This window comes from Camarhynchus parvulus, chromosome 1 (genome assembly GCF_901933205.1).
Source record: "Camarhynchus parvulus chromosome 1, STF_HiC, whole genome shotgun sequence".
In the NCBI taxonomy this organism is placed as follows: Eukaryota; Metazoa; Chordata; class Aves; order Passeriformes; family Thraupidae; genus Camarhynchus; species Camarhynchus parvulus.
The window spans coordinates 88708186-88811915 of record NC_044571.1 but is presented as its reverse complement, the minus strand read 5'-3'; the positions used below and the strand labels follow the sequence as shown (position 1 = coordinate 88811915).

At 42.0% G+C, this 103730-nt stretch overlaps 4 protein-coding genes across 6 annotated transcripts; 2 read left to right on the top strand and 2 right to left on the bottom strand.

Annotated features, from left to right (window-relative positions):
- Nucleotides 1–4778: 4778 nt before the first annotated feature.
- CCDC58 (coiled-coil domain containing 58) lies at nt 4779–12993 on the bottom strand. The gene is made up of 5 exons (XM_030958945.1): nt 12770–12993; nt 11578–11703; nt 10934–11080; nt 8540–8599; nt 4779–5071 (listed from the first exon to the last, which is right to left on the bottom strand). The coding sequence occupies exons 1-5, from the start codon at nt 12941–12943 to the stop codon at nt 5021–5023; spliced, it is 558 nt and encodes a 185-aa protein (XP_030814805.1). The 5' UTR covers nt 12944–12993; the 3' UTR covers nt 4779–5020.
- Nucleotides 12889–21059, top strand: FAM162A (family with sequence similarity 162 member A). The gene is made up of 5 exons (XM_030958958.1): nt 12889–13138; nt 14127–14246; nt 16439–16547; nt 19621–19729; nt 20801–21059. The coding sequence occupies exons 1-5, from the start codon at nt 13123–13125 to the stop codon at nt 20885–20887; spliced, it is 441 nt and encodes a 146-aa protein (XP_030814818.1). The 5' UTR covers nt 12889–13122; the 3' UTR covers nt 20888–21059.
- Nucleotides 21060–25220: 4161 nt separating this feature from the next.
- On the bottom strand, nt 25221–76002 carry KPNA1 (karyopherin subunit alpha 1). The gene is made up of 14 exons (XM_030958932.1): nt 75882–76002; nt 63308–63441; nt 62384–62491; nt 60550–60649; nt 59898–59992; nt 56451–56582; nt 48404–48492; nt 47016–47115; nt 46268–46431; nt 45063–45141; nt 42739–42864; nt 30086–30213; nt 29167–29345; nt 25221–28222 (listed from the first exon to the last, which is right to left on the bottom strand). The coding sequence occupies exons 2-14, from the start codon at nt 63434–63436 to the stop codon at nt 28035–28037; spliced, it is 1617 nt and encodes a 538-aa protein (XP_030814792.1). The 5' UTR covers nt 63437–63441; nt 75882–76002; the 3' UTR covers nt 25221–28034.
- Nucleotides 76003–79781: 3779 nt separating this feature from the next.
- Nucleotides 79782–92534, top strand: FBXO40 (F-box protein 40). Of its 3 annotated transcripts, none has more exons than XR_004060845.1 (4): nt 79782–79909; nt 85870–87765; nt 88279–88765; nt 92054–92534. XR_004060845.1 is itself a non-coding variant. In XM_030951421.1 (3 exons), exons 1-3 carry the CDS (start codon nt 79901–79903, stop codon nt 88474–88476), a joined length of 2103 nt encoding a protein of 700 aa, XP_030807281.1. In that variant the 5' UTR covers nt 79782–79900; the 3' UTR covers nt 88477–89125. The 3 variants fall into 3 exon arrangements, 1 of the variants encoding a protein (XP_030807281.1); XR_004060846.1 differs by lacking the exon at nt 92054–92534 and having other exon boundaries at nt 88279–88539; nt 88708–89125; XM_030951421.1 differs by lacking the exon at nt 92054–92534 and having other exon boundaries at nt 88279–89125.
- The last annotated feature ends 11196 nt before the right edge of the window (nt 92535–103730 follow it).

The window sequence follows — 103730 nt, the reverse complement described above, 5'->3', positions numbered from 1 at the left end:
AATAAGAGGAATGTTGGTCCAGAGCAAGGACCAGAGAAGCAGAAACAGACTTTTTAGTCCATAGGGGCAGGTACATGGGAGCAGGTGAAATGAGAATATATACTGCACACAGGCAGTGGGCATTTCTGCTGGATCAGATTAGGGAATTTGCTAGGAAAAGGTGGGTTTATGGCCATAGCAACAAACTTATCTGTGTCCTATCCATACTACTGAACCTCCTCCTCACAGATAACAAATTATGCAAGACACTGTAAAAAGTACTTCAGATCTGACGTCAAGGCCTGGTTTTGGTACAAAGCTCCTGAGATTGAGAAATTGGGGCTGTAGGGGTCCTACACTCAACAGTATTGATTAGTATTACAGCATCTTACTGAAAAAGATATTGCAGAATTTTCTAGACTTGAGCAGCAATGCTATGGAGGTGGACAAAAAGCATTTGAGGAAAAATCATTGTCCTGAGACAACAATTTTGTGAACAGAGAGAAAAATCCTTCCATTCTCAGGAATAAAGGGAGTGCCATATTCATGGAGCTGATGACAACTCAAACCCTCTTTTGCATAAGACCCTGCTGATTCACTCAAATTCTGCTCATGTTCCACCACTTGTGCCTTATTCATAGAGCAGGACAGATAAGTTAAGGAACTGGAAGAGCCAGTTCATCGTACTGAGGCCAGAAATCAGAGAATGTGTCCAACAACTGCATAGTGCCAGTGCTAAAACAGGATATTTTATAAACCTCTCCACTCACCAGGATACAGATCCTGCTAACTTCCTTGGGAAGGGATGTTAAGATTCCCCAGGGCAGCAGTACATTCCTGGAGAACTCTTGATTCTGTCTAGCAACAAATACACTGAGCACAAAGTCTAGGAGGGTTCCTTTATAATCTTGGAAAGAATCTAGGTGGGAAACTAAAGATATTAATGTTGTGTGGAAATCATTCACTGGACTTCATATTTCTGGGTTTGCTGTTTTTTTATTTTAAAGTATAATATTTTTTTCCCCCCAGAATGCACAATTGTGCATTCTGGGGGGAAAAAAATCAAGACTAATTATCAGCAAGTTGATGCTGAAGTTTACAGAAGCAAATCAGACTGTTTCCTTTCCACGGCAGTGGTAATGGCTGTCCCAAAATCCAGTGATATTTCTAAGTCTGGGATGCAGTACTCATCCTGTGCAAATATTTCATGAAATCACTTTGAAGTGCTGACATGTCACAGACCTGTGATCAAAGATGACCAGAGGCACTTGATCAACCTTATCTGGGGCAACCCCCACTTCCACCCACCCCTCTCTACACTAAGTTCTGGGTGTAATGAACCAAGATTTGGAACACTGCCTTGAAAAGAACAGCCACTCCCATGCTGTCTCTTGCACAACAAGGTGAGTGTGCCCCCTGTGGTGTTTGAGACGTGGCTGGTATCACGTCCCAGGCCAGTCCATGCTCTCCATCAGCACAACTGGCAGCTTCTCCTCACGTCACTGTGCTGCTGTTTTCTTGGAAAATCTGCTGGGACACCACCACTGGCATTCTGTACAGCTTTGAAGCTGAGCAACATCTTGCACCGTGTACGACTCCAACACAAAAGAAACAGATCTTTACCACTTGCAGGCCACTACTCCCTGTAGTCCTGCTTAAGCAATTTTAAGAATGCCAAGCTATTGTTGATAAAAACACCAGTACAAAAAAAGCAAACATAATAACCTCCACCAAAATCCAAACCCCAGGGTTATGTATTTACAAGTCGTTTTTCAACCAGGAATGAAGTCAGCTCTGTAGAAATGATTGTGAAAGCCAAGTCAGTAAGGTCAGTCTTCTGGTTTCACAGTGACATGTAATTGTGGCTGGACATGACACGTGGTCTGAATGTCTTTAAGAGCTTCTAGAGGAAAGCAGCCCTCCATGTACCAGCTGAAGATCTGTTTTCATCATCACAGGAACAACAGCCTTGATTTTCAGCGTGCTGGTCTGCAAAAAAAGGTTTCCCCTCCTGCTACCCATCCTGATTTTGAAAGATTTCTGACATTGTACATGAAAGAGGATTAATGGAAACCCGACCTTCAGCAGCACAAACTTATCACAGCCCATATGCTGAGCCTCTTCCTCTCAGTCTGCTTCAAGACAACTGAAATATACTGTTAAAAATATTCTATAAAGAAATTACCTGTTTCATCAGCCTTTCATGCCTACAGGCTGCAGAAGACAACAGCACTGAATGCTAGAAAAAGAACAACACCTCTTTCTATTTCACAGAAGGAAAGATGCACAAGCTTGAGAGGACTTTACAAGCATGCAGGATCTGCTCATATCTATTCACCACTTGCAAGCAATGGGAAAGCTCCAGGAGAGGAAGCAAGGCACCCACAGACTCTGGACACAGCCATCAGCTGTGCTCAAATGCCCTTACTTGCAGAAACAGAAGTTAAAACCAGGGAAAGGATGAAATTCTGCAGTTTGTAGGGTTCACTATTTGACCCCCATATGACAGCAGACAGCCCAGTAATTTTGTAACTACCTCAATGGTAACGTTGAAGCAAGGTTCAATCCCTGACTAAACCCTATCCTGGAATCCTCAGGGGTCCCTAGACACAGAATTTACCTGTGTGGCACACAGCTCACAGCGATGCCATTTGCACACCTGCCAGAACACCCCACTCCACACACAGCTCTGAGGCTCCCAGGAGCAGCAGAGCCGCGTGCTCCTGCCCCGCGCCCCAAGCATGGCATGCAATTCCATTTACTCACCGTGTGCTCCATCGAGTTAGTTCAACAGCAACCTGAACGGCCTCTGAGCCACCTGACTGGCTGGGGACAACTGTATGAGACACCCTCTGTGCTCAGAGCAAACCACATAAAGCAACTCAAGGTCTTACTGCAACCCTCTGTATGCAAACACCCCAAGAAGGGATGCTGGGGGTTTAGGAGTCTTCTCAAGGTATCAGTTTTTCATACTCAGGTTTGTATAGGACTACTTGCTTGGCCTTATATTCAAACTGAAAATAATTCCACGTTGGGCTGATTTTTTGGGGTTGTGGGTTTTGGGCTTTTTTAACATAGTTTCCTCATAAGCAATGCAAAAAAAAATTCTGTGCATCACATCAATTTCACAGGTCATTTATCACAGCATCTGCTTAAGTGAAGAAGCTTTCCACAAGAGCTCAGCAAACATCTGGATGGATAAAGGAAGACAATGATTAATTCTCATTACAGTCTCTAGTTTATACAGAAATAAAAAATTATATTTCAAGACTATTGATCCAAGTCTATACACACTTGTATCAGTTTCTATTGTACAACTGGCTTAAAAAGAGAATTTGTCCTTGCAGTTGATCCAAGCCCTGGAGAGAACAAATATTTTAGACACCTATACTAGAGGTCAATAATAAAGTACCAACTTTGAAATCAAAACTTACTGTTCTCAACATCTCATTAATTGACCATCACCTCCTGTTGAAATTTCATCAGTGTCAATTCAGCCCAGGTTGATGAGCAGTATTTGATTTACACTTTGATGATAAACAATTATAAGAATTTAACAACTGAAGAACAAACACATTTTCTGCTTTCAGAGTTACAGAAAAACAATGAGAAATCTTCAAGAATGAGTGCTCCAACTCAAAGTTCTGCATAAAGCAGCTGCAGTACCTTGAGAAAAAAAGAGGGGGAAAAATGAAGTTTGAACATTAGGATTTATATCCTCAAAGACTTAAAATAAATTTCTACCTCATTCTCAAAAAAAGGTGAGACGAAATGACCCTGGTGCCTAAAAATAAAAGGCTTCCAAACAGTCTGAGTCTTTACTGCACAAACATCTATAAAACAGATGCTGCTGCACAGATCTTTGCCAGCTCTCAGTAACACAGGTACATTCCTTCATTTATTTCCCATTCCCTATATTTTCAAAGCTTTAGGGATTGGAGAGTATGTCCAGTAATTCCATTGCTGTTGCTGAATTCCCAAGTGTTTGCAAGACAGGGCTGTATTTTTAGGGCTCTGTTTAAGTTCAGTGGTTCTTAAGATCATATCAGCTGGCAACTACACAGACTTTGTCACTTGACTGTTGGCCTATCTGAGATAAATACAAAATAAAAAGTAAAAAGTAAAATATACAGTTGTAATTGCAGCAATTCAGCTTTCCTTCTACTCATCTGCCTTTAAATGCTGTGGTACTGCAGGGGTGCTGCATTCTAAACACAACACCATGGCCAGGATCAGCAGGATCAGGTATGCACAGCTGTTTCCTCAGCTCAAACACAATTCACCTTTAGAACTACTCTTAAATATTCAGAGGGAGGGACAAAAAAGGGTCCCTGGACAGTCTCATTCCCAAATGAGACACATCTTCAGCTCCAACCCAAAGAGGTTTAAATCAACACCATATTCCCTATATAAAGGAAAACTCCAGAACTTGGAAACACAGACCAAAGGGCAGTAAGCAACAGATGCTGCCCGTCAGCATTGCAGCAGCAATGGCAAACCTGTACCCACACACAGCTCTGAGCCACTGCTGCTCGTGTTGGGCAGTTCAGAACAAGGCTGGTAACTTCTTACTCTCAGAGATGCTGAACCTACTACACTTGCCGATCCGTCTGCAATCTTTATTTCCTTTCAGACTTCAGTAGATTATTTCCACAAAAAGACCATGTTCACTGATATTTTAGGAGGCACCAGCTCAGGGAGAACCTTCTCCTCCCTGCTCAGGATAGGTTTTACTCTTTCTTCCCCTCTGGGATCACTGAAGCTGTGGAAGTTCAAGAAAGATGCCAGTTTTGCATTCCGATTGAAAATTGTTTTAATACTATAAAACTCATTTGTTCACATATTTTGTACAAAAGATTAGTTGTTTTCTCTTAATTACAGGAGGATCATTTCAAGCTTGAGAATTCAGCTAAGTAGGTCCAAAACAAAACAAGACTGGGTTCTACTGGTTCTGGAGGGTCCCAATTCAGCTCACCCAAGGTCTCTTTCCAGTTTGGCTCTCACAGTTATGGACCACCTTGATGGAAAATGCCTCACATCATCATTGACTCTTCGGAGGCTTGTAGTGAATTCGGCACCGCTCATTAAATACCTGAGACACCAAAAAAGAAGAGCAAAAGTGAATCAATGCCATCCAGGAAATGAGCAGAACTTCACAGACAGTTCAGGCAACTACCTCAGCTACCTGGGCACCCATCTCAAGCTGCCCAGCTCTGAGGTATCAATAAATGATACTTACCAAGACATCCACCTCCATTCACCTTCACTCCTGGCTTTAGTAAATCCAAAGTTTGCAGCCTGATGTTGGGAGACTGCACAGCACTAAGTGTTCTCCCTCAGAAAATGCAGACTGTTAATCCTGGCAGGCTGTTATCATCAAAAATGCTGATGCCTTTTTGTTTTTAAAAGAGAGGGAAATAATCATGGGAAGGCTCCTGAATGGTTGTGTTCTGTTAGGTTCACTCTGGCATTGAAATTTGGATGCTGTATTCCTGTCTTTCCTGAGCAGGCACACTTTACATTGACATGACAGCCAAGAAGAGGGCAAGGGCTCCTGAAAGCCACGTGCACACTTCCAGTGCTCTGCCTGCCTGTGCCAATGCTGCCAGCACTCCCTGCAAAGGGCACAGCACTCCTGCCTCACTCACCTCTGGCACCTTCTCTGGGTAAAATTTAGCCTCCAGAACTGGATACTGAGGATCGTGTATATTTAGCTTGAACTGCCACCAGCCTGCCCTAAAGAGGGCCAAGAAACGTGAGTATTTAAAGTAAGGCAGCTTGAATGCAAAGCAAAACACACAGGCTCCCACCAAGGCTGCAAGTGCTCTTCACAAGCCATTTAGTTATTTAACAGTTTTTATCCCAACTTGTCCAGCACAAGTCGTGAAAGCAACACAAGCATCACCTGACACCAAGCTGAGGCTCTGGCAGGTGTTGGTTGTTCCACCAGCATTCCCACAAGAGCACATTTTGCCAAGCTGTCCAGGGATTTGGCAGACCCAAGTGTCTGTGATCATCAGGATATGAAGTTTCATGAACTCTCCCATTGGCTTTATGTGCAAAGTGAGTGATCTTGTAATTTTGGGGAAGTTATCCAACACTTTATAGAAATACACTGTTTCAAGCTCTCTCTTCCTAGAATCTTCTACAGCAGATCTTACTCACAGTTCAGAACCTGTGGCAACTTCAGCAAAAGTTAAGCCTGGAGCACACATTAGTTACAGCATTGCTTCTCAACAATTTTGGAGCAATTTTCAACTACCTTTCAAATTTTATTAAAAAAAATAGACATGGATTTCAAACTGCTTCATACTGCAGAAGACAAAAGCTATGATATAGTTTCTTTCACACACAGAAATGTGCAGCCATTATGTTACCACATGGAATGGACACCTCTGGAAGAGCTCAGATGAGGTAAAGGTTTGAGATCAGTGATAGGAGGAAATGTAGAAATTAAGAGCAACAGCATCAAGTTGTATTCAGAAACATTTTACTACTAAACAAATCGAACCGTTTTTTGTCCATTGTCTGTTAATTACATTTTAATGGCATATATGTCTAAAAGGGTGCTGGAAATACTCTCTAAAGCACTGCAAGGGTCTATAGCATCAAACAACACACCAGCTTGCTTGCTATCATGTTAACTTTCAAAGTATCTTCAACAGTAACTCCACAACCTATGGCAGGAAGATCAACACTGCAGTCTTACTAACACTGACTCCTCAGTGTGTTACTCAGGCCGCTTAAATCCACTGGTTTACCTGTGAAGTGCTGTTCTCATTTTTCAGACATTTTTCAGAAAAAGCAATGGCTGAGAAACGTTAAGTTCATGTTACTAGGCAAAAGTTTGATTTTGCTGGCTTTTACATATTTGTACAAACCACTCCAACAATAAAGTCCAATCTGGAAGTGCTGGACAGAGACTAATGCAAGTGTCTTGTTTGAAGGTCAATTCCTTGTTTGGTATCATCCAAATTCCACATGCATTTCTCTAAAGTAGCATCCTTCTGTATGCCACTATGCTACAGTCAGCCAGTGTTTAAAAATCTGTTTCCTAATCAGATTTTTCCAATTAGTTTTCAGTTGTTCAGGATTAATGGAAATACACAAATGTACTTCCCAACCAGAAGTCTACAACTGTAAAACACCAGCCTGCACACCAATAATCACTTCCATGTAACAAATTGCATTCAGTCTGCAACCATGACTGGCTCTAACTGACATTTTAACAGGCAGCTAAAGGAGACATTTATGTGTATATTCAGAGCACAGTACAGCAGAGCTGGAGATAAAACCCAGAAATATTTATCTCTTCGAGCTCCACTCTGAACATTGGCTGAGGAATACACTAGCAGGCTAAAGTACCCCTGCACCATGCATACCTCACTCTTTATAAACTCTCCATCTTCAGGAAAAAGTAGACAGTTCTGTCACCAGTAAAAGCTTAATGCAGCTACAAGAGACCTCTGGGATCATTAATAAATTTGGTGCTCCAGAATGAAGATTAGGGTGGGGGCTGTTCCTTCATAGCAGAGTCACTGTGAAATATTTGCCCCTGGTGACCTGCAGGATGTTGCTGTTAAGGCTGGGGCATTGATTAGTCAGATCTGAGTGGGTTTAAAATCAAACTAAAGTGCATGTTTAGCTTTTTTGGGACAGTACAGAGGTGTGCTGATGGCAAAGCATATGCAGGAAACTGTGTAAATGCTCATTTCATCAGCCTGCACTGAGGTTACTGACAAGCACCCAAGACATAAAGCTGCATTGGTTTTACACTGGTGCAATCTAGGGGCTAAAATAATGAAGTAGGGATTACAAAGGAAGGTGCAGCTAGTACTAGCTATTTGAAAAATCCTATTTTCATTTAGAGAGGGAGAGAAGTTCTCGGCAGTACTGAAAGCTCTGAAAAGCTTCACCAAACCAGAAAAGGATGCCAGATGTGAAATGCTGCAGTGGCACATTATAACCACCTCAGAATTTAAGCTCAGTGTTAAAATCACCGGACAGACTTCAGGGCCATCAGTCCTGAGGGTGATCTGCACCCTCTGCTGACACAGGAGAGCAACGGCAAGGCTGCCCTTTGCACCAGGGAGTGTCTGTTCAGGCCTGAAGAAACTCCATCAGGAAAAGGTTCAACTTCTACAGCCTCACTCCTCCCCGGGCTATGCCGAGTTGTGATCAGCACCAGATACAGGCAAATGTGAAAAACCATTCACCATTCTCTCTGACATTGTTAGAGGCCCTAAAAAGCTTCTCAGAGAAGTCACCACAGAAAAGCCTACAAAGTGTTCGGCCCCTGGCAAGGAGGAGAAAGGGACACAGGGAATAATCCACAGTCCTTCCTCCATGCTAAATCAGATGCTTTTCTTCCCCTGGCAGTGCAACTGAAAAGTTTTGATCTCTGCATCCAGAACTGGGAAAATGACTGACTTGAAGCATTTCCCCCAGCAATGCCCTCATCTATTTCTAGTTAAGCGGCTTCACAAGGCACCAATCCCACACCTCCAGTGCAGGACTGTCTGTTGGGACACAACATCATCACTATTAAATGACTGAGTACCTTCCAGCTTCTGTCGTTTACCACTTCTTCAACATTGAGCTCCGACTGCATCAATTTCAACTGCAGAAAATAACAGATACAAGGGTTATTGTCAAACAGGTCTCCCTGCAGCCTTCAGTATTTATTACAAGTGCAACTTTCCAGCTCCCAACCCCAGCACCAGGTGCACACCTCCTGTGATGGTGCAAACCAAAGGGCACGATGTGTAATCACCCTGGGAGCCTGGCCCTTCTCAGGGCACCCACAGGTCTGCAAGGGCACAGTGAAGGCAGACTCACAAAGCAAACCTGGCAGTAGATCCTCATTACTCAGGCTCTATTCCTAAATAATGCCCATCAAGATTTGCTAGCAATTAACTGATTAACATTGATGGCTTCACAGGCACAAATAACTGCACCTAATGCAAGCACTGAGCACAGGGAATGCCAGGGCTGGCGTTAGCTCTGCAGCCTTGAGTTGCCACTCTTGCATTATAAGAGTCATATATGAAGCTGGCAGCAAAGCTAGGAATCCAGCTAGGATTCTGGATTTAAAACTAAAGTTATGAACAGATCCTCTCTGCTTCATTTGCCATCTACTCAGTGCACTGACCAAAAAGGGTCTGCAGTCCGATCACGTGTTGTTCGTGCTGTCCAAACCAGTTAGTATTTCATGTCATCACTGCAGGACAAACCAGCTCTACACAGATGCAAAAGCTGTAGCAAGAACTACCACCAATACACAGCTCCTGAGCACTCACTTGACCTGTGAGAAGGGTAAGAATCTCTCTGTTTCACATCTATTAGAAACCCCGAGGGCCAGGTGTGACAGTTGTGTTCGGGTAATTTGGTAATAGTAGGAGAGGAGGAGGCAATAGTAGGAGATTTAAGAACCATCTGCCATTTTGACCAAATTTAGGATGTATTCTTGTTGGAGTCTTTAACACAACAGACTAAGAGCCAGAGTTTATCCATTTTCAATACATGGTTCCAATCAGAGGCCTGGTGAACAGGTGCAAGCCAATACAACAATCCCACTAAAAGCCTTCCAAGTAAGATATGCAGGGACACAGAGTTGCTACAGCTGTTGGATGTACTTTCCCCAACTCAACAGAACTTCAATCTGTTTGAAATAACAATCCAGCATCCAGAGTGACTGGATGACCAGGATATGTCTCTATAAAATAAACACTCAGAGGATCTTTAGTAGCTCAAAGAAAATACTACTCCAAGTTTTCTCATTCAGTGACCCAGAAGTAATAATTTTGCACAAACTCCTCCAAGTTCTAGAACTAGAAGGATGAGAGAAACACAGAACAAGAGAAAAGAGATCTCTACTGCAAGCAAGTGAATAGATATTTGAAATTCCCACTTTTAAAACTAGGATGTGTTCTGTCAAGATAGCTTTTCTGACCTGTAGAAAAAACATAACTCTCTGTGTTTTGGAGAGCCAAAAAAAAAAAAAAAAAAAACCAGGGGGATCACACTTCATATGGTCCAAGTACAAATCTGAGGTGATCTCATAAAAAAAAATCTGAAATGTTTCTAAGTCACAGAATGCTTTCAACATTTGAAGCCATCTCCAAATATTAAACACTTTAATTGTGATCCTCCCAGTGTTTTCAGAGAGATTTCAGTCTCAGTAACTAAATGATTTAAAGAACTGGCTCTGCTAACAAAATTTGTAGAAAATACTAAGCAACCACTCCAGTTTTCCAAACTAATATCCATGCTTGTTAGCAGTTCAATAAGTGAGGCTTTAAGAATAAAACTGCTCATCTGCCACATGGTTCTCTCAGTATCCTTTTCCTTACTAAAGGGGCCCTGGAAGTGAGGTGAGAACTGTAGTGGGGTTCCTTTCTCCACTTCTGATACTCAATCCCCTCTGGTCACCTCTGGTAAAGTACTTCCCACCCACAGGCCAGAAGGTTGAGAAGGCATTTGCACATTACAATTCTGTATGCAAACCCAGAAGTCTCCCTCTCACACCATCACAAGGTACTCCAAATATTAATCCAAGAAATACCAAACAGCAAAAAGGTTGTGTAAGTGGAATTCAAGGTTGCCTGGGAGCACCTTGTAGAGGACAAGCATTTTGTAGGAAAAGTTAAGCTGTGCCTGAGTCAGTCAGTGAAGGTTAGAATCCACCATGGGAAAGAATGTGTGCTTTTCTACAGCATTCATGGAAAAGAATCTCGGAAATGCTCCAGCTGCAGGATAAAAGCAGCTCTCTGCCTTTGGGGAGACCTTGGGAAAATAATTCTCACAAGACCCATCAAGGGCCAATGAGAACCTCGGAAAAAACTGCTTGACTCAGGATCCACTTCAGGTTCTCTCCATCACACTGGTCCTTCCATTTGGGAAAGATACCCACTTCCTCCTCTTTAAGTGATCTCTCAAAGGCTCCACCACTCACTTTTGTCTGCTCTTTCCTGAGTTGCTTTAATAATGCTGCATCTTCATGGGCCTTTTCCCTCTCTTCTTTGAGGGTTTTCACTACAGCAGAAGTCTGAGAGATGCAGTTTTTGATGATTCTTTCTCTCTTGGTGTGAGCATCCATCAACTAAGTGGGGAGAAAAAGAAAGTCACAGTGACTCATCAGAGAATAAAAACTTCCTAGTGATAAGTTTAAAGAGACACTTTCTAAAGTCATGGTATTGCTGTGCCTCCAGAAATCCCTTTGAATTCATAACCTACATGTGGGAAACAACACTGCTTTGAGCAGCAGCTACTCTCAACTTAGACTATCCTCTCATTCTTCCTCTTACCAAGTTGATCAAAAGTCAAAGGTAAAAAACATGAGGAGTCTTGCAGAGCAGCAGGAAAAGCAAGCACCCTTTTTAAAAGATCCTTGAAGGATCAGTATTGCAGAACAAAGAACTTCCCTGCATGGTTTTAAACTGAAGCAGTGTGTGGAGACGTTGAGCAGGACAGTTAGGAATACACAAAGCAAGATCTACCAAGGCAGTGTTTTCCTCAGACACGGAGGATGCTTTAGTGACTACTGCACACAACAAAGCAGCGGGAAGGGAGCTGAAAGTGGAAGGTGAGCACACTCACAGACTCGTACAGCTCTTTACATGTCTGGCCAGGATCAACTTTCCCCACAAAGGAAGCTGTTGGAATCGTAGTGTTTAACTCATGAACAATTCTATCATCGATTGTCCTCATCACCCTGAGCAGCTCCTGTATTAAAAGAGAGAGAGAGAGATACTTGGTTACATCTCTCAGAAAAGCCTATTACAAAAAATTTTCACAGTCAAGCATTTTAATAGAAACTAAATAGGATTCCTTACAAAGAGTTGGAAGCACACCAAAGGAGCAATCCCACACGCAGGAGTATGTGCTGCAAACCACGGAGTTTCCTTGGCAGCAAAAGCCAGAGCAGGGGTGAGTTACTGATGCCCCCTGAAGTCCCCTGGCCCTGCAGGCAGCATGCACAGGCTGAAGAGCCTCTGCCCAAGTCCCTGTCCCCACTTCCACACAGGAAACCGGGCGCAACCTGCACCAAAACGGCAAACTTTGAATAAAACCCCCACCATGCTGGGGGGCGTGAAGCTGAGCTGAGGTTTAGGTTGGGTCCCAGGAAAAAGTTTTTCACACAGAGGGTGGCTGGGCACTGGAACGGGCTCCTCAGGGCAGTGGTCACAGCACCAAGCCCGACGGAGTTCAGGATGTCTGGACACCCTCAGGCACCTGGTGTGACCCTTGCGGTGTCCTGTGCAGAGCAGGAGCTGGACTCGGTATTCCTGAGGGTCCCGAGCTACTCAGGATATTCTGGGATTCCGCGTTCGAGGCACAGGCCGGTTCCCACGGCCCCGCCGGCCTGGGCCCCGCTCGCAGCGCCGAAGACACGGGTGGCAGCCCCGCTCCCTCGAACGCCGCGGAGGCGCCCGCGGAGCTCCCGCCGCCCGCGTGGCTCCCGCGCCGCGAGCGCTCCGTCCCGGGAACGGGTCCTGCGGGGAAGGGGAGGTGTCCGGCCCCGCTGCTGCCGGAGGGAAGAGGGAAGGGGAGGGAAGAGGAGGGAAGGGGGGAAGGCCGGACGCTGCTCCCTTCCCGCCGCATCCCGCCGGCCGCCAGGAGCGGGGTGACCTCGCGCACGGGGCGCGCGCTCCCCCGGGGCCGTTCGCCGGGAGGCGGCGGGAGCGCGCGGGGCACGGGAGGGAGCAGCAGCAGCGGCGGCGGCGGCGGCGGCGGCAGCGGCAGCGCCCGGCCCGGCCTGGTTCAGCCCCGCCCGCCCCGCGCGGCTCACCTGGAACTCGGCGAAGTCCTCGCAGCTCGCGGCTCCGCTGGGCGCCGCCATCCTGGATCGGCCGAGGGAGCCGCGGCGCCCAATCCGGCGGGGGAGCCGGGATGACGCGCGGGGCGGAGCGGGGCGGGACCCGCCGGAGCGCGGCCCCCGGCGCAGCGGCCCCCAGTCGGGCATCTCCACCGGCAGCGGCCTCGCGGCCCCTTCGTCTCCTGCAGCCGCTGCCAGAGCTCCGGCCGCCCCCACCGGAGGCGGTGCCGGCCCTGGCGCCCGCGGCGCGGCTCCCTCCAATCGCGGGCCCGGGGCGGGGCCCAGCGGTGACATTGAGCGGCGCCCAGCGGGGCCGAGGCAGCGCCATGTGGGGCCGCGCCGGTGAGTGAGTGAGTGAGTGAGGGAGGGAGGCGGGGAGTGACCGAGCCCCGCGGCCGGGCCGGGGCTGCCGCCGCTTCGCCGCCTCCCCGGGAGCCCGAGCGGCGGGGCGGCCCCGGCCGGTGCTGCGGCGGAAGCGGAGCCGAGCGTGAGGGGCCGTGTCTGATGGACTGGCGTCCGAAACAGTGACAGGAGTGGGGCCGGGCCTCGGGTGCTCTAAAGAGCTTGAAAAGGGGCCGGTTCCGTTGGGGGTGTTGCCTGTAAATGTAAATTCCTGTTTTTTCAGAGCGGGAGTGTATTATTCCTCAAAAGTAAAGGGCCTTAGGAGAGACACCTTCCGACAGTATAACAAAGTAAAAAAAGATCTAATTTATATTTTTTAAAGTGCGCCTTTTGCGTTTCTGAGTTAGTTTGGTTGGGGTTTTTTCCCGGACTTTTTCATTATATTAATTAATGCATTAGAAACGCTTTCTTTGAAGTATTGTGTTCGTATGTAAGGTGCCCTGGCCTTTTCTAATGTGCTACAAAGTAGTTACCTCTCAGTGGTAAATATTCTGCCTTTTTGACTTGGTCAATGCTTTTGGGATGTGACAGACCTGGTAGAATGCTGGTGTGCAGTCCTTGAAATAGCACCATCCAAAGTGTATCTAAAGCATATGTCTAGATTAGTGCCTGGAAATTGTAATGTTTTAGAAATTGCTGGCAGGACATTATTTTGGTTTTTTTTCTCTAAATCAGTTTAATTGCATTCACATTTTTCTACATAAGATTACTGAGCAAGCTCAAGGCATACCTTATAAACAAGCTTTCATTTCTTTGGTGGGCTATTACAACTAAAACTGGTACTTCCTGGGTTCATTTGTACCTATTGGTTTTCTTTCTTTTTTTCCTCTTGTGTTAAAAAAAAGCTTGAAATGCTTCCATTGCAAAGCTGGTTTCTACTGCTCTGAGTTAAATTTGGCCTCTTTGCTTCCTCTGTTTTCTCTTCCAGATAGGGCTGTTAAACTGCTGGGAAGAAATATTCCCTCGGTTCTGAGGATGACCGAGGGAGTGGACCCCAAGATAAGCAGAAGGCTGTGTGTTAAACCCCAGCAAGACCTTCAGACAAAGAGTAAGAGTCTTTGATAAAGTCATGGAATGTTTAATGCCATGGAATACTCGCATATCCATGCTGCAATCATCTGAAGAGGAATTTGGCTGACACAGGTGGTCATATCCCTGATTTTCTGAGAGTTCTGCTCCCTAGACTGAAAAATGGAGCATTAAATTTGGTTAAGTCTTGTTTTCTAACAAAAAGCCACAGGTCAATGTTTCCACTTGTGAAGGTCACAGAGCATTCACTTTGTAGCAGATCACCAGAGCCTTATCTAGTGCACACTCCTACACTGGGGCTCCTCAGCTCTGCTCTGGAACTGCCTGTTCAGCCCCACTGTAAACTGTTCATGTTTTGGAATGTTGTGTGAGCTAAAAGACTTTTGCAGTTTTTCGGAGTGCAGCCAGCTCCAGCTGTTCCAAAAACTGAACGTGCCCTGCAGGGAAGGTTCTGAATTGTTCATGTTTAAGGGTGGAGCTGGTCAGGGAAAGTTTAGGCCATGAAACATTTTTTCACTATATTTGGGACAGTTTCTGTGCTCCCTGTATCACAGGTTCCTTATGGCCCACCCGTGCAGGAGAAAAGGAGCACACAGATGTGAAGCATTTGGCAGGACTCTGTGTTAAAAACATGGATCAGCTGCTCTGGGTAGGACAAAAGGTCTCCTTAGAAGTGTGATGTCTCCAGCAGGGGCCAGTAAAGGAAGTCCCTTATGCTTTTGTGAAGTGGGAATGGTGACCTACAGCAAGAACCTAAGGAAGAGAATAGGAAGAGGGTTCTCTATACCACTGTCCCAGAGGTGGCAGCTTGGTTTTTAATAGTCCTCACTGGATTTTTTTTTCCCCCTGACAAATTTGCCCAGTTTCCTGAAGCTGGATGTATTTTTAGCGTCCACATTCTCTAAGAATGTTGATGCTAAAATTCCAGAGTAATTTCTTCTCTAAGAATGTTCTTCTCTAAGAAGAAATTCCTCAGCTACAGTCTTGTGTTTATTTTTTAACCCAATGTGCACTTTTTTATAATCTGATTTTCTTTTATTCAGTACCCCTTCCAAACCAAGACCTCATTATAACCCACACTCCCAATGTCTCTTACAATGCTCTGCTGGGCTGAAGAGAGCTTCAGCCACTGCTTTTCAAGGCCAAAGAGTCTCAGTCTGTGACACAGTTTCTTACATGGTGACCATTCCATACTTGTGCCTGTTCTATTTCAGCTCCCTCTAAGTCTTTCCCATGCCTTTCAAAAAGCTGGAGTCACAGTTTTACACAGAGGCACAGTAATGCTGAGTTCCTGCTGTTTTCCTTTCTGCCACTTGCCAAAACCCTGTGGAACCCCAAGGCCTTGCTCAGGCCGAGGTAATGATTTATAATTGAGGGCAGAGTCTGTCACTTGTGTGTGAACTGGAATTGCTTCCTGTTTATGGACAAGGGAGTTCCCAGGCCAATTAATTGACTCTGGGTCCTTAAGCCCTCTGGCATTTTGTGCTCAGCCCTCTCCTTTATGTTTTTGAATAACCTGGTGTTGTCAGCACACTGTATCCACCCCACTCCCTAGGTAATTCATGAATCCATGAGGGAGAACATGGCCATACAGGATACTGCCTATTGTTTAAAAGGAAGAAGCTGTCTATCTTTGCACTTTGTTTCTTAGATTTAATGGTGTGTTATATATGAAAAGTTTCCCCTGTTACATTATTAATATTTTGTTTGTGGTGTTTGAAAGACTGACCAGAAAATTATGTGTCCAGTCTTTGCCTATGGTCATCTGTTTATTTATACCTTCAGATAAAATCTTGCATTGCCTGAAAAAGTTAACATTCTGTGATGATATATTGGCTTTTATTGTTATTGTGCAGCATGTTGACTTTTCTATAGCTGTTCCATTTGATTTCTTTTTTTTTTTAACCTTCTTTAAATGAAATAGAAAACTACCTTAGGAACCTTAGAGGCTGGAGCAGCTTCTGCATATTTAGACCAGCAGATACAGAGGTTTTGAGAAGGATTTGGCTTTCCTTACATGGCTTTAGTTTCATCCTTATTCACACGTTTGTTAATCTGTGATACAGTTTTCATTCTCTAACCACCTCTAGCAATCACATTTAGAGTTCTGCATTGCTCACCCTAACTGGTTTTGTTACAGCTCTGACCATCCAGCCTCTCTGACTGTTGTTTTGTTGTTGTGTCTTTGTGTGTTTTGCTGGGGTTTTTTAGGTCGATCTGCTTCAGGAGTGCCTGGATACAGGCCTACACCCTGGGAGAGAAGGTTTTTGTTGTGGGCAGGCCATTACAAAAAGCCAGAGGATATTCCAGAGACTGTCTCGTAAGTGTTGCTTTTGAAACTGTAAGAGACTTTTTCTATGCAGAACTTGCATGCAACTTTTCTAGAAAGGAATGGGTTTGCACAGCTGAAAAACCTTACCCTGCTATGTTTGGTTTATCATCCTTGTAGATGAAATGACCTCAGCAATTCTCTTGTGCTAAGATAATGTATCCCTCTTGATTTTTTTTTTCCTTTTTTTGCAAAGGGTTGACCAGCATTTATCAGTTGTTTCATTAGAAAACCATGCCACATCAGTTCATTTTTACTCTTGTCTCACAATTAGAAAGCTTTTTTCAAACATTAGGGTGAGCTTTTTCTAGTGTTCTTCATTATATGTCAGTCTCTTGCGGTGGGAAACTTTCATATACAGCTATAAAATAACTGAAACTCATTTAAGTATTTATTAATGAATACCTAAAGGGCATGGGCCAATGTCCTTTCCAGTTGGAATTTAAACTAACAGTGTTAAGGCTCCCTAACTATATATAGTCAAAATTTTCCTGTTGCTGCTGAGTCCAAATGTCAAAAGCTTTGTCCCATGTGAAAAGTAAACTTATCAACAATAGACAACTGTTAGTTTAAAAAACATTCCTAGTGGTAGCATAGTTATCTTTTAAAACATGCTCGTAATGCTTTTAAGTACATGTATTTATTTAAATTAAAAAGAAACAGTAAATCTTGCACTACTTGAGTAAGAAAATGATATAGCTGCCCTCTTACATATTTTCTGTTTGTTTGGATGCACCATGTGGGAATTGAAAATCCATCCCTGTATTTAAATGTATCACAATGAATGAATTTTGTTAAAAGTGGAATCCTTCCATTTTGTATTGAATCACTTTTCTTAAAACTACATTTGAAATACATACAGGAGTAAATTATTAAAACTTACTATCACTTCATATATTTTTGCATACCAAACATTTGTTATGAGTGTTTTTAAGAAAACGGAGTTAGCAGAGTGATTGATTTCAGTAGTTTATTGAAAGGACAAACCAACTTCTGATAAAAGCTGACCATTTCTGCAAGTGCATAGGGAATTCTTTTTATTTAGACAAATAATTCAGCCAAATCTGAGAAGACAATTGAGAACTATAAAAGCACAAAAACTTGTTTTCCTGTTCTGAGATTAATTAATTAATTAATCTGAGATTAATTATGTGTTGTAAGGGCTTGTGCTATAACTCAGTAATCTTGTAAAATGTGGTGAAGCAACCCATTTATTAAACAAATGTTAAACTTAGCCACTGAACTGATTTAAAATGCAAGTTGTGTTTAGATATCTACCTTTTGCTCTTGTAAATTCTTAACACATCTAAGGTATTTCCAAAATTAACTAGCAAACTTTTTAAAATCCTACTGCTGTGCATTTCAGCCTAATTGCAGCCTGCACTCAAGGCTTTCACTGCAGATTATTAGCAGAAGCAAATAACCTGGATGCTAAAATTAACCATTAGTTTTATTGTAGATGGATGTGTTTGTTCCCTATGATCAGAAATCTTGTACTCAGATCAATGCTCTGACAAAAACAAGAACAAAACTTCCCAGCTCTCACGTCCTGTGTGATTTACCATGCTGAACTACCATGGATCCTGAAGTAACTTTTTTTTCTTCCAAATGTAAGGGTCAAAATGTAGTAACAGATTCCATATTCACTCATGTTTATGTACAGTAATAATTTCCCAGTTCCATTAAATCCATTCTCCACATTAGTTTTGGGGTATATTAGTTTGATGCATTTATTCTTTTCATTACACAGTGTTGGTGCTTCTCCAGTCTTCTGGAATTTTGGCATGTGCCAAATATAATCAGTGAGAGTATCAGCCCTCCTTGAGAAGGGAGTTATCTGCCCTAAATTCTGCAAGGAGAGTTAAATAGACAGGGTGTAGGTCTTTGGTTATTATGGAAAGTATTTTAAAAAGCATTAATGCTTCACTGGCCCTTCTTGCATTGTTCTCTCTAACACAGACTGAAAACCTGCTGTAACCAAGATGTCATTTGGGTAGAATGATCTTCAGAGTTAACTCAAGAAAATATGATCTTTTGTTTTTACTCTCTACACAGCTGGAAGGTGTCAATAACTGCTACTCTTCTGGTGGAAGACTTCTGGTTTTTGAAAGATAATAGCAGAGTAGGCAACAGGTTTCCCAAAAGGATGGTACAGCTACTGGTGTGGCTAGCTAAGCCCCCTAAAATGAAAAAAAAAAAAAAATTTAAAGAGTTCCTCTGTCCAGAGCTGATATAGGAAAGCTTACAATCCTCCACACCTCCTTAGTTTCTCAGGGAAGCAGATCACTTTAGGACTGTTTACTCCAGCAGGAGTGGGGACCACTGGTCTTTTACCAAGTCCTGCTCAGAATTTCTGAGTGCTGCATTCAGCAGCCTGTGTGTCACTTTTTGCACTTTCAGGTCCTGCAGCAGAGGAAGCACCTTGCCGGGAAATAAGACTGCATCGTAAATGAAACCACTGTGAAGTTCAGGCAGAAGAAATTGCAAAGCTGTGCTAATGCTTCCCTCTGCCCAATGAACTCTCAACTGTTAGAACACCATATTTTGGGTTTTACCAGACTTCTGCTATTGAGAGAAAAATGCATGTTTTACTATGTTAAATACATCACAATTATAATACAGATGAGTTCTCCCTGGCTTTGCAGATATTGGAAGGTGGTAGTGAGCACAGAGGGAGCTGACAGAAAAATACAGGATTGGTTAAACCATTCCTCTGTTTTCCCTGTTCTTTCCATAATGAACAAATACACTAAAATCCTGCAGCCTTCCTCCTTTGCATTGCAGTCAAGTGGTCTGCAAAGGCAGTATTTAACAATAGAAAAAGCTAAGTTTAAAAAGTTGGGCTTGTTTCCAGCTTTGACAGGAATGCCTCTGTTACCACGTATCTCCCAAAATACTTAAGAGATCAGCCTTTCCTGTTGTAAAACTCTTTTGTGCAAAGAGCCAAGTGCTATTAGTATTCCACAAAACTACCAAGACAGCACACTAGGAGAAATTAAATAATTAGCCAAGTGAATTATTTGGGTCTCTGATAACAAGTGTGTTCTTTTGTTCTTTTTTTGAGGCTTGAGACAGTGAGAGCAGCACAGAGCACCCTGCGTGTGAAGTTCAGCTATGTCATGATTGCCTTGACAATAGTGGGATGCATCACCATGGTGATCAGAGGGAAGCAGGTAAGCACAGAATTTGGGCTGATGAAGGCAAATAAACCTTCACTTAAACTTCTTAGCTCCTCTAGGGATTTTTAGTACTGTCTTGCTTTGGGGGTTTGGAGTTTTTTGTTTGTTTTGGGGTTGTCATTTTATCACCAAACAAAATTTTAACAAGTCCTCCTGGTTCCCCAGAACTGACCCTCATTGACTAATTCTCCTCAGAAAAGGATGATGTCACCATGAAGATGCTTCCTTTAAACAAAATCCCCTGAGCTTAAAGCGTCTGCGTGGTAGAATAACCTTATTTGTTATGCTGCCTCTCTTCTGATGACAATGCTCAGGTCTGGTTTCTATGGACTACTGTATTCTAGAGAAACCTTACAAGTAGTGACAGTCTTAACCCCAGCACTGTGAGCTACTGAGTGTCACCTGACATTTTGTATCAGAATTTGTCTATTACAATGAAAAGGATGCAGCGCTCTGAAAAGAAACACTAGAAGGATTTTTTCCTGGCTTTAACAGCAGAGCTCAAACACTGATGATTCCCAGAGCATTTTCCTCTGTACTGGAGAGTATGAATGCAAGTACCAGGAAGAGAGGACAGCTACTTTGGAATCCTTGTTTTCAAAGCAGCTGGAATTATTTATGTTTCCTGAGATGAGCTCAGTTGGCCAGAGAATGGTGCTAATAACGCCAGGGTTACAAGTTTGATCCCCCAGTGGGCCATTCAGTGAAGAGTTGGAATTGATGATCCATGTGGTCCCTTCCATCTCAAAATATTCTGTGAGTCTGTGATTATGTTTAACTTTTGATTTGTTTCTCTGTCTCATGAAAATCAGATCAGTATTTAAGACTGACCAGAACCACAGAACATATCTGCTAGTGCCTTGAAAAAAGAGTTTAATTTATTCCCAGAGAAGTAATTGCTTTCAGCCAAAATAATCTCTCAATATTTTATTTTAACCCTCTTGGCTTCCTGCCATTAAAGCTGACAGGACTGTGCCTTGGTGAGGATAGGTCAGGTAAGTTATTGATTCAAGTTTCAACTCTGTGGTCCTTCAGGTGATAACTGATGATCTTATTACATTGTAGGCTATGAAAAGACATGAATCTCTTACAAGCATGAACCTGGAGAAGAAAGCCAAGTTGAGAGAAGAAGGTGCATCTGCTAAACCATAGAGGAGGAAATGAAGAGATCAAGGGCTGGGGTAGAAAAGCAAAGTCCCTTTCAGCACTGACAGGAGGATATCATCACATCTGTCCTGTATGTTAGTTCTGTACACCCATGAATGAATGAATATGCTGTCCTGTAGTCAATAAACCAGAAATACCTATTTGCTTTTCCTTATAACTGCTCCTTTCTTGCAAACTCTTTTCTTTACGGTTAGTGGGACAGGACACATGAGCACAGTGGATAAGCAATGTAATTGTTTCCCATGTGCTGTGCACCAGAGCATCTTTTAAAGTACTGCAGGACCTGTACCTGCATTCTCGGTACCAATCCCCTGCATGAAGTCTCATGTTCTTATTACCACTTACAGGAAGGTAACTGTAACACAAAAGAAGGGTCCATTTGGTTTCCACTTGCACAAACAAAATACCTTCACTAGCCAGCCATCCACTATCACTGACTATTTCAGGTTTCCTCAGCAAGAATGGAACTGTATTTATTCTGTAATGGTACTGGCTACTTCAAATAATCCACGTGTTCCTCTTTGTGAACAACAACAACAGAACAATTATTAAGGGAGCCCTTGAGCCAAAAGTTACTGACCTGCATTAACATCAGCAAAATGATCCTAAGGTATCAGAAAGCCTAATTCCCTGGTCCAGGTCCTGTTATTCTGCCTGCATTTGTTTAAGTGAGGGGTAACTTCCTGTGAAGAGCTGCCTGTCTTCAAGAAAATGAGGAAGGAGATGAAGAGTGAAATAGCATTCCAGAGAACCACAGTGTTGCAGCTGACACCTAAGAGTGGTCCCAGCAGAGCTGGCAGTGAGATGAGGAAACAGAGATGACTGTTTTGAGGAACACTGAGCAACTGCTTCAACCTCTGCTGTAAGATTTACTATTTAGAGGCACATGAGTATGAGAAAGTCAATCAGGCACTCTTGCTCTCGGCTACTAAGCTCTTTATGAATCTCATTTAGATTTATGTGTATTTTGCTCTTTTGCATTGTTGTCTGTGCTTTCATCATACTAGGCCCACCTAGAGATCACCTGCCTCAAGAGTGCTATTTCTGGCATTGAGCCCAGTCACAGACTATTCATGTTGAAGAGCCCACAGCCCACAGGGAAGTATTTTCCTTCCTCCTTTACCTTAATCTAGAAGGAAATGTAGATTGGAAGTGTCAGGACTGCTCAAAATGTTATTGCCCAGCACTGCCCTGCTGGCTGGCCCAGGGGACTCCAAAACCAAAAAAGACGTATCAGCTTAACAAAATTAGTTTGTGAACTTTCTCAGAGTGAGAGGGAGATTATTTTTGTTGCATCTCTAAAAATCAGCAGTATTGCTAAATAATTAAAAGCCCTATAGAAATGCAGGGTAAATCTTCAGTAGCTGCTACAGTTCCATCTATGAACTGCATATCTGAGTACCACAGTGAGATGTAACCTATCAGAAAAGCTGTGTAGTCAATTCCATCACAGAAGTCACAACCTTCAGGTGAAACAGTGACCTGTCATCAGATTCTCTGGATGGAAATTATCATAAGTACACTGTCAATCAAGCAGAGCAGGATTGCACAGATTTGTCCACTTAATTAGCACTGAATGCAAGCCATATTTAATTTCACTGCAGGTATGTGAACAGATTTTCCATGACAATTCTGGTCCTTTGCCACACCAGCAGGCACACAGGTGGGAACCAAACCAAAATCTTGCCCAATTACATGCCTGTGGGTCATGTATGTACTAAATGACACCAAAAAAGAGAATGTGCATTTCAGGTTTCCTTGTGATTATGCTTGGTGACGGCAAAGCCTAAAACTGTGCATCTCAAAAATATCACCCTTTCAACACACCTCTGAGTGCACTTTGTGAACAGAACTGGCAGGTACCTCTCCTAGTTTTGGAAATAAAACTATTTGGACTCATCCAACTGGTAAAGTACTTCAAATATAAAAATATGCAAAGCAACACTTCAAAAGCAACACTTCAGAGCAGCAACAGGAACCAGTTTTTCATTTTACTTAAATTTCTACAAGCTTTATGACATTTACAGAAAAACTGAAGTCCGGTCTAGTGGTTTGCCAAAAGCTCCACATATCCTTCTGTCACCCTGGTATCTCCACCATTTCAAAATCTGGCATCAAGACTCTGCATCACTGCCCAACTTGGTGTTTTCTTTCAGCTTCTGCATAGGCTCAAGTCTCAAACCAAAGCCCAAGACAATGGGCTTTGTGTGGGCTCCAGCTTGCTCCCAACCACTGCACTGTTTTCTTTGCAAGTAGCTGGGCACTAGAAAATGATGGAAATCTTTCTCTGCAAGGCAGTGGAAGGAACCACCCCTTTCCTGGTGTGATGGCTTCCAAGAAGCACTTCTGAACAAGGACAGTGGTTAGAAAACCAGCACACCTTTTTGGCCAAAGCAGCCAGTCCTGCTGACAGGAGAACTTAACGCCCCTCAGATCACTGAGAGCTCACAGCTTCAGCCCAAAGCCTTTCAAGAGTGCACAATGGAAGGAACATACTAAGCCTGAAATGGTACCTCATTTTCTTTCTTCCCTTGGGCTTGCTCTGTAACACCATTCCCATTTATCCAGAAGAGTCCAGTTTATCAATCCTATACCGTGTGCCTTATTGCTGTACCTGGTCCAGAGGCAACTGAAGCTTCCTAATGCAGCAATCACCTGACAATTCCAACACTGCCTCAGTGGAACATGCAGGGGCCACAGCAGGACACAGCCATAGCAGTACACTAAGTTCTTGCTTACTTTTCTACTAAGACTCAGGCACCTGAAGAAAGACCTTAAAGTCTAAAACGGGCATGGGAGAGTACCAATGGTGGCTTGTGCTAATTTCCAGAAGCAAAAAAAAAAAAAATCATACTGGAAGAGATGGGGATTTAGTTTAAGATGACATAGAGATCAACGTGCACAGAGGTAAGACAGAAGCTGTTCTGGAAGACCCCAGAGAAGCAGAGAAGTGAATTGCCAGGAGCATTGTCACATGTAGGACCATGTGGTGCAATCTAGTTCTTCAATAGTCTTGGGTGCTGACAGTAAAAAAAAAAAAAGCAGGTCCAAGAACATGTAGGTCCAGGGTCATTGCCTTCCTCCTTTCTTCTAACATTAGGCAAAGGGTCTTCAACCACCTGTGTTTGGTTGGCATCAAGGAACAAGCAGGAATTGAGGAACAGGCTGAAGTCTCTAGGCCGCAGTTCCCTCAAATGGTTGTGTGATACCTTCCCAAAAGCCCCATGTATTGGCCCTGGCTTAGTTACTGAGCTTTCAGTAACCTGCTCCATCATCCTTTGTACCCTCCTGAATCCAAGACACTGACCTTGCCTGCCATGTTCCACTGGGAACTGTACCAACAGAAAGAACGATGGCTCCTGTTTGCTGCCCAAACAAAACCACAGCTTTAATGGCATTACAGATCTGTGTGCTGGACTGCTAGATAGCAATGCCAGGCAGTCCTGCATCTTCCTAACACCCAGTTTAAAATAGACATTGTCAAAATCTCAGTACAGTGCTTCCACCTCATTCCTGATGTTTCAAAACCAAAATGCAATAAATTCTCATTACCAGCCTGTGGGGCTTCTGGAAGACGCTTAGATGGGATCTCCACAAGCAGACAGAAAGCAATGCATGTATTTTAGTTTTGAAGAAAATATGAGACACTTTTCTAGTGTTACATGCTGCCTGACAGAGCTAAGAGAAGAACACAAGAACTCCAACTCCCTCACCTACCCTCTACATGAGATCATGCTGTCTCTTATTTAGACACAAAACAACAGCAGATCATTCAAAACACAGCATGACCTTCACAAAAGTGGCAGCTAGAGGCATTCTCTGAGATGGTCCCTATCTGAGCACATCCTTCAGGAGAGCAGAGAATACTGGTTTCAATGCTTCTAGCAGGGGATACAGCCAACAGAACTGTGTTAGGAAGCAGTGTTCAAGCAATATGATATAATGATCCTCAAACTTTCACTGGCACTTTCCTCCAAAACAGAGTCCTTCATCTGTGGCCTGACTGTTACTTATTAGATGGGTAATGTTACACTACATGTTTGGCTCTGTTAAATGCAAGTAGTTTACTTGCCCTTGGCTTACCAAGTAATTCTGGTCAGTCTGTATCAGTGAGCTTTTCCTTTTATAATTCACAAGTCTGATCTCCCTTCTGTACCCATTTAATGTGCAGCCTTTGTTAGAAGTAGATTTTGTTTCTTTTCAACCTATTAATAAGGCCAAGTAAAGCAACGCCAAGAACTGGTTGCTGGAACATCCTGATGGAAATACACTCAATTAAGCACCATTTAAAATTACATTGAGACCTATGAGTTAGCTGCATTTTAATCCATTTAATGTGTGCCATGTTGATTCCTGTATTGGTGTGGTTTTCACTCAAAATATTATGCAGTATCAGTCAAATGCCTTACACAGTCTAAGTATTTAGGACAACAATATTACCTGCGTCAACCAGGCCTGTCACTTCAAACAAACATACCAAGTTTAAAGATTTATACTTATCTGCTCTGAATTCACATATCCACGGCAAAAGTAACAAATACTGGCCAGGCTCCTTACACAGGAAGGCACACCAGTCAGCTTAAATGGACTCTTTTTTAATTCACTCATTTAGAGGCAATTGTCATTACCTTCTTGGGGGGCAGGGGAGGGAAACGCCAATGCACCACATTGTTTTCACTAGCCTGGAAGAGAAAACACTAATATATATAGATATATAGGTATGTATATATATACACACACTTTATGCGTGTGTGTATATATATGTGTGTGTGTATATATGTATATATACACGCTAGTGTATATATACACAGAATATACATATATGAATATACAGAATATATGCACACACACTTTGCTCAGATTTGTTTACAAAATATGTAGCATTTTTATACCATCCAATAAGAGGTACATGGTTTTAAACAAATCTTATAGAAATGACATGTTATTGGAAATTTACACGTAAAAAAATCCAGCACAAAAAAATCCAAAAGCTAAAACAAGATTTTGCTACTAATCAGTGCTTCTATCACCCTTCAAGAAAAGAGAAACACAGTTATTTATATGTGATGTAAAGGCAACATTGAGGGGTTTTTTTGCTTTTTTAAATTAACCACCAAATTTAACCCCCTAAAATTACAAAGAATTGAAGTCCATTTACAGATCAAGTGCAGTAAACTAAATGTTCCTTCAGCACAAAGCAGCACTAGAGAAAATAACTGGGAGAGGGAAAGTGGAGGCCAACTGGCTTAGCTAGGGAGGCAGCAGGTGGCTTCTGCAGTGGCCACACAGGTCAGTCTCCATCCTGAAGCAGAGACAGAAGACTTTATTTAAATAATGGTCACACAGAGCTGATGTTCAGGCCTTTGCCTAGCTTCTTTCAGCAGTATGACAAGTGACTTATGTGTTTTTATAACTCTGTATCCAATGGGCTGGTTTTGCTTTTGCAGTGGCTTATCACTGAGAGGAGTCATGAGGATCTTGAAGACAGTTCTGCCACAATCATTACCACAGGTATGTGATGCTGCAGTTGCCAGTGGCGATTTTGAAATGTTTACACTGGACAAATGTGTGTTCCAAGCATCCAAAATGGCTTGAAAGAACATAGCCCGATGCAGGGGGGAGCGGACGGCCTAGGGAATCCATTGCATTCTCCGAAATGGAACTGCCACTTTCAATCAGGCAGCATCTCCCCAGATGTGTGAAGTTTGGTGCCAGTGTCAGCTGAACTCAGTGAGGAGTGGCTGGCCTTTGCATCAGAGGTCTGTGATCCAAGCAGGTTGCAGAGCCAAGAACATGCTGCTAGCAGAAGGGCAGCCTCCAGCTGCGTGCGGCAGCTGCCATGCAGTCAACGATGCCTTACAGATGTCACCTGGAGGAACATGCGTTCCATGCTAATTCACCTGAAGTCTCATCAACAGTAAAAGGGAAAAGTGAAATGAGAAGGCCAGGTGGATCCAGATGTAATAGTACTATCCTGTGAATGTAGTGTCATTTTAGTTAAATAAGGGCCTTGGCCAGGAGGACTATATTCCATCAGGTGAGCTGGAGAGGAAGCTCTTGTCTTGTGAAAATGAAAAGGAGGTCTAACACTCCTTGTGCCAAGTTTTACAAATTAAGAATTCTGTATTCAGAAGTTAACTTTTCAGAAGACAAATCTGTTCAAGTCACACTGTGTAAAAATGTAAAGAGGCAGACAGGAACTTTTCAGCCATAACTAGAATACCAGGGACCAGACTCTGGAGCATGGAGCCAGAAAGGGCTTGATCTTTAAGGAAGGCCCAGCTGGATCATACTGTGCTGGCAAGCAGAAGTGGGGGCAGTTTCTCCATTCTAGAAGCTGTTTTGGAAAGTAATTTCTGGGGAGGTGTTAAGAGTAACCTATTCACAGGTTCGTTTTTTGTGGATGGAGAGGAAAAACTGGAAAGGTATACAAATCTCCACAGTGGTCTGCAATCCAACTTGGGAGCTCAGTGTTGAGACGGGATGGGGCCAGATGTGTTCAGTATTCCTAAGAACCACAAAACATGTCCATTGCAGCCTGTTGTTGCAGGGGCCAGAGAACTTACTCCACTGTTTGTAACATGTTCCTCATGCCAATAACCCCAGCTGGCACATACAGCAAGGTAGATAGAACGCGTGTGAAGGTTTAACACATCTCTCGCAGCCGTCCAAAGAGGCATCCAGGGGAGAACATGAGGGATGAATTCAGCTACGTTCTCAGAAAGGCTGAATGTCTCCCTGGACTGCAGGCACACTCTGCAGCAAATACAAGAGAAAGGCAGCCTTCTCTTGGATGCCAGGAGTGGGGGGCCAAGTGGAGGAGGGATTACTTTCCTGTAACAGGAACAGAGAATATCTCAAAGTATAGAAAGGTGCCTCAACTCCACGAAGATGACAGTGGAGAGATTCAGAATCTAGAGGAGAAGGGTGATTCTGGCAACCCCTTGCCAAGGAGGGGACATCCTGCCACAGAGAGCCAAAAGTTTTCCAGACGTATGTAAGAGCATGTGCACAAGGCAAGCGAATGAGCGCAAACAGGGTTATGGAAAACATTGAGAGAATCACTCCACGGGTGGCTTGTGGCTCGACAACAGGATTGGCTAGGTAGAGGAGCACACAGCACAGGGGTGCCTCAAAGCTGGAAGCCTTCCATGGGAGCCTCACACTGCTGGAAGATGTATTGTTGCTGGTTGATATCCACTTGTGGGGCAATGCTGCTGTCTTCATCTTCTGTTCCAAAGTAGTGTTCAATCAGATCAAAGGCCTTCTGATAAATCTCTTGATTCTCATGGCTCTGCAGGAATTCAATCTTGTCCAGGCCTGCAGAGAAAAGCAGTACATAAAAGTTACAGCTCAGTCAAAGGATATGACCATGATAATTTTCAGTCTGTTTCATTATTCTCTCCCACCTTCAGAAAGAACAGGCTCCTCTATGGAGACCTGCATCCAACTTGTACTCTCCAGAACCAAGGAGAGCCAGATTGAACTACAGAGATCTCTGTCACTGTGTTATGTGTTTCGTACCTTCTGTCTGCCTTTACCCTTTCACTCAAAAATTAAATCAACAAGCTTGAATGGGTAAAGAACAAGGCCTCAAACTCTAAGACTTTTTTTGAAGAGACTTTTAGGACCGTGTTTCCTAAAAGCATGTTTACAGTGCTTTCTTTATGAAGACTGTGACTACAGAATCACCTACATGTAAGCTGAAATAAACTTCTGATAATCATCTAGTTCAACCTGCAGCCCATCCCAGCAGTACTAACCAACACCAGATAAGATCTGATGTGTCTGGACAAGTATTCCAAACTTCCAAGGATGGAGACTCCATCTCCTAACCTGTATAATATACATGTATACAATGCAGTTAAACTCAGACAACCAGTTTTTGGGCAGGCTTTAAAGCACATGGGCAAACTCAAGCCTTGAAGTCAGATACAAAGAAAAATAATACAGCAGGGAATGATGCTATAATGAAATCCAAATGTTAGCCATTCTAGTAAATCTCTACTGCTGGGAATTGTAGTGGTTTTCTTGTTAACACCTTTTGTTCTGTATGAATCAAGAAAAGAAGATCTGCACATTCTGTCTCCAATCTATACACAGACAAAGATAATGTAGAAGATGGAGTGCTCTGGAGACTTATCAAAGAACAGATTATTTTCAGTAACAGTGATAAGGGAACTAACAGAACTGGGCCTGCTGAGACTCCAATGAGTTTGTGACCATTTCAGTATCCCTGAATTCCCCAGGTGTTTTGCCCATACCATACGCTTCTTCAATAAGAGCGCAGTAAGGATTAATGCCACTGCCGCTGCGTTTGGATTCCTGCTCTCCAAGCCTCAGGATGTTCTCCAGCCCATTCAGAGCTACTTGCACAATCTTGGAGTCCATTACTGTAAGGAGGTCACAGAGTGGTTTGATGCATCCCAGTTCTACTAAGTACCTGAAAAATATCACATGGAACCCAGTAAATTGTCTGCAAAATTTCAATTGGTGTAGCCATTTAAGCACTTAGTATGAAGGTCAAACAAATCAAAACAATCAGATAAAGTATCGACTTGACTGGAAAAATTAGAGAAATTAAAGACATCTATTTCTATCTAGTCAATTCTGCTGAAACAATGAAAATAACTTTAAAATCCTTTCTCTGTCTCACTCTCTCCATATAGCTCTGAAATGATAATTTATTTTTTGTACCATAAACTTTATTTCTATAACGGTAACCTCTAAATATTTTCTATAAAGAGCCATTATATTAATTTAACAAGCTTGTAAAGTCTTTATTTTCTACAAAACTGCATATAAGCATAATGCACTGGTATAAGTGAAACAGGAGAAACAATGCATGCAATGCCATTGTCCAAGGGGCTGAGCTATTCCTCTCCAGATTGTTACTGCATTCTGTTACACTCCACACCCCTCAGAAGTTAGTTTAAAAGCTGCATTTAAGTTTTTTTCACATAAGACAAATGGTTTAATTATGTAAATGAGTATTACAGCTGAAATACTTTTATGATTTCTCCCTGCAGGAATGAAAGGCTCATTCATAACAAGGACACGGTCTCTCTGGATACAGCACTGAAAGCACACTGAAATCTTTTTCAGTTTCTAGGCTGATAGTTTGTTTTCTTGCACAAACACTAACTCAGTCTATTGCATTGAAAGATTTAAACCATTTCCTACTTGATCTGTTCAGCAGAGCCTCCCGATGTCGCATTTGTGATTGCCCAAGCAGCTTCCTTCCTTGTCCGAAACTCAGCTGTTTGCAAAATATTTATAAGAGCTGGGAAGATATGGGCGTCTATGACTGTCTGCAAAAACAAATGACATGGCAGGGTCATAATATAAAAATTAGAAATAACTTCTTTGTCCTGAGTTAGTTAATGTGTATGCCCAGCACAACACATTAAACAATGAAATGTCACTTTATCAAACACCAAAACTGATAAAATCAGTTTTCAGCTTTACATTCAAAACCTTAGTTATTGCTGTGGTCTGTTGTTCTGCTAAATTCATTCAAAAACACATTCAGACTCAAGTGACTGCCATATCTAATGAGTTACTTAATCATACCCTGACAGCAAAGAATGCCATAGTTCCCTTATTTTTCCAGGTAGTAAACCTCTCAGCTATAAAGTCAGTAAACCATTAAGTCATTAAGATCCCTTAACTTCGTAGGCCTGTGTACCATAATATATTTCCAGTGCGCGAGACAACAAAGCAAAACTGTTCATGTAAGAACTACTCAAAACAAGCAACCACCTGATGAAAAGACAAAGCACTGATGGTTTTGGCAGTAGGGTTCTCTGCTTAGCTCAGTGAAGTGACAGAAGCCAAATGAACATCTGGGCAGCAACTTATAGTTTCTGGTAACTCCTTCTGAAAACAGCCTTTTGCAATAAGATGAAAATTAAACCAGTTTTGTTACATACCTATGACAAGGATTTGAAACACTTTGATAAGGATCATTCAAACAAGCACGATCTCAGGATTACTTTTTTAATCTACCACTTTACAAGCATAAATCATCACAGAACTAACAAAGGGAAATCCAAAGAAAGACAAAAATATCCTTTGCACAGAGCCCTGTAGAAGAAAACAGATTACATACAGCAAAAAGCTACAGTCAATTAATAGTGTGAATGGCTAACCTGGTAAAAATAAAACAATTGTTTGATATTTCTTTTATCCTTCCTGTTTGTCTGGGCATTCACACTGCCTCTGCTTCGTAAATCCATACAGCCTCTCAGTTGTACCAACAGGCCCATGAACGCTGTCTCCTATCCCAAAGAATCCAGACTTCTAATACAGCAATCTGGGGTCCTCAAGGAAAACTGTTATCTCCATCATGCCATGTTGTACTACATTCGTACATTGCCAAGAATATTTGAAAAAGTATCCTTAACTGAAATTTTAGAACATGACTGCTGAAAGTGATAGGTCATAAACAGGAGCCACCTATTTTAAAAAATCAAAAAAGATAAAAGAAAGTATCTTAAAAAGAGATGCATTTTACCCCCTCATATATTTTACTGCAAAAAAAAACCCAATTAATTTGTGAAATTATCACTGTAGGGTATTTGGAACATGAGAGCATCAACTTCATTAAGGTTATGAGATCAAGGACCTTTCCAGCTCAAAGGCAGATACAAATAACAGGAAAGTAATAAATAAAACACACAGTGACACAAACCCGATGGACAAGGGATAAGGAAACAATCACAAAGAAGAAAAGGTTCCAGTCATTGAGAAACTACAGGCAGAGAGCCAGCCTGGACTTTATAGCTGATGACAGGGACAAGTGCAACTGTGCAAAACTTAATAACAAATCTTTCCTTAACTATTTTATCACATAACCACTCTCTCTCTCCCACCTGAGCATTGTAAAGGTTAAGTGCTAGCAACTGAGCACGACTCAGTTCGGGCCAGGAATTGGACCAGACCTCAGGAGAACCCCTTGTGTCTGTGGGGCCAGCAGCTGCAGTGGGTGGGGGTGTCTCAGCAGCCATCAAAATGGGCCATGAAATCAGGTCCCATAAAACCTGAATTTGGGGGCAGCAACTGATATCAGGTCTTGGATCAACTCCAAGGTGAAAGGGTCCACCTCCACCTGGAAGGGTCACCTGCAACTGGAGCAGATGAAGGTCTCAGCATCAACCACTGGGGCAGGACCACAGCCCATAGGGCCCATGTGCCTGGATGCCAGCTACCAGAGGGACTGGAGCAAAGTTTAATGAAGATCCCAGCACCTCAGCTGCAAAGGAACTGCAGGTCACACAACCCATTTGCCTGGGCACCTGCTGTGTGTGGTGGGGGAATTTATGTTATCCCCAAAAGCAGTGGTGGGTATGGAAGATCACAGTGTACTTAGATTGCTGGCAAACTGACTGGGCAGCAACTGGGAGGTCCAGGACCAAGGCATGGACAGAGGGTTTGTGCTGATATTCAATGGGTCTGCAAGCATGGAGATGCCCAAGACAAACGTGTTCATTGGTTTGCCAGTGAGAATCAAGCTGAACCAGCCAGTGAGTAGAACCCAAGCACAGGGAGTCAAGAAAGCTCCTGATGCAGCCAAGGACAGCAACTGAGCAGAGAACCCACACTGGTACTTGAGATATCTGTGACTGTGCACCTAGAGAGTGAGAGCGTAAGTGTTTTCACCAGTGAAATTCAGTTCTCATCAGATGGAGAAGAGAAAGGGGACTTGTCAGTCTGCGCTTTGCTTTATGTGAGTCCAGAGAATTCTGTACAAGGGTGTTGTTGAGCCAGAAGCCCTAAGAACAATGTGTTCCAGGATGTCAAGCACTGCCTACTGAAAGATCTTGATACAGATCTAGGATAGGGATATTTGAGGACATTAGGATTTTACTATTGTGGCAAAAAACAAGTCAAAAAACTCTCATTATCACTTCTTAAATTCTCTCCCAAAAACAATCCTTTTACAGGAGATTAATTTCCTTAGAAAGTGTATTCTCAAAACCAACTTCTATAATAAATACTACAATCAGAGTATGTTACATGATAGTGTGCAACTACATCAGCACACTTTATCTGACAGGCAGTAACTAACACTTGAGTCTTCTTCCTGCCAAAAAAAAAAGTTACCTTAAAAGGTTTCAACTTAAAACTTGTAAAATAGTAAGACAATTCCAAAATAAAGGGAACTAGCAACAAGAGGGCAATTAAGTGGGAGAAACACAAAAGATTGTTACTGTTTTTCTTCGGGCTCAATCAATTACAGGAGGGCAATTAAGTGGGAGAAACACAAAAGATTGTTACTGTTTTTCTTCAGGCTCAATTTTGAACTCTTTGCTTCAGTGCTTGAATGTTTCCGTTCAGTGGGTAAAATTACTCTTTTAAGAGTGGAGAAATACACACTTGAAGCTTCTCAGAAAGAACTGTATCCAGATCTCACATCTCTTGGCTGAGTGCTCTTACCTCTATTTCTATTGCATAAAAGGCTATGGGGACCTTGCTTCGTTTCTGCTCTACAATGAAATTGGCTGTCTTTACCCAAGCAGAACAAGTTAAAGCACCACAATGAATCACAGCCTCTCATAAGGCACTTCTCTGAAAGAGACTGAATCAAGGGAGATGATTACTAGTATACTTACTTTTATGTTTTCTGCTGCCTGACAGGCAACGTAAGTGTTGCCATCTCACCCTAGCATGAGTCTTAGTGAAAGGTTCTCAACTCTCCCCTGTAACACCACAAAGCTTTTCCACTAGCACCCTCTCAAACAGCTGAGACTCTCAGAGCTCAGGTTTAAGAAATAAAACACGTTAACTAGGTGAGAAAATGGTCTGCTTTAACCTTAATATCTTCACTGGATTTCAAAAGTCTAGTTCAGCTCAGCGAGGGAGGAAACAATAAAGTATCAATACAAAGCAAGTGCTAGGCAGCATTTATATTTACATCCTATGACTTGTAGCCTGCACACAGCAGTTACTGTTGAAAGCACACTAGAATGCTTAAGAATTCCCATCTCCATGATATTTTATGTGGGAACAAAAGTTACTGTGGAAACAGGTCATATTTCCCTTTCAGGTAAACTTCTTTTAAGTGATAAAACAGTAAATGCTAAAACAGAATTTGATTTAGTGAGGGTTTTTTGTTGTTGTTTTTGGTTTCTTGTTTTTTAAGAAAAGCAAGCCTCAGGCAGAGAAAAACCCTAAAGAACTGTAGCAGGATGAGGCACTTAAAACTTCTAAGGACTTAGACTAGCTTAATTGAAATTACTTTACTTTTTTAGCATTCCTATAATGTGTGTGCCTGATATGGAAGTGTGTTTAAGACTAAAGAAGTGTAGTGCATAGAAAATGCTCAAGATAAGTATAGCAACAAACAAAAGGAACAGAGTTAAGGGATTTCAATTCAACAAGAATTTGAAAAACATGAAAGAAATAAAAAGCTTTTAGGCTGCCACTACTAGGCACAGAGCTGCTATCTACAAAATGCATTAGAAATCTCTTTTTTGCACAATAGGCAATCCAAAGCCCATCCTTTAATACATTAAACTAACCCTGAAGTTTTTGGCCAGCTGCATCCATAGGTATTTGTTGGAACTGAACCCCATCTGGAGTTGTAATTACAAGTCTACCAGAAAACCAAAACTGAATTTTAACTGAAATTTAATTTTAATTGAAACATGAACTTTCAAACTTCATTTCTAATGTTTAGTACTTCATCAAATCTGACCCTCACTTCTACAGTGTCGACTTTTCCATGTTTGGTTTGGGGCGTGTATGCTGCTTTGGTTTGGAGTGGTTTTTTTAATAGCTGGTATCCCAGTGGTGTAGTCCTCTGTGAGGGTTGCCTGTCTCTTGGAAACACTGTACCTGTCTTATTTTAATCAAGTTTCTTCACTTCACAGGATTGGATTTTTAAAGAGTGAAGCTAGATTACAAAAATGAATTTTTCATTACACCTGCATGGATGTTTAATCTACATGTGATGCAACCGTTGTTAGGGAGGTCTTCAGCCATAGTATATTAAATTCATATTTTGAGCCCTGTAAGAATCTGCTTCTCCTCCTTTGGGTTCCCACACCTAAATCACTTGTGATATGCAAACACACACACACATTTAGTGTGCACACACTGGCACCATATGTCTACATATCATTCATCACATAAATGTGAAAGCAAACAAATCTTAGACTGTGATTTTTCTCCTGCTCCTGCAACCTCTCACATTACCTTTAACAAATCAAAGTTACAGTCACCATATAATTGGCGGCTGTAAATACAGCCCTACTGCTCTGATCTCCCCCTCCTGGCTGGAAATTTTAGTTCTCAGTGACTTCTTTTCCAGTTACCTTGTTTATTTATTCAATTTACAACTGCTTCATAAATAACTTAGCAAATATTTGTAAGCTGAAACTACTTCACACTATGGCATAGGTACAAAGAACACTGCCTTCCTAGAGTCAGAGAAGAAGCACTTCAGATCTCAGTTCTAATGAACCTTTATGTTGTTGACACAGACACCTAAGCCTATCCTCCAAACTGTGTATGAAGCAAACTTCTAGCCAGTTTACACAAGGCTGTTATTGCCATCAGGAAGAGCCTACAGTATAATGATCAGTACCTTGTTAATCTCTCTCCTGCTTTTGGAGTCAATCAATCCTAAAAAAACCAAAACAAAGAAAGAAAAAACCAAACAGACCAACCAGCCTCCCAAAGGCAGTAGCACACCACTGACTGCTGTGATTTTCAGCCAGAATAAAGAAATTTAAGGTATTCTAGCTCTGCTGCCCTCAATGTGGTATAAGGTATGCAGAAGCCTGAAAGCAGATTTCGTACTTAAACACAAAGTCAAACCTGAAAGAGATTAATCTTTGACTTTCACTAGTCTGCAAACTAATATGACCTTGTCAGCAACACTGTATTTTGCTTTTAATGAATACACTTCTTAAAGTTCTACTACCACAAACAGCATGTTAAGATTCTTAGGTTATGTATGCAAACTATGACATAAACTAAACACACTTTATATGTAAGGTAACTTGATGCCTCTACAAACCACAGCTCTGCATGAATAATGTAACTTCTTTTCCATGTCCCCAGCACTGCTTTTGGAGTGGTCCCCAGTGGTCCTTTTGGAGAAGAGCCCCTGACAAATCTGAGCTTGTAACTTTCACCACATTTTGTAAAAATGCCTTTAATTCCAGGGCTTTTAAAACTGACACACAATATACAATTTGCTACATTTGCCCATGTCACTCTTCTGCAAGGTTAAGAAACTCTAGAGGAGGAAAAATATGGCATAGATCCTGTGGCTACCATGCCTACTCATACTCAGACTTCCAGATGTTCTTGTGAAAATTTAAGGTATGTTAGAAAAGAAGTGAGAAGTTTCTTAACCTGTCAAGAGCAGAGAACTCCTATGATGTCTTCACTGTCAGACATGGAGGATTGTGTCTGATGTACTGCCCTCCACAGCTTTTCAACGGGTTGCGGAGTTAAGACACAGAACATTTTCTGAGGTATGTGATAGCCTTTCATACCCTTCAGAAGGGTCGACAGTCAGGATTAAGCTTCAGTTGTGCAGTTCTCCTTCTGACTCCCAGGAAGATGTAGTTCCCCTTCTCCCTGACTGGGGAAGCTATCCACTGAAGTACAGCAAAGCTGTATACAAACTAGGAAATTAACAAACAAAAACTATACTTAGTGACAATCACGACTGCATCAGGATATACACATCCACCCCAAACCTTGAAAGCACAGAAATAAAGAGGGGAAAGACTGCTGCATTCCACCACACTTTTCTGTTGCCTAGGCACTGTTGATAACACACTCTGAAAGGCTTTCACTTCCACCTTTGGTGGGGAAAAAACCCCAAACCTCCTGTGCTTTACTAAGAGCCACCAAAGAAAGTTCAGCACGCACTTTCACACATTTCATGCATGTTAATTTACATTGCCTTAACACTAGAAAGAGTTTACTTTTTGTGTTGGAGTGCAAAATCTAATAGTGATAGGCTGCTGCCTTATCTTTTAGAAATGGCAGTGAAAGCCTTTGGAGTGTGCTACCAAACAGCATCGTAGGCAGTATGAAAGTGGAGATGAATATAAAAGTCCTTCCCTCTGACTCCATATTTCTATACTTTACAGTGGGTGGATGGAGGGAGTGTAACCCAATGCAATCTTAGACAACACTAAATATAGTTCTGTCTGTTAATACTGGTTAGGTAAAATACCTATTAGATTCATCAAAATATTTTAATGTCTTCATGGTGTGCAGAAGGGATTGCTAGATTATGGCTTGAGCACTACCCAAAGTTCCATAGCATTTTAACATCCCAACTGTTCTGAAGCAACAATCCACTAGGTTAGATCAGCTGGTGACTTGCAAAAATGTGGGTTACTATGCCAGGCAGACGTGAAAAAAATTATCATATGCTGAAATCATTCTTGTCTGATTTCTGGCTGAAGATTGTGCATGTTCAAAATCCAGTAAACACCACAGTGAGCAGAACAGATCTGCTCCAGTTTATGACCTCTAGCAGTAACTATTGAGCAATTTACAGGGACTGGAAAGAAAGGAAAGTAAGTAATTTAATTTAGAGCTGCATCTAGTATCTTAGAATTCCTTCTGTAAGGAAGACCGGTTCTCAAGAAGTAACATCTTAATTCATCACAATGTGAAATTCATGCAGAGAAAGAAAAAAAACCTACCTCAACTCACAGATGAAACAGGTTCATCCATGAACTTAATTAAACCAAGTATTCATCTCAGATGGGAATTATCCTTTATCACAGCAATTAAAAACAGACTACACTTTTATTCTCCATTTTAGCATATGACCATCTTCAAGAAACATTTTACCAAACAGCATTTTTTAACTTCAGAAATCCTTTTTTTTTTAAGTGCTTTTCAGCTCAAATGTTTACAATGATTTTGCCATTAAATAGGAGTTGTCTGAAGTAATTTTCTTTCTTTTTCAAAGGCATTTTCTTAGAAATTCAGATTTATCAGCTCTGGAGATGAAAGGAGGCTTCATCACACCTTGTATCTCTCACAACATTCTCTAGGTTGAGACTAGAAACTAAAGAATCAAGGGTCTTTCTGGAACTTGTTACACATCTGTGATGGTACTTCCTTTCAACATAAGGTGATCATTGCAATCACACCTGCAATTGCCAATTTTACTTCCAAGAAACACTGACTTTGAGCTCTTCAATCAAGCATGTTGTTAGCATTCTCCACTGTGCTTTACTTCACAGCTTTCTCTAATGAGCCATTTTCCGCAGTTCCAAAAATCAAGGTCTCACGATGGACACAATTTGCAGTGTGTCATCATTACCAGGATAGTTATATCCCGCTCACTATCAGAACACTGGGTTTTCATTTAATTTTTTTAACTGTCAGTATAGTGTAAGCACTTAGGGCAGTCATTTTTTCACTACAAAGCAAGTGTGAGCTTGGAGTCTGAAGGCAGATCAGTTACTCTGAATGGGGCCTGAGAGACTCTTAAATGAAATACAGCTTTCACTTTTGAGAAAATGCTTTTTACATTCGTTTTCCCTGCACCTGCATAACACATCAACACAGTTCCAATCTTGTCTGTGACATATCCTAAGGCAGCTACTTTTAAGCTGTATTCTTTTAAATCCACATGTATTCTTGTGATTTGTTTGACATTGTTTTCTTCTTGATACAAGACTCCTGAGAAAGACAACTTCTATGCACACAATCACAAGTATTTTTCTATGCAGAGTTAAAGGGCTTTTTTTGCACTTTTAAAGAGTCGCTGCTAGAAATGAAGATGAAATACTAATGGCTCATAGCATTAATTTCCCTCTCCCTTCTGACCTCACCTTTTCAAGTCACCATGCAAATTCTAATCTGTTCTCAATAGAAAGGCAGCTGATCTGTGATAAAATACCCCAAAACATCTTAAAACTGCTAAACACACACATGCATAGACTAATGATTTTGTTCAGGTAGATTAGGCAAATTTCGTTTTAACAAAGGAGAGGTTATTTTATCCTTACTCACTTTCAAATAAAGACATGATAACAGTTTAGAAGACCAAGGATTACCAGGGATACAGATAAGACTCTTCAGCTAAAGCCTCACTTGTGCCTGAGTAGTGAATACCAAGTGTACAAGTACTGTGCAAACAAGGACAAGCATCTAGTCCTTCACTTGAAAACAGGACAATGTGGTACAGTGAATACTTACAAAGAAGTTACAGAAGTGATTACACTACTGAAATACCTTCTGGTGCACTAGAATTCAAGTTACCTCTAGGACTCTTCATAACTGTATCTTCAGTAGATCAAGAATATGAAAAATAGAGATCCCAAAGCCTTGAAAAAATGTTCTAACAACAAACTACTTTCCATTGTCACTTCTGATATGTCTTTATGGAATGACTTGTATAGGTATCTGGCTTTTTTAACCTCTTCTTAAGTTTTGAACATCCCTATACAATTACACATTCTGAAGCAACCCTCCAACAGACTTGAGAAAAAACCCAAACTTAAGACAATATATTTGGTTGTACTGTTCCTCAGAAAATACTATTAGACTTTCCAGAAAAAGCAGAAATGCCCTTCTAGAGAGAAAATACTGTATTTTAAAGGTGAGTGGTTGAAGAGATAAAGAGTAAAGAAAGAAGAAACACAAGAAATACAAAGGCAAAAACATTTTTACCTTGGTACAAGCAGCAGTAACTACCTTCTGGGCACTGCTACTTCCACAGTAATTACAATTGCTGATGTGGGAAAAAAACCAGCGGTACAGTTGCTGATTTCACACAGCACCTTTTGTTAGAAATTCAGCTAATCTAGAGATTAACACACAAACCACAATAAAAGCAGAATCAAAATTCTTGGAGCTCTACCAAGGTTAGATTGAGTAACCATATCATTCTCTGTATCTGACAAAAAATATAACCTCCAGCAGTAAAAATCCTGACCGAGAAAGCCGGAGCAAATACCACTGTAGGGGGTTCCTTTCCTCACAACCCCACTTCCAACTTAGTCACATCCCTACATCAAACAAGAAGGACCTACAGAACTTTCCACCTTTCTAAGTTTTTGTCTACTCATTTCCTAACATAAGGATCTCTGATGAGCACTCATTCTCATTTTCAGGCATTTCAGGTATCTTAGCAAAGATACCTGAAGTATCTTTCCCAAAGGTATTAACTTTATTTCCTATGACTTCTGAGATGAAGCCCTTACTGAAGGTATTAAAGCTTTATGCTTGCCCCTTCAGCAGCTGAATGTTCTTCACACGGGAGAATGTAAACCAAAACAGATTCCAAGTGTCATCTGCAAAGGCTATAATACACTTATTCCTCAGGAAAATTATGCAGCCTTTTCATAGTCTTGTGCAAGTTTTCTGCAAAAAGAGAAGTAACTCCACCCCATAGGTGAAGAGAGTTAACCACTTCATGCTAATTCTGGTCACACAGAATGAGGAACCCAGAGTCATCATTATAAGAGCAGCAATCAGTCTACCTTCCAAGGAAAAAAAAGGCAACAAGTATGCCTTGGCCACTTTTGCCAATCTATTAAGAGGTTTGGTTCACTTTCTGCGTAAACATTGTTTCTTCCAGGTTACTGAAGTGTAAGACAAATATTTCCAGTCTAATATTTCTGACATTTATTGCCATTCCTCAAAGAATAAATGTCTCCAGCCAGACTTTCATTTACCTTCTGCAATCTCTGAAAATACTTTATGTATCCAATGAGGGAAAAAAGAATTGAAAAACATAACCTCAGAATTAAATTTGATTTACATGAGATTGTTATTCAACTGCCTTGACAGAAACACTTGTATTTATCAGATAAAGCCTGGTTTCAGGGCCAGGTTGGATAGGGCCATGGGCAATCTGATCTAGCGAATGGCAGCCCTGCCCATGGCAGAGGGGCTGAAACTAGATGATCTTTAAGGTCCCTCCCAAACCAAGCCTTCATGATTCTATCATTCACTACAATCTCTTTTGCAACACTTCTGCAAAAGGGAAGGAATGAGGCAATGCTCTTTGTATTGGGTGTGCATGGCAAGGTTTCGGCAGCAGTGGGGGGAGCTACAGGATCAGCTTCTGAGAGAAGCTGCCAGAAGTTTCCCCCTGTCTGACAGAGCCAATGCCAGCTGGCTCCAAGATGGACCTGCAACTGGCCAAGGCTGAGCCCACCAGAGACAGTAACAGCAGCTCTGTGATAACTCCTTTAAGAAGGGGGAAAAATTATTGGGCAAAAGTAATTGCAGCCAGAGAAGAGAGGAGTGAGAATATGTGAGAGAATCAGCCCTGCAGACACCAAGGTCAGTGCCAGAGGAAGGGCAGGAGGTGCTCCACGTGCCAGAGCACAGATTCCCCTGCAGCCCCGTGGTGCAGACCATGGTGAGGCAGGACACTCTCCTGCAGCCCATGGAGAACCTCACACTGAAGCAGGTGGATGTGGAGGATGTGACCCCATGGGAAGCCAACATCAGAGCAGAGTCCTGGTTGGACTTGTGGCCCCTTGGAGAGAGAGGCTCACCCTGGAGCAGGTTTGCTGGTGGGACTGGTGACCCCAGAGGGAACCCATGCTGGAGCAGGCAAAGGACTTCCCTCCCTGAGGAGGAAGCAGCAGCAGAAACAACCTGTGAAGAACTGATTGTATTCTGCATTGCCAAGGAGAGGAGGAAAAGAATCAGGGATAAAGTAAGTCCAGAAAGGAGGGAGGGGTGAGGGAAAGGTGTTTTCAAGATTAGTTTTACTTCTCATTATCCCACTCTGATTTTGACTGGTAATAAATTCTATTAATTTCTCAAATTGAGTCTGGATTTGCCTATGACAGTAATCGGTGAGTGACCTCTCCCTGTCCTTAACTTCAACTCATGAAACTTCCCTTTTATTTTCTCTCCCCTGACCAGTTGAGAAGTCACAGAGCAGTTTTGGGGGACACCTGACATCTCACCACACCCCTGAAAGACAAGCAAAAAATTCCCTAGTACAGCTGTTCTTGAACAAAACTCAATATTCAGGGAAAACAAAATATATTAAGCTGTTTCTTCTTCAACTAGCCAAAGACTTTTCTCTGAGGAAAAGATATTCCATCTCTGATTTATACCACCTGGAGACAAGTCCTGGGAATTCTTCCTGATGGCTGACACTCAGTCCAGACTCAGAACAATGATTTGATCTTCTGAAGCCGAATTGTAATGACTGACATAAGGGAGTGGGACTCATTTGCTTCTGTGTGCTACCACTTAATATGAAGGGATTACAACATTTAGTGTAATCACAAAGGGCAAATACCAGGACATGTTAGATAGCCTCTATTACTGTTCAGTTTCATAAACAGCAGATTTAGATTTGGCTAAGCACACATACCTACAATGGGGCACTGTAAGGCCCATTTATGGGAATTATAAAAGGAATTATAAGCAAATATTAACAGAAATAAAGTACTTTCAAATGTATGTCTGTGTCAATGGTGAAACCAAGAAATATGTGAAATTATTTTATTCTGAAAGTTTGTAGCCTATTCTTTTCATACTTGAAAATTGCTGTATCTTAGTGACTGTCAAAAGCACAAAGCAAATTATTTAAGCTGAAATTTTCTTGAGCTTAGCCATGTTTTGGCATTTTCTACCATGACTGTCTTCGCCCCCTTATAATGTGTAGAGGATTAGAAACTTAAATTATCTGAATTTGCAGATAACTGGGCCACTGAAATATTCTAATTACACTCAGTAATATACTTCTTGTATGCAATTATATATCTGTGACAATGCATTCACACAAATATGCACCTTATGCACAAAAAAAATCACCTGTGTTCCTTCTAGTCTGCAGGACAAAGACTACTGATCATAGCTGAAAAGCTTACCTGGATCTGGGCTTTGTTTCCAGCTGTTATATTAGATATTGTCCAGCATGCTTCCTTTTTGATAGATTCTTTTGGGCTGCTTAGCAAGTGCAGCAAACTCTGCAGAGCTGAACAATTCAGAATTACCTGAATACAACAGGAAAAACAAAACAAAACACACCATAGAAGAAATTTAGGATAAAGAATCACAGGAACAAGGAGTACGATGTTTTTGAAAATATAAAAAAGCATACCCCATTAGATGATCACAGAGGTTTTTTTAAAAAACTACTAAATATACACAAAAAAACAAACAGACAAAAAAACCCCAGCAAGAATTAAGAAATAAACGTTTCCAGGAAAACTAAAGAGCAAAACTACCAAGTCTTTCAGGTAAGAGATTACACCTTCATAATGATTTCAGTGTGATCTGAAATCAAGAAGATACTAAGCACATTATGACCAAACAAAAATAAAATTATGGTATTTTCCTGTATTTTTGTACAATTGCAAGCACCAACTATTTCTGTTTCCATATCTGCTGGCACTGTGGTGCAGAGTGATCAGTGTTGTATGCAGTGACATTATGAATTAACAATTCTTATTTAAAAAATTACAAAAATTGCAAAAACCCTGCAATTTTACAGTGCAGAAAAATTGCAACAAAATTTCCTTTTCCTAAATGACCAAAGTACAACAGAAAATGCCCCAGAACTTGGATGTTACAAGACAGCACCCTTGGTTATGTCATGTGTGATAGTGAAGGACTTTTTGACCCTCAAAAAGGACATTACAAGATTCAAAAAATGAAAAATGAACAATTTTTTTTTTTAATTAATTCTAACTTCTAACAATGAAGCCAAAAATTGGGAGAAAACACCAAGAAGCACAGTAGCTTTGCCTTGTGTGGCAAAAGCAGCACCTTGAAAAGAACAGTGTGGTACAGAATTTTACAAGAAATACTCCAGTCAAGCTGAATCATGGTCAAGACTTCTGATCATGGAATCTGAGGACTTAATTCCCTTGTTTGCATCACTCCATAGTCTTAAAATCTTTATACTCCCCACTAAGATTAATATAGCAAAGATTATGGTTCAGGATTTTATCAGGTATCTGCTGGGACAAATTTTTTTTCATGCATACTATCCATGGTTTTAGCCATGTTCAAGCACTGCCAATTGCTACTAGCTGAAAATGAAAGAAAAAGTAAAAGCAAGTTTGTGCCCCAAGGTTTTACAGAGAAGTTCTTGAAGAACTTGTACCTTGCATTCACATTCAGAAATGTATCAGCTCTCAAAGCTGGGCTCTTCCTTCTGATTACTGATTTTTACATGCATCCTGTATCACTTTTTAGCATACAGCACAATCTGCAGGCAGGACTATCAAACTATCCTACCTATATAGCTCTCTAGAATTTTAGGCAAGGTCATGGTATGCCCCTCAGAAAAAATCAGCGCGCGCAACAAAAATGTTTAAACTATTTTTTAATTAAAATCTAAGATTCATGCAATATTTAATAACCTGTATTGCATGTGAATTAGTCATCCCTTGTGGTTTTATCTTTAATGAAATTATGAAATCCCACCTCAATCATTCTTTATGACTGATCTGTGAAACAAATGCCACTGAAATAAACGTAACAATGCCTCTGCAATTCAGCTACACAAAATATATTTTAACAATCAAAAAATCATGTTATCTTCTTCCTAGGAGTAAGATACTGAAACAGTGCCCTGATGCTGCTAACTCGTCTTTCACTCTGGTCTAAGAGTGACAGAACTACAGAAGTGTCCCAATGACAACCTAATGCCTCTGACACACCAGGATTTCTGCCTTCCAGTTTAATTCCAGTACAGGGGTTGGAGTCACTGCCTCCTACCTATGCCTCTCCAAAAAAATGTCCAGACACAGCTACACACCACCCAAAATATGACCAGACACTTGGTTTTCATCATAAATATGACATATCTTCATCATATATATGATAGATTCATCACAGATTGGCAACAGCACAGAATGTGACAGGCCTTTGATGGCACTACCAGCGACATCACTCAGCACAAAATTCAGCCTAAGAGACAGATTTGCTTTAAATAAACCATAAACATCCCACCCTTGAGGGGTATTGCACAGCTGCCCACAAATCCCAGACACAGCTACCTAAGAACCATCACCAGTTCAGGACTGAATAGAAAAACTGAAAACCACCCCACTTTGAAGCAATTAGTGTCATCAACCTTCACTTTCAAACTTCAAAAGGAACAAGAGGAGGTGCTTGTGAACAGGTTACCACAATTAACAGAAAGATGAACTGCAGTGCAACACAAGAGAAAGTTCATCCATACCTGGGTCTGGATATCATCTCCTGTAACGATGTTTCCCACAGCTCGTAAGGCAGGAGATACAACTTTGTAGTCATTATGCCTAAAATTGACAAAGAAAAATATAAGTATTAACCTTCCCAAAGCACCTCCAGCTTCACACTCTCAAAGAAGGAACATTTATCAGCCAGGGGAAAACTTCAGATAAATCTGACTTTCACTACCTAAATAAACACTCTGATTTTAAACTAATGGTAAGCCTTTCTAGGGTTTCTAAATATTTAGAACCTTAGATGTCATTCAGCAGCATAAAAATAAAATATTAAAAGAATAAAAGTACTTCAGAGAACTTCCAAGCATCCTTGGGAGGAAAAAGTAATTATCATTAACTATAAAATACACTTATAATTTAGCACGCACAAAGGCCAAGAATGAGACAGAAGAACAGGGACAGAAGTTGTGTGTTTAAGCCATCAAACCCTGTTTATCATCTTCCATCATGGAATGGAACTGTAATAGGAAAAGTGAAGTTAGGAATTTTTTTCTCCAATGAAAACACTTCTTCATAAAACACTACTTAGAGGTAATGTGTTCCATTCATTAATCCAGCAACACATTTGCTCTAATGTTAGAGGCCTTAATAGTCTTTTTGTTTACATCACTGAAAACCACTATTCCTTGTTCTTAGGCCATTGAATGGTCCATGCCCTGGCCTTGGATCTGAAGCAATGGCTCGGAACAAGGCCACTCTCTGTGACCCCGACTCTCACAACTACACTTTACTGACCAAAGTGTGCATCTATCTACTCTTCTACAGTAAGGGTTGAAGAAATTATTTATATTTCAAGTCCCTGGTACTGTCAATTCTAGTAAAATGAACTATTCTTTATATTTTTATCTTTGATATCCTTTAGGTAATTTCCTTGCTAACGATAATATGGACTTCAATGACACAAGGAAAATTCCAATGTATATTATGGATTTTACAAAATGTAGCTCTTAGGTGAAGGAAAACATCTCTTAAGAAACAGCAAAATTAGTACAAGAAAAGCTCCATTGCTTTTGTTACTCATGACAAATAGAGAACACTGAACAGACAAATAAAATTAAAATTCAAATCTTGCTCTTTGGAAATCACAACATTTCAAGACCTATTTAATTAAACTCCTTATTGTTATAATCTTGATGTCAGGGAAAAGAGTGACGCTTGCTTGCAACAGATTTCTTACATCAGCAGTTCCACAAGTCTTCTGCAGACTCCTGCATCAATCACAGCCTGGATTTTATCATTGGGGCCATCAGACAAATAGGACAAAGCCCAGCAGGCATCAGCTAATACATCTGTATCATTGACAAAGAGCAGCCAGGAAAGCACACTAAGACAAGGTGAAACCTGTAAAACATTAAGAGGAGATACATAAAATTAAAATGGCCAGAAGACCTATTATTATGTCAGCTGATTTTGTATGTCATTACTGGATTTGGCACTGGCATCTTAAGATTCAATACTCAGATAATTTCAGACCTAGCTAGCACTTCTGTGCATGACTGTAGCTATACAAGCTTGGAGAAGCATGTCTCCAGAAAAGCAGCACAGCAACTCTTCAGCCTCTACAGAACATCTGCCAATGAAACTCAGACTTGTCCACTAAGATGTTACTTGTTACTAAGATGTGCCAGGTGCTGCTCTACAGCAGCCAAGATTTGCAGAGTTTTGTTCTGCCATGGGACAGTCGTCTCCAGTACACAAACAGTAACAAAAAGGTACAAGGCAGCCATATTAAAACAGTGGTTGTGAATGTCTGCCCAAAGGACTAGACAAAAAACTTCAAAAAACTTCATCTGAAAGACGGCCATCAAATATTTCAGAATTTCTCTGATGAAGCATTCCTTCTGTTTAGTTTAAGTTTCACCGCCTTAAACTACTAATTTGGTTATCACTACTTCACAACACATTTTCTTTCAAGCATCTCTTACCTTGGCAAAATCTGGAGGAGGATTTTTCCCTCTGCAGAGATTGGACAGAGCCCATACAGCATTTCGGGTCATAGTGAGACGATTCTGTTTTGAAAGCAATCTAAAACAAACCAACAAAAAATTCCAACCATTGCTTTCAAAAAATCAAAGCCAGGCAACCCTGTTAACTGTGTGAACCATTCAATCAAACTCTTTTTAACATACACCAGGGCAAAATATGATAGTTTTTCTCTATGAAAACACATCCTAAAAAAAATCATCCTTGATTGCTACTAATACACTTGCTAGACACAGGAACCTAGTATCCCAACAAGAACAATAAACATTACACTAAATTTCACTCAAATGCTTAGATACTGATCTGGTAGATTAACAGTCAAAAGAGGCACAGGAATTGTGACAAAATTATTCTGAGGAGGACACTCAGGTAGTTTTGAAGAGAACTCTCATAGCCAAACTGCATTTTTATGTCAGTCTCAGAGTATGAGTCCCATTTTGGCCTAGGAAAATGCAGGAAGTCAAGACCTAATCTTCCCACAAGCATAACAATTCCATTTCTTTTTCTCACGGCCATCTCCCACTGTACCAGTGTCTTTATGAGAGCACGGGAGAATTCTCCTGCTGCAGAGTCTGCAAAGGACAGAGACTGAGTAATTGTAATTTGGACATGACAACACAAGACGGTGTCATTGGTTCAGCAATAATATGCTTCTTAAGCAGAGGATCACCAAGATAACTAGCAGGCTAGAGAAATGACACGCAGTGGGACGTCAGTGACCTGGATTTGCTCAGCCTTAGAAGGAGATGGTGCAAGAGGAGATACAACTGCTGCCAGCAACACTTTAACAGGTGGATACAGAAAACAGGAAGGCAGATCCTTCTCAAAGGTGCATAGTGACAGGACAAGAGACACCATCAGGAGGCAAAACACAGAAAATTCTGATTAGGTATCAGAACACTGTGTTTCACCACGCCATGGTCAAATACTGCAACAGGTTACCCCAGGTAGTTACGGAATCTACTTTTGATGTTCCAAATTTGACTGGTTAAGTAGTTGAGCAATCTAATCTGATCTCACCTGCTATGAAGAAAGAAAGGCTTTGACTAGATGACCTCCAAAGGTGCCTTTCAATTTAAATTATTCTGTGACTCTAAAATAAGCCCAGACATCCACCCACACTGTAGAATAAAATAGTTCCAGCTTAGCTGCTTCAAAAACATGTTTGCATTTTAGCTTCATTAAAAAAGTAGCTCAGGATTCCCCTTTAAAAACTGTGATTACTCCACAATAAAAGAAAACAGTATTACTATTCTTCAAGGCAAAACCCAAATTTCAGTCATATCAGGCACTCAAGCAAAATTCTGAAAAACATATTAAACAAACTTACTGCAATAAAGGGGGCAAGATATTACAGTCCAAAACATAGTCTCTGCACATAGTGCTGTCTCCAGCAATGTTGCCAAGAGCCCATACTGCCTGCAATGAAAAACAGAATAATCATTGCTATTATTCTCAAAATTCCACCAGTTTAACATATGCAATAGAGTTGGGAGAGAATCTGTTCTCTCTGTTAGGTCCTGGACAATGTACAGAAGGAGAATGTATTCTGGTTGCATATTACATGTATACACTCCAGCTCATTATATGACTCAGGAATATTTGCAGATACCTAAAAGAACACCATAACAGCAAACATGTATGTCTCCAAAGATTGTGCAGGCAGACATACCTTTGCTCTGTCCACAACGTAAGAGATGAGCTCACCTCCACAGGCTTAGGAACATTCCCTCCTTGTTCACCTAACTTAAAACCAGACGTTTGTAGCACAGGTCAAGCCTGTATAAGTCTGTATCTACCCAAAAATGTTTGTGTGGAACAGCCCATATTAGTGTTTACTACAAAGGCATAAAAACATGCATTGTTTACACAGTCACAGATAAAAATGAGAATCTCTGCTCAAGATAAATCAATATTCAGAATCAAAGAGTTCGGGTGGGCCATGACATAAATTCTTTAAAATAAAACTATATGAGACAGAACCAGTGTTGCCGATTAAGTCATATTGCATGGCAAAATGTAAGGGCTTGGACATCAGTACTACCCCTAACTTCACTTTGAGAAGATCAAAATTACCAGAATTAAAGCAGCATGAAATGAATCTTTTGTAATATGATGAGAATAAAAGATTTAACTGGTTTTGATTTATACATTTAGGCCAAGTGGTGTTTTATATATTACTGTCCACTAGTACGAGAGCTGTAGCTTTAGAAAGTAGAAATAGTCCATGTCAAGTACAAAAGCAATTTTATGAATTCCATGCAAATTACAGTATTTTGCCACACAAGAAAGCTTATGAAGTTCACATTTGCTATGTACTTCAAGTTAGCAGAAGACTAAGTGTCATATCAAATAGATACATGTATCTGCTTATTCGGTCGGCTTATTTGGCTTTTGGCTTTAGACACATATATCTACACAACCACTGAAGTACTCCCAATTCTACATACAGAGGACAAAAGCAATCCTGTTTGTCATGGATAGCAGCTGAATGTCCTCCCCAAATTTCTCTTCAGTTGAAGGCTATGTATTCAGCTGCAGTAAAATGAGTGCATAACTATTTCTCCAATTGAACAAAGCAAGTTCCTCACACAAAATAAACATGTTCTTCCCTCTCTCTATAGCTATTTAAAATAAAATGCTCCTCTAAAAAACAGACAGAATTGCCAAATTTTTTTACCTAAAGGAATTTTGTGGATAATCTGAAATAAATGTATTTATTAATTTTCAATATGGTGTCAATTAATACAAGGCATTAGGTTTCTCCTGTAAGATATTTTTAAATGGTGGCGAAAATATGCCACTTTAAAAAAGCAGCATCTTTAAAAACATACTTTTAAAGCATACTTTAAAAAACAAGACTCCAACCACTCTAGAGGCCCAAATGCACTGGGAAATCCTGCAAAATGAATACAGCTAAAACCAGAGGTATATACAGAATGTAGATAGAGTTGTCAGCTTGCTAGATACAAAATAAAAAGACTTCACCTCTGTACCAGTACTACCAACAACGGCATAGGATCAGAGCCATTAAACTGCAAGTTGCGAAGAGAGTAGGCGACTGTTCTGGGGAAGGATTAGTTTGTTTTGTTTTCTACTCTGTTCCAGGCTTCTGCTGCCAGCCACAGTCAGAGGCAGGGCACGAGACTTTACTGACCTGTGCTATGAAACAGCACAGCCATTATAACTACATAATGTTTTCCCAAAACTGATCTTCATCATCATTTTGCATTCTAACTCTTATTCTTTTTACAACTAATGTGACAACATTTTATCTAAAAAGTGTAACTTTGATCTGGCAGCCTCTTGGACTCGACACACAGAAGACAGCTACCAGAAAAATTTAGCTTAAGAGACAGAATATATGCCACCTCCTGCAAAATGTCACTCATGTCAGAACCTTAAGGAGCCACACCTGTTGTTCATTCCAATACTTGCATTTCTACAGCAAGGAGAAGTCTGAGGAATGAACCAAAGATTTCAGATTCAGTCCTAAATAAATTTGTGAATCTTCTGAAAGCACTTGCGAGGGGGGGGGGGGAGGGGAGAAAGAATAATTGTCTTTCACTGAAGATGTGAGTGATTTTGTATGAAGGCACAGTTTCCTTGCCTGGACATCCTTAGACGGGTAAAAAAACAAGGAGGCCCTATTTCATTTGTCTGTGGTCTTTGTTTCTGCCATTATAGCAATATCTATTTTTAAGGTTGACAAGAGTGATAATCACTTAATCCAAGAATCCATTCTGACCCTGAATGACTGACTGGTTTTGCAACAGCAAATCTCACATCAAAAAGTCTGACCAGAGAAGTCAAATAGCACCTCTGCTTTCCCATTCTTCATTGTTTTTAAGGCAAGGAAAGTCTGGCTGTGTAGTCTGGTGTCACAGGAGCTGGTAAGAGAAGATGTTGCAACAAATCCTTGTAATGCTAATCACTGATAGGACACAAGATGCCAATTAATTGAAATACCATGTCCTGGGGTGACTTTAGAAAAATATGCAATGTTTCATTCAATAAGGAAGATGTCTCTCCTTAGGGATTTACTTTAGTTCTTCAGATAAGGAAGGAACAGAACTCAAGCTCATTTAAATTCTTCTCATCAAATACTGCCATAAATACAAAGCTCTGTCATGGTTTCCACAAACACATGAAAAATGACAAGTTTCTTCAGGGTTTGTTTGTCGGAATAACGTTCAATGATTTCCATTTCTTTTGTGCACTCCTCAAGATGCAAATACTTGCCACAACACTTTGGCTTTGGCTTCATTCTACACAACTTAAATGTCTTCATGTTCATTCCCTTTTAGAGCTTATTCAATCAAAAATATTTGAGTAAAAAAAATCCATTTCAGTACCTTCTACTATCTAAACCCCAACTTAAAGATTACATTAATTTTAAGATTTGTAGCCTGATTTTTTTTACCCACATCTCAGGTAAAAGCTGTGTGCAAACTGAAAGTGCAAATGTTGCCTTGTTAATTGACAGCATCTATTTTTATACACTTGTATAAATTTCCATTTATTGCTAACAGCAGAGTAGGGTTTGCTGTAAGTCTTCCATTTATTTTACTCATCAGTGAACTCCAGTGTTTTTTCCTGCAGTGCTGGACAACTTCAGTAGTCAGTAAAAGTAAAGTGCAAGTCTTGTAGAGTACTGTTGAACCATATGGTGCCTTCTGTGAATAATCCATATGCTTTTTGACAACTCTCCACTATCCCTGGGATTCTGAAGAGTCTCAGCCATTATTTCTTCGGGTATTTAAACTAAGTGCTTAACCAATCACCAAGAGTGTGCAGAGTTTGTCTCTCAGTGGAGAAGAAACATTACAAAGAATCAACCCTTTCTCAACATCTGGATGCTGACTTGGGAAAAAGATCCAATGCTGAGATGAAGATGGTGAAGATTAGCTTGCATGCAAGTGTGATTGGCTAAGTGAACACAAGGAAGGATACCAGAAGGACACATTCCTCAGAGATGACTTCTACTATGTCCTAACACAGAAAACATTGTTCTTTCAGTGCCTGGAGTGGTTATAGCTCCTTCTACTCATATCTCATCAGACAAACAGAGAAAGCAGCTCATCCTCACACCTTGACTGTTTGTCCTGATTTTGATTACCAAGTGCTTGTTAATAGGACTGCTGATATAAAAGCCAAACAGAACCTGGACACCAGTCCCACAGGTCAGCTCTGCCAAGCAAGTGATGGTTACCAAAAGGAACAGCAATACAACTAGAAATGGAAAAACACTGAGGGAGAAACATACTGGTTGTCTCAGCTGAAAATGCAAACTTTCCCAAGGGGGAACAGGGCAGCAGGGGATGCTCATGCCACCCTCTGTCCAGCAGAGCACAGTGACACACACCTGTCACTGTGAGACATTCACAATCCTCCTCGACAGGCAGCACAATGCCTTACATGGGTTTTGAAGGAAATTCCATGTTCATCAAGGAAACCCGAGGTGACATCTGGGTTTTAAGTATCACAGCAGGGAAAGTCAGGAAAGAACTGCAGCTAAGACACTGCTGAAGCCACATCAACCTTAAGCATGTCATAAGGGCTTTGATGAAGTCTTACAATAAAAATAATTTCAGGCAGGTAGATCAAAATTTCTAGATGTCTTTTGGAAGAAAAAACCTGTGGTAAGTGGAAAAGGACTAGGACATATGCCACTAACTAAACCTAAAAATCAGTACACCAAAAACAGAAATGGGGAGAGAAGGGAGATGTAGACAGTGTTTTTCATAAATAATGCAGATGTAGATTCTGTGATAAATTCAATTTCTCTGATGGGAAAAATGTACGCTAAATGGTTTGACCACTAACCACAGAGGAAGACTGACAGACAATACAAGCAACGAAAGACTTAAAGGATGGTAGGCTAACTAAATGAGGCCTGTACAACTTAATGGGAAACAGATCTTGCAAAAGGATGTAAGGAATCATTTCATTAACATACGTGTTGCTTATTAAACACAGCTATAAAGATTCCATCACAGACTTCTATAGAACAGCTGATTTAGACTCTTCACTAAACTCTGAAACTAGCATATGCAAAGGAAAAAAGTGTAAAATTAAAACTGGCTTATAGATACGAAAAGTACATGTTGGGAACATTGTGATCAAAAGATAAGGTACACTGATATCTGTTCCTGAGCTACTGATAAGGGAAGCTAGAAATAAAAGACAAAGTAAACACATAAATCTTTAAAACTGACTTCCTGTAAAACAAAAACAGTAGATAATGACTAGCCAATAAGTAAGATATTATACATATTTTTTGTTTATGCCATGCTCTGAATTCAAAATAATGTTATCACCTAACATTTCCTTCTAAATAATTGCTATCTTAATTAGAACACAGTCTTCAATACTTCTTTCTCTCTTCATCTTTTACTGTATGATTACAGGGTTACCTTCTGGCTCCTCTGCCCTGAACACATTATATTTTCTGTATTTTCCTGTATTTTTGTAATTTGTTGCAAATGCAGTTGCCTGCAAATAATAATCTTCACAGTACTACTGTGAGACATAATTAGGGTGATCATTTTAGGAGAAAATTGTAGGCAAATATCACCTAGTATCAGAAATCCAACTTGAGAACTCCAGGATCAGACCTGCTCAAAACACAGGCCTAACTATAAAAATCACTGCTGAGTTGTCCTCAGCTACAAAAGGAAAAAGAAATATTTCACCTTGAGCATTTAAAAACCCCAAAACAAGTACCCACTTACTGAAAACTGAGAGAAGGAAATCGTCCTGCATCAGACACTAAGCAGTAGAAACATTTTTCTCACAAACCTACTATGGGCTTAATTGTAAGAATTTCTTCCCTATTCTCCTCCATGCACTATAACTTGTTCCAACTTTAACAAACAGGGTCATAGTGTGACAAATAAAAGCCTCCTTTACTACCCACTCATCTGTTACCAGGGCAACAATCTGTGCATATACTGAATGAGACAAGAGTCATCTGGAAAAATACTATGCAATTGTGTACTACTCCTATCCTGTAATACAGAGGTACAGGAGCTAACTTCTCAGTGCTTATTTGCTCCTAATTTTTGTTTCAGAGGATACTGTGGTGAGGTGCTTGGGGCTTCTTAAACCTGTTGGGAAAAAAAGCAGAAGTCCTCTTTTGTTGGTCAGCATTAAACCCAATGTCAGCTGTGAGCAGGGCTGCAATCTCCAGAGCTGCAGCAGAGAAACCCACGATGAAACAGTGTAACACTTTGCCACGGTACATTTTCCTTCTTCAACACAGTTTACTACTGAGCAATTTGTAACTGGTACTTTGAGATTACCAGTAAGAAAGAGATCGTGAATTTGGCAGCACTTGAACTGCATGGAAGAATATTTTTCAGTAATGACAACCAAGCCACTCTGCTTGCCTGCAATCTGAATTTTAATATGTCAGCAGTTTATTAGGAGGCAGGGAGTGGGGAAGGACCCAGATAAACTACTTAACTGTGGCCCCTAAGCTCTTCTGTTAATTCACCCACTGAAAGATTGAAGGCTGCACAACTTAATCTAAACAGGTTTGCTCTTCCCACCTGCTCTCTGACATCATCAGGGATGATAACAACCTAACAAAAAAAGCAAGTTAGCTCTTGCACAGAAGATCAATCATTAGGAGAAAAATAAGTAAGAGCAGCCTTGACTATATACAGAGCACCAATCATTCTGCAGGAACAGCACTCTTCAAGTGATGGCTGAATTTGGAAAACAATGCTACCCAGCTCAACCCCCAAAATACAAATCTGAAAGGATCCATATAGCTAAGTCTGGATGGATTTTCATACGGGCAGAACACAGCATTTATCTGCCATTGTGGCAAGTTCCCTATCACATTTCTAATTTCTACAACGACAGCAGACTCAGCTCCTCAAAGCTAAAGTAATGGACAAAAAATACTTTGTATTTTCTTCAACGTTTTTTCAAACACCTAAATTCCATTCCTCTTTAAAAGCCTTCTCAACAATAATACAGTCTGAGACAGAACACTGAAAATGGAAAGATACAAAGTGGAGTAACTTGACAGCTACAGGCAACTAAGAAAAAAATCTGTCTTGTGGAAAATGTTAGGCAACCTTAAGTACAGGTGGTACACTCTGAGCCAGCTACAAGAAAGAAAAGCAAGTTACACAAAGCAGTCCAATGTTTGAGTTGGGACTCCTCCAATCATGCACCTCAATTCAGCCAAATGCAAGGTCAGATATCTAGGAACACAGAACAGAGGTCACACTCACAGGATGGAGAACTGAACCCTGGAAGTCAGTGACTCTGAAAAGAACAATGGATCATACTGGATAATCAGCTTAACCTGAGCTCACAGCAAGCTTCTGTGGCAAGGAGTCCACAAAGACACTGGATATTTACACATCAAAGTATCGAGCAGAAGTGAAAATGAGGCACTATCTCTGCAAACAACACTGCTGAAAGAGTGCTACTGGAATAGCCAGTGCTTGTCATTTCACCACCACAAAAAGATACTGAAACTAAGAAATAATCAGAAAAAGGTCACCAAAAAACAAACCAACCACCACAGAAAGTTCTCAAAATGAGAATTCAGTGTTTAATTTCATTTACTCAAGTAAAGCCTAAGCCATGGTCTGCAAGTAGCTAAAGGAAAAAACACAGAACTTAGTAATGGAGTAAAGAATGTAACAAAAGCAATACCTGGACCCAAAGCTAGTCAAATTTGTATTGTAAAGGTACATACTTTCAAGTTAGGATTAATATTGGCTGAAACTAAATTTGTTAACATCATTAGTATTTCATCACCCTAAGTCTTCAAAGCAAGATTATACGTCTGAAGTATATTCTTGTTTAAATACAATTTACAGACTTCAAATGGAAACTACTGAATCAAATGTTTTGCCTGTGCTTTATACTGATCCCTGTAGGCCTTGAAGAATATTCATCTATGCTGTAAGGAGCTTGGAGAACAAACTGTAATTTCTATTCATGCTTTATCTTCAGGAGAAACAGGCACAAACTTTTCATATCTAAAGCAATTATTCAAACAAGACTCCCTGAATTCCTAAACAGACAGAAATATACCAACCTGTTAGAGAACAAAATGAATTACCTCATTAGCTATGGTTAAGTATATAATTTCCACAAAGAGAAAAATACAATACTTGCTTAGGTAACTTAACACATGCTAAGCACAAAGCAACTGCTGTGTGTAATTTCCATATACTGCATTTTCTCTAAAGGCTTTCTTACAGGATAGCCTTGTTCCTTTCCAGAGAAGGGAAAAAAAAACCCAACAAAACACCAAACAAACAAAACAAACAAAAAGTCAAACAAAAAAGCCTCCAATTCCATAAATTAACACACACACAGAATTCAACACTGTTCTGAATCTTTACCTGTTCCTGTACATCTTCAAACTCTGAACTAAGCAGCTCTATGAAGATGGGGACAGCTCCTGCTTGGATCACTATTCGAGTCTGAAGGGAATTTCCCGAGGCAATATTTGTCAGCACCCACGCAGCTTCAAACTGGAAAACAAAATACAAGTCAGTTTAGTAGGAGCTTTCTATGCCACACCAAACATGGAGACTAAATGTCTTCTAAAACCAGAGAGATCTGGCAGATTCGGCATATGGAAAACATGAGATATTACCAATTAACAGACACTTTGCAAAAAACCAGAATCGTATATTTAAGAGTTATCACTATCACTTGAAACAAAAATTTGCAGCAGTTCCTTATGAGAACATTGGGTTTGCTGTGGCTTTTCATATCTTTTTTTTTTTTTGCTATGCATTTAGGTTACCTTTACCTTTCTTACTAGCTAAGAACCTGTACACAAAACAATGTGCTATCCCACAACATGACACCTGCATTCACTAAATCACCAGTGATATTCCTTAAGATGCAGGAGAAGACATTGTCTCACAAAACTTCATGGATATGAAGCAAATAAAAGAGATTTAAAAAAACCAAACAAACAAAAACAGATTTCTGAAAAACAACACAAAGAACGTCTTTCCAACTCTGGTGATCAGTACTGATGCCAAATGCTATTAGTGTATGATGTTCTTATTCACGACTTGAAGAAAAAGTGAGATCCCAAACACTTTGCATTTTCAACTGTTTTTGTCATTTATTCTTTTAATGTCAACTTGCAAAAGCATTAACTTTTTAAGATGAAATGCAAATTTTTACCCTACCTGAGACCTCAGGCCTCAGAAAACAGATTCCAGAAATCTGTGTTTGAGTAGGTTTCTGCATGCTTTCAGCCCAAAGATTATTACACTACTCTAGCAAATTTACATTTTACTAGGCACATTCAGAATCTATAGAATTAAAAGACTGCTAAAAGTTGAATGAAAAGTAAAAACCAACTAACAGTAAAAATGGAAAGTTGTAAGCTATAAATTAATGATTTTGACATTACCAAAAGATGCTGATCCAGCAGTATTCCAGTGGAAATACTGACATACCTTCAAAAAATGTCTGACGAGACAGAGCAAGGACTTTTATTTAGTGTTTAGTTACAAAACTAACTCCTGCTAAGGAGCTGCACCAAATCCTGAAATGTGCCTGAAATAAGAACTCAAGAATTGAACCTAGAATTCTAAGGCTTTTCATTTCTAAGTGTTGTTAAAGACTTTGGTTTTGAAAATACAATTAAATTAATACAATTAATACAATATAATTAATCTTGCCCTTCTGATCAACTGAACATTCTAGTAAGAATTCCAAAATACATCACTGCAATGCACAAGGAGTATGGGCTGCAAAATAAAGTAGAAACAGACAAAGTCAAAACTGCAAGATTCACCATTAATGAACTAGAAGCAAAACAGTGTGACCAGAACCTAAGGCCAACATAAAATGTTGCTTTCCTTAATAAATGTATAAATAATAAAATGTAATTCTCCTTTCTCTGAAGTGAGTATCCAGTGTTCTGGGGTACATTATAACACAACTATTACTTATCTTTCTACCACAGAGGTCTCCTATCCATATTTTAAAGTTTGTCCTCCAGCTTCCTACTGGTACCACCAGCTCGAACAATTCACAGCTTGGAGACTCACATGGTCTCCAGTGTAAGTCACAGAAAGGTTAGAGAGTGACAGATTCTCTCCTCTTTCTTCTCTGTGGACACCTGATGCTCCAGGATGTATAAACTAAGGAACAGTCACACATTAATGGCAAAGATATCTTTTTGTGGTGCCATTCTTTTTCAAGATTCCTCTCTCCATATGAGAAAAATGTATTTGTTCATGTATGGCTGAAGCAACCCTGGAGAACAGGGGAGCTTTTTAAAGTCTTCCATTTATCTTGAGTAAAAACAGGACAGAGGAATTCCTAACAAATTAGGCCTTCCTATCACTGATCTCAGAGGCCTAGATTTACAGGATATTCCATTGACAACATAGAAAAAAAACAGACCATAAATTCCCATAAAGTTCCAAGTTCATGGACATGGAAGTTGCCATATTCAATCCACCATATAAGCAGCTATAAATTATACTTCACTGTCTCAGAATGAGTTGAAAATCCTTTCCTTCTAGGCTAGGTTACAGTCAGAAATGCCTAGAATGCCAAGCTCAAAGGAATATTTTTGGAAACAATGAGAGAGCAAATAAAAACATTAGAAGGTGAGTTCCAGAGAACTTCTTAACTGATCACAGCAAAAAATTCTACCTGCAGACACTAAATTGCCAAGCAGACAGAGAGATTTGGCAAGATAGAGGAAAATTACCCAGGTAGAATGGAGTATCAAGAGCAACATATTCAAGTTTGTATTTTCACTGCTTTCCTACAAACTCTTTAGGACAAGCTTGCACATTTCCACTCTGACTGATTTTTCCCATTTCCATGTAAAAATCAATAAATGTTACACCAATAAGGCCACAAGAATTGCTTCCATTTATCTGCCTGTCTTGGGTTTCTATGCTTGACCCCAATAAGTAATAAAAGGTATTCAATTTATTTTTTTTTAAAACAGATAGTTTACAAATCTTGCATTGGAGATGCAAACCAACCAGCTTAAATCTGATACATACTCTTAGTTACTCCTCAAAGGAACCTAATAGACCTCTGAAATTCTGTGGATAACAATCTGAAAAGCAATACCTGTAAATGCTTTCTCTGATGTGTAAAAAACCTAATTTCTTGTATATTTCCAGTCAACAAAATTTGGATTTCACATGGCATTCACAAACCTGTTGCCTTCTGCATTTTAAAAGAACACTGATTCTAATCTAAGAGTTGTATTTAATGGCTACATGTTAACATATTTTTTCCCTTTCACTTTCTATTAGCCAAGAAAGACTGACCAGAAAAACACACAGCTGGAAATAAGACAAAGGTCAAGAAAAATTAACCACTATTGTAGCACATATAATTCAGTTTTTCAAACCACAGTAAGGCTTCCAGCTTTCTATGCTTATCATTACAGATTGTATTTCTAAACTTTTTTTTTTACTTTAATCAAAAATTTAAATCCTAATTCTAAAGATTTAAAACGGCCTTCAATTTGTACAAAGAAGGCAAACATCAAAGTTTTGTTTAATAGTTTTTCATCTGTTGAGCTCCAAATTTCAAGCTCTGTATTTGCTGAAGTCTACAGACCCCATCCTATCAATCACTCAATGCATGTCAGGCATCCCTCTCACTCTCTCTCTCCTGTCCTGCACCCAGAGGTCTTGCCAGGAATTCTGAAGATAAAACAGCTTTTTTAACACAGTGAAGAAAGAGAGGAAGTACAGCTGAAAAAATCACTAATTTTCTTCCTATATAACTTGCATCACCAAATGCCTTCCTAAACTAGGAAGGCAGATATATTTGTATTTTTATACCTGCAATGTACAGTTTTCTTTCCGCTTCAGGAACTCCACAAATCTGGCCACAACTCCTTGTGTGCTTATGACTTCATCTATTGGAGGATTTGGTTCTGTTTAAAATAAGAAGTTACATTAGATACATTCATTCCTTTGTAAGGAAATTCTCAAATTACTGCATCAAAACAATATCCAGTGACATAGTGACTGCTCTTTTCTTCGAGTGTGCTCTTTTTCTACAATATTTCACTAAAAGGCAACACATTCCTATCTGTCAACATAGGAAAACTCCAGAGCTTTGAGGTAATAAGATAACATGATTCAGAGCACTGATGCTCTCAGTAGTTTAGGCAGGCTGATTTCAGAGCAGTAGCTCTGTGCAGTCACTCTGGCATGCACACATGCAGAAGACCTTTGGTATATCAACACGTTTGGGCCAGAGACACTGCCTACAACATCTGAACTTACTTCCAAGAGGAGATCTCACATCTGCAACACTCAGTATACATTTCAAGAGAAGAAGTGACTATTACATACATCAAGCTGACATTGTGTCAAGCAGAGCTTGACCCTGAAATTTCAGTGTGAAACTCAATTTTTATTGCTGTCAAAGTAAAACCACATGCTAGGGAGGCTTCTACATTTTTCTCTAAGTAATTGCAGCCCTTACCTTTAGAAAGCAGCTTTCGGAACTTCTGGGTGGCTGAGAGCTGCTGCTCTGGACTATTGGAGAAAATCATCTCAATCATATCAGCAGTGATGACTGCACTCTAGGATTTACATGGGGAAACAGAATGAGGGTGAGAGAGAGCAAAAGGGAAAAAATCTGGAATTAGCAACATACAGGTTATATTTGCTAAACCAGTATAAAGCTTACCTCTTACTGAATAAAAACTTAGGTAAAACCATTATGGACAACATAGAAATCATTATATATGAACATCTACAAAAGGCAGCATCATTCTCAAATGAAACTTTGCTTTACTGAAAGCTAGAATTCAAGCTTTCCTCAAGATATGGCAAGAAAATTATTCTTCAGAATTTTTCACTGGTATTCTCTCCCTTTGTCTAAAATAAATGTAAAATTGTCAGCCTTAAGAAAAAGTAATTATGTTAGCATTTAGGTTTCCCTAACATGTACATTTTGACTTATTCTCTTACACCAAAATGTATAGGACCTGTCATTCCTAGAAGAGTCGACACACCCTAATGTTTGTTATCAACATCAAGTAGAGGTATTAAATTTTCCATAATACTGATGGTTTCCAATAATATGAATAAAATAAATCAGCAACCTTTCTTATGCTAGGTAAAATCTGACATTCTGCTCACCACACATGTACCCATGTAAAGAAGCATAAGAAAAGTCAGATTTTTTTCTTCCACTTCTAATCTAATCTTCAGATCCATCTGATCCCAACCCTTAGACAGACAGGGAGACAGATGACAGTGCTGAAAATACTTAAGCATTGTCTGTAACAGCCAAGATCTCCAACTGTTAAGAGCCTGAAATTAATGGCATTTAACACAGCAAACTGTGTAATGACACTATCTATCAATTAGGCAGAAGCCTTTCCTTACTTTTTACTCTCTATTTGTTTAATGTAAGTGTCCACACAAATGATTAATGGTATTTAGGACTTGCCCGATATTTGAATACTATCTTGAAGAGTAAAACCATGTACTCTATTATTGATCTACCACACTGTAAGAATTTATAAGCATTTATAAGCATTTCTCTGTTTCCCAGTAATTTTCAAGGCTCATATAACCACCATAGCTCAGCCTGATTTCTATGGAAACATCACTTGCATACTCTGAACACAGGCACTGTGAAGATCAGCGACACTTTTAAGTGAGAACTGCACTTTCTTTAAACTTTTCTGTTGTAGAACTGAAACCTTTACCATTTTGCTTTCCAGAGAGAAAGTAAAAAAGTCTAATTCCCAGAAGAAGTATTTTTCTGTAATTTTAAATTCTAGCACAGAAAGGGGTTCAAGGCCTCCTGCAGACAGTTAAGCTAGGTCTAGCAGTGTTTCCAACACTTAGGTTAAAAATGGTGCCACTTGAAAGTCTGCTAAGAAAGCTTTCCACCCAGCCCCTCTATAACATTGTAAATTGCAATAACACACAGCCTGATCTGTATTTTTATGCTTCAAGCCGTATGAATTTCAGATTATAAAAACTCTGGGCAACAGTTGATAGAATCAACTGTTAACCCATAATGGTGAACACTTAATCCAGGAAGTGATCTGCCTGCCAGGACAATGACATTTCATTTCATTTTCTTGAGCACATACCCTCTGAAAAACCACTTGCTATATATCCCTGCCATTTTTCTCTCAAGTAATCTGTTTCAGGGTGGTTCATTGACATGGGTGTTTCGGAGTTGTCCATCTCTGAATGCATTCTTCACATCATTCTGGAATTTCATTTCCATCATGCCACTGCACAACTGACTTGCCCAGCTTCAACCAGCACTGTATTCATTTCTCATCACTTACAGAAGTCATCTCCATGTTGTTCATCTGAGCCTCATGGAAGCCCCCATCTGACATCACTTCCTCCTCCGTTTCTTCCTCAGCCGTTGCAACATTTCGGCGTTTAAACAACTAAAGAGAGAAAATATTTAACATGTATATAAAATATTTAACATATATATGTATATTTAATATATATTACATAGCCAATATATACACAGCATGTTGCATCAGGCTGCTATAAAAACTACACATGCTATCACCTGAGAGAAGGCAGTACACTGGCTACAGGACTTCAACTGACAGCACATGGAGAAAGCTTAGCCATGGAGTAAATGAAAAAACAGTAATGTGCTAAAATATTGGTTCCTAACAGTTCTGGAAAACTGTTCACTGATGTCCCCTTCTCTTCTTCACCATCTGCCGCCATCTACAAGCTCTCTAGCTTCCACACCATTCCCTTCTTGCAGAGGATGCTGGGGTTCAGAGACCTGATAAATTCCTGGGTGTTACACATCTTCACAGAACACCTCCAGGGGCTCTGACAGTCGAGTTACAGTGGGAAAGAGGGCTCTGGAGGATGATCATACATAGGTTACTATACTGGGATGAGCAGAATTTGGTTGCTATGACTTAGAGAAGGTTCCCAGTTTAAGATGTCCTGAGAAGAGCCGGAGAGGCTACAGCTACTGGTCAGACAGTTTTGTCTGACCCTCAAGCTGCTCTGGCCAATGTTACTCCTGAGTGAATGAGGAGCATTCACTCTATGTCTTGTAGAGCCTGCAGAAGAGGCAGTGAAGTGTGCAAGTGATTCTGATTTCAGACTGACGGCGTATGAATTCAGAGGGCAGGAACAACTGAGAAGGGGTTTGGGGGAAGCAGAGTCAGAGCCACTGCAAGACAGGACTATTTAAGGACTGGTCACAGATATGTCAACTGCTGTGTTACCTGCTCCTCTCTCTTTTGCTTCCGTAGCTGAAGACCCTCTTCCTCCCGCCTGCGACGCATCTCGTCAGGGTTTAGAGATTTGTTCTTGTAGCTCTTCAGCCGGAAATTCTCTTTTCCTGAGGTCGTCATGATTCCTTCACAACGCAATTTAAAAAAGAAGACAAAATTACTCTTCAACAACACATAATTTTTTATTGTCTCCACTCCTTACACTCTGTAGCCATGAACTTCCAGCCACTGCCCCCCTGTATTCCATCACCTAACTTCTAAAAAAATTTAGAAGGTGGAAAGCAAAATTCACAGAATTGTCACTTTGGTGTGTCAGTTCTTCAAAAAACTTTTATTTTATCATTTTGAGGCACACACTGGAGAGTAAGTAAAATATTTTACTAAGAACAAAGGTCTATAAGGCAGAGTATATAGCCTGGGTGAAAAAGAATACTATACTAAAAAATTTTAACATTTCTCCACACAGAGAGTTAGCCAAATTACATACTCCTGTTTTTAGTCAAAAGTGAAGGTGTCTTAGCTGCTTTTTATCTTCATTTACTTTGCATGTCAGTAAAGGGGCTTTTTTTTTTGCACTTCATATCCAACATTTTAAGCTAATTCAACACAACCCTGTTGAAGAAACTTGAAGAAACTGTGTTCTTCCTATCCAGACAAGGCCTACAAGGAAATTGAAACAAAAAGAAAAATTTTCGGTGAAGATGGTTTAACCATTGAAAATGCTCAGTCCTGCAAAGAAAGCAGTGCTATTGTTCCCCTCCTCCCCACCCCCAATCCCTAATCCTGCCACTGTTTATGCAGAGGGGCCTTTTTTCAGTCTGTGATTTCCATCTGTCTTATGTAACTCAGTGGGTCGGCATTTAGAGCTGCCCATGATGATTTGCACATGTACAACACCACACTTTGGAGTCACTCAGCATAAAGCAGTAGGAACTGTAGAACTGTGTGGAAAGAACTCATTCCCCTGAAAGCAATGGGTGTGGATCAGGTCTCTGCTCTTAGTGCTCCATTCTGCTGCTACTTCTCTCCTTCCATCAACCCTTTAAATCCAAAAGAGTTTGGGAATCAAATTCTCAACACGTCAGTGTTTCCATGCATCTTCACAGAGATGCAGAGTCTCTGACATATTGTAAATCCTGTAACAAAGAATTTAGGAAGCTGCACTATATAAAAAGTTACTCTACAGGACTTTTAAAGGTCTCTTTCATCTGCTCTAATGTGTTGCATTAAATAAGCTAGCCACCTCAAATTCCATAAGCACAGAATCATCAGATGATAAATGATCTCCTGTGCATTTTCTACTTTAAAATTAAGCAACATGAGTCTGTACAGATTCTCAACAGCTTAGGTTTCCTCTTTAAAATGCATCAAATGTATATTGAGTCTACTCCAACAACTCTTCTTTCAGTTAGCACAAAGAGTTGTAAGATAATAATAATAATAAAAAAGACATTCAAATATGCCTCTTGCTAGAGCCTCTTTTTAAGTTGCAACCATTTATAAGAATTCTGATGATCAGAACTGACTTTCACAGAAAACATTTTGGACATCACTTCAAGTGTTACTGTATTCTGACAACTTTTTAAAAATTTTAAAATATTTTTAAAATGTTCAGGGACACAGAACTACTACACTGATTGTCAGTCAATCAATCAAATAACGTTGCACAAAATGCAACATTAGTAACCTGAGCATACAGGTAAGCAATTCAGCAGCCTAATTTTGCTGAAAAGATTCTCCTGAAACGGCCTTTTTTAATAAAGGTACGACAAAAAGATAAATCTTTTAATAATCATAGCACCAGAAGTTCACTACATCTTTCTTAACAGCTTTGAGACCCCTTTCTTCCTGTGTTTACATGTCTGAGCTTCAAGTGTTCATGATTCTTACAGTATGCTTAGCAATTATATGTTCTTCACATTTTTAGCTTAAGTGACTACTACCTGTATATTAAACACACATACTATTTGAATAAGCCTGGGATTTTAACTGTAAAAAGAAGTTCAGTCAACAAACACTCAAAATTTCTTTCATTCCTAAAATATTTTGAACAAAGTACTTTACATATTTTAGAATAAGCAAGTTGAACTCAAACACCAGGTGGACAACCATGAGCTAGAAGGACATTCCTAACATGAAAATGACTTTGCAGACACTCTGGTCATTCAGACCCTGACCATGAATAAACACAGTCACACACTACAGCCCAGATAACATCTCAGGCCTTCCACAGTGTTACTAATAATTCTCCATTTTTGTCTGAAGCCTGTCTTCTCCCACTTATAAGACTGTATTTACCTTTAATTGGGATTTCAGGACTTTGGTAACTCCTTTGATAAACTCCTGTGGTCATTTCACACCTTCACTTTCAATACCTACAAGTTCTTAATTTAACTGAATTCTTGACAGGGAACATCTTCATCCCTTAATACTGAATTTCATCTAATTTCTATTATGCAGCCTCCATCCAATGTTCCAATGTTTCTAAACATCAATGACACAACCAACTTCATAATAAGTAAGTTTCCTTAAGTGTACTCTTCCTTACTGTACTTATCAACCTAGTTTCCCCCTCATCCCCCATTTGCACACTGATTTTCTTTCAATTAATTTTGCTTCTGTCTTTAAGGTAATACTTGAATTCTTTCTCTGACTTTACTGCAAGCCCTCTACCCAACAGCTTCACAGGTATTATCTTTCTTACATGCTCTACAAGCTGTAGCTGCAGGTTTTAGCTATGCTTATTTCTGACTTTCTAGACAGCTCACTTGGCTGACTAACCCCTTCCTCTACTTCATGAGTAAACTGTACAATTTAAATCTTTTCAAAATAGTATATTGTCTTTTATCTGGGAGTACAAACACCTACCACCAAATGACTAGGCAGAGAGTTTCTTTCATTAAAGGTGAAAAGATTAAACTCTCTTGATCACTGAGAAGTTACCAATCCAACTAGAGATGGGTTCAATATCTTATTTTATACTAGGCCGTCATTGGTAGTAAATAAAATCCCAGCACACAGCCACACACCTATTTTATACCCCTGTCTGTCTAATCTCTATAACTGTTAAACCCATAGTTATTTTCTAGAAGTAATTCTTACTTCCTGAAGGTATCTTGAAATAAATTCTTTCTTTACCACTCTTTTACTGGTTTCCTGACTACTGGTGAAAAATTCAACGAGTGCATCAAGGATTCCATCCAGCCCACACATACTGACAGCATCTTTAGACCTATTCAAATGTGTGAGCACACAATGGCTTTTTAGGACTAAAAATGTAACAGCTCTATGTTAGTTGTTACAGTCAGCCAAGGACTGTCTGCTATAAATCTCCTCCTCCATTTTTGAGGATGTAGCTTTTTCCCCAGACTAAACCACAGAAGCAAAACAACTTCAAATTGTCTCTCTGGTCTTCAGCAGCTTTGGTGTGACTTAGCTGAAAATCTTTCAGTGGTTACTTCAAGTTCACCCTTGCAGCAAATAGCAAACCCTGAATCTTCTCTGCATTGTCAAAATTAACGCTACTTCTGGAGAAAATCTGTGGTGGTTGTCATGGAAATGTTCTACCCATCTTTTCTTTCCTAAAGATAGCACAGCATTGTCCACATTTTTGATACTCCTGGCTACAGATAAAAACCTCTGGAGACCTGGTAAGGAATTTTCATGGTGTATTTCTTGGGCTTTTGTGCAACACCACTCAAGCCCCATATGACACCTTCTCCTTCTCAGTTTGTCTGCATAAACACAAATTTTAGCAAAATTAAACCCACTATTTCTGGATGTCTGCATTTCCATAGGGCAAACATGATCCCAAATTTTTTTGCTGATTAAGACAAAAACCATACCGAATGTGGATGTATTCTAAGCACGCGTTTTTAGGGGAAATAAGAAGCTCTGCATTTCTCCTTGTTCATCAAGTCAAAGAAACTCTGAAGCACTGGGAAATACAGAGTCACTTATTGCCATGACCTACCTTGTCCCAAGCAATCATCTAGATAGGAATAAAAATGAACTCCCTGCCTTCTTAAATCAGCTATCACTGTCACTAGACTTAAGGGCTTTGCCAGAAGGAATACCTTGTGACTAATACTCTTGGATATTTCACACGTCAGAGGTACCGACATGTAAAAATAAAGCCCTTACAAATCAAGAGCTGTATAATTATAAATATACATATAAAAATTCCCATTTTTTTTACACATGAAATAGCATATATGTACCATGTATACATAATGAAAATAAGATTACCAAATACACTCCTGATATTAAAGACTATTAAGACAGACTTTCCTTTTTTGGAAATCAGGGCAAGAATATGAAAAAAAAAATGTGTTTCAGAAGTGTAGATCTATACATGACATTCTACCTCACAATGGGAATAGGTCAGAAGGGCAAGACTTGAAAATTAAGGCAGAATAGGAGTTTGAAGAGAAAGTGTGATAAAAACTTATCAAAATACCCATGATTTGGCATATTATGAGTACATTTCCTAACTGAGGTGGATGTCAGAAGGAAAGGAGTCACTGGAGGCAGACTTGGGAGCTCTGTTGCGCTGTCACGCTGCTGTCTCTCCCTTAGATTGCTGCCAGAGAGACACAGAAAAGATACAAGAGGGACCATCAGCCCTGAAAGGACAACTCGTGTTAGAAATGCCACTGTCAAGCAGTGAGAGGAGTTGGAATTATTCAAGGGAAGAAATGCACAAAAGCTTTACTTCCAAGCAGATTATAGTTTGTTTACTGGCTCTGCCATGAGATTCTACACGTCCTAGAGAAGAAGTTTCCTCACAATCACACTTCCTGACATCAAGCCAAATACCTACAGCACAGCCTGGACAGATGTTTGAGCAATTCACTGAGCTCTGATTACAGGATACATCACCTTCTGACACTCTTCCATGTGAGACTAGAAAACCTATCCAATTTAAAAAGCCAACCTGAAAGCAGCACTTGGTCATTCACTGCCCTCATGAACACATTCTCCAGAAAAAAAAAAATCAGTATTTTGGCCACAAATGTGTCTGGGTTTTTTTCCCCTATGAAGTGTAGATTTTGGAAAGTCCTTGGGATTTGCTTTTTGGTAATCCACAGGCAACGAGACAGGATGCTAACAGAAGTATTTAAATCCTGGGGAAGTAAATGGTCAGCATTCTTGCAGAGGACAGACAACAAAAACCTTTCACAATAAAACCATGAATAGTACAGGGCATAGAACGATAAAAGTATCACCTGGGATTAATGCTATTTCCCTGGAAAAACTTCAAGAGCAAAATCCTACATTTGGCATCATCCTACAGAGATGAAAACACATCCACCAAGTCTCTATACTGTTGACAGTATTATCTGAGTGAAAAAGAAAAATAAAGGAAATCAACAGATTGACTTCTCTCTTCACTGCTGTCTCCTGTTTTTCAAAAGCCAGCTCAGCCAGATAAACACTTTGATGAGGTTGTGCCAACTTCTAATGCAAAACTATTTGACAAACCATGCTGGCTTACAGGGATCTGTGGGAATGCCCATCAGTAGAAACACCCATACTATCTGAGGGACAGGGGTTTTACTTTCTCTCTGTCCTCAGACTCTTGTAAAGCTCAGGACATCTACAGGAAAGGATATTTAATCATCTCAACTACAAAAAGCTATTGTTCAAGAAAAGCACAGCCAATTTCCAAGACTTCTGCTTACCTTTCTCTAGCTGTAAAAGAGGACTGGGAAACACATCTCACAATCACTATAAAATCAGCAGTTACAGTATTTGTAAAGACCTGTAAAGTGAGTTTTGCTCCAGCCCTAACAAGGAAACAAAACAATCCTGTGAATTCCATTTTCTGTGGTTTATGAAAGCTGCAACAGCCCAACAGCAGGGATCCACAGTCCTAGGGCAAGCAGCATACAAGAACAATGGAGAAGAAAAGGAACCACCACCCTCTGCTATTCAAAAGGCCAGAAGACTAAAGGAGCTTCAGATGCAACATAAGAATGGTAGCCAAACATTAATAGAATGTATAGCCTTGAAACAGGGTTCAGACTTTAAGAGACTTTCTGTTAAAAAATGGAATTAGGAAGTGGATTTCTTCATGGAACTGTTGCTCATTTGCATATCTTTTAAATCTGCTTTATTTTGCAGGCTTCCTAGTCCTCTTAAGGTTTTTCCCTGCCCAGTGGTAAGCCTTAATTCACAATTGTTTCTGTTCTAGCACTTTTATAACCCTGAGAAATAGCAAAACAAGTACTAACCTACCTAATCTATGGCTAAAGTTGGCATGTTCTAGCTCTAGACCACTTGGCAAGTTGCACTGGTTCTTAAAAATAAGAATACCCTTAAAATAATTAATACAAGACATAAAAACCAAACAACATTGCACAACATGGAATGTGATATTACAGAAAAATTACAGACTTTAATATTGCTCAAAGGCAAAAAAAAAAGAGGAGGGAATACATTGTGTGCTATCTGAACAATGTTGAGACAGCTCTGTCAAATGTGCAGGGATGTAACAATGTCACATTTCACACCTCATCCTGACTTTCCCATCCACAAACAAAAAAAAGGCCTGAAAAGTTGGCTAAAGTAAAGACAAACAACTACCACATCAAAGGTATCTCTGCAAAATTACTGATCTTGAAGGGTACATTGATTATATCTCCAGGTAACTCAGAAAAATCTTCTGTCCTTACAAAAAAAGTACCTATTTTTTAAGAGATGTACTTAAAACCAGGCCAACACCAGCTTGACAAGCTCCTGATCTTTACACTAAAAAAACAACCCCATAGGGGGAAAAAAATCAAGTAAATATATTTCTGGTTGCATAAAGAAACCAACCACTAACAGAAACAGAACTACCTGACACTTGGTCTACCTCAGAACCTGATCTGGCACATCAGCCTGTATTACTAGTTAAACCAACTGACAGCTGGACACTTAATTTTTAAAAGTTTGAGGATTGTGTAGGGTTTTTTTCTCTCTTTTTTGAAAAATATTGCTGAACAGATTAAGAAATAATGCATTTACTACGTTTATTGAAAAACAGTTTTAGAAGGCAACATGCTCAATAAAAGATTATATAGTGTGTATCTAGCACTTCACTATACATTTACTACAATGAAGATATTTACAAGCTGTTTTGAGTTCCATTTTTAAAAGCTCCATTTTGACTTAACAAGGCAGCAGATACAGTTTTCAAAGTTACAGAAAGCTTTTAACTTGAGTGAGAAGCCAAAAAACTGACTATCAAAGACAGGTCAATTTAAAATGGAAACATCTTCAAATTTGTTAACTGAGACTTTCTGACTTGAGTTGAAAACACAAAATTCCTTTACTGTGTTCAAAGACACAGCAGTGCAATAAATCTGTTTAAATTAAAAAACCTTCACCTTCATTTCTGTAACCCCACAGTCCACAATCAGCCTGAAACCAAAAGGTCCCACAAGTCATAACACAAAGAAGCAAGTGATGGGGAATTAAACTATTCAGCCACACAGGATTATACTGACATTAAAAAAAAATAACCTCACATTAATGTGCCCATCCATATGAACCAACAGAAGTGATCGTTCCTGTATGCCAAATGAAAATGTAGCCTGTTTTACTTTTGAAGAAGAGATACATTTGTATTTTGATCAAGATTATAGCACATCCTCCCTGCACTCACAGAATGGGCTGGCCAACTATGTATTTTCTGTAAGGTTATATCTAAAAGAGGGACTGCTTGAAAAACCACATTTGACAGTCATCTGTCAGAAGAAAAGATCACCCTAACATTTCCAAAATCCTAACTTGCCCTAAACATTATTTGTGAGTGAACAAGAGTGCACCTTTCAGAATTTCACACAATGAAAAGCAGAAGCCTACAAATTTGGTTAAAAACAAACTAAATTAATAATTAAGTTGACTTTGTAGTTTCAAGCAGCTTTTGTTTAGGGTTGGAAATATCAGAAGGCACTGAAAGCAAAGCTACCTCATGCTTCCCATGATGACAAATCTGCCTGCCACAATTGTATCATTTGCTGTGACTCAGCACTATGGAAGATACCCGCGCAAACCAACAAAATAACAGTAAGTCAAAATTCTACTGATTTCATCCTAGCTTTGGAGATCAGCAATGCAGGAGTCACACAGCACTGAGGTATCAGCCACATCAAGCCAAAACCCACAGGCACTTCAATGCTTAGTTACACTATTCTGCCTCCCTCACCCCATTTACACCCAATACCCCTCCTACCAAAAGCTCCTGAATCCAACTAACAGCACATTCACAGAGATACCTCTTCTCTTTTCTGATAACTTATCAGTACCAAAAAAAAGGCAGAAGAAGAACACATAGGCAGTTGAAGAAAGGATCATGTGGAAGCTCTTACAAAGAATCCCTGTGCCTTTTAAGAGGCAATCTCATCCTACTTCAGACAAAAATCACAACAACCTAATGTTAATCACAACATTATTATCAGACTTTACTTATAGAGACTTACAGTTTGTGATCCACTAATAGGTGGCTTGTTTCCCATTTTCAAAATTCAACAGGTGAATTTGCTTTCAAGTGTTACCTTAGCACTAAATTTGACAGGCTTACAAAGCCTTGTTTCAAGATATGTTCAGGATGTTTAGCCACAGGGTACTTATTTTATGGTTTTAGAAGCAGCACATCACTTACATATAATCTCAAATTTATATAAAATAAAATAAAGATCTGCATGTGTCAAACCAGTTGGTATCTCACAGAACATACGAATCCTCCTGCTGAGCCTGACAAGCACTCTGAACTACCAACAAAAACAGAAAAACAGAGAAAATAAATACTGTGGATCACAAGGAAGCTGTTGGCAGCAGGTGACTGACTAAATCTTAATTCTTATGTCACACTCTGAAAGCCCAGAGTCCATAACTCTCCACACACATCCAGGAACAGTCACATTTCTTTCAGTTCCAATGAGCTTTAGCATCTGTCTCTCCATGACACTAAGCAATAATTATGTTTCAATAAAGTGTTCGCATTATTCCAAACCAGATTTCTTCTGTCACTGAACTCCATTTATTCCTGTCTAACATGAAGAGATCAGAAGTGACCCTGTGATGTGCAGTCTACCACAACTTTCTAACGTTTTTTCATACCTTCCTGCTACTAAAATCCTTTATAAATCAATTCTGGTGAAAGGAAATTTACTGTCACCTGTCTTAGACTACATCTACTTTTTATCCTCAAAATGGATTATAAAGTCATGCACAATGTTTAATGCAATTTAAGACATTCAGGAGGTGGCATGATATCATTTCCAGTCCTGCAGGTCTACAGATTTTATATTCAGTAGAGGTTTTTAGAGTGTTTAGCTTAAAATTACCTCTTCTGTTTTTCCAGAGTCCCTTTACCTTGTCCACAATAATTTAAAAGTACTGACACTTCTACAGGCCTTGCATTCCACTGCTGGCATTTTGTATTTTGAAAACTCCACATTTATTCTTGGAAATAATATCAAGCAGTTTAATCCACTTACTTGCTTAACAGACTTTAAAAACTGTAACAGACAATGGTTTTTTTTCTTCAGAGCAGAAAAAAAGCTGACTTGCTATCATAATGCTGCCTCTATTCTCTGTAATTTACATCAGCATTTCTTTATTAGTATTATTATATTATTTAAACAAGTACATCCATTATGCTTTCACCCCTTAGTATGAAGCTGAATAATTTTTCTATCAGTTCAGTTTCCACTTGTTCTCTGAAAAAGAGGTGGTCTGGTCTTTCTAACTTGTTTGTCCATTACATCATTCCAGAACCTCCAGTGCAGATATTTCAGCCACTCAGAATATTTCATCAAGTGTGTAATTCCTTTAATGTCTTTTCTTTTTCTTGACTTGCTCACAGCCTATCAGGCTCACTCACTATTCCCTTTGGCCTTCAGAAGTATTTAAACAAATACAATAAATTAAGCTATTTGCTGCTGCTCTTCTAGTTCTCTTATGTTGCAAATTAACATTAAAGCCCCCAGCCCTAAATCACATCACTCAGTTTTTTTTATGCACTATATGCTATTTTGGAAAAGCTTGATTTGAGTTTTTCAGGGAGGCACTGGTTTACAACCATCAACCTCTTGCCATAAAAGTTACATTTTGCAACTTAAGAACTTTTTTAGTTGCCTTTAAAGGTAGACTTTTGTGCTGTTAAAGATAGAAATCAAGCCCCCTCAAGAACTTGTGAAACACTTCAAAGAAAAAATTCACAACCCAGTGGAGGGACGAACAGAAAGATTTTACAGCAAGCTTGCAGAAACAGGACCGTAAAATAAAATGCACCATTCTATTAACGTTAGCTTATTCAACAGAAGGGGAGGAAATAAAAAAAATTTTAAAATAGTAAAGAGTACTGTACAGAAACACTGAAGCTGAAATAAGACTATCAAATAACCTGCTTAAATAAACATTTACACGTAGAAGTTTCTAAAAAGAACCTTTCAGAAACGGCTACAACTGACTGTAGGACTTTTTAGTTCTCGCGGCGACTCGGGCCAGTGCTGCTGCCACGGGCTGTTGCTGCCTTTCCCTTTCCAAATGGACCAAACTGGGACTTCTCCAGGAGCCAGCACTCAGCTGAATATACAGGACCACATGAGCACACCAGCTCTGAAGTCATCAACACAGAAAATACAACATCAGAAAAAATCAGCACGTGGCACACTGACAGCAAGAGGTGAACACTCCGGTCCAGTGTCAGAGTGAGAGATGGGATGTAACAAAGACTCTGCTTTGAAGTTGGGGTCAGTGGGGGATGCCAAGGCCCCAAAACAGTCACATCTCTCAGAAGTGAAGCATCACTGAATCTGTTTGAAAGACTGACAAGAAAATCCATGCTGAGAAAAATCTCCACCTCATGTGTCATCTTAAGTTACCGTGCCTCAAGCTACAATTCCTTTCCCCAGTGCCTATAGGTATGTCTAAAGGGTAATTAAAAGGTGCAACCACAGCTCGAGTAGAAACTTCAAAACTTGTTTTGAATGAGTTAGTTCACATGTCAATGCAGGTGGTAACACTGAAAGGAGAACACAATGAAATTACAATAAAAACAAGGCCAAATACACAAAAGATCAGCTTGATAGAACCTATTAATTTACACAGTGCTTCATTAACAGCTGGAGGGAATTCTACTCTAACTACTAACTGCCAGAGGTACATACAAAATAGCTTTAAAATAAAGAGCTTCTGAGGATAAAGTTGCAATCCCATTTCCTGAGAGCTCATTGACATATCCCAACTTTGCTAAGTCTTTCATTAACATCAAGCAGTCAGAGCAGAAAATACGCCAGCAAACAAAAAAATCCAGAGGAACAGCAGCTTGAATAAAGGATAAAGGGACCATTAAACACCACCATTCAGCACCATTTGGGAATTCTGCAGAAACAGCAGCCCGGTATTTTCACAGCTCATGACGTATCTTTTCAGCCCGGAGTTTCATTTTCATGAAACGCCCTCAAGAGGCAAAGCTTAAAATCATTGTTACAGGGACGGCGCTACGGGCAGCACAGATTTAGAGACTATGAATGGGACAAGTTTCTGTTGCATACAAAGTCTCTGGAACAGGACAACTGGAAAGGGCCATCCAGGGCTAACCTTCCATCGTATACAGGCAGCCAAAGAAATAGCATTTTAAGTGAGATAATGCGAGGCTACGGGGTGATATTGGCAGGGAGATGGCAGAGCTTTTTAAATCAACCAACACCACAAGGGGGAAAATTAAAAAAAAAAAAAGCTTGGAAGATCCAGGAGAAAGTTTCCCTTCCCCTCCACGCAATCAATCAGGTTGGAAAAGACCTCTCAGATCACCGAGTCCAACAGTGACCCAACACCACCATGCCAAACAGGCCACGGCACTGAGTGCCACGTCCAGTCTTTCCTCAAACACTTCGAGGAACGGTGACCCCCATCTCCTTGGGTATCCCATTCCAGTGCTTAACCACGCTTCTCGTGAAGAGATTCCTCCTGATGTCCAAACTAAACCTCCCCTGGCTCAGCTTAGGGCGATGTCCTCTCGTCCAGCTGATGCCCTGCCTCTGCCCGCAGCCCGTCCCGCGGTGGGAGCAGCGGCACCGGGGCCATCCCGTCCCCGCGGCACGGAGTTGCCCGACTCCGCGCAGCCAACCACGGTCACTTCCGAAGCCGGCGCTTTGGAAGCCGAAGAGAGTCCGTCCAGCTACGAGGAGCCTGTCCCCGGGCAGAGCAGCAACGGCCCGCCTCTCCCCAGTTCCCCCGCCAGCTGCGGGTCCCGGTCCCGGTCCCGATCCCGATCCCGGCCCACGCGCGCGCCGCTCCCGCCGCGCCGGCCCCGGCCCCGCCCCGCCCGCGGCCCCCGCGCGCCTGTTGCACGCGCGCGCGCACGGGCCGGGGGTTCGCGAGAGGGCTCCCGCAGCGCGTGGCACCCCCGGCCCGGGCCTCCCCCGTCCCCCACCACAACCCGAGCCGCCGGCGGCCGATCCCCGCCTGGTCCCTCCTCCCGCGGGGACGCGGCCCCGCGCACCGCCCGGCTGCCGTCACGCTCGCTCCGCCGGAGCCGAGGTAACGGGCCTCCCCCCCGCCCCCGTACCTGCTGCCGGCCCGGCGCGGCACCGCGCTGTCTCCTCTCGGGCCCGAGGCGCGCGAGCGCCGCTCCCTCCCTGCCTCCCTCCTTCCCTCCCTGCCTGCCCGGCGCTGGCTGGCAGCGGCACTGCGCACGCGCGGGGCGCGCCGCGGCGCCCTCTGGGAGGAAGATCCCTTCCGGCGAGGCCGGCCGGCGGCGGCGGCGCCCTCCTCAGGACGGCGCGGCCCCGAAGGAAAGACTATGGCTCCCGGCAAGCAGCGCGCGCCCCCGCGCGGGCGCGCCTCTCCCGCCACGGGGCACGCCGGGAGTTGTAGTGCGACGGGCGGTGGCGCCGCGCCCGAGAGGGTTTGGGAAGAGGGGAGGAGGTGCCCCGTCCCTTCCCCGCCTGAGGGGCGGTGGCCGCCCGGGAGTGTCGTGCGCCGGGACGCGGAGGTGGCGGTAGCTGTGGCGGTGGCTGTGGCGCAGCAGCCGCCAATGTCACGGCGGTGTTAGGCCCCTACGCGCCTCCCGCCAGCGCCGCCACCAGGGAGCTCCGTGCTGGGAAGCGCTGAAAGGGGAAGAGATGTTCCCGGGGCTGTTACGGCCCAGGATAGCGCAGCGGGCTGATGGTTCCGCTTTAATTAATGCAGGTCCCCTAGCGGTGGCCTCGGTGCCACCGCAGACCGCGTCACTGCGGGTGCGGCAAGCAGCGGAGCCATTTCGCTGTGCCACGGGCGGTGCCGCGGCCGCCACGGACAGAGCGGCTGCCGCGGGCCGGAGAGGCGGCTGGTCAGCCACGGTGTACGGTGCCACAGACACGTACATGAGATTGTGTGGCACATGCGGGTCTGCACACTCACAGAGGAGCACAGGGTGACGATGGCAGGAGGGGGAGCCCCAGCAGCACCCGCCAGGCTGCTTCCAAGCCCGTCCCAGGAGCATCAGCCCAATAAATGCCCATTTCGAGGGGCACAGGAGCACAGTGGCAGGTGGGAACCCAAATTAAGGACTCAGAGAAAGGAACACCCTGTCCAGCCCTATCCCAGGAGCCTCAGGCCCAGAGCACCTTTAGGATTAGGGGTGTAGCTGTCTTCAGGGGTGTGGGACACAGGACGAGATGCAGGGGAAAAGCATTTGGGGATTGCACAGGACTCATCAGGGAGTGATTAGGGCAGGAACCAGGGGTGATCTAGGTCACACAGAGAAACAAATATAGCATACAGGAATAAAAAGTGCCAGTCATGTGTCAATGGTTTGTGATGATTTGTCCACATCCTGCACCTGATCAGTGCAGCCTGTCGGGTCTTCTCATTAAACTCCTTTTGCCCTTTGCCCTGCGTGAGGAACTCGTGGTCAGAGTGCCACAGGGAGCTGCTGCTGGGGGCTGGAGAGGCTGGGATTGAGGGGCAGCCCCTGGGCACTGCCTGAGCCCAGCTGCTGGAAGGGGACACACTGTACACGTGTGTAAATACTTCTGTAAATACACAGAGGCTCAATAGTGCACCTCTGTCCTGCTCAGCTGGAGCACAGTGTGGGATGAGGCTGCCAGTGCCGCGTGGGAGGGCTCTGTGTGGATGATGTGTAATCTGTGTCTGTGTGTATTTGCTTAATTGGTGCATATGTGAATTTGTGCATGTGCCTGTAGGGAATACAAACTCTGTCTGGCTATTGCTTGGACATGGGCATGGGGCTGCAGCAGCCTCACCTCTCTCAGGCTAGCAGATCTCAGACAATTTTGCCACATCAATAGATACATATATTTGTGTACATACACACATTGGTGTATTTCACAGGGCTTCATGTAGAAGCACAGCATTTCTACCCATTGAATTGAGATAAGATAGATTAAAGCAGACAGGCAACAGCTTTCTCCCAAAGCATTTGCACCAAAAAAAAAAAAAAAAAAAAAAAAAACCCACAGTTCTACTTTTCTTTCAGGGATTTCACGTTTCTTGCATCCTGCCTAAACACATCTGTAATGCAGCAGGAGGTCTGGTTACAGTATTGGCTGGCATTCCTGATACACCTTGAATCAAATTAGCACAGTTATGGGTGGCAGCAGAGATCTTCAGGTTCTCCTGGTTTTGATGAAAGTCTGGTTTCAGGTGCAACAGAGCTAACGCAATGCAGGTACAAGGATGAATTCCTGTTTCCTGTCTCTCTGCTCTTCTGCTCCCTTCTCCCCACCAAGTACATATTTTCAGGCATGGTGAACTATGTTCATTCTGCATGTCTTGTGATAACCTACCCTTAACAGCCACCACAGATGACACCTTTTTGGATCACAGTCATCACCTGCAGGCAAGGATTTGCAGAACTTGTGTGGGGTGAGGCTGTGAGGCAGCCTACCAGAGAGAGAGGCAGGTTCAGGCTGTCTGGGTCTGTGTGGTCACAGAGCAAGTCATGGAAACAGCAAAAAAACCCACCAGAGTTCCAGCTGTCTGAAAGCAGAGATACCTGAGACCAGGCTGACATCAGGTGCAGGTAAAATTAAGACAGAAGGCAGCTTCATTTCTGACAACTTCTGAAGGCCTGAGAGTTTTTGTAATCTGAGTTAATTCAGCTGGAGGGAATTTACTCTTGAACCAATACACAATTTTGAGCAGAGTTTTTCTTCATGCAAAAGCGAGGCACACCCTCAGCATATTTTTAAACACAGCCTGAAAAGATGACAACAGTGAAGGCTGACAAATGACCCTGAGCTGGGGGAGGAAGAGTGGAAGTGGACAGAGTAAACAGATCAGCCATCATGCTGTGATTGGGTTAAATTCGAGTTTAGGCAAAATCCCCCTGGCTCTTGTTTTCCCCAGTGCAATGGGATGCCAGAAAATGGTATCACGATAATGCAGCCCTTTCTAAAAAAGGCTGCGGAGCCAGACTGCTGACCATATTTAGCTCTACTAAGTTGCAATTGGCACCAGCAAGCCTTGGTTGTCACCCACTGACATTTTGTTCAGCCCTAAAAATGAAAACAGTTGCCTGCAATGTTTCAAGCCATGAGAGTCACTGCTGACTCACAGATGGGAAAGAGGAAGACAAGGCAAAGTCTCAAGTTCATCATGATTTAGGATCTCAAAGCCACCACAGCCAAAAGGGTTGTTCTGTGTTTCTGAGGTGGTGAGAGGTGGCAGCAAACAGCAGCAGGGTCAAAGGGATGTCTGCAGCCACATGGGGTGAGCACCCACCAGGGAGGAGCAGCACCTGCCCCATCTGCATCCCTGAACCTCACTGGCATGGAGGACCTGTCCATACTCCCCATCAGTATGAAGTGCTCACCAGGGGAGTCACTGTGAAATGCTTTAATGAGTCCATGCTTGCAGTAAAGCTTGAATGCTGTCCTTTGCTTCTCCAGGTGTGGCTGAGGAAGGGTGGTGCTGGGAGCTGTACCCTCAGGCTTACCCTTGGTGCCTGGTGGGACCTTTTCACTGTGCAGTGGAGGGATTGAAGCTTGGGAGTCTCCTGGGGGTCCTCAGGAAGAGGGCAGGCACCTTTGCCCAGCTGCTCAAGTCTCGGCCATTCCCACTTTCCTCTCCTTGTGTCCACCTTGCCCGGACGGATCAGAAAACCACCATTGCTGTCTGTGCTAGCTGCTGCATCCAGTGACAGTGGGAATGGGGTGACAATTCCAGCTGCAGAAACCACTAACTGGTGTGGGCATTAAGGGAACCTAAGTTGTCAAGGGCAAACCTCCATCAGAGAGCAGCAGGGAGCTGATACAGGGCTGAGGAAGGGGTTTGATCTTTTCCTCTCATGCAGGGCACACGGAGTGCTGTTGGTTCTGCCTCTCCCCTTGTCTGCAAAGTATCACTCCAGGAGTGACAGAGTTAACAAATACAGTGGAGGAGACAGCTCTGTAAGCTGAGCTACATGGTCACATGCACAGGTTTTATTTTTAACATCCCAAAACTACTTGATGTTTCTGCCTGGGCTTGCTCTGTGTCCTTCTGTTCTCTTCTCTTTCTTTGTGTGCAGTTCCTCACCCACCTCACTTCAGCCCAGCTGAGCACAACCAGGAGAGAAGTGTTTGGTACGTGCAAAGGGACTCTATGATCAAGGTAAGGCTTTGTAGAGTTGGAGGTTTTTTGGACAAACCTTGATGGAATGTAATGGTTACTATAGCAAGCTATGAAAATCAAGACATCTTCAAAACAGCCTTAGTAATTAAGATGAAATAGAATAATCATGAGATGTCTTAAATGACACTCTAAAACAGAGGCAGCTGGTAACTGTGAGCACTTCTGTGACATACTACTCTAAAAAAAACCCTCCGTAATATATTCAGTGAATTAGCTGTAGTTTGCAGCACTGTATGCAGGATTTAAAAAAAACCTAAAATGCTGATTGTAAGATGGGAGCTTCAGCAGCAGATCAGATGATAAATCAAAAATTCAATTTCTGTTATTTTCAGGAAACTCAGAGAAGACAAGGAGATACAGCAAGGGTCAGAGGAAAGACAAGAACAATCTCATGGCAAAAGTGCTTATACCTAAAATTAAATTAGTTTTGTAGATTGAGACTGCAAACTTTTATGTTGGAAATCTAGACTGAATGAATGATGCAGTAAGAATTGCAAGAGTTAAAGGTACTACTGTACCATTTAGTCTTGTGACTGCTTAGCAATCTCTTTTATTTTACCTATTTTTAATCTCTTTTATTTTTATTTTATGACTTAGATCTTAACCAATAGCTCTGAGATTCTTTACAGTGGGCACCTTTCAGAAGAATATGTTAATGAGATTGTTACCAGAGCATAAAATAGAACACGAGCCCAAAGAGAAAAAAAACGTGGTTTGGACCATTACCCTCCCTTTTTTTTTTCCTTTTCTTAAACTGTAACCAAACTGGACCTATTCTTTTAAAGCACTTGTTGAACTCAAACCAAGACCAAACCCATTTCCTAGTTACCAATGCAAAGTGGAAGTTTGCTTGACTGTGTCTACCAAGGACAGCACAGGGACCCCTGACAGGTCTGAGGAGCAGCAGAGCAGCTCCCCGTCACAGCCTGCTGATCTGCCTGTCTCCCACAGGACTCCCCAACAAGCCCAGCACATGATGCTGATGCTGAGCTATCCTGCACTATGCCACCAGCCCAGGGGACCATTTCAGCGCCTGGAATTTTTGGGTGGGTTTCTCTCAGATGAGCTGTGGCTACATTGCACCAGGTAGGGAGGAGCAAGAAACATTGCTGATCCAGGTGTTTTAGTGGGGAGTGCAGTGCAGGGTTCCCACCAGCAGTGCCCTGTGTTACCTGTGCCTCACTGCTCTGAAGTCTCCCTGCTCCTCCTGTAACAGTTTTAGTACATTTCACCAGACAGAAGTTGCACAAGCAAATTTTGGTGCCACTTTACTGCCTGTGTGCAGCACCGATTTTCCAGGCAAGGGGGAGGCCTGATGGTGCAACACTTCTCTTATCTCCATGGTCCTGCATGTCAGGTGTAGGGAGCTGAGGAGAAGCTGATGTGCTGTTCTGAGAACCTAAGCAACAGGCATGCTCCAGAAGAAAGGCAAAGAACATGAATTGAAGTCATTGTCCAACTGCTGCACTATACTGTGGATTTATTTTTTCAGTATAAAGCAATTCCAACCTGTTCAGCAACTCTAAAATAGTGATTATTGTGGTTATTCATAATGAAACACCACAGCCTCATCCAGATGATACTCAGAAGGAAATACAGGCAGTAGCTCCCTAATTGTCACAGCTTCATCCTTCCATTGTTGGGCTTATCCAACAAGTCAGTTCTTTCACAGAAAATCTTACTTCTCCTCATGTCTTATGCTAAGGATTTGAAGTTCACCAGGATTGCCCTGGAATCAAAGTGCCCCTGTAAAATCCATGTGAACTTGTTCAAGGTCACCTCAAAAGTAGGTTTTGTTAATGCTCACTATTAGTGTTATTGATAAAGATTTCATCTACACCTTTAATTCTCCCTTTCCACCTGCCCTGAGCCATACCACACTCACTGCCTGCCTCACTTAAAGCTTGGCTGGTAACTTGTATGTACAAGGTCAGTCTGAAATGGCAACTGCAGAGCAGGAGTGCCATCAAGGACAGTGACCCACTGTGCTGAGTGCCAAGGGGGTCACCCAAGCTGTAGCTGACTCTGCTGTGGGTGCTGAGGTGTGGAGTTTGACTTATTTAGAGGTCCCCATGATTCCAGGCGGCATTCTTGGATTTGCTTTTTATTTTGTGTCTAAGGAGAGGACTTAAGAAAACTTGGGCTCGTGGAATTCATGTACAGATGCAGTACACTGTGGTTTCCAATGGCATAGTGATTTTGTCCTCACCTCTAAGAAATAAAAATATCTATTTAGCAAAAGGAGACCTAAGCCTGATTTCTTGACAAGGTTGATAAGCAAGTAGTGATTGAGGAAGACCAGTGCATGAAAGGAAATCACTAATTAAAGAAGACTTACTTGGTGTAGAAAATGTGATTCTACAGCTGGCTCTGCCAAAGTTTTTGTGCAGGGGGCATGCAACTGCAAGTGAAACATAAAAACCTGAGCATCTCTATGCTTGGCATTTTTGTCCGGCATTTACATATTTGTATAAAATACCATATTTAATTCTATATATTTTCATCTTTCAAAACTTTATTTCTACATCTGCCAAATAGGAGCAATAGTATTTTTCAACCTCAAGTGCTCCTCTAGTATTGCAAATATAAATTCATTATTGTGAACATGATCAGATCTAAGATAGTTATACTGACATGAAAATTCTTATATTGTAAGAAAATTAATAACTATTCCCCTCAAGATTTCAGTATAATAAAGATGAGATAAACACTATATACTGGGTAACAAGGGTTAAAAGAAATAAAGAACATTGCCCATCTGCCCCATACACTTCACCAAAAGTATTCACATTCCTTCTGTTGTAACATTATATATAACCTCAGCATTCTTGGCTCCAGCATTTGGATGTGAACTTTCATGAGATTTTTTTAGAAGCTTGTTATCATGTTGTAAAATTTAGAAAGTTTGTTTTATGTTCATTTGCAATCTCATCTCAGAGGCACTCTTTAGGGTCATTATCTGGGGTTCTGGTGGCCCTTTTGGATATTTCTTCAAACTGGGAGGTATCCCTTGATTCTGTGCAAAGAGCTCAGGTACAATGTATGACCCTAGTATGTCAAATGGTCAGTCACACACCAAATGAGAAAATACTTGTATTATTTTGGCTCATTGACTGCAAATTATTTAAATATATGCCTCCTGAAAATAAATTTTAATTGGTTTACAAACTGTAAGTTATTATCACTGAACAGGCCCACTCCAGACACAGACATAGCTGCAGTTAAAATAGCAGCTGTATACTTTAAAACTTTATTTGCTGTCATTATGGTCTAAAAATATTTACCAAAGTGGACAGACTATGGACTGTAATGTGCATTCTTTCCTTACACAGTAGCTTGAAAATGATTGAAGTAATCATTTCTGATTTGTTTTGGTTTTTTTTGTTTCCTAACCCAGACCTGGAGAAATTTTGCAAGTTGCAGGGAATCAAGAAGTGTACAAGTTTAGAGAAATGTTTTGTCACCTGACATCTGTGTGTCACCTGCCTCTGGATGTTATGTATCAAACCGACTGAGGCAAAATTTGTAAACTTTCTGCTGAGTGTTTTGAGTTTCTGGTTTGTGTACTTGCAATAATACCATCAACTAAACCACAGCCAACTAAATTATCAATTAAAGTACAGAGCTCCTGATTACTGGCATGTCAGAATAGAAGAAGCATTCAAACCCTGATAAATATCAGAAAGAAACTCTCTGTCCCTTCTTCCTGTCCTCTATGTTCACGGACTTGACAATGAGAAGAGAGGAATAGATAGCTTTTGTCTGAAAAGAGCAGCATATACAAGTTAGAGATGAGATAAACTAAACTAAAAAATGTCTGAATAATGAGGAAGACTGATTCTGTATCTGAATGTTGTGATATGGTCACTTTTCATAAACAAAGCATGTCTTTTCTTTCTCTACACATGATTTGGATGGGGTTTATTTCAGTATACAACAATGTGAAAACAAGCTTGTCTGCAGAAACTTTGCCATCAGTCCTTTCTGTGCTTTGGAGAACAAGAAAGCCCATGCCTCTAATGTAGGGGGTGTTTTTATCAACTATTTCTCCCCAAGAGTTACTTTTGCAGTGGAAAGTATTGTTCACACAGTTGTGTTTTTATTGCAGTGTAATGTACCCAGCCTTCCTCTGACCTTATGCAAGTCATGGCTGGGACTATTTTTAGAGATTATATTTGCAGCAAAATGCTACAAGAATGAGACCAGCAAGGATGCCACTAGTGTGAAATAAACCCATCTGTATCTCCTGCTTCTCTGAACTGCATAAAAGTAGACGTAACTTAGTAGCCTAAAGCAGGACAGGTGCCACCCCAAACCACATGTATTTAAGGGCTTGGTGTGGCTGAGGCCACCCTGGTGTCACCTCTGTGCAGAAGCCAGTGTTTCCTAAGGCAAGGCAGGGATGATATATTGGGAAGTCACGACGTTTCATTTTCTGCACTGCTGTCTTGAGCTCTTTCCCTGCAAAGGTGATGGCACCTTATACTGGAGAGTTCAAGTTTGTCTCTGAGTAAAGGGACCGCCAAGAGTGTGTGTTCCTTTACTCTGCAGGGCCAAGGAATGGGGCTGATTCATTAGGAGGATAAGCAGGTACTGATCAGCACTGGAAATTGCAAAAGATGGAACAAAGTTGTGTTGAGCAATTAACGCACATCTAATTTTCAAATGTGAGTGTTGGTATTTTGTGCAGACACCCACAAGCATTGCCTTTCCCAGATGTGTTTCCTTCTCCAGTATTGTTCATGACTTCCATACCAGGGTGTAAAGGTGTGAAAGATATGAAGTTAAGAGAACACCTTCAAGAAAGAGAGAGGAAGTTCTTCACGTAGAATCTCTTCCCCCGAGCCTGAGCCCACTTCCTCTGCAGCACACCTCTCCCCAGAGCTAGGTCACTTAACCCTGGGTTTGCAAAAGAAAACACATCTAGGTAAACACCAATTTTGCTGAACTTTTCTTGACCTTGGAAAAATCATACAAAGTCTACATTATTTTACTGCCAATTCCTGTCTTTTCTCAGAGCCAAGTGAGAGTCTAGTGGGCCTATGGTAGTTCTTACTGCATGAAATGGCAGGGGAGGAGGAAGATTTGTCAAAATTTTTTTCCTATTTTCACATAAAAAAGAAAAGCACCCTGGGTCCTGTTTAAAAACAAAACTCAAGTTCTTCCTTATCGTTAGCTTTTTCTTTCAGCAAAGATTCACAGTGATCCCAGAACCAGGCTGGAATGCAGCTCCTATAGTAAGGAGCAGGAAGTCAAAAGCTGGAAGGTTTCTACTTGCAGCAGGTCTTCTATGGGCCAAGTTACTGATAGCAATTGAAGGTATCCAGGGAAGTAGTGAGTGAGCAGCCTCTAGTTCTGTGAGCCAACAATTGGAGTGTAAGGGTAAATCAGGAAAGCAGAGTAAAGAAGGCCAAGGAAACTAGCTCTTACCCAGGCTGTTTTCCACACTGGAATTATCCTGAAGATAATCCTCACTCTTGACCTTGGTGGTATAGAGCAAAGGGAGGTTCGTTGTGCAACATTCATGTCTTTGTGGGGAGATGAGAAGAGGCCTAGACCAAATCAAGAGAGGAAAAAGGAATGTCATTTTTCCTACTCAATGTTGAGGAAGTGGGTTGCTCCTTCACTGTGCCACTAGCAGTCTTGATTTCAGCAGCCTGGTGAATATTGGGACAGAAAACAGCTCATACCCTGGCTGCCTGAGCTAAGGAGTAAAGACCTTGTCTGTATCTGTGCTCTACCAGGCCAGGCTGTACAGCGGGGCTCAGAGGTGATACGTGACTGCATGGAGCTGGCAGTCACTTTCTCAGAGCCTCATCCCCACCAGAAGTGCATGTTAACACCTCATGTGTGGAAACCAGCTATGGGCATGGAGGGTCTGTGGCCCTCCTCGTTCCTTCAGACAATAACTCTTGTCTTCTTGTCTTTGCCACTCACAGCACCGGGCCCAGAAAGCTCCCCCTGGGCAACACAGGCACTGTGAGCGATGTTTCAGCCGGCACTGCCGCGCACCCATTGAGATCTCCGTGTCCTGCATGGTGATCAGCTGCCACCTCCACTGCGGGGCCACCTTCCACATGTGCAAGGAGGAGGAGCACAAATTGCTCTGCCCCTTGGAGCAGGTGTCCTGCCTCAACTCAGCCTATGGCTGCCCTTTCTCCATGGCCCGCTTCAAGCTGGGGAAGCACCTCCAGGTCTGTCCAGCCAGTGTTGTCTGCTGCTCGATGGAGTGGAACCGCTGGCCAAACGTGGATTCAGACACAACGCTGCACAAGAATATCATGAAAGAGACCTTGAATGAAGAATGTCTGGACACTGCTTTGGCTCTTAGAGACCAGAAGATACTTTTCAGGGCTTTGAAAGTAGCTGAATTATTTCCAGAGTGGAGGAAAAAGGATGAACTAGAAGAACTAATGGATCAAGCCATGGGTGGGGAAGCAGGTGCTGTGGGAGGAGCTGCCTGTGGTTCCCAAGAGGGCAATGACCAGTCTGAGCTCAGCCAACGTGAGCGGGAAGATTTGGCAAAGGACAAAGAGGGAATGGATCTGGGGAGTTACAAAACATGGGAGAACATTTTCAGCAAAGAGCTTCTGGCTTGCCAGGTAGCAGGCTCAGCAACCAGCTCAGGACAAAAGACTGAGGAGGCTTCCAAAAAAACAGCAGCAGCCTCTCGTGCTGCCAGCTCCACACAGAAGGCAAAGGAAGGATCTGATGGTGCAGAAGAGGGAAAGGGCCAAAAGTCTGAACAAGTAACACCGAGTAGAGAACTGAATGGACTGGCTCCCTGGCAAGAAGGGGTCCTGGAGAGGCTGAAGAAGGAAGTCGGTGTGGCGGATTACAACATGTATCTGGTACATCACGGGGGAATGCTCATCCGCTTTGGCCAGATGGCTGCTTGCACTCCCAGAGAAAAAGATTTTGTCTATGGGAACTTGGAAGCCCAGGAGGTGAAGACTGTCTACACCTTCAAAGTGCCAGTTAGTTACTGTGGCAAAAGAGCACGACTAGGAGATGCACTGGGCCACAAGATGCCAACTTCAGACAAGTCAGTGGATACCTCAGAACTGGGAATAACCATAGAAGAACTACCCAAGACAAATATAGTTGAAGCCACACTGCTGTGTGCTCTGGAGAAAGAGCTGAAAGGCCATGAGATCTCTGAAGCAAGAGGTATTGATGGACTCTTTGTGGATTTTGCGACACAGACATACAGCTTTCCTTTGGAGCCCTTCTCCTCCAGCGCAGTTCTAGCAGATATTCTGGATGAAAACAGCCCACCAGAGCTGCACATGGAGCTCTACACTGAATGTGTAACCAGAAGACACAACAAAAGCAGTTCAGCTTTCACATTCACTTGCAGTCATTTCTTTAGAAGGGATGAGTTCCCATTCCACTTCAAGAATGTGCACGCTGATATCCAGTCATGCCTGGACGGATGGTTCCAGCACCGCTGCCCACTGGCCTACTTGGGATGTCCTTTTGTCCAAAATCTCTTCCGCCCCGAGGGACTTAAGGCCAAGGTTATTTACAGCAAGCCTCTCAAGACATTTGCTATTAAGCCAGAGGTGGACACCCTTCTTGCTGAACCGGGCAAGTGCAATTTCATAGTGGATAGTCGAGGGAGAAGCAGGGACTTGCTGAGCAGCCTCCCAGTGGAAGTGCTCAAGTACATTGCAGGATTCCTGGACAGCTTCAGTTTATCTCAGCTATCACAAGTGTCAGTGCTCATGAGGGACATCTGTGCCACTCTTCTTCAAGAGAGGGGAATGGTCCTGCTGGTCTGGGAGAAAAAAAGATATTCCCACGGTGGTACTTCTTGGAGAGCTCGCAAAAAGGCAAGTGACTGTGACACTGGGAAAAAGAGTCATGAGTTCTCTTCAGATAAAACATGGGAATGACAAGAAAAGTTGCATATAAATGTGCAGATGTATGGAAGGTTCATGAGGCTGTGAATTTGCACAGGGGTTTGTTGTCAGGGCCCAGGGCTGTAGGGTGCCATTCATCTAATGAAAGGATGAAGGTGTAACTAGACATTTTCTGAAAGTCCCCACTCATCTTGGGTAACCTGTTTGCATGTACACCATTTCTAGGCACTGAGAACTAAGAATTCCTGATATTTAAGTACTACCATCCCCATTAAAAATGGCAGGTGATAACTAAAGCAGCAAAACCAGCAAGTACGAGGTACATAACAATACAGACCCCATTTTCACTTGTTATGCCAGCCCTGCACCATCAGACATTCATTGCAGTGTTGAAAGTGAGTAATGCACACCCATCGTAAGCATAGACAGGCATTTAAAGTCCTCATTTTCTCTCCCCAATTCCTGTCCCCTCTCTTGCATTAGGTCTGGCAGTTCAGCAGCCTGTTCTCCAGAGTTCACAACTGGCAGCGCAGCGATGTTCCGAGCATGTCGGAGCACCTGAGGAATTGTCCCTTTTACCAGGCGGAGCGCAGGACAGACCCCGTGCTGCTGACGGGCATGAGCGAGTCTCGGGAGCAGACTCGAAAGACTTTGGTCTCTACTTTCAAGCACAGAGTCTGAACAACTTGCTTCCCCTCTGGCATGCTCCCTTCAGGGCTCTGAGATGAAGATTTGGGGATTCAGGTGTAAAGATTGTTGCTTCCAGCTTTCCTTTGGACGTCCAAAATTGGTTTCTCCCCAGCTGCATTTGAAACCTCTGCATTTTTTTTTCCTTACATTAATTTGTTAAAGCTTCGACCACTGCTTACTAACTTCACATGCTTTCTGTTTTCTGTTCCTGGTTTAATACAGCATCCTGAAGAAAGCAATGAGGATCTTATTTGAAAACAGCATTTTTACATCCTTGAAGGTAGGCTGCTGCTCCTTTACCATGTTCCTGAGAGAAGCAAGAGCAGTTAATGTACTTAGCTCAAATAGATCTGAAACACCTTAGTTTTGTCTGGAAAGCCAAGTTCTTGGAGCACAAGTAGATGCCCTCCTGCCTGGCAGACCTAGGGACTGCTAACCTGCTCTGAGACATGGGCAGAAGAAAAGGACACCCCAAAATTACATGAATTAATTAGAACTCCAGTGAGAACTTGGGAATTCACTGTGCAGCCACAGACCATCATTTAGGACCCTGACTAAGGCAAGCACACCTAGTTGAATGCAAGCCTAAAGTTGAGCTCATGGGAGCATTCAAACCAAACCAAAGCAAGAAAACTTGTTCTTTGTTAGAAGTAACCAAGTGGCAAAAAATTTCAGAGACTCAATTGACTTTTTATATTTTAAGGTAACGACTTTCTGTGTTTTATCTGAAAATTCATTAATGCCATTAAAGAATATTTGAAGTCATTTTTAGAATGCCTTACTAACTCTGTTTTGCAGTTGTAAATTGCAAATTCTAATTGTAAGCAGCTGAAAACAGGATGTCAAAGAAATAATATTCTTTCCCATAAAAGAAAAATAATTCAGTAACCCATTCAGTAACAGTATGGATAATGTTTGCTTCAGTTGAATGGTCTGGAGCATAGAATCTTTTTTTACAGAGTAGAAAAGTGATTAGGTTTTGGTTTATCCTTTAATAAATACACTAACTGAAACCAGAATGGGCTTGCTGAGGCAACAGATGAGAGGGAACAGGCATGTTACCAGCCATGTCTGTCTCATTACACTGCTTGAAACCATTCCAGTGGTGCTAGTCAGAAATGCCATGGATGTGGTGGTGGGTGAGATTCCTCTGAAACAGCTGTAAATATGTCAGCTTAGGACAGTCTCCAGCCACTGCACAGCCACAGGGTGCTGACTCACCCCCTTTCTTTTTTAAGTTCATAGCCAGAAGTGTGAGCTCAGGACTGAGGTCTGGTTTTCATCTCTCTGTCTTGGGCAGGAGAGCCTTGCTGGGAGCTGGGATATTTGCTGGCCTGGACCGCTGCTCTTCTCACCTGGGCTGGCCAGGTGCAAGCTGGCTCAGGCAGATGGATGGATATGTGCTGCCCTTGCCATCCTTGACCTGGTGCAGATGTGGGATGAGGTGGCCATGCAAGAAGGAGCCCTCTCTTATCCAGAGAGGTTTCTGATGCACCTGAGCTGAGTGCTTGGTAACCAAAGGCATGAATTGCATGGTGACCCAAACCACCCTGGGTGCAGCTCACCTTGCCAACACTTGCAGCTTAAGTGGTCCCTGTGAGATTTTTAACGTATGAGGATGTTTTTCATCTCCAGGCACACAGCCTCAGGAGCATACAGTCTGAGCTGTGAGGACAGTGGAATGGTTCCAGGAACAGGAAAAGGAGCACTTCTTTTTTTTTTTTCTTTTTTCTTTTTTCTTTTTTCTTTTTTCTTTTTTCTTTTTTCTTTTTTCTTTTTTCTTTTTTCTTTTTTTTTTTCTTTTTTCTTCTTCTTCTTCTTCTTCTTCTTCGTCTTCTTCTTCTTTCTTCTTTCTTCTTCTTCTTCCTTATGCTACTCTATTTTTTGCTCCTAGAGATCCTTTGTGGGAAGTCTCATAATGCTTTAGACATGAAAATAAACTTCTCTGCACAGGTATCCTGCAGAAAACACAAGTAGCATCCCAGGTTTAAAAAGAGGAAACGGAAGGAAATTAACACAAGGAACCTAAGCTGGGCCAGGAGCAGTTAGAACCACTCTGATCCTTCATCCTGAGGCTTAAGCCACTGCACAAACTGTCCATCCTTTAAAGCTGCTTACAAAAACTCACCTGTCCTCAAAACATTCCATAACATGAGCCAAATATTATCTCCTTGTTTCACCCAGCAAAGCTGACAGATGTGAAAACATACAGCCAGAATTCCTAGACTTCCTAGGTCTCTAGGAATTCCTAAGAGACTTAGAATTCCTAGGTCTCTACATCAGGGCCTCATTCTTCACTTATCATGTATCTGATTTTGAAAGATGCTGAGCACCCAACTGTAGCTGCAGACCACAATATCTGCAAATGCATGCCCAAAAATTGGGTGCCAGAATCTATGCTGGGTGCTTGAAAAGGAGCCACTTACTTTTATGGATAATTTGGAGAGGGTGGAAAAAAAAGTTGCTTAAATAATAAGCTCTCAAAGTCAGTGTTCAAGGCTGGCAGGAGACCATGAAAAATTTCAGCCTGTGAACAGTCTCTCACATGATCAGCCATTTTAGCTGCTGTAAAGTGCTGTGGCTGCCCTGAAATTTTGGCCTATGTTAGGTGTGAATTTGGCTCATTTTACCTTTAGTGCCAGGGTCACCAGCACCGCTGCCACTCTGCTCCTGGCTACCTTCTGTCAGTTCCAGAGGATTTTCTTCTTGTCACTCCCTCCTCCTGGAGATGGCATGACTTCGGTTCCAGCCTTATTAAAATGGATCCTGCTTTTTACCTCCACAGGAGGTGCCTGAGTCAGACTTCAGGGGGATGCAACCTTTGGAAATACGATGGTTGAGGTCAGAGTTAGGAATATTGCAACCTCTACCTCGTGGGATCAGCCAGGGTGTGCATAGAACATCCAGGACACTGGATCATTTCCCTTCTGGTTCATTTCCCTTCTTCCCTACAGGGCATGCTGGAGAGACACAGAGTGTTCATTCATAGAGAGACATATTTGCTCCTGTGAATATATAGGTGTATTTCTGAAAAACTGTAAATTTGATTAAGTAACCTTCAGCATATCCAGTCAAAGCTGAAAATCCACAGCCAAAATCTTCAGATTAGTCTGGTCAACCTGATCTGGGAGAGGCAAAGCTGTACAGGGAAAGGGAGATCACCCGTGCATTTCTGCATACCCACCTGGCCAATATCAGCAGGGAGCTGTTTCTCGCTTCATCCCAGCCTTACCAGGGGTGGAGAGCTGTGGGCTGGTGTCAGATGCAGCTTTATTCATCTAAGGGTCATGCCAAGCCAGCTCAGTATTGGTGGTCCTGCCATTAGCAGAGTCAGCAGAAGATTTAGGAGCTGGAGGGAACTGAATTTTCCTGCACTGTGTGTCTTGGTGAGCACAAACCTGGCTTATTTAAAAGGTGAGAGGCTTCGGTTTGGGTTCAGCAAGTCCTTAGCTCGTGGTTTGAGTTTGTAATTTGGCAAAGAAAACTTTACTTAAATCTCAGCTCAAGTAATTTGATTAGAAGAAACTGAGCATGTGGTGTCTTTCAAAATAGTCTATTGTTTTGGCAGGGTCTGAACTGGAAAAGGGGATCCAATTCCAGCAGAGCATTGAGGTTGCTCTCAGTCCAGCCCCCACACTCTGGATCTTCATGACTTTGATCTTGTTTGTGCTGTCCACAAGTCCTGTGAAGTGCAAGAGCAATACTCCACACACTCCAGGCTGATGTGTCTTGCAGTGTTTCTTCTCACTGGAAAAGTGGAAGTGAAATGAAGGCATCATGGAAATCAGAAAGGTCAGAGCAGGGCAAAAAACCTCATGACAAGAGAAGACAGGAACGAGAAAAGGTAATGGGTTTGGATAGAGAGACCTGCCTCTTTGTAGGTGGTGTGAGGAGAGGCAAGAGGAGACAGGTGATAGGGCACAGGAATGAAAGGAGTTGGGATGTGCTGCCAAAACCAGAGGTTTTCTGGATAAAAGCATTTCCTTGAGAAAGACTCTGGAAGTTCCCAGCTGGTGCTATACAGTGATATGGGGCAGAAGATAATTTTTAAGGGGTGAAAGGGCAAGTGACCTACTGACATGTATCCTAAGTCTGGGTTGAGGGAAGGAATTTTTTCATGGACCTCCAGCTCCCAAAACTGAGAGAGCACAGATAAGGTGAAGTTTATCTGAACAGGGCCTGTTATTTTGTGAAACTCTGTAATTCCTTGTTGCATTCTTAGGAATAAAAATTATTATGGTATAAAAAATCCATTCAAATTCAGGTCTTAGCTTGTTTTCCTGGCTTCATCACATAAAGTCATGCTTTGCCTTCAAATCAGGTGTGGCAGTTCCTGTACTCTCATATTCATTATGCTCTTGTCCTCTGCTCTGCTCTTCACTGGTTGGAGACTTTTATTTATGTATGTTTTATATTTATTTAATTTTTACAAATATTTTTAGGTTTGACCTCATCTTCTTCGCACAGCCACTTTCTCCTTCCTGGTTCAGTTATTTACTTAAATGAAAAACTATATCTTCTTTTAAAAACCCATTTTCCAGATTGTTGCTACATTATATCTACAAACATATGAAGAAAATTTTTCTCCTTACCCTTCACCTTGTGGCTGTTCATCCGGGTAGTTACAGAGGGGCTTTTGCTTCTTTGCTTTGCATGTTCCAGAGACACTGCACATCTCTGTCAGAAATTCTGAGCATCCTTCTCATACAGTTTCCTTACCACTGCATTCCACACTAAAGAGTCTCAAATTCCTTGGGGTTTAATTTCTTTTGAAACAAAACATGCATAAGCAGTGCAGGCTTATTTATCTTCCCACTGAATTTATATGTAAGGAAATTATGATCACACACTCCAAATTTATTTTTGATGGCCACCTGCTCTATGACTTAATTGCTATTTACAGCTAGCAAATCTTTTGTAAGTTCAGTGATGGTTTGGTGAAGGAATTTTTTGTGTCATGCTGAGAATCACAGGCCTGAGGCCCATTATGATGATGATGAGAGATGATTCACTGGTCTATAACTCTGAGGTTATTTTCCCCATGTCAGCAGAGTCCTTACTGGGATTTATCTCTTTTAATATTTGCCCTCTCCCTACATATCCAGGTATGAACTCGAGCAGTTTGTGGCTGACACTGAGCTGCACCAGAGAAAAGCCTCTTTTAACTTTCTGAGTTCCATCTAAGCAACCTGTAACATCATATATGTGGTATTAATGAACTGGTTTTATTTTCCTTTCTACCAGCCCTGAACAACAGAATTTTTTCCCCTGGGGAATGACTGTTAAGCTGCCACGTTGCTGGTACTTGCCAGGTATCTAGTTTACACCTTGTATTGTTTCCCACCAATATCTAGAAAGTGGTTCAAAGATAATGGAGTCAAGGTCTTCTCAATAGTAGCAGGTGATGTATCAAGGGACAGTGGCAACAAGCTGAAACTTGGTAGGTTGAGGCTGAACCTCAGGAAGAGTTTTTTACCAGAAGGGCAAAAAAGCAGCACTGGAACAGGTCCCCAGAAAGGTGGCAGTATCTCCACTCTTGGAGGGCTTCCAGAATTGGTTGGACAAAATTATGGTGACCTGAGTGAGTCAGAGGTTGGATCAGAGATCCCTGGAGGTCTCCTCCCAGCATCACTTCTCTGATTCCACAGCAATGCTTGAGATTCCCTCAGTGCCACCCTGGCCTCACCTGCTTCCCTTGGCTGAACTAAATGGTCCTTTGGCTGCTGCTTTTGTTTGCTGCTGCTTCTCTCATCACAAGGAGTGTATTCTTTCCCCTTGATGTCTAGGCCTCTGCTCATTGGTACCTCTTATCTGTCATCACATAGTGATTTTACAGGTTTTCATCTCCCTTCCCTGAGTAGGAAAACAGATCCACAGCACTCTCCCAGCTGCTGCAGCACCACTGAATGGCTCCCTTGAACTCGATGCCTTCGTGGTAAAGCTGTGCTTTGTTGGAATATGTGGGTGCCCCTCTGAGAGCATGGATAATGCTGGACAATAACCTGTAGGGCCAGGGGGCACAGGTGAGTGCATCTCTCACTGGCAGGGACTCACAGGGTGCCCGGTAGGTGCGTGTGATCTTACCCTGGAGAGGCAGTGGGGGCACCAGGCAGAGCAGCTGGCCACACCTGACAGCTCATGGCTCCTGAGCACAGCTTCTGCTGGAAGAGTTTATATTGCTTGTGAGGCTTTTCCAAGCAGGACTGAACTGGTGGGTGAGGATGGGACTGGGATGCAGAGGATAAGGCTGTATCCAGACCTCTGAGCTGTGTCTGGTGGTTATCATGGTTTCCTGCAGGTGTGTATCCATAATTTCAGCTGGCCACAGCGAGGGTGAGCTCTATTACTGTGAGGAGAGGAAACAGACCAGCAGAGAAGCAGCCAACTTCTCCCCATGTGTTTGAAAGACAGAGAAAAGGCAGCAGTTAAACACCATCAGAGCTCATCCATTTCCTTTCTAACCATTTGTTTTATCCCCAGTGACTTCTTCCTGCAAAGCCAGGGCCAAATTGGCAGCTGCTGGTGGCACTACACTCCCACCGGGCTAAAGGGGAGCTGGAGCTGGCTCTGCCACTGCAGAGCAACCATCTTTCCAGCTGAAGAAGGTTTTGCAGGGAAAGAAAAAGAAAAAAAGAAAAAAAAGAAAAAGAAAAGAAAAAAAGAAAAAGAAAAAGAAAAAGAAAAAGAAAAAGAAAAAGAAAAAGAAAAAGAAAAAGAAAAAGAAAAAGAAAAAGAAAAAGAAAAGAAAAAGAAAAAGAAAAAGAAAAAGAAAAAGAAAAAGAAAAAGAAAAGAAACCCGCTTCAGCCTCCAACTATTTCACAAAAATAAAGTAGTCTAAAAAGCAAATATGCAGAGAGGTGACTGCTTTCAAACACTGCAGGTTGGGAAGGGCTTCTCAAACCCAGTGGTTGTGCCTCATTTCCCTGCTGCCTCCAGGCTCCCAAGCTGGGTGCAGGAAGAGTTAATAGGTTTAAATGTAGGGAGTTTTTTTCCAGGTAGCTTTGTCAGAGTGAAAGTGAAGCAGCTCTGGTAGCCAGTGTGGGGCTTCTCCTGCACCCCCACACCTCTAGTGAAGGTCACCCCTGAAAACAGGGTCCTCCCAAAGGTGAATGCTCTTCCAGAGGGGAAAATGGTACAGGGTGAGAGGGATCCACTGACAGTCAGTATCCATCCCCCACGCAGAATCCCTGCTGGGTATGGTCTAGGATGGGGAGGAGGGGGACCCTGAGATCCCCACACACAGCTTTCAGCAGGCTGGTGAGGGCCCTGCCTTACATCCTGGCTCATGGTCACTCTGTGGCTCTCCAGCAGGGTCAGCACTGCCCTGCTGCTCAGAAAAACCCACTGCAGCAGCCAAGGAGGGAAGAGTGCTGACTACAAGGGACCAGGTGGCCAAAAGTCCGTGTGGCTGTATCAAAGCTGCTAGGAAGTGGGGACCCATCCCTTGGCTGCAAGGACTGAGCCTGGGAGACAAGAGATGCATCATTTGTTTGTGTGTCTACCCCACAGCACCAGGCCCAGCAATCACCCAGCTGTGTTTGGCCAGTGAGGAAGGGAAGTGCCTGGGGGCAACAAGAGTCCCCTGTCCTCAGGCACTGACACTGCCCTGCACCCTCCTACCACTGCTCCCAACACCCATCCTCACAGCTGCTCAACTTCTTTCCCTTGTCACTGTACTGTGCTATCAATAAATCAATTCCCTGTTTACCTCCTCCAGAGCTTCCGAGAGTTCATGTCATTCCAGCAGTGGCATCATTTGAGAGAGATGTGGAGACTAGTCTGACCTGCCCCAACACAAAAATTCCTCTCCCAAACACACAATTCTCCAGGCACTGGCAAAGCTGAGATGGCCCCTCCAGCATCACCTCCTGCCTCAGCATCAGCTCAGTCCCAAAGCAGCCACAGCCACCTAGAGCTGCCCTGGCAGAGCCCATCCCTGGGAGTGCCTGTCTCAAGGCACCAGGTAGGTGTCAAGGGCAGAGGGACAAGTCCTTCATCCTGCCCAGACCTCCTCATGCCTCATCTATTCACCATGGGGATCAAAACCTCTGAGTCACTCCACATCTTCCTGGCTCCCCATGCTTTCTTTCTGGTGTCCTGTCACACCCATTCTCTCTGTCCTCCTCTACCCTTTCACTTCTTCAGCTTTTATTTGATTTCCTGAGGTTCTGAGGAAACATCTGAGGTTCTGAGCAAACATCTCATTTCCTTCAGGGGAAAAGAGATTTTATGACTGAAGGTGAAGCAACAGAGCAAAAGTCTGTAGCAAGTGCACAGGCACAAGAAAGCAGCCATGCCCCAAGGAGTTGGGCACACAGCTCGACCCAATGTTCAGCTGGAGGCTGAAGCTACTAGAGAGCTGTAGCAAAAAATGCTTCCCCCTGTTGGAGCTGCTGGGGTTCACACTCTCCTTGCTGATGTCACATTGCTCCTGTGTCACATTGCTCCTGTGTCACATCGCTCCTGTGTCTCCTTGTGACCCAGCAGGGAACAGCAAGCCATTCCTGCAGTTTAACGAGTTATGACACATCAGTGAAGCCAGCACACCTGGCCCTGGGTCTGTGTGCCTTTGGCTCACTTGTTTCCTGTCACATGCGTGACAAGAGCACGCACACGGCCAGCTGCTGGGTTGTTCAGCTGTGACAACTCATTGGGTACTCTGCTGCTCCAGGCAACACAACATCACTGACCCTTCTCTTCCTCTGCAGAGCAAGGGACATCCCAAGGACAGGAGGGGATGTTATTGCTGCTGTCTTCATTACTGACCTCTTCACTGTGCTCAGGAGAGGAACAGGTGGGAGTTTAAAAGGCTGAGCCTCTGCCCTTGTAGTCGAGATGCAGAGAAGAGCACCTGCCTCTCCCCTGCACTGCTGCTGAAGAGAGATGGAGGGCAGGATATCCCAGGATCCTGCAGGGAGAGGCAGGGAGTGCATAAGCTGGAGACTCATTTCTGGTGGAAGGCATCATGAGGTGATGTTTTGCACTGCTTTGGTCTTAATGCATTTTACCTCTTTTATTGTTTCTCTCTCCTTTTCAGACAAACCAAAGCCTCAGCAACATCAAAGGGCTTCAGAATAGAGGACACCTTAGTGCCACTCACCTGCAGTGCTTTGCCTCCTGTCCCTTGACACATTCTGCTCAGAAAAGCCAGCCTTGTCCAAATATTAACAGAGTGCTTGGTTGCTATGGGAGGGGGAGGGCTGCCCTTGGTGGAGGAGCTCAGTGACCGTTCAGGGATGGACTCACAGAAAAATACATCTTCATCCAGGGAGGGCAGCCTGGGCAGCCTCAGCTCTGTGCTGCACGGCTGTGTTACAGGCAACAGGCACACACTTTGAGAAATGCCTCTTCTCTGGTTGCAGATAAAAATACATTGCATAGAGATGTGTTTGTACAACTCCATATATGATGTGGAAATGCAGGTACCTGCATGTATGTGTACATGCTGTAAGTAGGAATACAACATGTATGTAGATGTGTACCTGTAGATGCATAGAAGTACACTTGGTCAATGTCTACAAGGCATTAACCAAGATCTTTATGAATTTATGCATTTTATGTGTGAAGCTGAGTATATATGTAGGCAAAAATTGGTATTTCAAAATGGTAAATCCTCAAGCAGGTGAAGTTATGGGTTAAACTGATGGCAAATCAAGCATTCAGAAAAATAGGAGTCCCCAGGAGAAAGCTGCAATAAAATTTTTATTAATAGACATTTCACTGCTGGGAGTTTACAAGATGAAGATGATCTGAGTCTCTGTAGTTGTGAAAATAAAAAAAAAAAAAGACTGACACAATTCAGCCCTTTTCTGGCCTAACACGGAATTTGAAGGTTAACATTTAGAAATCTTGTATAAAAGCAACAGGAGAGAAAAAAAAAGCAGAAGGAAGGGGTATGGAAAGGAGGTATAGGGCACACAATAAAAGTGAAAATTTATGAAGCATACAAGGTGATAAGGAGTGTTCAAAATAATCTGGAAAAACTGGATTGCTGCAAGTGCTAACGGCACTTGGAAGCAGTATTTTTCAAAATACATTGAAAACTAAGAAACAGCAGTGAGAGCTCAGGCTTTTACTGGGTGGATATAGGTAAAACTGTTGATACTGATGACTTTTGATGAAGGCTTTTTGATATAGAAAAGTTAGTTGTTTGCATACAAAAAGAAATGGATTTGTGTATTCACACTACAGAGTATAGTAAAAAACTTCTTCATCTTTCTGCAAAGTAAGGAAAGTTTTAACAGCATCTATTAAGCATAAGTATTTTCACATCAGTAGCCAAGCAAATTTGCATCTCAAAATCAGAGAAAATTTTGACTGAGGAGGCACCTGGCCCAATGGAGTTTGGTATTTAAAAATCCTGGTGTACTAGAGAAATCCCAAGGTCATGGAAAAACATGTGTCAGTGTCCAGAGACAGAAAGTGAGATGACACCTGACTGTTAGATGGTTCTGTTGTAATAATATAGGTAAGAGAGTGTGAAGTTATTACAAGTTAGCTAACAGATGCTCCAACAATTAAAATAATTTTCATAATTCAGTATTAAAAAAAAAAGTTGTGAGAAGCAAACCTGACTTCATTCTTTGACAAAATAATACAATTGGTTGATGAAAGAACTAGTGCAAAAAATCAAGAAACTTGTAAATTCTGAAGAAAAAACAGGTAGCATCTGTATACATCACAATTTGCATTACAGGGATTAATTAGCAGCTAACAGGCAAAACTTCATGGTCCAAAATAAATCACTGCTGAAAATGTGTGTCACTTTGCAAGAACTGTGCTTCTTTGCATAATGATAATTGCACCAGGAGATACAACTGTAAAAAACACTGTTGATAAAATTTGCCAATGTCAAGGTCAGTAGCTAAAGGAGAGGGGGTCCTTCAGATGAGCACGAGTCACCTGGCCAGGTGAACACCCTCAGCCAGGACAGGATGCTCAGGGGTGTTGGTGGAGTCTCTTCAGGTCCTGCACCACCACGCTCCCCCATGCTGTTGATCCTTGGATCCCTCTGAATTGTCTGACCTGTGGGAACACCTAAGAGCGACCAGGGGCAGAGTGTAACTGCTGCTGGAAGCAATTTTTGCTCAGATCCTTTCCTCTTCACTTTTGATGCTGCTGTTCTGGCTCAGGACTCATGGAACCTTCGTGGACGGCCCTGGAGTCGGACACCCCCGGACACGCCCAGGAGAGTGTGTGACCGCTGGCTGCTGCACAGACAGCGAGGAAGGACAGGCTGCCAAGAGCAGGAGCCTCGCTGGCAGCCACTGGAGAAGTCACCGTCACCTGTGACCGACAGTGCAGAGCTGAAAGCCCAGCAAAGCCTGCAGCTGAGGCAGCCACCCACAGAGCAGCCGCCCACACAGCTCCTCGTCATCCCGAAAGCCTGGAGAGGGTCCAGAGCAAAAGGACAGGAGCAATTAGGAAGGTCAGATAATGCCTGACAGGGGACACTCTGAGCCATTGCTCTGGCCTAGCTAAACCAGAATGTCTCAGTCACAGAAGAGAAAACACAGAGGGCTGGTGGCATCATCACCTGCAGAGAATCAACCAGCGTGAGTTTAATGCAGGCACGTTCAGAGCAGAATAAGACATCGCATCCCAACAGTGAGGGAGACTGTCCTAGCTAGCAGGCAGTCAAAAGGGTAGACTTTCAAGGTATTCGAATTCAGGATAGTTTTTTCAAGGTGCCCTTTCATATAAATAATAAAATACTTTAAAAATTAATTACATCAGTGAAAAGAGGCGCTGGGTAAAATTCCAAGGCCTGTGTTACACTGGAAATGAGAGCTGGCAGTTCGTCTGCTTTTTTGGCCCATAAAATGATTTGGAAGGAAGGAAAAATAGTGGAGATATGGAAGAAATGCATTAGGAGCGGCCATATTCCTCATAAGGAGAAATATACCATGGCATTTTATTTTATTTGACTACCTGCTTTCTGATACTCCCCACTAGAGTCTGCAATTACTGCATCCCTGAAGGTCTCAAGCTGGATCTAAATCACAAAAACAAGTGAAGTAGATACTCTGAAGCAGAAAAAAGTAATACTCACTGATAAACAAGGTGACCTTGTGCTTAACAGCAATATTCATTCCACTTTAAATATAAAACACTTATTGCAGAAAATGTCACTGAGACTAAGAGTGCATCAAATATAAATTTGATTGCATTAAGAAGACAGGGATAAATAATATTAGTCCTTCTGCTTCCCTGGGAGACAGCCACGCTGCCTTCCAAGGTCAAATGTGCTGTGGCCAAGTGCCACATGGTATCACTGCCTGGCCACGTGGATCCAGGAGCAGGAATCTGGTCATCATCTGATTAGCTGCTGGGCACACCAGCCCATTGTAAGGCACACTGAGTCAGTGCAAATAAATATTAAATTTAGGCATTTAAAACTAACTCTTTAGTAGAATTGTTGGATATAAGATACAAAATTTTATACATGTTTTGTCAACGTGCAAAACAAAAGATTAAGTTCTTTGCACTTGAGCCAACAAAGATTACTTGGAGGCTGTGGCTGCATTGTTTTGTGGATATGGACAAGCCAGAATGTCTAAGGTGGCATTAAAAGAGCAGATATTTTTCGAAGAATAAAGCAAAGCTCAGGATTATATTTTCCCCATAGGTTCCACTTGTTTGATTATGCCTCTGCTCGTTCAATTTTAGTTAGCAAAATAGATTCAGCAGTTTAACTACATTGGTTTAGAAGCACTTTATGAACAGAGCTGAAGCTCAGCTGCCTCCAAGAAAGCAAGCACTGACCAGAGGTAAATAATTTAAATAAACTGTGTTTGCTTCAACCTCACATTATATCACAGCCACACATCCTGCAGTGCTTCCAAAGCTCTGGGCTTGGTTTCTCCAGCACAGGTGTGGCAGCACAGGCACCGTGCTCAGCCAAAGCCCTTTTCTGGAGCATGGAGACACAAGAACAGGAGAGGCCACTCCCAGCCCTCCAGGTCAGAGTGCTGGCCCCCACCAGCCACGCACCTGCCACCTCTGTGACACTGGAATCCGGTGTATGTGCACCACAGGAAAGACATGGCTTACCAAGGATTGCTTTTTAAGCCTAGAGATGTCACTCCAGAAACACGTGAGAATGCTGGATGGAGCTCTGAGCAACCTGCCCCAGTGAAAGGTGACCCTGCCCAATGGGTTGGAACTAGATAATCTTTAAGGTCCCTGACAAACCGTTCTCTGATTCTTGGCATCTCTGAAAATGTCAGAAGCCTTGAGAGTTGTGCTCACCCTCACACGTAATTGCCAAGTTCATCACAGATCAGACAGCGAAGAACCTTTTATTGGGTCTGAAGGGTTACAAGGATACAACTCCCTGAAGAGTACAAATTGCTGACCAAAGACATGTCCTCACCAGTGCTGCGTGTTTGCTTCTCCTGGTGACACCAATCTTCTGCATTGAACACTCTCTCTGACGTGTCCTTCACCTGAACTTCAGTAACATGAGCACTGATAAGCTACAATGGACAACAAAGTGCCTGTAACATTTCATATTCTCTGTCTCTCAAAAAACCCACAAACAAACAGAAACAATACACACACACACACAAAAAAAAAAAAAAAAAAGAGAAAGAAGAAAAGGGAAAAGGATCAGTCTTTTTGTTTCTCGAGGCCTCAGCTCTGAATTGTGTCCCAGACAAAACATGGGACTCATGCTTCCCTCCAGAGCATGATGTGTGACATTAAGTTAATCTAGCTCCCACCCACTGCAAGAAAATGCTCCTCCTCCCAGGTCAGTTGAAAATTCCACTTCTCCCAGCACACCCAGCTGGGTTCCCATGCATTTCCTTCAATAAGTGATGAGCAGATGCTGAAAAATAGCAGATATTCTCTCCGGATGGAAAATTATCTGAGAAGTTCGAAAGCCCATCTGGAGTGGAGAGGGCTGATTTCAGGCTCTCCAGCAGCTGTTGGCAGCAGCCCCTGGTGAGGAGAGACAGCAGTGGAATAGAGACCATCCCCACCCATGTCCCCAGGTAGGTTGCAGCATTGGGAGCTCCTTCTCCTGAATCAGGAAAGGAGAAAGGAGAGGAAAGAGACGCAAACACATCCCTCTGTCACTGCTGCTGTCCCCTTCACCAGGAGCTGGGTCAAAGCACCTGGACCATCACACCCCTTATGTCCTGCAGCAAGAGCCAACCACTCCACAAGTCCTGGCTGGCTCCAGTCCCACAGGCAGCATTCATCCAAGCATGCATCCAAACCTTCAGGAGGTGGACCAGAGCACACATACTGTCAGGTTGGCAGAGGACAGCATGGATGTCCTGCTGGGGACATAAGCACCATGGAGTGGTGTGCCAGGCTGCTCCAGACCTTCTTAGTCTCTAGCTGTACTAATCTCTCATCTTTTTATTCATGTTATCTTCATCTGAAGCCCAAACAAGCCCCAGAAACTGTTCCACCACCTGCCCTTGGCCAAACTGGGGTATCACATTCAGCCCTTTCCCCTTCCTGAGGTCCCACACCAGGGGTAAACATGGGGTTACACACTGCTTGAAGCAGTTTCAACCATTTTACTCTGGAGATCCTTTAAGTCTCTTGGACAAGTGCCATGGCTCCCGGCAAGTTGTTACTGTTTGCTTTGTCAGTGCGTAGAGCAGCCTTTTCCACAGCGCTTCGGTTTCAGACACGTTCGCTGGCAGACCCCACCCTGCTGAAGAATGGGTTCTGCCACCCTGATCTCATCACTCAGCGCTGCATACAGGCTGCAGAGGTGTCTGTGATGGCCTTATCTCTGCTGGGCACTCCCTGCACAGCCTGATCACTGTTTTGCCCTTCGGAACATCTGGCAGGTGCCCGAAGCATTTCAAGAGTTAGTTTTGATTACTTTTGCTAGCTGCTCCTTGTTTGACCCGACTTGCTGCCTTTCTATATGCAACATTACAAAGTTTCTCTAGTTTTCCAGTTGTAGACAACCCCAGATGCTTTTTGGAACTTCCCCTACCCAACTGGACAATTGTTTCTGTAGTCCACAAGAAAAGGTGTTCACCCCATTTTTCAGCCCATGAGCATGCCCAGTTACCGAGGATGGCAAAGTGTGACAGGAGTGAATTCAGGTGATGAAAATGTGTAAGGGGTGACACTTTTGGACACACAGCAGAAAGCAGTTGTGGCAAGTGCTGTTATAGGTCATCAGTGTTATAGGTCATCCAGGGCACTGGAATGTCACAGAGAGACGTGTAAAAGGGAACAGAACACTGGCCCAGCAGGTACAGTGGTGTGG

Excerpts from the sequence above, each read along its gene's own strand:
- CCDC58 (XM_030958945.1), bottom strand. The coding sequence starts at position 12,943 with ATGCCCGACTGGGGGCCGCTGCGCCGGGGGCCGCGCTCCGGCGGGTCC. Across the intron at positions 8,600-10,933 it reads TCAGGAAAGAGCAGACAAAA|TTGAAATTGATGCAGTCGGA; the intron begins GTGAGTGGTGGA and ends TATTTTCTGCAG. Across the intron at positions 5,072-8,539 it reads TAAACGACAGAAGCTGGAAG|GTATTTAATGAGCGGTGCCG; the intron begins GTACTCAGTCAT and ends TTGGTGTCTCAG.
- FAM162A (XM_030958958.1), top strand. Across the intron at positions 14,247-16,438 it reads GCAAGACCTTCAGACAAAGA|GTCGATCTGCTTCAGGAGTG; the intron begins GTAAGAGTCTTT and ends GGGGTTTTTTAG. Across the intron at positions 16,548-19,620 it reads GATATTCCAGAGACTGTCTC|GCTTGAGACAGTGAGAGCAG; the intron begins GTAAGTGTTGCT and ends TCTTTTTTTGAG.
- KPNA1 (XM_030958932.1), bottom strand. The coding sequence starts at position 63,436 with ATGACGACCTCAGGAAAAGAGAATTTCCGGCTGAAGAGCTACAAGAAC. Across the intron at positions 60,650-62,383 it reads ACAACATGGAGATGACTTCT|AGTGCAGTCATCACTGCTGA; the intron begins GTAAGTGATGAG and ends TGTAAATCCTAG. Across the intron at positions 42,865-45,062 it reads GAGATGATATCCAGACCCAG|GTAATTCTGAATTGTTCAGC; the intron begins GTATGGATGAAC and ends TGTTGTATTCAG.
- FBXO40 (XM_030951421.1), top strand. Across the intron at positions 87,766-88,278 it reads CTTGGAGAGCTCGCAAAAAG|GTCTGGCAGTTCAGCAGCCT; the intron begins GCAAGTGACTGT and ends CTCTTGCATTAG.